The sequence below is a fragment of the Ictidomys tridecemlineatus genome, chromosome 5, assembly GCF_052094955.1.
Source record: "Ictidomys tridecemlineatus isolate mIctTri1 chromosome 5, mIctTri1.hap1, whole genome shotgun sequence".
NCBI classification, from domain to species: Eukaryota; Metazoa; Chordata; class Mammalia; order Rodentia; family Sciuridae; genus Ictidomys; species Ictidomys tridecemlineatus.
Genome location: NC_135481.1, coordinates 54,602,592 through 54,746,770, shown reverse-complemented (window position 1 = coordinate 54,746,770; position 144,179 = coordinate 54,602,592). Strand labels below are relative to the sequence as shown.

The 144,179-nt window shown below is 37.6% G+C and overlaps 1 long non-coding RNA gene across 1 annotated transcript; it reads right to left on the bottom strand.

Moving 5' to 3' along the window:
• Positions 1–45,454: 45,454 nt before the first annotated feature.
• Positions 45,455–107,653, bottom strand: LOC144377541 (uncharacterized). Its single transcript, XR_013438532.1, has 3 exons — positions 107,506–107,653; positions 102,825–102,853; positions 45,455–45,845 (listed from the first exon to the last, which is right to left on the bottom strand). It is a non-coding gene; the product is annotated as an uncharacterized LOC144377541 (long non-coding RNA).
• Positions 107,654–144,179: the final 36,526 nt, after the last annotated feature.

Below are 144,179 nucleotides of genomic sequence, written 5' to 3'. Positions count from 1 at the left end.
CTCATTGTTAAACATTGCATGACTGTAGTTTGAAAGGAATTACTTTTTATTTTATCCCTTGATCAGAGATCACTGTGATAATAAGAAAGAGGTGAATATTGTGGAATTATTTTTTAAAAGAGGCTTTATTTAAAGGGCTTTGACCTTTATCTCATCTTTCAAAGAAATCAGTTAACGTTTCTGTTTGATCCTTTATTTAACATCATGTTTCAATCTGTTGCTGTGAGAGCATACTTTATTTCAGGACTACTAAAACTCAACTATTGTACAGTCTCCAAAACCAATGGCACTAATGATTTTGAACACATAACACATTCCTTCAACACAAGCCGATATTCTGATGACATGAAAACAAATGGAGTTAATGCCACAAACAAAAGTGTTCCAGCCATAATAAAAAAATAAGGTCTTCCAAAGATAAACCTTTTTCTAAAATAGACTTGGAAAAAATACACAAATGCTAGCAATTATAAACCAGTACCATTTAAATCAGCGTTGATCCCACTAGGTTAGTTCTCTGCTCCTTCACTGCTCAAAGATCTAAACCAAATAAAAATTTCTTCCCTCAGTCATTTTGCCATTGGAAGTACATCCAGGCTTTGTCAATTTTCCTGCTGTTGTCCCTTGTTCTCTCATCTTTTTTCTCCCCTCTTGTTCTTTCTTTGCTCTTTTCTGAATATAGACTATAATTAAAGATGAATTTCCATATAGTAGACCCTTCCTTCTCAGTTGGTCCTTGCTTACTCTGAGTCTATTCAGGTTACAAATAGCAAAATATCATAAACTGGCAGATTTATGAACAACAACAAAAATTTATTTATCATAGTCTGGAGGCTGGAAACTCCAAAATGAAGGCACCAGTCCACTCAGTGTCTGGTGAGGGCCCAGTTCCTCACAGATTGCCCCTTTGTGTTGTGTCCTTACATGATGGAAGAAGGGAAGCAGAGTTCTGGGGTCTCTTCTATATAATGGCAGCAATTCCATAATAAAGGTTCTGCCCCCTACTACTTAGTATTTTAGTCAGATTTTTCACTTCTGTGACTAAAAATTCTGACCAGAACAATTTTAGGGAAGGAAGGTTTATTTGAGAGCTCATGGTTTCAGAGCTCTTAGTCCACAGAAAGCTGGCTCCATTTCTCCAGGCTCAAGATGAGGCTGAACATCATGGCAGACTGCATGGCAAAGGAAAGCAGCTCACATCATGGTGATCAAGAAGCAGAGAGACTCCACTCTCCAGATATAAATATATACACCAATGCCACGCCCTGATTCCCACCTCCTCCAGCCACATCCTACCACTTCAGTTAATCCCATCAAGGATTAACTCACTGAGTGGGCTAAGGCTATAACCCAATCATTTCTCCTGCAAACCTTCTTGCATTGTCTTACATGTGATTTTTTCAGGGGACACCACATCTGAACCATAACACCTAGTCATCTTCCAAAAGCCTCACCTCCTATTACCACCATATTGAGGATTAGATTTCAAGATATGAATTTGACATAAATATTCAGAGCATAGCACCTAGATATAAGGTCAGAGTTCCCCTTCGCTTTGGGATCTCCACTCATACCTCCAGTCCAGCCCAAGAAATTCCATCTAGACACAGCCTCAAACCTTCCCGCCTCCTTTCATGCAAAGGAGGCGGGAAAGTTTGGACAACTGTCTGCTGGAAGAGTGCTAATTAGCATAAATACATATATCATTTATTATTTAGAGAACCCTCAGTAGAAGCTATATTTACACTTTCAAACAAAATAAAAATATTCATTTTGTAATTTGATTTCCTATTTATCAATTTTTTTAATCACATGATTCAAGTCTCTACTGGTCTATCATAGAGTCATCATTTATAATTTTATCATTAATAACTCATTCATCCAGGATGTTTTGTCCTTACTGGTGACTAGTGCTGTATGAGATGCAAGACAAACAAAGGAAAAGAGGACATATTTTATCTCTTATCCAAACTCACAGTTAAGAAAGAGTAAATAAACCTTTATCATTTACACATGTAAATCACATCATTTACTTATATTTAAATATAGCCTATTTCATATGAATCAAGGACTGTTTATCACCATAACATCAGGGGAGATGTTTAAAATATTATTGCATAGGAGCTTGACATTTTGCACTGATTTGGTGTAGGGTTCCCATTAGAGGGGGAGGTGTATTGTGTTTTCTTCTTTGGGAGCACAATATTCCAACGTAACTCACTGGTGATCCTGAATGCTAAAAAAGGGAGACACCTGAGGGACTTAGTTTGGAAATGAACCAACATTGGAGGGGCCCCAACTCGGCATTCCTCTGTCTCTGTTCCTATGTTGGTTTGTGGGAAAAGGAAGAAAGTTTGGTGAAGATGTCCCCTTGAGGGCATGGCCAGATTTTCCTGAGTGGCACAGAAGCATCAGGGTTCACAATACCCTATTCCTTTACATCCATTTTTAGTAGAAGAAACAAAAAGATGAGCAAAGCTGACTCTTAGTGAGGGTTGAGTGCTATTCCTACTCCACTTCTCTTCCACCAGGGTTAAGGTAAGGACCAATCCCGGGACAATGGATAGGTAGGATCAATGTCTCTGCCTCTTTGGATTCTATTTGGTCTGAGTTGTCCCTCACTCAAATCCATATGTTGCAGTTCCAACTCTTTGATTTTAATTGGAAACACAATCTTTAAAGGTAGTTAACTTAAAATGAAGCCATTAGGCATTAGGAAACATCCTAATCCAATCTGATTGGTGTCCTTATATGGAGTTTAGGATCCATAGAGACACACAAAGGGTGGATTGCAAAGAAGAGTGACCATGTGAATAACCCATAAAAGGGCAGTCACTTACAAGCTAAGGAGAGACCCCTCAAGAGAAACAATTCTGCTGGCACCTTGATCTTAGACTTCCAGTCTCACAGAACCATAAGAGAATAGCTTTCTATTGCTTAATTGCCCAATTTATGGTATTTTTGTTATGGCATTCCTAGAAAACTAATACAATCTCTTTTCTCCCACAAAGCTAGAAAGATTTTGCATCTATCTGGAAGCTACAGGGCCTTGTAGCTTCTCATTATTTAGGTGAACATGCTCATGTCTTTAGTACTTGTTCTTCCCAATGTTAAGTTATTTGCTTAATAGGGCCTTTCCTTTCATCAGAGCTATGTGTGAAGGTGGGCCCCAAGAAGTGAGAACAAAGAAGCTCCTTTTTAAAATGGACCATTTAAAATTCTTTTCATGGTCCATACTGAGTCACCATAGGACCAAATCCATTGCAGGCAAATATTTCAAAGTTATATAAAGCAAACACACACACCCTCCTCCTTCTCCCTCTCTCCCTCCCTCTCTTTTTCTTTTTCAGTACTGGGGATTGAACCCAGGGGTGCTCTACGACTGATCTACACCCCTAGTCTTTTTTATTTTGCCTTGAGACAGGGTCTTGCCTCAGTGCCCAGGCTGCATTCAATCTTGCAATCTTCCTGCCTCAGCATCCTGAGTAGCTGGGATTAGAGAGGTGTACCACTGCACCAGCTAAAACAAACACTTCTTTTAATCCTTCCGCATCTGCATATATATAACTCAGAGACATCATTGAGTGGTAGGTTTAGCAGAATGGAATGCTTCTTTTTATCCACATTTTTATTAAAAGTTTTTCATAAACTCAACACAAGGAACATATCATTTTTTTTTCATTCCAAAGACAGGAGAAATATTCCTTTACTTGAAAATCTTAAACTTTCAACTGTTAAGCAAAGTGGAATGAAAAGAACCATACGGCTTACATTCTGACTCTGAGGTTAGAAATCTCAACTCTATCACAGTTCCTTTCTACTAAGTTTTGGATAGTAATAGCCTCTCTGCCTTCTTTGCAGGGTTGTCATGGACCAAATGATAATATTATAAAACTATACTGCTATGGTTTGTTCCCTTCAAAATTCATGGTGAAATTTAATTTAGATTAAGAAATAGTAAGAGATGGGACCAGGTAGGAGTCTTTAAGAGGTGATTAGGCTTCTGCCCCCATGAATGGATTAATCCATTCTTATGATCAATGGATTAATGGATTAATGAGCTAAGAGTTATCTTGAGAGTGGGTTTTGTATAAAAGCCAGTTTGGTAGCTCTCTTGTGTATTCCCTTTCTACCACCATGTATTTCTTGGAACTGCCTTGTGAATCTGTCAGCTAAAGCTGTCTCAGGATGTCACCCCTTGACCTTAGACCAGAACCAAGAGCTAAAATAAACCTCTTTTCTTCATAACATACTTAGTCTGTGGAATTATGTGCAGTTGGCAACAGAAAACAGCCTAAGACATGTATTATATGCTAAGAATCTCCAAGCAATTATTCCTATATATAACTTTTTTTTGGTTGGGAGGGTGGTACTGGGGATTCAACTCAGGACCCACATCCCCAGCCCTATTTTGTATTTTACTTAGAGACAGGGTCTCACTGAGTTGCTTAGCACCTCACTTTGGCAGAGGCTGGTTTTGAACTCAGGATCCTCCTGCCTCAGCCTCCAGTGTGCCACTGCATCCATCTCATACATATAACTTTTAAAGGAACTATTCAGATGATATACTCTTTTCAAATTTTGTAGTTGTCTACTGAGATTAATTACTTGGCCCTAAGTATTTCAAAATGTCTAATGTTTTCTTCCTGATCTCATTGCCTGTTTTTCCATTTCTAAAACAGCATTATGTCAAATTATTTTTTATACATTTAACTTTTAAAAGTGAATAAAATAGTGTTCTTTAGGCCAGATTCTTACTTTAATTGATGATGGGGCAGTAAACAAAATGTGCAAGACAAAGTCACTCCTCTATTTTGGAAATAAAAATATTTATACAATATTATATAACTAGCAATAAAAAGTCCATGAATCATTGGTTGCTAGGAACAATAAAAATTCACTTGCACTCATAGTAACATCAAAGAATTACTAGTTGCCTATAAAGAGAAAAATGATTAGAAGGTAAATGTAATATACATAACTTTTTCTTTTAATAATGTTTCAATATCATGATGAATCCATTTTAACTACTATTAAAGTTCTGTTTAAAGGTTTGTAAATGGTTTGTCTAAATTATTAATATAAATATAATGTAATGTGACATTATCAGTGGGGATACTTTATACACAATAACTATAAACTGTGAAAGCAGGATAATGGTATGAAAATAAGCCATTAAAATTAATAAGGTAGCTATTTATTTATTATTGTTGCTGGGAATTGAATCTAGGGGAACTTTACCACTGAACTGCATCCCAAGTACTTTTTAAATTTTTTAGGATGGCATCTCCCTAAGTTACCCAGGAAGGCCTCAGACTTGCAATGCTCCTGCTTCAGCCTCCCCAGTTGCTGGGATTATAGACATGTGACACTGTTCCTGGCTAGGTAGTTCTTTAAAATACATGATGAGGGGGTATAATAATTTTTAAGCAAAAGAGATATGCTCTATTTTTTTAAAATCCTGTGTACATATAGGTCTTTATATATGTGCAGAAAATTCTGGACACACAGTCAACTTTTATTTAATCTTAGTGAATGATTATAGCACATTAATAAAGTGAGTGTCCCATTCATGTACCGCACCCACCTGTTCCTTTTAAAGTAACTGCTATCCTGACTTACAGGAATCAATTAATCAATTCCATAAATTTATTATGGTAGTGTTTTGGTTTTTTTTTCCTTATGGTGCTGAGGATAGAACCCAGGGCCTGCACATGCTCAGCAAATGCTCTACCACTGGTAAAACCACTGGCACCTTCATAAGACTCACCACAGTAGCTGACTGCATGAGCAGCCATTACATTCTTGGATGCTGTATAGTCACAGTTTAAAGAAAAAAGCCAGCTTCACTTCGGAATGTCTTGGAGTAGTTAAAAAGTATATTGACTTTGAGACTATGAACTTTTAATATTCTGGGTTATGGAAAACATGAGAATGTATACTTAAAAAAACCTCTGCTTACTGAGATCTGTAGTTTTCCTCAAGAAAAGCACTCAAGAGCCCTTTGGAGTTCTTAATAAAGAATGTCCAGCTTCTCCATATCATTACTAAGACATGGTGTGCTCAGTCCCTTTATTTTGAATCACTGTATTAGGTATCTATTGATATCTCCTTGTGGTTTTACTTTGCATTTCCATAATGGCTATAAGATGTCTCACCTCTGTCTTAGCACTTTTTAATATGTTTGTTTGCTATGTGTATGTCTTTGTTGGCAAAGGATCTGTTCAAATCTTTTGCCCATTAAAAATTGGATTTTTTATCTTATTATTGAGTTTTAAATTCATAAAATATTTCAGATACAAGTCTTTTTTTAATCAGGTTTGTAATTTGTAAATATTTTCTCTTGGTGTATAGCTAGGCTTTTCATGTTGTTTTTAGCTATTTCTTTTGAAGAACAGAGGTTTTAAAACTTTTAATATTCATGAGGTATTAGTCTTATGTTCGTGTTTTTGCAGACTTAAGTGTGTGTCACAATCACCTCCAGGGTTTGTTAACACAGAGATTTGTGGACCCCATCCAGAGTTTCTAATTTCCTACCCTGGGATGGAGACAGAAAATTTGCATTGCTAAAAATTCTCTGGTGACACTAGGGCTACTTTTCCTGGGACATACTTGAAGGACCACTGTATGGCTCTATATTCTTAAGGACTTAACTCCCAGATGTTGATTATACCAACTAGTAGTGAGATACTCATCTGTTCACCTGTTCCCCATGAGCATGTGAAAGGGACCCATTTTTTAAATTCTTCCACAGGAAATAAAAATAAATTCTTAAATAATCTCAACAACTCAGTTTACTAGCACAAAATAAACCACTTTAATAAAAAACTACATTTCTAATTTTAAATAAAAATTGGCACAAGTAAAACCTGTGCTGATTTCTCAGTCGAGTACACATGATGCAACTTTATATGGACAAAGCCTTGGTCCAATTTCTTTGGGGTTAATGTCAGTACCACCGGAAGAGCACTCTGTCTGGGAACGCTTGGGTGGGCTACCCAGCCTTTGTGCATTTTGTTGTTCATTTTTACTTTTTTGTAAAACAAGAATTGACCAAATAACTTCTGGAAATACTTTTAGTTCATAAAGAAATCATCTCTTCTCATGATAAGTTAGATGATGAGGCAAACCACTAAGAGGAAGTTAGTGCTTCCTAAACAATGTATTGTCTCACCTCTGTTTCATAACAGAACTTCTATTCCTGCAAATTTCATTCAATATAAATTCAGTAATAATGTGGCATATGTCCAATCTAAAGTTGTGAATCCACATAACGTATGTGTGTGTGGGGGCTGGTGGGCGGAGAGAGAGAGAGAGAGAGAGGGAAACTGACTTACCTCTTTTATGTCTAGGTTGTTTCTGAATTTTTCACAAGGCAGAGAAACCAATTCACCTACATGTTTATATAATACAATAGTTTAGGGTATTGTATTACAGCAAAGTCAACACAGAACATCTGTCCACCAGAAGTTCTGGGAAAAACTGTCTCAACCTAATAAGAGAAAAAAGATAAATGCAATGCCCTTCAGTATGGAAACTTGTTTTAATATACACAATTGAACTTGGGCTTTGGGAGAAAATTGTCAGTTGTTGGTATTCTAGAATCCCAGAACACACAGCACATATTTAAAACAAAGCAAAACACAACAATAAAAAATCTTTACCACTCCAAGTTTTTTTTAATAAAAATTATACATATCTCCAAAGGGTACAACATATTTTGATACACGTAGTGGGATGATTACTATGGTCTATTTGCCTTCCCCTGCTCTTTCTTTTCCTTTCTTTTTCTTTTTCTTTCTTTTCTTTTTTTTTTTTGATGAGAATGACTAAAATCTTACCTAATTTCCAGTTCTAAGAAAATTGTCAAGAAATGTGAGCTGAGATTTTTTTTCACAGTATTTCTATTTCAAATTTTGGAAAATTGGAATCAGCATAAATATTCTACTTTGGAGATTGACTATGTGCATTATGGTATATGGATGCAATGAACTACTGTGATATTTTTAAGAATTATGTGAAGTATGTGCCAAAGGAAAACCATATTTGGACAGTAGTTAAGAAGTAAAAATAGATTTTATTCAGAACTACTGCAATAGGGGTAAAGACCTCAGTATAGACACAGGCTTAATTAATTTCAAACAGCATGGGTCAAAGAGTAGAGTGATGGTATGTGGGCACCAAATTACAAAGAGGGAAATCAGGTGTAAAGGAGATTCTGGCTGAACAGGTCTCCTAGAATTCTTGCTGAAGACAGGCTGGGTGATCAGACATCATCTGAGGGATGGTGGAGGATGAGGACCCTGATAGGTACAGTAAGTACCATGGCTGATCAGATGTGGAGAATGAAGGATTCCTGTTAAACTCACTTAGCAGGATTCTTACTAAAATAACTTCTAAAAGGAAGCACACAGATGCATCTAGTAGAAGGTTCAAGTGATCGACTTAAGTTTAAGAATCTTTGTCATACATATGACATAAAACGATTCTAATGACACATCATTCTGAGTTAGAACAATGAAATAGTTTCTCAGAACCTCTTCACTATAATTGAAAATCAATAAAAAAACTTAAGTTGAAATGTCTCAAGAAGTCCCACTGAGAACATTTAAAGAAAAATAGATTATCCTTAAAATGATGAAAAGAAATCCTCAGTTTCTCATAAACATATTTTGTTCATGTGGCCAAGACACATGAACATATTTTAGACAGATTCTAAAAGAATATTGCTTATTGGATAAATTTATGAGTGAAAAAATTTTATACTGCTGAGATACTTTTAAAGATTTAATTTGGAGAATGCCTGATACAAGGAGAAAATTACTTCCCAGACCATGTCCTTTGACATAATTTTAAAGCCAAATAATTTGTACAAGTCATAGAACTACTCTTTAATGAAATGTTTGTCAAAATTAGACACAATCTCTCACTCACATTTTCAAAAATAGTATTTTACAGCTAAAGGTAAGTCCACAGCTTAATGTTTTCTCCAAGATCTGTAAGTATTGTCAGATATAATGCTCTTCATAAGCTTATGCTATTTAGCCCAGTTTTGCAGATGGAAAAGTGGAGGAATTAAGCTTCTTAAGAACTTTGCTGATGATCACACAGCTTGTAAGTAACAATGCAGATTCAAATCATGTAACCTGGCAGTAGTAGGCACACTCAATCAACAGCACGCTGAAAGCAGCTCTGATCCGTGGCTCTCAAACTAGAAACACATTGTTTTGAATTAATTTGAGACATGCAAATGATTTATCCTTATTTTTACAATATGATATTATCATTTTAGAGCCTTTATGCAAGTTATGGCAGATGGATTCTACAAGATGCTATGATTCACTTTGTAATTCTCTTTTGGGTTCTGAGAAAACTAGCTGATTTTTTTTACTTCTTTCCAAATTTTACCATTACATTAGAAGACTGTTTACTAGTTAAGAAGTAAAAATAGATTTTATTTATTTGGTGCTTTAGAAGCACCAAAGACTCAATATAACTCATTAATTAGAAAAGACATATAAGCAAAAATGTGATGTTTGATATGTAGGAGGTATAAGATATGCTATTGGAGGCCAGGTGTGGTGGGGCACACCTATAATCCCAGTAGTTCAGGAAGTCAAGGCAGGGAGATTGTGAGTTCAAAGCCAGCCTCAGCAAAAGTGAGGCGCTAAGCAACTCAATGAGACCCTGTCTCTAAATAAAATACAAAATAAGGCTGGGGATGTAGCTCAGTGGTTGAATGCCCCTGAGTTCAATCCCTGGTCCCCCTCCCCCCCGCCTCCTCCCACCCCCCCAAAAAAGAACTGTATTAGAACATTGAGTTATAGAGAAAAGCTAAGTTAAAAATAAAGCAGAACCACTGAACACCTATTAGGAAAGTAAGAATCCAGAACACTGATAACACCAAATAACTGGAGAGGAAGTTAAGGAAGAGGAACTCTCATTCATTGCTGATAGGAATGCAAAGTGGTACAGTCATTCTGGAGGTCAATTGAACAGTTTCTTAACAACACCATGCCAAATTCAGTCATTACCCTCTTTGATATTTACCTAAAGAATTTAAATACTTATTTCTACACAAAACCTGCATATAGATGTTTGTACAGCTTTGTTCATAATTTTACAATGTGGCAACAACAAGATGTCCTTCAATAAGTGAATGGATAAATAAACTATGGTATATCCTGATAATGCAGTACTATCCAATGCTAAAAAAAAAAGATCTATTAAGCCATAAGAATTATAAAATTTATGGACAGTATATGCAGAGTACTTCAGGAAAATATTTAGACAATATTTAATGTCCTAAGTAGAAAAAAAGTATAATACTTAACTATTGTGAATAAAATGATTATGGAAGTTGCAAAAGAATTTCTAAAATTTCAAAAGATAACACATGTCTTATTTCCTGTGGGGGATATTCCTAATAATACAAGTCATACATCTACAAATTAAAACAAGATAAATAAGAGCAAAATTTGAGGTTTTATAATTGTATTTATTAGTGTACAACTCTAAGGAAAAATAGTCCCATTCAGTTGTATTAAATCCAAAACCCACATTTAATTGGGTCAAATTTGACATTTTCCTTAGAATCAAGTAGAATTGAAATGTTTACAAAGGTGAATGATAATGGAGAGCTTTGTTTTAGCGATGCTCACCCTTTTATAAAGTGTATGTGGGTTGGATTTGTGATATGTATGGCTGTAATACAACAATCAAAATTTTAATAAAGTTCAAGTGTTTCAAGTTTTTAGTGAAATTGGGCCAAATAGAGCTGAATGAAAGCTATATTTGTGAAAACTGAAATTATGAGGGAGATGATGAAAATTTTTGAAATTAAAAAAAGAAACATATTTTATTACAGAGTTACAGTACAAAAACAAAAAGAGAATGACAGGGTGGGGAATTTCTGGAAAGTCTAAAATACATAGAATTCTCTTGGTGGAGAAACCTCAGCCAAATAACAATCTGAAACAGTAAGAGTAATGATCTATTCAAGATGTTGAGGTCTTTATTTCCTAAGCATCCCTGAGAAGCTTCAAAAACATAGAAGGAAAGAGGAAAAGAGTAGGCAATGGTTGCTGTGATCTAAAAGCTTTATATTCTCTAAAAATTCATATTTGAAACCTAACCCTCTGTAATTGTTTGGATATTATGTATACCCCCACAGCTACCGTTAATTCAGGAATATTTAAAGGTAAAATGATTGAATTGTGAGAACTGTAACTTTATCAATCCATTCTAGTTTGAATGACTGGATGGTAACTATAGCAGGTGAGCATTGCTGGCAGAGGTGGGCCACAGGGCGCATGCCCTGGAAAGGTTCATCTTTCCTGTGACCTCTTCTTACATTCTCTCACTCTCTGCTCTCCAACACTGCCATGAGATGAACAACTTTTCTTTGCTGGGACCTTCCTCCCTCCATGATGTGCTGCTTCATCTTGGGCCCAGAGCCATGGACTCCATCGTCTATGGACTGAAATCATGAGCCTCCTTTCCTCCTTTAAGTTGTTCTTTTTGGGTACTTTGGTCACAGTGACAAAAAAGTTAACCAAAACATATCAAAAAATGGAGTTAGTGCTGTAACTAACCTGATCGTGTGTTTCAGAAGCCCTTGGAACTGGTTTGTGGGAGGAATTTTGAAAAGTTTAGAGCTACAAGCTAGAAAATCTTTGGAATGTTGTAGCAGAGCTTAATGGGTAATCCTGGTGGTGGTTCAGAAGATAAGAATGGTGATAGAAATGCAGGCTGTGCTCTTGAGGTTTCAGAGTTAATGAGGACTCTACTGGGAATTGGACTAGAAGTCACTCATGCTGTATTCTGGCAAAGAACTTGTCTACATTTTCCCCATGCCCTGAGACTTTAAATGGGACCGAATCTAAAGTGATGGACTAATTAATCTGGTGGAAGAAATTTCAAGACAGCACAGTATTCAGTCAGTGGCATGGATATGGTTAGCAGTTTTTAGCCCAGTTTACTGTGAGAAATGGGAGCAGAAAACAAAAAAAGCAGAACTAAAGAATTTTAAAGACTTGCAGTTTGGCACAAAAGTGCTTGTAAAGCTAGGAACAAGGAAGGTGTTGATGTTGAAGAGAGTATAGCTCCTAAGAGTTTTGCACAGAGAAAACAGGAGCGATGCCTTGAGGACATCTTAGGAATCCGAAAGACCTCATCCAGTACAGGCTCCAGGGTGCAGAAGAAAAATTCCTTTGAGAAGAGATCACAGGAGTGTCCTGCTCACATGGAGATGGACTAAAAATTTATTTCACCATGCTGAGCCACGCAAGCACTGAGAGGCCATTGCAGCTGAGACTCCAGGGGCCCAGATATTGGTGTCATTTATGTGATGTTGGTTCTTCAGAAATACAGGATGTTAAAGTTAAGGGGTCATGGAGGATTCCATTGAGGTTTCAAAGAAGACCTAGAAGGCCAGGCAAAGTGTAACAGGGTGGAGGCACTGTGGGCTGAAAGGACCATGCATGATGCCGTGCAGGGGAAGCTGAAGCTGAAATGGAAACCCCATGAATTAAGGGGGGCCATTAATGTAGACTCTCTGCTGAGAAAAGATACTGACTATGTAAAGAGCCAGTCCAAAAGAAAGAATATTTGCTCTGCAACTGGCAAAGTCCATGGGGTAGAACTGATCAAGCCCTTTGGAAATAAATTCTCTCTATCTTGTATCCTAGATGCTGTATGCAGATATTGGGGACCTGTTTTCCCAGTTGGGTTTTGGTCTTTCTTTGTCCCCATGCATTCTTCCTATGCCCTTTCCTCCCTGTTTGAATAGAAATGTTTACTCTGTGTCATTGGATATTGGATATACTTGTTTTTTTAATTTTTATAGGGGCTTATAGTCTTGAGTCTCAAAAAAGACTTTGGAATTGGAATGCACTTTTGAGCAATGGTGGAACTGTAAAGACTATGGGATTCCTGGAGATGAACTAATTGCATTTTGCATTTTGAGATGCATATGAGTTTCGGGGGTCCAGAGGCAAGATGTTTGGTTTGGATATGAGTTGTTTCACCAAAATGCTTGTTTATTCAGGAATATTCAGAGATAAAAATGACTGGATTGTGAGAGTTTTAACCTAATAATAAGGGATCCCGGAGGACCCTTGCTACTTTGAATGATGGGGTAACTGTAGGGAGGTGGAGCTTGACTGGAAGAGATGGGTCACTGAAGGCATGCCCTGGAAAGGTGCATCTTTCCAGTGGCCCTGTGCCTTCTCTCACTTTCTGATTGCTGACCCTATCATGAGCTGAGCAACTTTCCTCCTCTGGGTCCTTCCCTCATGATGTGCTGTCTCACCTTGGGTCCAGAACAATAGAGATGCTCATCTATGGACTGAGATCTCTGAAACCATGAGCCCCAAATAAACTTTTTCTCTAAGTTGTTCTTGTTGGGTATTTTGGTCACAACAACAAAAAAGCTAACTAAAACATCCCCAGTATGACAGTATTATGAGGTAGAGGCTTTGGGAAGTGATCAATGCTCTTATAAAACTGGCCTGACCCTCCTCAAGTTTCCACCATGTAAAAACCCAACAAGAAGATGCTGTCTATAAATCTTGGACTGTTTTGCCTCTGGATACCATCTCAAATGCCCTCATCTAACCTGTCATCCAAGAATGAAAATTATAGCAACTAAGATAATCAATTGTTTTCTAAGGTTGGTAATACTAGTAGGAATTTTAGAAAAACTGAGAAAGATTTTGGACATAATGTGTATTTTCTAAATCTTGATTTTGATAGTCTTTACCTTGATATTGCACAATTCACCAAACTATATATACAAAATGAGTCCATTCTATTTTATAAAATTATACCTCAGTAAAATTGATTTTAAGAATTCATGAAAACTAAAAATAAAATACAGAGTAGCATAATAATAAATATGTGTTAACTTCACCAAACCTCATTGTTTATGGTAAAAGTCAGAAACAAGATGACTGCATCTTGGCACCATATTGGAGTCAATAAAATAAGAAAAAGAAAAACAAGCTATAATCAGTCTTTTTCTTTCTTTCTTTCTTTTTTTTTTTTACAAAAAGAAAAGCCATTATTCACAGACAACCTAATTGTTACATAGAAAAATGTAAGAAAATAAATTACTAGAACAGGCAATAAAGTTCACTAAAAACAATACACAAAAATCAATACCGGCCCGGTATGGTGGCCCAAGCCTACAATCCCAGTGGCTCAGGAGGCTCAGGCAGGAGGATCATGAGTTCAAAGCCAGGCTCAGCAACAGTGAGGCACTAAGCAACTCAGTGAGACCCTGTCTCTAAATAAAATACAAAATAGGGCTGGGGATTGGCTCAGTGGTTGAGTGCCCCTGAGTTCAATCCCTAGTACCAAGAAATAAAAAAAAAAAATTAATACTGATCTTTTTTGCCTGAAACAATCAACTAAATGATCTATCAGAATATTTAATAATAATAGTGGTGATGATGATAATGATAGTAATGATGTCATTTATGACAGCAACAAAACCATATAAAAACCATATAAAGGACTTGAAAATAAATGTAATTAAATACGTGCATAGATATTAATGGAAAACTATACATCTTTATTAAAAAATTCAGAGGCCCTGAACAAATGGAGAATTATTTTTAGAACACAACATAATGCAATGATTCTTTCCAAATTCAAAGAAATTTAATCAAAACCTCAGCAAAGTATATCATGAAATTTGATAACTTGATCCTGAAATTTATACAAAAGAGAAGAAAAATTCATTTCAGGATTTATAACAAGGCAACTGTAATTCAAACAGAAGAGAGCAGAATCAAAAACCCAGAAACAGATTTATGGACATATGAGCACCTGGAAGATGACACAGATAACTTAAAAATTAATGGAAAAATAATGAAATAGTCAATAAATTTTTCTGGAATGATTGGATCCCCATATGAAAAATATGTGTAAAATTTGATCCTGCTTTACATGGACACACAGTGTATATGCGTACACACACACACACACACAAAAAAAAATACACTCTAGATGGACTAATGATTTAAGTGCAAAAAAAGCAAAACTATAAAACTTTTAGAAGAAAGTTTAGGAGATGTCTTAGAACATTAAATTTGGGAGAGACTGGACTAATTTGTATACTGCTAAAGAAAAATAGTAATAATGATTATGGCAGGATTAAATTTTCTCTATCTCAGCAGCTATTACAAGAAAAAGTTTGTCTATAACTGAGCATGACAGTCTCTGAGAAAAGATGAAAGGAAATAAAGCATATTTTCTGCCAAATTTTTATGAGCTTTCCTATTTTCATATAGAATATTGGTAAAAGATAACTCTTAGAATGATTTCAGTCAACACATATTTAGTTTCCCAGTCATCTAATGGTTGGGATATAACCTGTCCCTTCTAGGACTTTCCCCTCTCTCACCTCTTATGTGTGACCTTCTTCTTACTTGACGTTTCACATGATTTCCTCCCCACTTCTTAGTCTTCCCTGTTTGGTCCATAGGTAAAATGAGATGTCCTGTTTTGGTAAACTATATTTAGCTTCAGTAAAAGGAATTATGTCTTGGAATTTTCACACTAAATGGCTTCTCTGAATGGATTGCAGAATTATGACTCCGAATAGTTCTACCTGGGTTTCTTACTTGCAGAAAGAATTCAATGTCTCCTTGGGTCATTTTAGAACAGTTTTTAAGAAAACCAATTTTTGGACAAAGAAATTACTCCTGACAGAGATCCAACATGGTGGGCGCGGAGAGATCAAGTCTCTGACCTCTTCAGCTGTGTGGGCATAGGGAGTTGTAAACAGTCTAAATTCTGTTTGCTCAGGATCACTAGGCAATGCTGAGCTGATGTGGATCTGGAGCGAACAGTCTGGGCCTCTCAGAACACACACTGAGCCCGGATCGGATCGGCTGAATTCAAGCTCCCATTCGCCTGCTTCCCACAGACAAACAGCTGTGACTCAGCACTAATCCATCCGGCAGAAACAACTGGTCAGCCCTTCTGATCCTACGGAGGTAAATGCCAACCAAGCCTTCATAAGCAGTGGCCACAGGTTTGAAACGGGGTTTGGGAGAGACAGTAAGGACCCACCCATTGCATTGGTCACCCGGCAAAGGGAAACGAACTGTCGCCATTTGCAAGAGATACCACCATGGCAGAGAACTGACATCACCAGACTGCGGCGGAGGAGATAACTTCATTGAAACCTGCGGCTATAGGTGTGTAATCCCCTAGCCTTCCCTCTCCACACATCAAGGAAACCTTAAGGGACCCTTCCAGCTCTCCAGTGAGCGCGATAGCCAGACGGAGGGAATCAGAAGTGGTGTGGGACCCGTGGAGCGGAACTCCTGGCTATCGCTCCCAACAGTGCTGACAGCTGAGGTCTCTTGCACCAGCTACCGGGGGCGTGGCTACTGGAGGGCAAGTAAAATTTGCTAAGGATTCTCAGCCCCAAGCTCTACAAACTTAGGGTCTGAGGGAATGGCAAACAGGGAGAGTGTGCCCAGTCGTTCATAAAATCAGGGCTCCCGGGAGCAGCAGACCTGGTGTGTAGCCAGTATTGTGGTGAGCATCACAGGTGAGAGGGGCCTGGCTAGAGGAAAAGTCCGGAAGTGACTAGACACAAGAGGAGGCCCTAGGCACTCAGGATTGGAGACTCGCCCAGTCTGGGAGGAGGAACTGCTGCACAGTGATTGGTTCCCGTGTATTGACAGGAGAAGCTTGGACTGGTGGGCACACCTCCACCTACTGGAAGAGAAGTTAATCAAACTCTAAGACTGCATTTATTAGTTTTTTTTTTTTAATTTGGATTTTTTTTCATTTTCATTTTTCTTTCTTATTGGTTTTTAAATTTTTTTAAATTTTTTTCTTCTAATTTTAATTTTAATTTTTTATTATTATTTTTTTTAATTTTTTTTTCATTTTTTATTTCCTATTTTTTTCTTCTTTTGTCTTTCCATTTCTTTTCAATTTTCTTATTCCCCCTTCCTTGAATTCTACCTGCTTACTCTCATTCTCTTTAGTGACTTCTTCCCTTCCCTTCTAATACCTTTCCTCCCAAGCATCAAATAAATTTATAGGAGTAAACAGTAACTCAGCAGTCAAACAGAACAAGAAGTAACATGAGCAGCATGAAAAAGCAAGGAAGAAAAGGAGTACAAACAGTGCAAGACAGCCTAAATATTCAGGAGGACCTAGAGTCATCAGAAAAATGGTCATATAAAGAACTTAAGAAACACCTTAGACAGATGGAATGGAAACTTAAAGAGGATATGAGACAGCAAATTCAAACAGTGAAAGAACACATTGAAAACGAATTACATAAACAGATAAAAGAAAAAGTTAAGCATCTTTATCAGGAGATAGAGATTAAAAAAATCAAACAATAATTCTAGAAATGAAGGAAACGATAAACCAAATTAAAAACTCAAATGAGAGTATCATTAACAGAGTGGAGCAAGTAGAAGCCAGAACGTCAGATAATGAAGACAAAATATATCATCTTGAAAAGAGTCTAGCCAACTCAGAAAGGCAGGTAAAAAATCACGAGAAAAACATCCAAGAGATATGGGATAACATAAAAAAAACAAACTTAAGAGTCATTGGGATAGAGGAAGGTATAGAGATTCAAACCAAGGGAATGAGTAACCTGCTGAATGAAATAATTACAGAAAACTTTCCAGAAATAAAAAAAGGAAACGGATATAAAAATTTGTAGATGCATACAGGAAACCAAGCATACAAAATCACAGTAGACCAATGCCAAGACACATTGTTATGAAGATATCCAATATACAGAACAAAGAGAAAATATTAAAAGCTACAAGAGAAAAGAGGCAGATTACATTCAGGGGTAAACCAATAAGGTTAACAATGGATTTTTCATCATAGACGCTGAAAGCAAGAAGGTCATGGAACAATGTATTTCAAACACTGAAAGACAATGGATGCCAACCAAGAATTCTGTATCCAGCAAAATTAAGCTTCAGATATGACAACAAAATAAAAATCTTTCATGATAAACAAAAGTTAAAAGAATTTACAGCCAAAAAACCAGCATTGCAAAGCATCTTGAGCAAAACACTACACGAGGAAGAAATGAAAAACAATAACCAAAACCATCAGTGGGAAGTGCCTTGGTAAAGACAGAGGGGGGGGGGGAAGATAATCATGGAGAAACAAACAATTTTTTTTTAAAAAAGGATAAATAATCAAACATGGCTGGAAGTATAAACCATATATCAATAGTAACTCTAAATGTTAATGGCTCAAACTCTCCAATAAAGTGACATAGGCTGGTATCATGGATTAAAAAAACAAATCCAACAATATGCTGCCTCCAGGAGACACATCTGATTGGAAAAGACATACACAGGCTGAAGGTGAAAGGATGGGAAAAAATATATCACGCACACAGTCCTCGTAAGCAAGCAGGGGTGGCCATCCTCATATCGAATAAAATCAACTTCAAGACTAAGTTAATCAAAAGGGATAAGGAAGGACATTATACACTGTTAAAAGGAACCATTCACCAACAAGACATAACAATTATCACTATTTATGCACCAAATAATGGTGCTGTGACATTCATAAAACAAATTCTCCTCAAGTTCAAGAACCAAATAGACCACAACACAATAATTATGGGTGACTTCAACACACCTCTCTCACCATTGGACAGATCCTCTAAACAAAAGTTGAATAAAGAAACTATAGAACTCAATACCACAATCAATATCCTAGACTTAACTGACATATATAGAATATATCAACCATCATCAAATGGATATACTTTTTTCTCAGCAGCACATGGATCCTTCTCAAAAATAGACCATATATTATGCCATAGGGCAACCCTCAGTAAATATAAAGGGGTGGAGATAATACCATGCATTTTATCTGATCATAATGGAATGAAACTGGAAATCAATGATAAAAGAAGGAAGGAAAAATCCTACATCACATGGAAAATGAACAATATGTTACTGAATGATCAATGGGTTTCAGAAGACATAAAGGAGGAAATAAAAAAATTTTAGAGATAAATGAAAATACAGACACAACATATCGGAATCTATGGGACACAATGAAAGCAGTTTTAAGAGGGAAATTCATCACCTGGAGGTCATTCCTCAAAAAAAAAAAAAAAAGAAAAAACCAACAAATAAATGAGCTCACACTTCATCTCAAAGCCCTAGAAAAGGAAGAGCAAAACAACAGCAAATATAGCAGAAGGCAAGAAATAATTAAAATCAGAGCGGAAATCAATGAAATTGAAACAAAAGAAACTATTGAAAAAATTAACAAAACTAAAAGTTGGTTCTTTGAAAAAATAAATAAGATTGACAGACCTTTAGCCATGCTAATGAAGAGAAGAAGAGAGAGAACTCAAATTACTAACATATGGGATGAAAAGGCAATATCACAACAGATGCTACTGAAATACAGAAGACAAATAGAAACTATTTTGAAAACCTATATTCCAATAAAATAGAAGATAGTGAAGACATAAATTTCTTAAGTCATATGATTTGCCCAGACTGAGTCAGGAAGATACAAACAATTTGAAAAGACCAATATCACTGGATGAAATTGAAGAAGCAATCAAAAGACTACCAACCAAGAAAAGCCCAGGACCGAATGGGTATACAGCAGAGTTTTACAAAACCTTTAAAGAAGAATTAATACCAATACTTTTCAAGTTATTTCAGGAAATAGAAAAAGAGGGAGCTCTTCCAAATTCATTCTATGAGGCCAGCATCACCCTGATTCCGAAACCAGACAAAGACACCTCAAAGAAAGAAAACTACAGACCAATATCTCTAATGAACTTAGATGCAAAAATCCTCAATAAAATTTTGTCAAATCGAATACAAAAACACATCAAAAAAATTGTGCACCATGATCAAGTAGGATTCATCCCTGGGATGCAAGGCTGGTTCAATATACGGAAATTAATAAATGTTATTCACCACATCAATAGACTTAAAGATAAGAACCATATGATCATCTCAATAGACGCAGAGAAAGCATTCGACAAAGTACAGCATCACTTTATGTTCAAAACATTAGAAAAACTAGAGATAACAGGAACTTACCTCGACATTGTAAAAGCTATCTATGCTAAGCCTCAGGCTAGCATCATTCTGAATGGAGAAAAATTGAAGGCATTCCTCTAAAATCTAGGACAAGACAGGGATGCCCTCTATCACCACTTCTATTCACTATAGTTCTTGAAACACTGGCCAGAGCAATTAGACAGAGGAAAGAAATTAAAGGCATAAAAATAGGAAAAGAAGAACTTAAATTATCACTATTTGCGGACAACATGATTCTATACCTAGAAGACCCAAAGGGTCTATAAAGAAACTACTAGAACTAATAAATGAATTCAGCAAAGTGGCACGATATAAAATCAACATACATAAATCAAAGGCATTTCTGTATATCAGCGACAAAACATCTGAAACAGAAATGAGGAAAAACACTCCATTCACAATATCCTCAAAAAAATAAAATACTTGGGAATCAACCTAACAAAAGAGGTGAAAGATTTATACAATGAAAACTACATAACCCTAAAGAGAGAAGTAGAAGAAGATCTTAGAAGATGGGAAAATATACCCTGTTCATGGATAGGCAGAACTAACATCATCAAAATGGCGATATTACCAAAAGTTCTCTATAGGTTTAATGCAATGCCAATCAAAATCCCAATGGCATTTCTTGTAGAAATAGATAAAGCAATCATGAAATTAATATGGAAAAATATAAAAGACCCAGAATAGCAAAAACAATGCTAAGCAGGAAGTGTGAATCAGGCAGTATAGTGATACCAGATTTCAAACTATATTACAGAGCAATAGTGACAAAAACAGCATGGTACTGGTACCAAAACAGGCAGGTGGACCAATGGTACAGAATAGAGGACACAGAGACTAATCCACAAAGTTACAACTATCTTATATTTGATAAAGGGGCTGAAAGCATGCAATGGAGGAAGGATAGCATCTTCAACACATGGTGTTGGGAAAACTGGAAATCCATATGCAACAAAATGAATCTGAATCCCTTTCTCTCGCCATGCACAAAAGTTAACTCAAAATGGATCAAGGAGCTTGATATCAAATCAGAGACTCTGCATCTGTTAGAAGAAAAAGTTGGCTCCGATCTACATATTGTGGGGTCGGGCTCCAAATTCCTTAATAGGACTCCCATAGCCCAAGAGTTAATAACAAGAATCAACAAATGGGACTTACTTAAAGTAAAAAGTTTTTTTCTCAGCAAGAGAAACAATAAGAGAGGTAAATAGGGAGCCTACATCATGGGAACAAATTTTTACTCCTCACACTTCAGATAGAGCCCTAATATCCAGAGTATACAAAGAACTCAAAAAAAATTAGACAATAAGATAACAAATAACCCAATCAACAAATGGGCCAAGGACCTGAACAGACACTTCTTAGAGGAGGATATACAATCAATCAACAAGTACATGAAAAAATGCTCACCATCTCTAGCAGTCAGAGAAATGCAAATCAAAACCACCCTAAGATACCATCTCACTCCAGTAAGATTGGCAGCCACTATGAAGTCAAACAACAACAAGTGCTGGTGAGGATGTGGAGAAAAGGGTACACTTGTACATTGCTGGTGGGACTGCAAATTGGTGCGGCCAATTTGGAAAGCAGTATGGAGATTCCTGGGAAAGCTGGGAATGGAACCACCATTTGACCCTGCTATTGTCCTTCTCGGACTATTCCCTGAAGACCTTAAAAGAGCATACTACAGGGATACTGCCACATCGATGTTCATAGCAGCACAATTCACAATAGCTAGACTGTGGAACCAACCCAGATGCCCTTCAATAGATGAATGGATAAAAAAAATGTGGCATTTATACACCATGGAGTATTATGCAGCACTAAAAAATGACAAAATCATGGAATTTGCAGGGAAATGAATGGCACTAGAGCAGATTATGCTTAGTGAAGCTAGCCAATCCCTAAAAAACAAATACCAAATGTCTTCTTTGATATAATGAGAGCAACTATGAACAGAGAAGGGAGGAAAAGCAGGAAGATATGATTAACATTAAACAGAGACATGAGATGGGAGGGAAAGGGAGAGAAAAGGGAAATTGCATGGAAATGAAGGGAGACCCTCATTGCTATACAAAATTATATATAAGAGGTTGTGAGGGGAATGGAAAAATAAACAAGGAGAGAAATGAATTACAGTAGATGAGGTAGAGAGAGAAGATGTGAGGAAAGGGGTAGGGGGATAATAGATGATAGGAAAGGTAGCAGAATACAACAGTTACTAATAGGGCATTATGTAAAATTGTGGATGTGTAACCTACGTGATTCTGCAATCTGCATTTGGGGTAAAAATTGGGAGTTCATAACCCACTTGAATCTAATGTATGAAATATGATATGTCAAGAGCTTTGTAATATTGTGAACAACCAATAAAAAAAAGAAAAAAAAAGAAAACCAATTTTTGTATTTACTGCCAAATACCACAACTGTGCCTGAAAATCTTTCTCTAAGTCTCAAAATATCATTCCTTCCTGGTAAAAGATATGTATATAAGCAAGTAATAGTATACCTTCTGCACATTGGTGTTAATCTCCTCTTCATACTTTGGAATGAGTGTCAGAAGAATTCAAATCACCAAAAAAAAAAAAAAAAGATATTGACATGACAAGACAAAACAAAACAAAATTTCCAGATATGGATTGTTAATTTTCTCTTGTTTTTTAACCTACATTCACACAACTATACAAAAGAGATCAATTCCAAAAAGTCAAAAAAGTTAAAATATGACTCCTCTTTACTGCTGACTATAATTATTCCTCATTTATGAGAAATAATGAATTGTGCATTTTGGGGATACGGAAAAATGAAGGGTCTCAATTGGCCACATGACTCAATTATTTATTCAGTCTCCTTAGAAAAAAAGTTATTACAGAGTTACAATTGGCATATTCCAGTAAATATTTTTAAAGAGTACATGTTTACATTTTAGCAATAAAATAGATTGCTAGACTATTCACACTCTACCAACTACTAGCTGGACCCATTCTGCATTCAGATTCTTTGTCAGCAAAATGGAGATAATAACAGCTTCTTGATAGGGTTGTTATTAAAATATAATCTAACATATTTTAATGCCCACAATGAAATCTAGCAAATAGGAAATACCAAAAAAATTTTTTCAGTAATATCTAAAGAGGGGTAGTGTTTGTGGAAGAAGTGACAGCAGTAGAAGGAGCAGGAGGAGGAAGGGTCTCCTCCTAATTCCTGTACCCCTTTGCCTTCAAAGCACCTGATAGAAAGGAATAAAATAGTTGTCAGCAAGGTAAAGGAGACTCATTTTGACAAGGCAGATTCTAACATTAAGAAAGGTGAAATGGGGCTGGGGATGTGGCTCAAGCGGTAATGCGCTCACCTGGCATGCATGGGGCGCTGGGTTCGAGTCTCATCATCACATAAAAATAAAGATGTTGTGTCCACTGAAAACTAAAAATTAATATTAAAAAATTCTCTATCTCTCACTCTCTCTCAAAAAAAAGGGTGAAATGCTTGTGTGTTTAGCATGACTCTCAGACAGTGTTTTAAGGCAGGGGTTTCTAACTTTAAAGCAGCAGAGCCGTTACTTGAATCTGATTTCGCACGTCTCAGGAGCACTTGGGTGAGCTTTCCTTCTGAGTGGTATTTTTAGAATGAAAACATTTTGCATGTGACGTACAAAACTATACGAAATAGTTGCAAGAAAAAGCACGTTTTTAAAACCAATGTGCTTTAAATAACCAAAATGCACCCATAATCAATTGCACAACGGAATATGTTGCAGCCACAGTTGGTGCACATTTCAGTATAAAATAATAAAATTAATCATATACTTGTAAATAATTCAGAATAACGATAAAACAGTATGGTGTTAGCTGAAGGACTCTTACAATTTCTACCAGAATAGTAGTATGCTTTTATTTTCCATTTCCATGTTTAAATTAGCAATAAATACTGTGACAAAGCAAACAGACACCTGAGTTAAATCTCCGTAGTCTTTCTTAGGCCTCTCTGGCTTCAATAAAACACTGGGAAAAAAGGAACAAAAACTTTCAGGACCCATTAGTAGAACATTCAAAATGAATTTATCTCATATGGCCATGTTTACAAGAGGGCCTTCATTGATGTATTGGGGTAAGATACTACACTGGGAAGGTTTTAAACTCCACATTAACACTTCAACATTTGGCAACTTCAGTATTCATATCACCAAGCCAAGGCTGCTTCCACTATTCCTATCTCTGAAGAATAGCTCTAGTGAAGCTGTTTCAATGGTAATCTTACCACCAGATTGAAGGTTTTGAGATGATTCAGAACTAGATGACAGCTGCATTTTGTGCCTGTCCAAATAAACTTATCACCACAGTCATGTGGAACCTCAGGCATGGCTAGCTCTAAACACAGACATCTCCTCATTATTATCACACCCCTCCAACTGGCTGACACCCCACCCCTTCAGCCCTGGGACTCAAATCATTCTGTACCCCAATTTTTCTAAGCTGCCTCATTTTTGCTGTGACCTCATCCAGTTTGACCTTCCTGTTCTATCAGTTCCCCACTGACCCTTCTCCTGGTGGCGAGGTGGCTTCCTCCTATGATCAGCGAATCTCTTCATTAGCCCCTGACACAACTCACTGACACGGGACATGACTGTGAGTATCTGTGCCTTTGTTGTATTCCCCACCACTCTTCTCCACTTGCTGAAATGCTATTCAGTCTCCCTGACACCATCTGTGAACCCGTTTATTCTCTCCTCTTATTAGACTAAGGCTCTCTGCTCTTGTTGCATGGCCTTTGTTATATATTATAAGCAAGCCCCTAGAGGGGGTGTGGACTTTCTCTTGGTCATGTTTTATAGCTTCTTCAAACCCCTAACATTGCTTTTCACCTACAATAAATACTTCTTGGATGCAACTAATTAAGTTCCATAGAAGTTGTATTATTGACAAGTTTTATATTTTTCCTCTCTAGATTAAAGGACTCAGAGGCAATATAAAATATCACAAAAAAAAGCTGTGGGCTTTAGTGTTTTTTAAGCACTGGGTTTGAAGACCTGTCTCAGTCACTAGTTTGTGACCTTTCATTATCTAGTTTTTTACTTGGTTTCTGAACCTCAGTTTATCTATAATGCAGGTTTCATGCCCCCCCACACACACTGTTATCATTTTAGATTTAAGTTCCTGAGGAGAACTATATAGGACTATATAGTAGAACCATGAATGGCGGAAACAAGATGACTCCTCAATAAACAGCTTTCAGGATTAGCAACAGTTGTTTGGGGGCAGAAAGGATCTTCTTGGCTTATTTTATGGTGAATTCTCCATAGTTTTTACTTAAAAAAAAGGAAAAGAAAAAAGGGAAACCAGAAATGTTTGTTATGTGAGTGAAAAATATGGTAATGAACAGAGACTTAGAGCCCAAGTCTTGGCCAGAAATTGTTCCAGGAAGTCAGTGTGTGAGACACACCGCTGGGTCATGTGCTCTGATCTTGAATGCTCAGAAACCAAATTAGCTTTTCCTCTACTAATCTGTCCTTTGCTGCAATGAAATCAGAATGAAAAAGCTCTTTGGAAAGTATGGACCAAGAGGGTGGTCCTAGAACACGCAGGGAAACACTCAGGAATCATGTTCCAGGTTCTTATGAGCAGGAACAACAAAGCTTGGACCAACCTCTGAGGCTGTGACACGGTGTTGCAGAAGGAGGCCACGGTGCCTTCCTATTCAAATAACTGCCCTAGTGCCAAATCACCCGGTGGAGTGAGGCTGGCAGGGTTACCCCCAGTGTAAGGCTGAGATACACTCAAGGGTAAAATGAGTCAGCTTTTTGCAAACAGAAGTTCCCAGATATTTGGGGGCTAAGCAAAAAGTTGGAACTCTAAGGAAGAAAAATTTCAAGTTTATGCTTTTTACCAAACAATAGCAGCAAGAAGAAGAAGGAGAAAAGGAAGTTTTGTTGAGTATTTGCTGTGACCTTAAGTTACTTTAAGAAATTTGTTCAAGGTCATGGAGTTATTGTGGCCTTAGTGAAGTTGAGACTCAAACCAGTCTCTAGATTACCCCCAACTCATGGTGTTATCCATTGATGTATTAAATAAGTATTGGTTGAGACTGTATTCATTATATGTTAATAACTATTCTGAGAGTGAGGACATAACAACAGCTAAAACTGATGAAAATTCCTGCCCTCACAGAGCTTACATTTGAGTAATGAAAGATGAATAAGTAAGAAAAAATAGAATGTAAGATGATAAAGAATACCCTGGAAGAGAGTAGAGCCAGGAAGTGAGATGGGAGGTGTGGGGTTGGGGACAACCATTTAAATTGGGGTGATCAGAAAATACCACACCCTTAAGATAAAAGTTAAACAAAGGACAAGGATAAAAGAGGGAGCTATGGGAATCTGGTGGTGAGTTTTCCAAGCAGTGGAAACAGAAGATGTAAAGGCCTTGAGGCTGAAATGCTCTTTCATTTGTTTTAAACTGTGTAAGGGACAAGAGAGAAACTATAGTAACCAGAGAAGATTTAGCCAGGGAAGAGAGCATACTCCCCCAAATCAGAGTGCAATCGCAAAAGAGAGAACATAGATGCTGTGTGTCAAAAACATTGTAAGGCTAGTAAGGCCAGGAGCAGTAGTGTATGCCTGTAATCTCAGCAGTTGGCTGGGAGTGGGATGGGGGCTGAGGCAGGAGGATCACAAGTTCAAAGCCAGCCTCAGTAAAAGTGAGGCTTGCTAAGAAACTCAGTGAGATCTTGTCTAAATAAAATACAAAATAGGGCTGGGGATGTGACTCTGTCGCTCCGTGCTCCTGAGTTCAATCCCTGGTACCAAAAAGAAAAAAAAAAAGCATTGTAAGGTGCACATGGGATCTGGAAAGAAAATTCATAAGGGAAATACACGCACAGAGGATATCTGTGGTTTACCTCCAAGGAGCTGAATTGGTAAAGTGCTTTAAAACAGTGGCATATCCACACAAAGAAATGTAAAGGTAATGATAAAGTAGATCTGCATATTGACTGGGGAAGAGGTCTGTGATCCAGGACTGAAACACTGTATTGTGAAGTTCATCTTATGGATGTAGTTAAATAGATGTGCTGATTTATTTATGCTCCTGTGTACAAAGTTCCTCAGAAGGGGTGTTCATACATAATATTGAAATCAATGGAAACTTTTTATAATTATGGAATTGAATAAAAATATGGAGCGTTCAAACATGATTCCACTATCAATTAAGATCATTGCATAGATAAATATTTAGCATGAAAATACATGCCATGTATATTACAAATTGATAAAACTGATTTAAATGCTTATATTAGAATTATTCCTCTTTTTTTAAGATCCTAGAAGGTAAGCTCCATGAAAAGAACTTATCCCCTCTATCTATAGGTATTGAGGACTTGGCACATATTCCATAAATACCTATTAAGCCTTGAAAAATGAATAAAAGCATTCATCCACACACAAAAGCGCCAAACCAGAAGTATTTTTCCCACTATATTAATGGGATTTTTTTTAATTTTTTCTTCATATTTATCTGTATTTCCTAGCCTTGAAACTAACATGTTGGATAATAAACATATAGCACAGTGTTTATTTAAAGGATAAGTTTTTGGAAAATATCCACTCTCAGGACTACCTATAATTCATCATTACCCAACTCAGGACTCAAACTGAGCTAAGGGTGCATTCATTTAGCAGCTTTCGTGCAGTAGAGAGGGCAGCTTTTGCAAGTGTCTGATAAGGAGAGATGGAACAAATTAAAGTACAAAATACAGCAGAGTTTCTAAGCCTCAAGAGTTTTCAAGGGGGCTCTTGGATCCTAGCAGGAGCATAGGGAGAAAATGACCATCATCATTTGGGAATTTGACATGATCTGTTACTCTTGGTTTATTTTTAGATGCTGTGCTTGCAAATTGAATAGCTGTCCTTGGTGGACTAAACAGTTAGAGATTCCCCAGGCATGGGTGTGATTTGCACATGATTTAGTCAATTATGCATTTTCTATTGAAAAACGATGCCTTTATTAAAATAGCAAAAACCAATTGTGTACTCATCAGTCTGCCTAAGCAGGAAGAAGGAAAAGATTGTATTTCCTCTGGGGCCGGGAAGAAAGAACAGTTGGAGTCTGGCCAAGGTTAGTTAGCATGCTTTTTCCCAGAAGATTGAAAAAATAAAAGTCTGGAGACATCAACCTTCAATAAATGATAAGAAAAACATTTCTTAAATTTCAGACTCACATAAGAAACTTAAGATGTTTGTTGGCCTCTTGTAACTACCATAACCCAAAGGACTGTAACTAAATTCATATATGAATTTATATCTATGCTTTCTGGGACGATTTTTTACCCTGTTTTTTAAGTATGTGCATTTAATTGAAATTGTCATATCAATATATTTGATCATTCTTGTTCTTCTAATATTTCTTTTAGCTAAATTAATTCTTATTCATTTTGATTTTATGTGATCCATAAATGTCATATTTTTAAAATTTTTATGCATACATTTTCTGGTAATATTATTATTCCCAGAAGATTGAAAAAATAAAAGCCTGGAGACATTCACCTTCAATAAATGATAGGGAAACCATTTTCCATAAATAAAATATTATTTATTTTCTTTATTTTTTAGTTTTTATGGCCTTACCCATTAAATTATATTTTTTTCTCTATTTTCTATTATCTTATTTTAAAAAAATATTGTCTCTTACCACACCGATTTGCAAAATGTTTTCTTAGATAATTTCATCCTATAAAAATGTAATCACAGCATCCCACTTTACCAGCATGACGGACAGTTACATCTTCTTTAAATGTGCTGTGATACTGAGAAGTCTCCGGAATACATGATCTGCCAGGAAGTTGGTCCCCAATCCTTATCCCCCTTCATCTAAGGTGAAGCTGCTTTACCTGAAGGACTAGATTGAGTATTATCTGCCACATCACTCAGAACAACGTGCACACCCAATGCTTGTTATTCACCAAAAAGCTATTCCCCTATCCCTACCTTCTTGTTGGTAATTCTGCTTATTAGGGACAAATCAGAAGCATATTGGGACTTCAGAATCAGGTTTTCCTCTGTGGTTTCCCAGGGGATGGGGAAACTACATTTCCATGTAAGTCCAATGTGATCAGGTCCATGTGGGGTGCCTGAAACTGTTGTAGTCATCATGTGACAAAAAGCAGAGATATTGTCGACATGCTGAAGGTAGTCAGAGGAAAAACTGCAAAGTGCTTGGGGTCATCACCACCTATATTGTGGAAACAAATCTGGAAGCACTTGCTTCTGGACTTTTTATGGGAGGTAATAAATATCCTTATTACTGAAGCTGATTTTTAGCTTGATAATTTGCCACTCATTGCCAAAAACATTCTAATTGGAACACACTGTCACTGTGGGAAGGTCCATAATCGTAGGGGTCATCCCACTGACCCCACATTTTTCCACACTTACAGTTACTTAGTTTTACAGAACTTCATTGCATTTCATGGCTACTTATTTAAGCCATTATAATTCTCCCCAACGAGTTTTAAAAACTATGAATCACTGATAAGAATCACATTTTCATTCCTCACCTCTCAGCGAATGTGTGGGCTCCTTATGCAAATTTGCCTGCAAATTCCTAAGCATTTGTCAAGTTCATCATATCAAATTTTCTTATAGAGTAAAATATGAAGATTTTCCTCCCTATACAGCAGCTACACAATGATTTTCTTAATAATCATAAAAGCAAAGCAGGTTCATTTAAAGAACTAGAAAATATCAAAAGATAAAAATTTTATTGTACCATCTGGAAATGTTGATATTTTAATATGTTTCCTTTGAATCTTATGCAATCAAGATCATACTGCATGTACTATTTTATATCCTGATTTACTTATTCAACATTATAGTGCTTTTCATCTCTTATCACTATTCTTTAAAATCGTTACATTTAGTTCAGTGAAAAATCTTATCACGAGGATTTACAAAAATATATATAATCATTCCATTACAGAGAAGGGAGTTATATAACATAGAAGTTCTATAATCAAAATCCCAGTTTTACTTTTTATTATATGTATGTACCTGGACAAGTTGCTTAATCTTTTGGAGTTTTGTTGTTTAATCTCTAAAATGGGTACAATAATAACTCCTATTTCCTAGGATTGTTGTAAAAAATGAAAGTGTGAAAAAGGCTTAAAAATAGGATATTGCACAAGGTAATAATATTCAGTAAAAGTTAATTGCTATTATCGTTATGAAATTTTGGGTCATTTTCCATCTTCTCAGATATGAATAAAACATCCATGTCTGAAAACATCCTTGAACATAAATCACTTTTTGCATCTCTGATTAACTTTGGACTCATTTCCCAGAGAGGGAATTGCTGGTTGATGTCTATTTGTTTTTAATAATTTATCAGACTTTGATAAAAATAGATGAGCAGGAAGTTCAAGCTTCACGAAACAGGACTGAAAATACGTTTTCTGAGCAAACTAAGTGCTTTCCATCTTAGTTATCTGGTTCCAACATTACAGGGTAGATTTGCCCATTTCCTCCAAAATTGAGCATCCTGCCTTTAAATTGAAGTAATGAAGTTCCTCCCTATGTCAAAATTAACTCCTAATGTACCAGCAGGTCTACTCAGATGAATGGTGTCTGCTTTTCAGTTCTGGATTTTCACTTTCCCTTTTAAAGAGAAATGTGATTAAGCAAAACTCTGTGCTCTTTCCTCCAAACAATTATTGAAAGCTCATGGGAGCACATGAAGTGGTTAAGAGGGTCCTATATGGAGAAATCCTCTTTGAAACTCCCCCGGTATAATTTTAATGAGCATTTGGGAAGTCTCATCAATCAATCATCAGTTTCCTCAGATAGACTTTCATTCATCCCAGGTTCTTATAGATGTTGTAAGTATGTCTTTAGCTGCATGCTTGCCACTTAAAGAAAGGCCACAACCTCTGTCCTGAACTCTCAGCTACTACTAGTCCTTGAATTTTGCGCCTATCCTGCCAGACAATAAGAACATAATGAAAGGAAGACCACATCTGCCTCTTCCCCTACTCAGAAAATCCTTTCACCAGACCCACTTTTCTGACATCAATTCTTTGAATCTTTAAATTGAATATGAACAGTATTTTGGATTCAATTGCATGAGTTGTTAAGAAATATTACACTGACTCACAGCAGTTTGAAGTCTGGATGACAGATTGATCTCTTCAAAAAAAAAAAAAAGAAAAAAAGAAAGAAAGAATCCTTCTTTGAAGGGCCCTCTGTAATTTACCTCTGGGCTGCTTGATTTTGCTGCCCCCCTGTAGCTTCCCTGGATCTTAACCACTTTTGCAGCCTTTTGTCCAGCTGTCAGGGCTCACCTTTTGTCCTCTGCTTCTCTGTCATTCAGTCTCCTCTGTAATCTCAGCTGTGATATCTGGAAGAATTCAGTCCCTCAGTGACTCACTCAGATTCATGGCTCCAATGTGACCTGAGGACTGCAGTGTTATCATCTGCTGGCCTCTATCTCCCTTCCAGCATTAGTGCTCTTTGCTTGTGAATAGGTGCTGTCTTCCTCTGGGCTGGGAGGTGTACATTCTTAGTAATGGTGCATTTGGATAAGTGAATACTCAAAAAAACGCTCTCTCAGTCCTCCCTTAAAATCTGCCCCTTCATCAGCTAAATAAGCAGTCCAGGCACCTCTACTAGGAGAGCTTGGCCTGTCCACTGTGTGTTTTCCAGGTATTTCTAGGGAGCATTTTCCCAGCAGCTTTGTTGTATACTTCTCATTCTTCTTGCCACCCAACTATGCTTTTTCTTGGTTCAGAGAACCTCATGAGGATTTTATCTCCAACATAAGATAGATTTCAAACTCAGAGTCATTTGTTGCCAAAATGAAATGTCGGTTCCATTCTATGGGAAATTAACCACTTCACTTTTCCTGGCACTCGCTCAAGATTTGGAAATGATCTTGTCCCCTTTTTCCATGGAAGCATTCTTTTGAAATTAAAATTTTAAGATATTCATGAGAGATGATGCCAAATTTCATTGAAATATATATAAAACCTTCTTTAATAATCGACTAGTAAATGGGTGATACTGAAATCTAGGGTTAAGAACAGTTACCTTCTCGTTGTGTCTTATCGATACACATCAGTACTTCTTCAAAATGCAGGTAAGCCATGCTGGGAACAGGATATAGGACATTATGCTAGTGATATGTCTATGAGAAGGGTACTGAGAAGGTGCTAGGAGAAGGTAGTACTTTCTACCTCTAAGACCAAGTCTCAGTCTCATTTATTCACCTTTAAAATAGAGATAATGATATATGCTTTGCATGGTTTTTATGAAAAAAACAGATGTACTATTTTAAAATACTATAAATCTGGAGACAAATATAAAGGGCTATTATTTATGCTCTTTTGGGGGGATAAAAACTGAAAGAAAAACAGCACCAAATCCGACAACCAACAAAAAGACATTTCTCTAATGAGTCTTTTATAAAACTTAAACAACTAGGAGCAATAACTCAAAAAAATCAAATTTTATCCAAATATAGTTGCCTCTATTTATCTATCTTAAATATGAAAATTCTTGTAAGATATATAATTTATGGTTTATTTTATTATAAAGCAAAGACTTGAAGCACAGAAAGACCTTAGGTTGTAATTCGCAAAGGAATCAACTTGCATGTTGGGAGAAAACAGGAAAATTCCAACCCTAATTAGATATTGTGACAACTGACTAGGCAGTCTCTTTCTGTGTCCAGTTGACTTGAAAGTTCAAGATTGACCTGGAAAAATTAAATGGTAGCCTTCCTAGCAAAAACATGGCAGAAAATCAAAAGCATCACTTAGGAATTAATGGACATTTTAATGGACTCTTCCATATAACTTCAGAAGCCACTCACTCATGAGAGACCATCTTACTCAGGACCCACTTTCTGGGGTGCAATTGCCATGAGTTTCAACATGACATCCCCCTTGTTTCCTTAGCTTTTATTCTGCACGACTGCTAACTTGTACTGACTCCCTTGGATGTTCAGAAGACTACATTGTCATTTTAAGAGTCAAATTCTTTAATGGTTTAAATTTAAATACTGCAGTTATTTTTGACACAATAGTCTATGCCAGACAACTTTTTAAAAGAAGCAGAGTCCCTTTTAAAAACCAGACCCCACATGGGATTCTAGCTTATAAAAAATTCAGAATGGGGAGCTGATCCAGTTGATGTGGGGGTTGAGGAAGTCTCGAAATTTCTTTTTGATCCTCCTTCATTCCATCCTTAATGGTCTGGCAGTAAAAACTACACGCCACTGTCAGGGGTTCCTTAAGACTCCGGAAACACAAATTGACAAAGTTGGTCTTGCCAGCTGACCAGTGATTCTCTGAATACAAAACTAGCACAAAACTCTAAAGTAACTGGAGCATTAGTCAGCAATCAGAAAAGCCAGATCAGTCTCTATCCAGCAGAATACCTGACAAGGGAACAAAAGAACTTTCTGGTAGTGCTCTATATGGGGCACGGGTAATCTATGTATAAGCATTTGTCAAGACCAACCTGTTGTACATTTGGTATTCATGATCTCACTGTAAATGCCGCAATAAAATAACTGAAGGCTAAAACCAGTCTGAATCTGGTTAGTTTCCAGATAAATACTGACTCATATCCATTTAACTAAAAAGATGCCTTATGTCTTTAGTGTGTTTTGTTTAAAAAGATGAATTGCAAAGATCAACTGCATGTTTATAGAGTACCACTTATTCTGGACTGTAATTCCCACTTAACTAATGTGGTCCAATAGCATCAGTTCCATGTTTGCAGGATGTACCACTGTTTAATATCTAGACCTAATTTGCCTCTGATAGAAATAGAGAGAGATGTACCTTTCAAAGTATTCATTCTCAAGTGGTACTAAGAGTTAAGAATCTCACTCCAAAACAGTGGCTCGTATAATTTTTTGTTCTTACAAACTGTTACGGTTTGGATATGAGGTATCCCCCAAGAGCTCCTGTGTTAATGCAAGAATATTAGATGTGAAAGGATTGGATTGTGAAAGATATAACCTAATCAGTCCATCCTAATTTGAATGAACTAACTGGGTGGTAACTGTAGGCAGGTGGGTTATGGTTAGAGGAGGTGGGCCACTGGGGACCTGTCTGGAAGAGCTCATCTCCGGGTGCTCTCTCCCCTTCCTCTCCTTCTTTCTATTTCCTGGCTGCCATGCCCTGAGCAGCTTCCCTCCACCACACCCTTCCGCCATGGAGCGCTGCTTCACCTTGGGCACAGAGCAATGATGTTGGCCACCATAGACTAAATCTCTAAAACCTGTAGCCAAAATAAAATTTCCTTCCTCTAAGTTGTTCTTGTCAGGTATTTTTTTTTTCAGAGTGCCACAAAGCTAACACAGAAATCTTTATGAATCTGATGAAACCTAAACCTTTTCTCTTACACCCCTCTACACTCACACATATCAAATGTTGCATGTATTTTCAGAGACTAACATTCCCTGAGGCCTATCCATGAATTCCAAGTTAAAAATCTGCATTTGAAATTATTCTTCAGCTGCAGAAAAAAATCTCATTTGAGAATAATCACAATGCTGTTGTAGAATACCAACAAAATTGTCCAGGAGCAATGATTTAATGCTTTATTCTTTTTTTTTTATTGTAGAGAAATTTATTTTCTCCAAATTGGTTCATGTTTATTAAAAGATGTGTGCAGCACTGTTTGGTGTTTCAGAGTGTTGGAACATAATGCCATATGATTTACCTCAGGGTTTTTACATAATAGATATCTATTGAATGAAATTTTAAACTTCTTTGACCCTCTCAGCAATTTTAGATTTTAATCTCATTTGTGGATGGGAACACTCAAGCACAGGGGTATCCAAGAAGAGTTGTCTATTCAGCAGCAGAGTGAAAAGACTCTGAGTACTTACTGTGGTCTTTTGTCAGACAAATGTTTTTTGATGAATAAACAGCAACAGCAACAATAGTAGTTATCATCTGTTTAGCAGTTCCAAGCATTAAGCTAAGAATTGCTCAAAAATATCCACTCTGTAGCGTGAATTTGTAACCAGGATTTTAAATATGGGTTTACACTGAAGGATAATCTTAAAAAATTAACGTGAGCACATTCTTTATCATCTGGTGATTGTCTTAATTGAGATTGCTACTTCATTTTTCAGTGTTTAAGTTTGCATTTATTCCAGCAATTATGTTCACTTTGCGTGAAAACCAAATAATTTCATGGTGTCCCACAAAAAAACGGTCTCAACAGTTCAAGGAGAAAAATGTAATGAGAGATCTGTGTTCATAGAACACATGGTGGTTGGAGAACTATGCTCAGAAAATGCTAGTGTTGATTGAATACTTAGTTTTGAAAATAATATTTAACATTTTCTTTTAGAATACCAGTTTGGCAGGAAATATTATAATAAATATAAAGAAATACTCTTTCCACTTTCAGAAATACATGGATTAAATTCCATTGAATTGAGATTTCAATTCCCTAAAAATACTAACATTAATGCTAAACATAATTAATCAAAATTGGCATGTAAAAATTTCTTACTGGAAGAATTTTGATAAATACTAAGTCCTAATTAACTTGAACTATTAACTTCTTGAAGTTTTATATTTTCCTCCCTTTTTATCAGTTTATAATTATACAAAATGGTGGGATTCTTTGTCACATAATCATGCATTTGCACAATATAACAATAAAATTTGCCCAATAGCATTCTCCACTATTTCCCCATTCCCTCCTCTTCTCCAGCCCTCTAGTCCCTTTTCTCTACTGATGTCCGTTGGATTTTCATGTGATTACCCCCCCACCTTTCCTTTCCATTTTCCTCTTTAGCTTCCACATATGAAAGAAAACATGCAAGACCTTAACTTTCTGAGTCTGACTTATTTTATTTAACATGATGCTTTCAAATTTCACCCATTTTCCTGCAAATGACATAATTTCATTCTTCTCTATTGCTGAGTAAAATTCCATTATATATATATATAAAATATAATATATTCATTATTTGCTTTATTTATTCATGCATTAATCTCTCTATATATAGCTGAATAAAATGCCCATATATAATTATATAATATACAATTATATAATATTTATAATTATAGGTATAATCATTTATATTTATATTATATTATACTATATATGATTCATAACTATAATTATTTTACATACTAACATGTTAATAAATAATATTTTATATATCATGTTTAATATATATAATAAACACTATATTATTATAATTATATATTATAATGTATGATTATATAATAGTTATATGATAATTAGAATTATATATTTATAATTATTTTAATAATTATAATTATATTTGTAAGTATATATTATATAAATTATCATATTTATAATATGTTATATATATATAATTTTCTTTATCCATTCACCCATTGATGGACACCTAGGATGGCTCCATAGTTTGGCTATTGTGAATTGTGTTACTATAAAACATGGCATGCATATATTTTTACAGTACGCTGACTTTAATTCTTTAGGATAAATATTCTCAAAATTTTAAATTGCATTTAGTACGTATATCTGGGGGTTTTTTTCTAAATAGAAACAGAAGCCAAAATACTTAACGATATAAAACCTGACATGAAGCCTTGCCATTTTAAAATTAAATACAGCATCAATAATTTAGTATCAGTGAACAATATTGTGTATTTTGTTAAATTAATACTATTAACTTAAACTGTTTTTATTCAATGCACACATTTGTTTGGGTTTAAAATATGTTAACATGGATTAAGACTTGCATTTTAAGAGCTTATTTATAGTCTTAGGTTCATATGTTTTATAATATTAAAATAAAATTTAAAATTTATAGTAAAACATGAGAATACTTTCCCTTTGGAAAGGATCCACATACTACCAAAATTTAAGAAAAACTTGTACAGATGAGCATTGATTAATTTATCACTATTCTTGATATACATTTATACTATCTAATTATCCAATTTCTCAAGCTTATCCACAAAGAGATCATGACAACTTTTGCAGTGACCTCAATAAAATGAGCATTTCTGGCCAGGCATGGTGGCGTACACCTGTAATCCCAGCACCTTGGGAGGCTGAGACTGGAGGATCACGAATACAAAGCTAGCCTCAGCAAAAATGAGGTGCTAAGCAACTCAGTGAGACCCTTTCTCTAAATAAAATATAAAATAGGGCTTGGGATGTGGCTCAGTGGTTGAGTGCCCCAGAGTTCAATCCCTGGTACCAAAAACAAAAACAAAAAAACAACAAATCAATGTTTCTGATGTCTGTGGTATTCCCTTGGTCTATTTCTTTAGCGATGCTATAAAAATAGTAAATTTTGCAAGAAAATTTGGGGGATTACTCCATCTATCTAGAGATCCAGTGAAATTTCCATTTGTTCCATCTGATCAGTTGGAAGTTCACTCTTACTACAGAGAACCCAGAAGCCAAAATGAGACAAATAGCTTAGATATCATAGGGAACCATGATAGTTCTAAGGGTTTAGAACAGCCATAGGGTGGCATGGCTCGGATTGGAGCTGAGCAGAATTAAGATCAATCTGTGTCACTCTGTGGCTGCTGTGTAAACCCTAGAACTAACAGAATTCCCCTACAATTTTTATCTATAGTGTCCATAATGTCTGTGATGGTAAGGGACCTTGTTTCTTTTGTTCACTTTTCTATTTTGAGTATCCAGAATGGAACCCAACGTTTAGTCAGCTTTCCATAAATACTTGTTCAACAAACCAAAGAGTAACTGAATCAAAGGCCTGAAATATATCCTAACCTACCAATTAAATAGACACCTGAAGCATTTTCTTCCTTGCCTTGTCAAACAAATGACTTTTTAATAAAAGCAAGTCCTAGTTTATTTCATTTATATGTTCTCCAGGAACTGCACTTCTTTCTTTTTAAGTGAATTAAACACAAGGTTCTCCTCACACTTTTTCAATTAAGGAAATGCATATTCCCAGGGACTAGAAGTGGAGACCCAGAAGATTAAGAAGTGAGGTTCTAACTGTTCACATAGTGGGGGAATAGCTCTCTGCTTTACCCCAAGAACTGGAGAGGATCTTTTTCCTCATCCTTCTCAGAAGTCCAGAAGTCCAGTGTGAACACAAAATAAGATTTAAAAATTGGTTTGGGGGAAAGCTTCTCTGGTTACAGTATCCATGCTGTTTGCTCACACTCTGCTTCAACAGAAAGGTCACACCTGAACCAAATGTATTCATTGATTGAGGCAATCTTGTTTTTATCTTTGTCTAAAAATGTATCAGTAATATTTCTCATTTTAATTCTCACTTAAATTTCCCAGGAGGAGAGTAGCTGTGATAATGATCTCACTTTCAAATTTCAACCACAAATTCAGATTATCCTGTAGGAAACTAGGATCTTCTCATCAGAAAGAGCTTTTTTATTGCTACAAAAGGCCACATCATCATTGAATAATAGAATATTCAAAGAGAGATGGCTTAACTGTAAATACAATGATTAATAATACATAAAATGTTGCATTTTAAAATAAAAATAATGTCAAACATTCAATATCCCATTATGTGTCATTATGGCAGATTGTATTTTTGAATGAGACCTCACCAATATTCCTGGTTCCACACGCCATTTCTCACTGGTAGTGGAGTCTACTTTCCCTCTTCTTGAAATTGGGATGATCTTTTGACTCTTTGCCTCAATAAACACAATGTGATAGAAGCAACGGTACAAATTCGAAGTCAAGGTGGTAAGAGTTCCAAGTGTTTCTCTCTCTTGAGATGCTCACACTTTGGTCCCAGGGACGATGTTGTAAATACAAGTCACACTGAAAGGCCTCCTGTAGGTGCGTAACAGAAGGCCCAGCTGAAGTCTCAATTGACTGCCAGCAACAATATTCGACAGGTAAATGAGTTCCATCTCAGATGGTTCCCACTCTGACTTGCACCACCGGTTTAGCTGATGGCATGTAGAACAGAAAGGAGCTATCCTTACCATTCTGCCAAAACTGAAGCTTTGTGAGCAAAATAAATATTTAGGACACTAGGTTTGGGGAAGTTTGTTATGTAGCAAAAGAAAAATCACGGGGCGGGTGATAGCAAGGTACTGGAGATTGAACACAGGGATGCTTTACCACCGAGCTACATCCCCAGCTCTTTTTATTTTTTATTTTGGAACAGGGTCTCACTAAGTTACTTAGTTTTGCTAAGTTACTGAGGTTGGCCTTGAACTTGTTATCCTTCTGCTTCAGCCTCCTGAGTCTCTGGGATTACAGGTGTGCCCAGAAACAAAAGAAATTGGAAATAATCAAATGCTACCCTTTCATTCAATGTTTGTTATCACTGAAAGTTAAGAATTTTAACTCCTATTTCCAATGAATAAGCAGGCACTGTGCAAAGCCATGGAAATATGTTAGTGAACATGACAGACCTGGTTCCTGTCTTTGCCCAGCTTAAAAGGCAGAGTAACCTTGTTCATTTTTTTTTAGAACCAAAAGCCATAAGTCAGAGAAGGCATTGCTGAGCTTTCCTATACACATGAGGACAAAAGCTCATGCTTTTGTCTTAATCTTAACATTCTCCAGCAGGAATAAATCAAATTCATAGGTTTCTCTTGACTTCTGGCACTGTGCGTGTATGTATATAACAATTAGTCATATTCTTGTATTAAAAATTTAAGGATCGAGTTTGGTTTTTAGGGTCTTTTATTTTTTCACTTTATTGAAATATAATTGACAAATAGTTTCTCCCATTTCACATTGCACAAAATTGTGTATGCTAATTTGATGTTTTTACATACATACATGTTGTAAAATAATCACCATGATCAAACTAGTTAATATATCTATCCACCTTATATACTGTGTGTGTGTGTGTGTGTGTGTGTGTGTGTTGAGAACACTTAAGATCCTCTCAGCCAGTCTCTAACTTTTGATGGTTCTACTTATGATTTTACAATTGATACACATTCAGTGGAAATAATATTTTAAATTTTGACCTTTTTCTGGGCTAGTAGTATGAAGTATAATATTTCCGGCAATGTAGGGCAGCAGCAATGAGTGCAGTTCCCAGTCAGCCACACAATCACAAGGGTAAACCACTGAGACTTTACAGTGTACTGTGTTGCCAACATTTTTCTGGATACAGGTGTATTCAATAAATTGCATGAGATATTCAAGATTTTATTACAAAATACATTTGTGATGATTTTGTCAAACTGCAAGCTAATGTAAGTGTTCTGTGTTTGTTTAAGGTATGCTAGGCTAAGTTTAGTAGGTTAGGGGTATTACAAGCATTTTCACCTTGTGATAGATTTATTGGGATGTAACCTTATTGGAAGCTGAAGACCATCTCTATACAATATAGCACTGGGAACCGTAGTCACAATACCGTACATTAGAATTCCAGAACTTTCCCCCCTAAATACAACTTTGCACTTTTTGACCACCATTTCTCTATCTCCCTCCCAAAACCTTTTAGAAGATCAATTTTTTTTTTTTTTTTAGATTCTACATATGAGTGAGATCATGCAGTATTTGTACCAATTTACATTCTCACCAACGGTATATAAGGGTTCCCCTTTCTCTATACCTTTGCCAATAATTTTTACCATTTATCTTTTTTATAATAACCACTCTAACAAGTGTGTGGGGATAGCACATTATGGTTTCGATTTGCATTTCTCTGATAAAGAGTGATTTCCATATGCTTGTCAGCTGTTGGTATGTCTCCTTTGGAGAAATGTCTGTTTTGAGTCCTTAGTCCATTTCTAACATCAGATTTTGCTACTGAGCTGTTTTGAGTCCCTTGTATGTTCTCATCAGATGCATGGTTTGCAGATAGTTTCCTCCCATTTCACAGGTATCCTCTCATTCTGTTGGTTGTATTCTTTGCCACACAGAAGCTGTTTTTAGCCTGATGCAATTCCATTCATCTCTTTACATTTGTCACCTGTGCTATCTGTGTCACACCAAGATATCATTGCAAAGACTGATGTCAAGAAGCTTTTCCTGTAGGTTTTCTTCTAATAGTTTTATGGTTTCAGGTCTTATATTTAAGCTAAGTCCAGTCTATTTTGAATGAATTGCTATATATGATGTGAAACAAGGATCCAATTTCATTCTTCCACATCCGGTTTACCAATATCATTTATGGAAGAGAGGGGATTTCTCCATTTTGTGTTCTTGGTGCCTTTCTTTAAGACCAGTTTACCTAAAATGTGTAGACATATTTCTGGGCTTTCTATTCTCTTGCATTGGTCTGTATGTTTGCTTTTATGCCAGTACCATGCTGTTTTGATCGTTGAAGATTTATAATATATTTTGAAATCAAGAAGACTCCAGTTTGCTTTGTTCTTCATCCTCAAGGTTGTTTTTACTTCTTAGGGTCTTTTGTGGTTCATATGAATTTATTTCTATTTTTTGGAAAAGCATAAGATTGGTATTAATTCTTTAAATATTTGGAACCATTCACTTGTGAAGTCTTCTGGTGCTGGGTCTTTCTTTGTTGGGAACTTTTGATTTACTAATTTCATATCCTTATTTTTTATTGGTTTGTTCATGCTTTCTATTTCTTCTTGATTCTGTTCTGGCAGATTGTAAGTTTCTAGGAATTTGTCCATTTCTTCTGGATCATCCAATGTGTTGGCATATGATCATTCATAGCTGTCCCTTATAATCCCTTTTATCTGAGGCCCCTATTGTATTGTCTCCTCTTTCATCTCTGATTTTATTTATTAGCAGCTTTTAATTCTTAGTTAATCTAGCTAGAGGTTTGTTGTTCATTCCCACCCCACTGCCCCCCCAAAAAAAACCCCAACACCTCAAGTCTTAGTTTTGTTTATGTATCATTTTTTTGTTCTCACTTCCCTTTATTTCTGTTCTATTCTTCATTATTTTCTTTCTTCAACTCACTTAAAGCTTAATTTTCTTCTTTCTCTGGATCCTTGAGATATAAATTAGCATTTATCGAGATCTTCCTTTTTTTTCTAAAAAAAAAATAGACATTTATTGTTGTGAACTTTACTCTTAGTACTGCTTTTGCTGTATCTCCTGTTTTTGAAAGTTGTGGGGTTTTCTTTTGTTTTCATTTGTCTGTGGATATTTTGAAAACTTTCTTTCTGATGTCCTCTTTAAAAGGAGTAAAATCTTTCAAATCTTACCCCCTAATTTTTTCAAGAATATTTTGGTTTTCATATGTTTGCAAAATTTCTTGTTTTCTGAGTGTTATTGATTTTTAATTTCATTCCATTTTGGTCAGAAAAGACAATAATTTTGATCAGTTAAGACTGGTTTTGTGACCTAGTATATCTTGCATCCTGGAGGAGATTTCATGTGCATTTGGAAAGAATTCATTTTGCATATTTAGGTGCTTTGTTGTTGTATTCATATATATTTATAATTATTATGGCTCACTGTTGAATTCACCTTTTTAATCATTGTGTAATGACCTCTTAGGTCTCTTGTGACAGTTTTTGACTTAATGTCTATTTTGACCCATCTGAGTATAGTCACCCCTCCTCTCTCTTGTTTACCACATATAGAGAATCTCTCTCTCTACCCCTTCATATTCATATGAACAAGTCCCTTCTAGAGAACATAGGGTTAGGCCTTATTTTTTAAATACAATTCAGTTAATGTCTTTTGATTGTGGAATTTAGTACATACTCCTCTTATTTTATTAATTGTTTTCTATTATGTAATTCTCTTGTTCTTTTTTTTTCATTCTTATTGTCTTTCCTTGTAGCTTGATTATTTTCTTGTGTTCTTTGGCTTTTTAAAAATCTTTTACATATCTACTGTACATTTTCTTTTGTGGGTTATCATAAAGCTCATATTAAATATTTTATAGTCATAGTCGTCCGTTTTAAATTTTAGTTGCATACAGAGACTCTGCAGCTGACTTCTTGTCCCACCATAATATACTTTGTGGAATTCATGTTAAATTTCTTTCTGTATTGTATTTCCATCAATTTGTGTAACTTTATTTATTCTGATTTCTTTTGTCTTTTAATTTATATACAAGTGTTAAAAGTGATTTGTATGTCACCATTACAATAATCCATGCTTATCTTTATAGATATCATTAATATGAAATTTATACTTTCATGTGTTTTTGTGTTGCTAATTAGTATCTTTTCATTTTAACTTGAATGACTCCCTTTGAACCTTCTTATAAGTGAGTATAGTGATGACCAACTCTCTTAGTTTTTGTATTTTGTTTTTGTCTAGGGAAATTGTTATTACTCATGTGTGTGTGGGAGGCGTCACTAGGGATAACCTAGGGCCTCATACAAGGTAGGTAAGTGTCCTACTGCTGAGTCATATATATCTCAAGCCCTTTTTAAGTTTTAGTTTGAGACAGAGTCTCACATAGCTTCTCAGGTTAACCTTGAACTTGCAATTTTCATGCCTCTGCCTCTCAAGTATCTATGATTATAGGTATGAATCACTGTACCTGGCTTTCCTTAATTCATAAAGGACTGTTTTGCCAGGTAAAGTATTATTGCTTGGCAATTTGTTTTTCTTTCAGTGCTGTAAATATATTATTCCATTCTCTCCTGGTCTACAAAGTTTCTTTTGAGAAACTCACTCATGATATTATGGAGGCTCCCTCATATAAGACAAATCTCTTTTTCTTTCTGCTTTCAAAATTCTCTTCATCTTTGTCATTTGACAGTTTAATTATAATATTTTTCAACATAAGCTGCTTTGGATTCAATCTATGTGGAGGATCCTTAGGCTTTATAAGTCAAGATATTCATTTCCATCTCTGGGTTTTGGAAGGTTCAGTCACTATTTCCTTAAAGGGCCTCTGTCTCTTTATCTCTTTTCTCCTTCTGATACTATCATAATGCATAATTTGGTTTGCTTCTTGGTGTCTCATATATTTTCTTCATTCTTTTACATTCTTTTTTCCTTTGTTCTTCTAACTAGCCTGTTCCAAATAACTTGTTTTCAAATTTATAGGTTCTTTCTTCTGCATGATTGAGTCTGTTGAAGTTCTCTATTAATTTTTTTCAGATCACTTATTGAATTCTTCAACTCTAACATTTGAACTTGATTCTCTTTATTTTTCTATTTCTTTATTAAATTTCTAATTTTCTCCATTCATCATTTTTCTGATTTTAGTCTTCTCTCTGTTTTCTTGTGTCTCATTGAGTTTCTTTAAGATCATTATTTTGATTTCATTGTTAAGCAATTCATGAATCATTATTTCTTTAAGGTTAGTTAGTACAGTTTTTTTAAGTTTCCTTTAGTGGTGGTGACATGCTTGCCTGATTCTTTGTAAGATGTTTAGCTTTGTTTTGGTGTTTGTGCATTTGAAGAAGCAAACACTTCTTCTAATCTTTACAAAAAGATCCTGTAGGCAAAGATCTCTTTCTTTGTCCCTGGGCATAATGGATTGCTTCTAGGATTCTAGTCAAGTGGAGATAGAACTGGATCATGTGAAGTTTGGTTCTAAAGTTAGGTCCCTAGGTAGCAGGCATATTTCTAGGGATGTGGCTACTGCAAGGGCACCGGGGTAATGCGATTGCCTCTATAACCATGGTAGAAAAGACCTGCACCAGGTCCAGCAGGCCATTTGTAGGTCTGCAGTTAGGTATGCAGACAGCAGGTATATTACCAGAGAAATAGATAGGTTAAACTCCGCATATTCCTGGGAAGGTCCTTGGATAGTTAAGGCTTCCTCCAGGACCATGGTAGAACAGGGCTGAATTGGGTGATGGGAAAATGTTAGTGTTTGCTATTGGGGGTGTTTCAAGATTGGTGGGACCATTACTGGAAAATGGAAAGACTTAAGTCCCTCTAGATATCTGGGAATAAAGCACTACCCCTGATGGCAGTAGAGAGGGGAAAGAGTCATATCACAGGGCTGCTATAGTGTTTGAAGTTTGCTTTGAGGTTAGCAGGGGTGTTATCAGTGGCAAAGAAGAGGTATTACTCCTTCTGTGTCCTTGGTAGATTCTCAAAATGGTCCTCCTTGACCTAGGCTGCACTGGACTTTTACAATCCCGTACTTATTTCCCAAACCTCCCAAGGGAAAACTTTTGTTTGTTGATGGATGGTTAAAAAAATTTTTTTATCTATGGGGACATGATCTTAGACTTTCTTATTTTGAAGTTCTGCTGATATCACTCCCAGACTGTCTTAAATTGTTGGTATGCTTTCTTTTTTCATTTCATTTTTTAAAAGTATTTTTGTAAACTTTCTTATCATACAAGTCCCATTTGCTTATCAAAGTGAAATTTTGAAATAATTGAAATAAAATTAAAAAGTAAAAGTATCAAAAATGCCCATATACAGAGATAATCTCTATTAAATATTTTAGCAAATAAGCTTCCAAGAATTTTCTGTCTATATATGTATTCACTCTTTTTAAAGAAAAGAATGATATTGGACTGTGTATACTGGACTACGGACTGCTCTATATTTATTGTATTCTTTATAAAACATTTAGAATAATTTAGACTGCTAGAGATTCTTAAAGTATGGTTTAAAATGAGATAAAATAGTTAAAGAAATACAAAGTTTTGTTTCCAAGAAAGGGATTAGTTCCTTCTCACGTTACTTGAACTTCAGGGGCATTTATATTGAATTTGGATGCACTCATCCCCTAGCCACAGGCTTCCAAGGCAATGACTGTGAGTCAGTGTGAAGCTTAAAGTAAAAGATTCTTAGATCATAAATTCAATTAACACATTTTCCCCCTTCAAAGGAACCATGAGAGCCCAAGTTCCAAGGATGAGTCTTCATTAGCACCAAAGCATCTTTCTGTTCATATCTGTTCCAAGAGCCTGAGGATAGAATGAGAATTTCTTTATCAGTATTTGAACCAAATTTGCCATTTGAATTTTAAAAATTTTAGTTAGCTTTCATTTAAACATGTATCTTTGATGTTGCCTCAAACCCCAGTAATTTTGCATGTTGGAAATGGATGTGTCCACTTAGCAGACCTGAGCAATTAGCCTTTACTACTGATCTAACTCAGGGTCTTTAGATTCAGTGTCAGTGGATAGAGGGTTCTGCAGGGCCGCTTGATGGAGAAGTCAATCCCAAGGAGCTCCCTCAGGTATCAGAAATCCTTTTCAAGATTCCACTGTTTATTCCAGCTGCCCTCCAGCTATTGGCATCAAACAGTATTTATCTGTTACATATGCAACAAATCCAAGGCAAGCCTGCATATACAACTCTGGAGCCTCTCTACACTTGTCTGAAATCTGTAATCATAATTTAAAGGAAATTTTTCATACTCCCTATTAACAAATTATCAACAATCCATCTCTCTTCATTTCTCTATCCCTGGTTCTGGTGGACAAGTACTTGACTCAGTGGACATCTCTACTTCTTGCAGATACCCACAAACATAGAGATTTTTCTACCTCCCATGTCAGTGTGCTTCAATTTCAGGATGAAGCATCAATTAAGCATTCTCCTCCTGCATTTATGTATCATACCTGGAGGTAGTCCAGAAGTCTAAAGTCAAGGACCAGCCTACAGTTTAACATGGCCTTGGGAAATTCAGTGAACTCTGTCTTTACTGAAATGCCTATACTACTCAGCAATCTTCAGGAGCAGAAAAACAAATCTCAATACCTAGTACTAGGTATAAATAAGCATAAACACTGGATACCTTTATACTATAATCAATTATACATAAGATCAAGATGCCAAGTAATGGATCACATCTCACTGCCAAACTCATGATCACTTTTCCTTGGGCTTGAGTTGCATAATCTCATAATTACATGAAACTTAGACATTGGTCTTCATGTCACCTCACTTCTGTCAGCATTCCTTGTGAACCTCCAAAGCCACCTCAAATAACTGGTTTCAATACCAGAAACAGTAAGTAAGGACAACATTCCTTTGCTTTGCTCCAATCAACTACTGACTCACTTGCCCTATATATAGCAATCAATTGACCCCCATCTGAAACCAACAACCACCTATGGAGAAAACCAGTCCTTAGAGTAAAATTTTCCTTTGATTCAGTACCACCCAAATCTTTCTTTGATTCTTTGAACTAAGTACTGCAGCCCAGGGTAGCTATATGTCTCTCAGACGCTCAGCCAGAAGAAGAGCAACAGGCCCTACACTTTATTTCAATTACAAGTCACTTCAAGTTCAAGTAGCCAAAACACCTAGTCCATACCCTCTTTATCAAGTAAGAGCAGTAATAATGCCAGGCAGGCACTCTATCCCAGGCTCTTCAGTTCCACCTACAATTAGGGGTGCATATAGGGTTGTCATTCAGTCTCCAAACCCTTCTACCTATAATACCTTGCCAAAATTCACAATCATTTCATTCAAAAATGGAAAAGCTAGATGCAGAGGCAGTCTCAATATTTGTAAATACTGGATTTCTGCCTTTCTTAGTGTCAGCTAAACCCAAATCTAAGAAAAGTATAAGGCTGACTTCAGCAGGCACTAAAGTTTTTCCAAGATACTTAAACTAACAAGGCTGGATTTGTAGTGTCCCATTTCCAGCTTTTTAAAAATATGTTTGTAGAGAAAGTCAAAGCAGAGGTTGTCCCAGTATAACAAATAAGTCAGGATATCCTAAAAGGCTGAAAGGCTGATTCATAATCTTCTTAGCAGCATCCCTGGGGACAGAGAACATGAACAACCACTGAGGTCAGATGCTTCAGAAAAAGATCCAATAAGAGTCAAGATTCAAGGAAGCAAATTTAAACCTCTAAGTGACCACCTGAAGCCTATTCCACAAGCTTATCAAATTTTTTTCCTATAATTTATGCCCTACACCCAAATTTGAGTTATAGTTTATATCTAATTAGTGTGCTCCCTTCAAACAGGCATGCAGCATGCCAGGCTTCACATCAAAGCAGTCCTAGCTTTTAAACCAGGTAACTGAACTAACATCACACAACCTGTTATGTTTTTCTGGAATGAATGTTTGCTGGATAATCATGCTGTTGATTTTTCTATCTCACTTCTCAGGTTTAATTTATACTCTCCAATTTTCTTGTTATGGTCTTGGTTTCTACCTACCATCTCTATCCTTGCAATGTGTAAATAACCAACACTGTTAATGGCCTTACTAGATTGACCTGAGCCTGACACCCATTTCATTCAGATGGTGCTCCGACCTAACACATCCCTGTCCTGCAAAGATGATTCAAGTTTCAAAGCACACTGGAACAAACTTTATAATTTCTTGCATTTCAATTTCATTCATCCCGATTTCTTCAAGTAAAATGATGGATACTTAAAATCAATGCAAGGTACCTCACTCTAGCATGACAAATCTAGAGATGACTCCCTGCAAATATTTTTAAATATTCTTTCTGTTTTAGTCAGCTTTTTCACTGATGTGACCAAAAATACTTGGCAATAACAATTAAAGGAGGGAAAGTTTATCTGGGGACTCACAGTTTCAGAGGTCTTAGTCCATAGACGGCCAACTATGTGGCCCAAGGTGGGTCAGAACATCATGGTGGAAGAGTGTGGTGGAGGAAAGCAGCTCAGGGCATGGCACAAAGAAGAAGATGGATGAGAAGGAGAAGGAGACAGGTATAGAAGGGGATGGGGAGAAGGAGAAGGAGAAGGAGGAGGAGGAGGAGGAGGGAGAGGAGGAAGAGGAGGAGAAGAAGAAGAAGAAGAAGAGGAGGAGGAAGAAAGGGAGAGAGAGAGAGAGAGAGAGAGAGAGAGAGAGAGAGAGAGAGAGAGAGAGAATGTGCACGAGCACACTAGCTTTGTTCAATGAGAACAAAATATATATCCCAAATGCATACCCCCAGGAACCCATCTCCCCCAGCTACACCCTACCCATCTACAGTTACCACTCAGTGAATCCCTATCAGGGAATTAGGAATTAATGCACTGATTAGGTTAAGGCTTTCTTAACTCAATCATTTCACCTCTAAACTTTCTTGCATTGTCTCACATGTTAGCTTTTGGGGGACACCTCATATCTAAACACTTTCACTTAGATAAGATCATTCAACAAGATATGCTTAATATTTAAGAACTCCTCAAATTTTTGGTTCACATATGTTCCTGTGTATCTCAGATATCCATGGTCATTAACACATTGGCTGTGACTTTGAGGCTCAGGCCATGGAAGTTGTACTTCTCCTGTAGCAACATCACACAATCTCAAAGGGCTACCTCTAAATCCTAGTTTTAGTTGATTGTGGCAATCTGTGTTTCATTATTAAAGAAAGATAAGATGACAGATTAGGCTAGTTCCTACTATCTTGGAATAGCAGCCTTAAACATTTGGAAAATGTAAGCACAAAAATATTTAGGGATTTGAAGAGCATAGGTTTTATTTGCTGTCAAGAAGAGAAAAAGCAGAAGACTATCACAAAACAATTATAACTTTGGGTTTTATCTTTTTGCAACCAGGAGACTGATCAATTGAGTCTGCTACCATTTGCTATGGATTGTGGAATTACTCAGATCTCTAGCATCTCTCATTAATTTTTAGCTTCGTGTTTAGCTGGGTAATAGTGAAATCTATATGCCAACATGTTTTTAGCAAACACTACCCAGATCTGCTAGCAAAATCACTGCTCATGGCCATGTTGAGATATAAAGCAGAAAAATTGAGGAAAAGAGAAGGAGTTTTCAAAGAATGTTCATAAAGATTTTATAGGCTAGAGTTCAGTTTCAGCTATGAATTTCAATTTGTTGTAATTTTTTATCTCTTATAGTATTCATGTCTCAAGAAATTATCCTGGAAGAAAATTATTTTGAAATATCTTTTTCAGTGCATGGAGGAATGTTTTATTTTATTTTTCTTCACAAAAATTGCAAATATTTATTGTGTACAACATGTTTTTAACTATATGTACGTTGTAGAATGGCCCAATTAAATCTTGCATGTTTATCATTTTTCTGTTGGCATTTTTTCTCTGTGTGTGTATGGTGCTGGGAATTTAACCCAGGGCCTTGTGCATGTGAGGCAAGCATTCTACCAACTAAACTATATCCCCAGCCCCACATGTTTATCATTTTTCTAAAGTGAACACTTAAAACTACTAAGTGATTTTCAAAATATAATACATCATTATTAACTATAATCACAATACTGTATAATAGAGCTCTTGAAATTATTCCTTTGTATCCTTCAACCAAGATCTCCCATTACCCTTGCCAGTTCCTCCAGCTCTTGGTAACCACCATTTCACATTTAAGTGAGATCATGTGCTGTATATGAGTAATAAGAATTGTAATGCATTCCAATGTTGTCGTGTATTTAAAAAAGTAATGATAAAAAAGACAAGAAAAATAAAATTAATCACCAAAACAAAGTACAGGATTCCTTCTTTTCTAAGGCTGAATAGTAATTCACTGTGTGTGTGTGTGTGTGTGTGTGTGTGTGTTACACTTTATCTGTTCATCTGTTGATGAATACTTAAGTTGATTCTATATCTTGGCTCTTGTGGATAATGCTGCAATGAGCATGAGAGTGCAGATATCTCTGATATACTGGTTTATTTTTCTTCGGTAGTGAAATTGCTGGTAGTCATATAGTACTTCTAATTTTAATTTTTAAGTAACTTTTACACTGTTTTTATAATGACATACTAATTTGCATTTCAGTCAATAGGGTACAGAGTTTTTCCTTCTCCACAATCTTACCAACATTTATCTTCCATCATTTTTGTAATAATCATTCTAACAGGAGAAAAATGACATTTCATTGTGGTTTTGATTTGTATTTTTCCTATCATTACTGATGTTGTGCATCTTTGCATATGTGTTTGTTGATTTGTTTGTCTTCTTTAGAGATATGTCTTTTTTAGGTTCTTTGCTCTTTTCAAAATCAGGTTATATTTTTAGGCTATTGAACTCTGTGAGTTTCTTATATAGCTTGAATATTAACCACTTATAAGATTTGTGAGTTGCAAATATTTTCAATCATTCCAGAGTTTGCTTTTTTATCCTGTTGATTGTTCCCTTGGCTCTTCAGCTTATTAGTTTCATGCAATCCCATTTGGCTATTTTTGGTTTTGTTGTCTCTGCTTTTGGGGCCATGTTTTAAAAAAATCAGGAGATTCAAGATGGTGGGTTAAAGGAAGGTTGTACTTCCAATTTCTCAGGATTCAATCAGTGGGAGTGGTACTTCTCAGTGAGGTGCTGAGAATCTACAGGAACACTGCAGTTTCACCGAGAAGAGACTCTGCTGCTGAACTAAACCAGACAAAAGACTACATACTCTGCTCCACACACAAATTAACCATACTCCAACTTCAGCTATACTTGAATACAGAGACTACAAGAGACAAAACCTGAAACTGAGAAAGTAGAAATGCCTGAGAATGGGATGGGGACCCAGGCCCCACTTGCAGACTTCACTCCTACAGCAAAAACAGAGACCACATCTATGAAGAGTTTCAATCTAGTCACTCTAGGAGACTTTGGCAAGAGGAAAAAACAAGTTAACACAATGCTTCCCAAAATTCATAATTCACCAATGGAAAAAACAAGTTAACACAATTCCTCCCAAAATTCATAATTCACCAACAAGTGATTCCAAAGATATTGAAGTAAATGAAATATCAGATAAAGAATTCAAAAGAATGATTACAAAAATGACCAATGCATTACAGGAGAACACAGGGAAAAAAAACCTTGAATTAATTAAGGAAGCTAGTAAAGGAAATGAATAAGAAATTCAATAAGGAGATAGAAATATTGAAAAAGAATCATACAAATCTTCAAAATAAAAGACACAATAAATCAAAATGTCCAGTAGAAAGTATCTAATAGAGTAAATGAGGAATGGATAAGGTGGCTAAATGTTAGAATATTGAGATGGTATTAAAGGAAATAAATAATCATAGCCAGAATATATGAGAACTCTGGGACAGCATTAAAAGATCAAATTTAAGAATCCACTGGAAGTGAAAACTGTTGTGAAATGCAGGCTGATAGTATGGATAATCTCTTCAGAGAAATAATAACAGGAAAACATCTCTCTATAATAAAATTGAATATAAATGGTCTCAACTCTCTGATTAAAAGACAGTGGTTGCAAGAATGGGTTGAAAAACAAGACCCAACTATACATAGTTTGCAAGAGACTCACCTTACAGGCAAAGACAGCCACAGGCTAAAAGTGAAAGGGTGGAAATTGATAAATCATGCAAATGGAGTCTGAAAACAAGAAAAAATAGCTATTCTTATATCCAACAAAGCGGACTTCAAACCAAGATTAATCAGAACAGACAAAGAAGATAACTTCATACTGGTAAAGAGAATAATCTAACCAAATGATATAACGATAAATATTTATTATGCCCCAAGTGTTGATGCACCTAATTATATAAAACAGACACTGCACAAATTGAAAACTCAGATAGATACCAGTAACATGATACTGGGTTATTTTAACACACCTCTCTCACCAATAGATGGATCACCCGTACAAAAACTCAGTAAAGACTCTTTGGACCAGGGAGATATTATAAATCAAAAGGACTTAACAGACATCAATACAATATTTCATCCAACAAAAACTGAATACAAGCCTGGTGAAGTGGTGTATGCCTGTAATTTCAGTGGCTTAGGAGGCTGAGACAAGAAGATCATGAGTTCAAAGCCAGCCTTAGCAATTTAGTGAGGCCCCAAGCAACTTAGTGAAAACCTGTCTTTAAATAAAAAGAGCTGGGGGTGTGGTTCAGTGGTTAGTGCTCCTGAGTTCAATCCCAGGTACAAAAAATACTGAATAACTTAATAAATTTTCTTCTCAGAGGCTCATGGAACCTTCTTCAAAATAAACCATATGTTAGATCACAAAACAATGCTTAGGAAAAAAATATATATACACACATACATATATATGTGTGTGTGTGTGTGTGTGTGTGTGTGTATATATATATATATATAATATATATATAAAATAGTTTCTTGATCTTATCAGATCATAATGGAATGAAATTAGAAACCAATGCCAAAAAAACCTTACAGAAACCGTATGAACATATGGAGATTGAACAATAGCTTCAGAATGATGAACAAGTTATAGAAATCAGGGGAGAAATTACAAATCATTACAATCAAAGGAGAATAGTGATACAACCTCTGGGACACTATAAGGCAGTTGTAAAAGGACAGTTAATAGTTACAAGTGCCTATGTAAGAAAATCAGAAAGATCCCAAATAAAAAGCCTCATGGTGTATCTCAAGGCCCTTGAAAAAGAAGAACAAACCAATTCCAAAAGCAGTAGAAGGAAGGAAATAATTAAGATCAGAACCAAAATAAATTAAACTGAGAATAAACAAAATAAAAATAATTTTTTATTGAAAAAAAGTGTTGGTTCTTTGAAAAGAAAACAAGATTGATAAGTTCTTAGATAAACTAACAAAATGAGAGAGAGAGGACCAAAATTAATAAAATTAGAGATAAAAAGGGAGAAATTACCCCAGATATCATAGAAATACATTATGGATGATTTTGGAAACTTTTACTCCAATAAAATTGGTACATTTATAGACATAGAAAACCTGCAAAAATTAAATCAAGAGGACATAGAAAACCTAGACAGACCAATAACAAGCACAGGGATAAAAGCAATAATAAATGCCTTTCAACAAAGAAAAGTTGGAACCAGATTTATTCTCAGCTGAATTCTACCAAAACTTTAAATAATAGCTAATGTCAATGTTTTTTAAATTATTCCATAAAATAGAAAAAGATGAAACACTTCCAAATTCATTTTATAAACAAAATATCACACTTGGACCAAAACTAGATAAGGACACATCAAGAGAAGAAAACTACAGACCAATATCCCTGATAAACTTAAATGCAAAAGTCTTTTATAAAATGTTAGAAAATCAGAGGACAGCCCCGCTGAGCCAGCGCTGAGCACAGGTAGGCTCAGTTCAGCCCCAATGGCACCTGCAGAGCTCAGGCAGGCCCAGGTTAGCCTCACCAATGCTCGAGTAGCCTGCACTGGGTCCGAGCTGCACGTTTGAACACATTGCCCAACACCACCACCCAGGCCCACCCCACTCAACCTGACACTACATCTCTGAAAGCAGCCGCCTCCAACTTGGGACACTATCATTGCCATCTTTAGTTGTGGCAACTCCCAGCTTGGAACACTGGCTGGGCAGGAGAGGTATTGGAGCCCTGCAGGAGCACTATAAGGCTAAAGTGTAAAACAGTAACGCTGCAGATTCTCAGTGCTACAGGAAAGACACACAAACAGCATGAAAAAAACAAGAGAAAAAGTGCCCCAAATAAATCAAGATACTACAATCATAGAATCCATGGCTAGCATAACAGAATAAATGACAGGAGTTCAGGATGTACATAATTAAAATGCTCTATGAATTAAAGGATGATATCAGAGAACAAATACAGGCAGCAAAAGATCATTTTGATAAAGACCTACATAAGCAAATACAGGAAGCAAAAAATTACTTCAATAAGGAGATGGAAGTTCTGAAAAAAATAAAAACAGAAATCCTTGAAATTAAAGAAACAATAAACTAAATTAAAAGCTCAATAGAAAGCATCACCAACAGATTGGTCCACTTGGAAGACAGGACTTCAGACAATGAAGACAAAACATATAATCTCAAATGTAGATCTTACAGTGAAGATGGTAAGAAACTATAAACAGAACATTCAAGAAATATGGGATAATATAAAAAGACCAAATTAAAGAGTTATTGGGATAGAGGAAGGCATAGAGTTCCAAACCAAAGGAATGAGCAATCTATTCAATGAAATAATATCAGAAAATTTTCCAAACATGAAGAATGAGTTGGAAAACCAAATTTAAGAGGCTTACAGGATGCCAAGTGTACAAAATAACAACAGATCCACACCAAGGCACATTATCACTGTGGTCTACATTCTTTTGAGGATTATCTATTTTGTCTTCATTGTTTGATGACCTGCCTTCCAAGTGGTCTACTCTGTTGGTGATGCTTTCATTTGAGCTTTTAATTTGGTTTATAGTTTCTTTCATTTCAAGGATTTGGGTTTTGTTTTTTTTAAGAACCTCTATCTCCCTGTTGAGGTGATCTTTTATTTCCTGTATTTGTTTATGTAGCTCCTTGTAGAAATGATCTTTCACAGCCTGTATTTGCTCTCTTATATCTTCCTTGAGTTCACAGACATTTTAACCATGTACATCCTGAACTCCTTCTCTGTAATTTCTTCTGCTGTGGCTGCCAATGATTCTAATGATGTCACATCTTGATTTGTTTGGGGCACTTTCTTCCCTTGTCTTTTCGTGTTGCTCTTGTCTTCCTTTCCAGCTCTGTGGGTCTGGGGTGTTATTGTTTTTATCCTATAGGTTTGTAGTGCTCTTGTAGGGTTCCAAGACCTCTCCTTTGTGGGAAGGACAATGTTAACAGATCACAATATCAACAATAAACCACCTATGAACAACTTGTTGTTATTAAGAGTTTACAGTTTGGTCTCAACATACAGAAATGTTGGATTCGATTATTATCTATGATATAATCAGTAGTTTTGTAAAAGGGTTTACAGTTTCTGATGGTGGACAATGAACTGGGCAAGGGTCTTATGTCAATATGCTGAGGAAGTAGGAAATGAGGATATAGAGTTAATATATCTTAGGAAGTGTGAAAGAGAAATCTAAATAAGAGGGTTAGTGACAAGAGAATAGATAGGAAGTAATTTAGAGTAGGCAAGTACATGGGAAGATAGTAGAGTACATAAAACAAATACATATGTACTTAGAAAAATACAGGATGTTAAAATAGTAAAATTTGGAGGCGGAAAGAATGAGAGAAGAAAAAAGGAAAGAAAAAAACAGGGCATATACAACACCTCTATATTATGTTATTTAGATGACCAGTCTGCAAAATCCTATTTTATGCAAAGTTCTTGGTTTCACATATGTTGGGGATGTGAGAGTAGGAGGATAGAAAGGTAGAAGAAAAAGAGGAAAAAAAACTCTCAAAGGAAGAAACCAGTGTTGTTGCTACTTTTAGAGATCCGTATCTTTCCTGCTTCTATTCTCATCCAATCAGTGGAGCTATCTGTTGTAAGCTGGTGTCTCTGCCCTCAGGATGGTGGATATAGCCAGGGTGAGAAGGTTGGACCTGGTGCAGGGCTCCTGGACACAGGGATTGGCACCTGCCAGTCCCTGCAGGTAGACTGCACCTCACGGGTCTCTTTTTGGGACTGCTCATATGACTTTGAGCACCTGGTACTATCTCCCTATCTTGCCTACAGATTTCCCAATTCCTGGTCTCTCAGTTAGGCTCCAAAATTTAGCCCCATCTCCCTCTCCCTTAGCAGTTCCCAGATTTGGGAACTCCCACACCAAGGGTCCTGTGGGCAGCACCCTGGTCGCACTGCAAACCTGTCCAACTGAGAGTTGTTTTGTGTTGGGAAGCTACGGTGTTGGGTTATCACTGCTGGGGAGAGGGGAGAGTTGGAAACCTGGTACCTGGCCAGCTAGAGATCCGATCTGGGAGCTGTCCCCACCAAATTTGGAAAGGAAGGTGAGCCAAGATGGAAGGATCTGTTTCGAGCACTGGGATGTCTGGTGAGGTGTGGGGAGCCAGGAGATAGTGTTGTGCTGTGGTAGGTAGCAGCTGAGTGACCAGCATGGGAGTAGAGCGAAGTCTGGGAGTTCTGTAGAGGTGCTGATAGGTGATTCTGCTAAGGCACTTTCGAGCCCTGTGTTGGCTAGAACTTGGGGTGGGGGTTGGTGTCAGGAGCCAGGGGTCCTGCTCCAGTATTGAGGCCCTGAGCCCTGCATGGGGTCACAGCACTGGTGATCTGCATGAGAGCAGATGTATAAGGGTCCTCTAACACTCTCAGAGATGCAGTATTCTGACTAGGTGAGATCTGGATCACGGAGCAACACACAATACTGCCTCCCTCTGGCCCGCCATCTTTCTTCCTCCAGGTCTTTAATCAATTTTGAGTTGATTTTGAGTCATAAAAGGGGCTGATTTAATTGTTCTGCATGTAGATATCCCATTTTCCCAATACAAATTAATGAAGAGACGACTTTCTTTTCTCCATTGCCTGTTTTTGATTCCTTTATTCAAAATTAATTGACCATAAATACCTGAGCTTATTTCTGGTCTGTCTATTCTTTTCCATTTGTTTTTATAACTGTTTTTTTTTTTTTGTGTGTGTGTGTGTGTGTGTGTGTGTGTTTGTGCCAGGACCATGCTTGTTTTGATTATTGTAGCTTTGTAATGTATTTTAAAATCAGGTGGTGTTATGTCAATAGATTTGTTCTTTTTGCTGAAAAAAAAATGCTTTGACCATAGGAACCTTTTATGGTACTATATGAATTTTAGGACTTTTTTCCTATTTCTGGGGAAAATGTCATTGGCATTTTGATGGAGGTGGCCTAGAATCTATAGTTCACTTTTGGTAATACGCCATTTTAACAGTATTAATTCTTTCAATCCATGAATGTATGTTTCCTTTTGTATCTTCTTCCATTGCTTTTACATTATTAACACATATTAAGATTGTACAAATTATTGAGTTTCAGTATGACATTCACATGTCGGCATGTTTTGTGCCTGATCATGTCCCCTTTCCCTTCTGCCCTCACTTCCCCTTCCTCTTCCAATTCCTTCTCCAATTCTGTTCCCTTAAAATGTCTCTTCTACTTTCAGGTCACCCTATTTTCCCCTCTTTACATCTCTCCCCCCCACCCCGAAAAAAATATTTTTCATTGTTGTTAAATTTTTTCTTAATTTTTTTTCTTAAGTATTTTATTACTTTTTGTTATTGTAGCCAGTGTGAATAGGATTGTTTGCTTTATTTCTTCCTCGAATGGCTCATTGTTAGAGTATAGAAATGTTACTTGTTTTTTATGTTGATTTCATATTCTGCAACATTACTGAATTCATTTATTCACTCTAACTTTTTTTTTCTAATGTTACCAAACCTTTCTCAGCTGCTAATGAAATCTTTATGAAGGCTTTCTGTATATAAGATCATGTCTTCTGAAAACAGGGACAATTTAGCTTCTTTCTTTCCAGGTTTTACATTAGGATATTCCAGTGACTGTTGAGTTAATTCTATAGGGTGGGACTGGAGCCTGGGCTCACAAATGAGGATCTGAGACTGAATCCTGAAGGGGGCTGATATGAAGCCTGGGTACACAGGGGCTGACCTTGCACTGGGATGACCCTTAAACCTGAGTCTGCAAGGACTAGCCAGGTGCTGGGATTAGCCTAGTGTCTGGATTTACTGGGATGAGCTTGGAACTCAAGACTGTGGGCTCCAGCCTGTCATGGGGCAGGCCCCAGGTGTGAATCTGTAGGCATAGGTCTGGGTCTCTCATGTGTAGAAGTGGACGCATGGTCTCAGTCTGTGGGGTCTGGCCTGGCACTACGGTCCACTGTGACAGGCTAGCACCTTGGGTCTGCTGGAACATGGAGTTGTAGCTACCAGCCTAACACTAGGCAGGCCCAGAGCCTGGTGCTGGCCTGGTGTCTGAGGTCAGGGGTATAGATATGGTGCTTCGGTAGTTGAAAGCCTGGGGCCTTGTGGTCTGGCCTAGATATGGGCTGGTCTGAAACCTGGGGCCTGCCTGTAGCCTAGGGCCACAGAGGCTGATCTGCATAGAAAAATATTTTTAATAGCTAGTGGACTTATATCTCGTAAACCTAATTTCTAAAAGCACAAAATCTTGTTTTCAGTTACTAAACCTTGCTCTGCTCCTAAGAGAGTCTTCCCTTGGTAGTGAATGGGGGCCACACACCAGACCTTGGCAGATGCTATAACAATGATCAGTCCTCAGGAAGTCTGGATAAGCTGAGTTTCCCAGGCTAGAGTTTCCTGAGTAATTAAATCTGTATTACTGAATATAGAAGCTTTCACTTGAGGTACCCATTCTGGCCATCCCTTGTGTGATATTCTGCAGTTAAATCAGACCACCTAAAGGGAATAGAAATGTTCCCAGCAATCATCAGCATAGTTAAAAAATATAAAGCCAAAATTGAATGGCCCAAAAGATAGTCACTGTTTATATTATCTGCTTCTTCATGGTGTTATATGTGCATAAATAAAAGTTCCAAGGAAAGGACCAGAAGGCCAGAATGAACATCTGGAAAATGTATGACAAATGTGCAATCCATTCGTCTTCCAATTTCATCCCAATTCTTTGCACCACCCAATTCCAGTTCCACAGCACTACACAGCTTGTAGAAGACAGTCATTATCTTGCTATGCAGCATTAGCTCATGTTGTAAGATTTCATGAGACTATGAAGGTTGAACAAAGAGAAGACAGTAATATATATATATATATATATATATATATACATATATATATATAAAAATATAAAAGATTATTTTAATGTCATGGAGAATAAAGGCCTTCTCTCTCTCCCTTCCTTACCTCTGACCATTAGGAACTACTTAGAAATGCTATCATAATTATACTTACATTCCATCATTTCTTGATACTCCAGAGTATATATAAAATGAAAAGATAATGTTTTACCTTGAAAGTTTGAAATGGAAAAACCTTCTGTTCATGGATCTCTCTGGAATGTAGTGATTTGTGTGATTGCAATCACAGAGTCAGCTAAAATAGCATAAGAATTCTCCAATGTCTTCCTTCTGTCAAAAGGAACATTTCCATGAAACTACCTTTATAGTTAGAATGGCTGTCTGCTATCCAAAGAGCTCTAAATGGCTATTAAGCAACCGGTAACTTTACCTAAATTTAGAGCAATTAGAATAATTTTCAAGGTTTTGAACGGTCGTTCTGACTTCCCTTTTCCTTTGTCAAGATTCAATGGAATCAAGAAAATAAGCAGCCTGGATATGAATAAGACTGAAGTGTTTGGTGGGACTTTCCTTAGAAACATAAAGGAGTCGGACTGTTTTCAAAAGTGAAATGCATCCGTACCTTCAAAGTAATTTTTGAATTTTAATTATTATAATTAAGTAGGGTAATGAGATGCCATTATCAGAACATTTCCTCCTTAAAAAAAATCAAATCATCAGGTGTGGAGTTGAATTAACCCCATTCATCTGTGGGGCATAACATTACACACTCATGCAAGGCTCATCATTTTTTATTATGTTTTCCTACTTCATTTCTGTTCCCCACTCTCATTCTATATCATAGTTACCTTCTCTGATGCGCTTGATATGTTCCCTTACATACATATGTTAGATACTTGTACACTTTTTATGCATGTGTGTGTGTGTGTTTGCATTTACTTACATAAGGGCATTGTGGTATGAATATTGTTTTTTTTTTCTTACTTTGGAGAAATCATTTGTTTTTGAGATATAACCATGTTACTCTATGTGCACCAAATGCTTTGCTTCTGGTTTCTGCATAGTAATCCACAGTGTGCTTCTGCCATTTTCTATCATTCTCCAGTTTAGACACTTAGGTGACTTCCAACCCTTCACTTTACAACAAGCAACACTGTGATGATTATCCATGCTCAGCCTTTCATGAATCTTTAAAAGAGTGTCCTCAGGATATGGAGTGGAACTTCATAGTAATATATGCATTGTTAATTCTACTGAGCAGTTCAGTATCTGCTCTCTAAGACAGCCGGGCCTGTTTAATCTTCCATCAATGGTACATGAGACTTTCTCCTCACATTCTCATTAGTATTTGATAGCATGACTGTAATTTTTGATAATTTAATAAGCATAGGATGGCATCTTAATTTAACAACATTGAGATGTTGGTCTGTACTTTTGCAGGAAGGTTGTATATGTTTTTGTTTGCATGAGAGTAGTTACATTACATTAGGTGGGAGCATGCTGTTGCAAAGTTTGAGAATGGGGGAGACTGTGTATATATAAGGGAGATGTTGGACCAGATGCTGTTGGATACTCAGAATCCATCAGCCCTCCCAATGAATCACATGAGCCATTCATACCTTTTAGGAAACTGGTTTCCACTCAAAATAGAGAGGATTTTGTTGTTGGCAACTAAGACTGGCTTATACTATAATTGGTACAAGTGGTTACAAGCCCTCATGGAGTAAAGTGGGAATCTAGAATTGGCTGTTCAGTAGGTTAAGTCTGAATGCAGTGAGCATCTGGCTTCCATTATAAGACAGGTCACTGCAGGATTTTATCAGTGGAATTTTATTTTCCCATATGAATTTTTAAATGGATTTGATGAAAACCTTTAAAATATTCTTGGATTTATTTTTAAATCCCATCAAATATATAGAATTCTTTGGGATAATTTACATTGTTATAATATTAAGTTGCCCCAACAAATATGGCATGACTCTATTTGTTTGGGTTTTTTAATGTCCTATAAAAATGTTTTAAAATTTTCTCCAGAAGAGTTTGTAGGTTTTGGTTGAATTCTTTCCATTTCTGAGTGATGTCCATTCCTCCTCTAGTCCGTTAGTGAACGTACTTATGAACTGTATTTGTTGTTAATCATTATAACCACATTCTATAATCTCTATAAAATAGAAAAGGAATGGCAGAAGAAAAGGATAAAGTTGCCCGTTACCTAAGAACATGTACTTCACAGGTTTTTAAAAGTACTCTGGTGGAGGATGTCTTGATGCTACTACATTTTCTAGTCTTTTATTGCTGGTGTTATTGGTTCTAACAGTTTCTCCATTGACTGATTTTTTTTTTACATAAATGATCTCATTTTCAAATAATGATTATTCACTTTCTTTCCTTCCAATTTTTAACTCTAATTTATTGGCCTATTCATTGGCTATAATTCCTACATTGTGCTACAGGATCAGAAGTAGGGAAAAAATCTATTTTTGTCCCTAGTTTTAAAGGGAATGGATAAAGGGACTGCACAATAATCCTAAGAAATACTAGAGACTACTGTACACCCCGATGTTTGAGGGATGTGGAGTTGGGGAGAGGGAGAGGAGAGGGGGAATCCAGGGACTGCTTGGTGTTCTGTACTTATTTTGTACCTCCCCACCTGCCTGGGTTGTTCAAAGACTGTCATTTTGTTACTTGCTCTTATCTGGGCTTCTTTTTTGCCTCAGTTTGTATTGATGTAAAATCTAGTGTCACGGTCCTGAAAGGCACATTCTAATCATTTTCTTAGAATAAAAGTAGGATGGTGAATATCCTACACTGATATTCTACTTCCATTTGTCTAAGATCTAAGCTTCAGTGCATGAAGGTTAGAGGTTCTGAGAAGGGATAAGAGAAAGAGGGAAGATGGGAAGTTGGCAAAGGACACATTACAATAAATATCTGTGACCAGAGATCTTTTTCCTTGAACATCAAAAAAAATACTGATACTCCCAGGGTAAAAGGAATCAAATTGATAAAAAGGCATTTGAGAAAAAGCTAAATCAAAGCTTTGGACTACCTTCTTGCTTCTTCCTCTTGCTATTCTCTAATATGAAATTGAACTTCTTCGAGAAAAGGACTGACACTGACCTGTGTTTTGGATATAGGTGACGAGGAGGAAAGGAACATAAAAGACAGAATTATTTACTTATCTCAAAGCAGTTGCAAAAAAAAAAGTCAATTTCTTACTGCAGTATAATAAAAAACTTGGTCTTTGTCCCTAGATCCTAGCAGACAGTTCCTAAAGCATTTAGAATCTCTGAAGTGTATTTTGTGTGCTAAGAGATGGCTGCTGTTTGGGGTTCCCTTGATAGCTTCAGCATGGGGCTTAGTCTCCAGATCAAACTTTGAGCAGTAACGTGGAACTATTAACTCCATTGCCTAAATCCAGGGAAGGGAGAAAGGCTAGATATTGAGTTAAGCAATAATAGCCAAGGAGGGCCTGGGTTGTGGCTCAGTGGTAGAGCACTTGCCTGGCATATATGAGGTACTGGGTTCGATCCTCAGCACCGCATAAAAATAATAGTAGCAGCCAAGGATAGAGTCAATCAAGCCTATGCAGTGAAACCTCCACTCTTTAAACAGTGTGGTTCTGAGAGCTTCTGGATTGGAGAACAATGACATGCTGCAAGAATGGCTTCCCTGGAGAGGGCATAGGAGCCTGAGCCCCATCCTTCCCCATACCTTGCCCTGTGCATCCATCTCTTCCAGATGGTTGTTTTCGAGTTGTGTCCTTTACAATTCACCAGTGAACATAAATAAGGTGACGTCTGAGCTCTTCGAGCCATGATTATTGAACCTAAGGAAAGGGCCATGGGAACCCCTGATTCAGAGCTGACTGGTCTAGTGGAAACCTGGCACTTGTGCCTGGCATCTGCAGTGAGGGCAGTCTTGTGGGTCTGAGCCCTTAACCATGCGGAATCTCACATTCACACACAGTGGTTAGTTTTAGAATTGAATTGAATCACACGGGCCCTCAGCTGATGTCCAGAGAGTTGGAAAATTGGTTGTTCCTGTTGGAGGGAAAAAACAGCCACACACATTTGGAAGTGAGTTTTGTGAGTCAAAATCAGTTCATTCTCACAGATTTGGCCTTAGAGTTCCTCACTTATGTGATTCCAGGCCAGCTCTCTATTGCTTGTCCACATCTGTTCCATGGGAAACGACTTCCCACCTCTCTCCTTCTCGAGATGCTTGTCTTTCCCAAGCATGCACCAGCCACGAGGAGTCTATGTCCCCCATGTGCCAGACAAGTGTCCGACTCTTGAAGTCCCCACAAAGCTCACCTTTCACCTCTTGCATCAAACTATCTTTTGGAAATGAAAAAACTTACCAAAGAAATATATAACATCAAAAGATACAATATTACATGCATGATTTGATTTTGTGTAAGTAAAATGTAACCATAATTGAATAGATTCAGAAAATGTAAGGATATTTGTATATCCTTACTTGCAAATTGTTGATTTTCAATCGCATTTAGCATCCTTTAAAAATTGTGGTAAAAATATGCATAACAAAAATTACCATTTTGCCCATTTTTTAATGTATAGTTCAGTGGCACTAAGTACACTAAGAATGTAACTTTGCTGGGTATGGTGGCACATGCCTGTAATCCCAGTGCCTCAGGAGGCTGAGGCAGGAAGATCATGAGTTCAAAACCAGCCTCAACAATAGTGAGGCATTAAGCAACTCAGTGAGATGCTGTCTCTAAATAAAATACAAAATAGGTCTGGGGATGTGGCTCAGTGGTCAAGTGCCCCTGAGTTCAATCCCTGGTACCCACCACCCCAAACCCAACGCACGCACACAAAAAGGAATGTACCTAATTATCACCATCATCCATCTCTAGAACATGTTCATTTTCCCAAAGAAATAGAAGTTTAATAACCTCTACACACTGAGCATTCTTATTCTCAAAGCTGATTAGAGATAGATGTATTTTAAAACATAACTATTTGGATGTCACTATGTTACATTGTTCCACCACCAGCCAGTACTAATACACAAGTCTCTTTCAGCTATAAATGTGTTAGTGCTAGTATAAAATTTATTCTGGGTGGAGAAATAGAAACTGAAGGAGAAAGTGGGAAAGCAGGATTACACACAGAGAAAAGAATCACAGAAAAGATCCAGCTGACAGAATTCCGTAACCCTTCCAGAGGGTTGTGTAGGTCTTAATTCAATCAAGAAGTAAGTGTACTGGCTAACTGGAAACCACAGGGCCAAATGTACCTTCCTGGACTGAAACAGAAGGCAGAGCATCTGGCTTTGGTTCACCACATTAAGCACATCCATAATTCAGAAAAAGAATATAATCAGGTGTTTGTTCTGATTCTTGGCTTGGAAACTTTGAAACAGTACAATGATATTTTTCACTTTAAAAGTTGACTTGCTGCCCTTTCATAATAAACAAAACTTCACACTTAAGTATTGCTCCAGAATGGCTTTTTGTAACTGAACTTTGTTTAGATAAAAATTCTGAAAGATGTTATTCAGTAATCATCAATTATTTAACCAACCTGTGTCATATTTCAGGCACTGTTCTATGCATGGGGGTAAAAAGATACTCCATTCAAATGGGTCATGAAGGAACAGATGATAGAGAATGAAAAAGTGATATAGCAAGATGTCGATAACTGATAAACCCAGGTAAAGGGTAAACAGGTTTTTGTACTATATTTGCAAAGTTTAAGTTCTAATTTTTTCAGGATGCTACAAAAAGAATAAGAAAACCGAATACAGTTCATTTCAAATGTAATGAAAGGATCTTCCAATCTTTTTTTTTAAGGAATAATTCCTCATCTTGTTAGAGGTAAACATTTAGAGGTCAAATAAGTTTGTATAATTGACTTATAAACTTAAAAGCACCTTTTTTTTAATGCAACCTAGTGTACATTTCAGCATATTTAAGGATCTAAGACGTCTCACTGAGAAGCAGTTGGAAAGAAAGTAATGAAATATGAGAAGTAGTTGGAAAGAAAGCCAACTACTTTATTCTGTTTAATTCAGATGTCTCAGTGTATTTGAACATAGCACTTTTTTGAGGCACAGCTATCTAAAAATAGAGGTTTCAGAAATGCCACTGTAAGATAAGAAAAAATATCTCAATTTCTGTGGTATTCAAAATCTCTTAAAAGAAGCAATCCTTTTGTAATGCTGTGTATAGCAACAAGTTTACACAGATGCAATTCCAATTGGTTCTCAGATACCTTTTGTACAAGTATAGTCATGTGACCATCCACTTTTAAATTCGAAATTTCTGGTTCCTTACTGTGGTATTTATTGAATCTCATGCTGAGATAAATATATTTTGCTTATGCAATTGCCCAACCCTACTTGCTGAGTTTTTAGGACAGTCTTTCACTGAGTTTTAATGAGTACAATTAAATATACCACTAAGATAAAAACAAATGATCAATTCAGCTGCCTATTGTAAATCAGTTGATCTTGAAGTCCCTGATATAAATCCAAGATCATTAGCCTTTCCCCAAGATCCCTGGAGGCAGATCATCCAGGTAATCTCTCCTTTTCTTACATTTCTCCAAATTGACACGTAACATCAGATTTTTCTTGACATGAATTATGACATCCCTGTTACATTGACTATTGCTATCTGTTTCTTGATGAGTAAAACATTGAATCTGATTACTTTGAAAAATTGTATTTAATAGTTAAGAACAATTTTTCTTCATGAAAAAGATTTACAATAAAAATGTTGAAAAGTTGTCTTATTTCTGAAATGGCAAAAGACTTCTTGGAAGTAAAAGAAGAGGTAATTTTTTAAGTCCGTAAATTAAATGTGTGTGTGTTCAGGTATTTCTGATTAACTCCTATATGTATATGCACACAGTGCAAATGACCAACACCCGAACAAAAGCGGGACCATGAGTCCAGCTGTACAATAAATTCTGTCCATAACAGTATATATATTTGATAGCAGTTATAATATTTCTTAACTAAAGTTGAGTTTCTTTGTAATTATGCATGTCAATTTATAGACAAGAATACAATGATTCTCAGGGAGTGTTCAGAATGCATCAATTCTTATTTTCAATGGCTACATTGCTTAAAAAGTAAGTGCATTAATTTAAAATATGGCATTAAGTACTTAAAAAGCAATAAAAATGTATAAAACCAAATATAAAATATAATATTATTAAGTAATGAAAAAATGGATGATGCCAAACAAGCCAAACTTTAAGTTATCCAATGGTGACTTTAAATTGTCACATGTAGTCATAGTCTTGACTGTTGCACTCAGCACATTAAATAAATTGTCCCTTGACCTTGTTCATTAACTGTCTTGGTGTATTTCCCTAACCTTGCCTTGTACTTCATAAAATCATGAAAATAAAGAAAAGAAGACTAAAGGAAGAAAGGCAAAGAGGAATCCAATGTACCCTGGGACCCAAGTTTTTATGAGTATTAAAATATAAAATGACATAATTTTTACTTCTGATAGTGGATGGTTATGTGGAAAATGCTAATGACTTTTCTTCTTGGCATGTTAGCAGCTTTCCATTGTTGTGACAAAATGGACGAGGTAATCAACTTATAAGGAGGAAAGACTTGTTTTGATTCATGGTTGCAGAGGGTCCCAATATCCCTTCAAAGGCATGCCCACAAGCCTTGGCTTCCCTCCACTAGGTCCCACCTCCCAAGTATTCTACCACCTTCCAATAGCACCATCAGCTGGGGACCAAATTTACACATGAGCCTTTGAGGGACACTTAAGATCCAAAATAGAACATTCAGACCAAAGGTAGAGAAGATGGATTTTAATTATTTACAAAAAAACTACAAGTCTGAGTTTACTTCAACTCATTGAAATATTTCGTAGTCACTTATGCCACTGATCATTCTTTCCTTCATTCATTAAATCCATGGATTTGCAAACTACAGCATACATGCAAGCCACTGGCTTTGAAAAGTAAAATTGATTGGACTGAAATCATACTTACTGAGTTTATAAGTCTGAAATATTTACTACAGGGCTCTTCACAGAAAAGGTTTTTTTGGCTTCTGTTCCAATCAGCCATTCAGTCATTTAACAAGTGTTTGCAGGCATTGGTCTCAGTGATACGAATATAAGCATAAGCTCTGTCTCTGCCCCAGGGAGCTGATATTCTACTGGAGCAGATAACTAAATAACAATGGCATCAATAGTGCAGTCAAACCTAGAGTAGAGAAAATAGAGCAGATTGTGGGAACACAAATAATAGAATGGAGAGGGCAATAGTACAGGTAATCCTGAAGTGAAATTATATCTAAATGGAAGTATGAAGAGTAAGTAGGAGTTAGTCCAGAAAATAAGACCCAAGAGAAAGGGGGATTCCGAGAAGTTGTGAGTTCTGTAAGAAGAACACATGCTTCCTCCCAGGGACCAGAGAAAGAATGGCCTGAGTGAAAGTCAATCCAGTCAGAGCAAAGACTTTAAGAGGAAAGTTAGAAGAACAGTCAGGACCTGGATTATGCTGGGTTTTATAAGGAGTTTATTGTAGAAAGAAAAAAAAAAAGGAAAACCATTGAACAATTTAAGTCATGGGAATGATAAAATCAGACCTCATTTTAGAATGATCATTTAGACTCCAGGGTGGAATTGGGGTGAGAGAAAGTAGTTAAGAAACAGTCTTACCTCTGTTGTAGAGGTAAGACTCCTAGCTATGGCCAAATGAGGAGGCTGGAAAATTCTCTCCCTAGAAAAGCAAATAGAGGGGCTGGGAATGTAGCTCAGTAGTATATAGTGCTTGCCTATCATGCATAAGGCCCTGGGTTCGATTCCCTAGCACCACAGAAGAAAAAAGAAAAAGCAAATTATAAAGCTGGACACAATTGTCAAAAATAATTTTGTTTCAGCAATTTGGAAATGAACAAAAGCATGGAACTATATAAGAAACATTTATACTTGAAAATTTGCTTAACTTGGGGTAGGGATACTAGGAATCTGTGGTGTTCTGAACTTGGGCTACTCCCATGGCTCCCCAAGCTAAGCATCAAGATTTTCCAGTGAATCATAAAGACTAGTAGCTCACAATTCAGTGTGTGGAAACCCACATCTAATAGCATTGTCAGTGGAAGTGACAATCACGCATGGCGATAAAGTAGGTAAGGCTCATAGTCCTTTTATTCTGAGGTGGTAGCTGTGGTCGGAGAAGAATGTTTCTTGCTTAATTGTGTGCATATGCAGCAGATAACTGAAGAAAACTCAAGCCAGACTCACGTGCCTAGCCAGCCCCAAAGGTGATGCATGCACAGAACACACACACACACACACACACACACCCACCCACACACACACAGTAGGAGAGAGAGAGAGAGAAAGAGAGAGAGAGAGAAGAGAATAAAAGCTTAGGTATACTTGCAAATGGCATAACCATTGAATATTCCTGCTCTTACCCACACGCATATTTATTAGCCTAAATGGTGGAGCACAACCTCTTTTGAACTGGTGCCTTTCGAAAGCAATAAAAGCACAAGGTGACTCCAAGGAAGTAAATTCAAAATAAAAATATTAGGGCTAGGGATAGAGCTCAGCTGGTAGAGTGCTTGCCTCACATGCACAAGGCCATGGGTTCAACCCCCAGCACCACAAAATAAATAAATAAATAAAATATTAAATGAAACCAAACAAAGACACGGAGCAGAGATATCACTAGTCACAAGTCACATGCAGATTTCACAGATTTAGCTTGAGTAAGTTATTCAACAAACAACATTCTCAAAAACAAACTTTAGGGAAAAGAAAAATCATAACCCAGAATTGCTTTGATGTATTAAATAAATGTCCAGATCTCAACAAAAACTACTAGCCACACAAAGAAACAGGAAAGTGTGACTCATAGTCAGAAAATAGAGCAGGCAATAAAAAAAAAATTGGGGGTGTTTCTAGTATCAGAAAAAAAACACTTCAAAACACCATTATAAACATTTAAAGAAATATAGGAAGCCATATTTAAAGTATGACAATAATGAACCAACTAGTGAATATTCTCAATATTGAGATAGAAGTTATCCTTTAGAAATGGGTATTTTGGTGTTGAAAACTATAATAACCATATTTTTAAAAATTCACTATTTGGTATCATCAAGAGATTTGACACAGCAAAGAAAGAATCAGTGAATTTGAAGTTGGATCAATAAAAATTATACAATCTGAAGAAAACAGATAAAAAAATTGCTGAAGAAAAATTAACAGAACCTAAAACATGTGGGACAACATCTAACATATCAACATACGTGTAAGAGGGTCTGTGAAGAAGACAAGAATTAGCAGGAAAAAAGAATTTAAACTTAAAACTTTATGCTGTGTATGCTGGCACATGCCTATAATCCCAGTGACTCCAAAGGCTGAGGCAGGAGGATGGAGAGTTCAAAGCCAGCCTCGATGCTAAGCAACTCAGTGAGACCCGGTCTCTAAATATAAAGTACAAAAAGGGCTAGGATGTGGCTCAGTGGTTAAGTGCCCCTGAGTTCAATTCCAGTACTAACAACAACAACAAAAACATTTCCAAGCTGGATACAAAACAATGATGTACATATTCAAGAGGTTCAGTGAAGCCCACTCTTCATTGTGGTCAAATTATTGAAGATGAAACAAAGATAAAATTGCAAGTAGCAAAAGTGATGCAAAAGGAATCACACCTGACTTCTCTTCTGGAACAAAGGGGGTCAGATTGCAGTGAAGTGGCATTCAGAGTGTTGAAAGGGAAAAATCTTTTTAACCAAGAATTCTGTCTAGAACATCTACAACTGAGAAAAAAAAAGTGGGAAATAAAAACATTCCAAGACACAGATGGAGACAATTGGTTGCTAACTACTAATTTCTTACAAGGAATTACCAGAAGCATTAAAAGGAAATAAAAATCCAACTCCACAGTTAATCCCCTGATTTAAAATGGTGCACGTTAGCTAATTCTTATAATTCCTTTCAGGGTATAATTTCTACCCTCTCTGTGGAGGTTAATTTTTTTTTAATCATCTTCACTGAATTAACCCATTAGGTAGTATTGTCTTATATATTGGATTCCTATAAAAACTTAAATTGAGCAACTTACATAGGTGTCCTATAAAATGTTATAGGTTTTTATAGGTACCCTATATGGAGGATGATAGGAGTCATGATGTGAGCTGTGTAATTCCATCACCTCCAGATGTGTCTTCCTCCTATTGCTGAGGATCCCAAGGCTAGAATGTTGTGTTCAAATGTCTCCTTCTGTTTTGGATTCTTACCCCTGTTAAAGTACTGTATCTCCTTTGGGGATCTTACCCCCACCTTTTACTGGCTGCCTTCATGCACTCTGGGCATCTGTACCAGCTATGGTCTGAATGTTGAATGTGTCTCCCCAAATTCATATGTTGAAACCTAACCTCCAGTGTGATGGTCCTTAGGTGTAGGTGCTTTGTGACGTAATTAGGTAACGAGAGCACAGCCCTCATCAACTGGATCAAATGCCTGTATGAAAAAGACCCCAGAATTCTGCCTTTTTCTTCTAAAACATGAGGACATAGCAAGAAGGCACCCTGTGTGATTCAGGAAGCAGCCCTCACCAGATGCCTGATCTGTTGGTACCTTGACCTTGCACTTCCTAGCCTCCAGAACTAGGGGAAATAATTTTCTCTTTATAAGCTACCCATTTCATGGCATTTTGTTATAGCAGCCCAAATGAAGTAAAAGTAAAACAATTCCCCAGATTTAAAGAAAACCTCCACTTCATTCCCTAAAGTAGCAACAGTACATTGCTGTAAGTATCACATGCATTAAAGATTTGGGGATAATAGGGAAAATTCCCAAAGACAGAAATGAAGACTTTAGATGTTAACTTTGCAGATCATTATGCCTAGAGGTTACTGCCCCTTCTCTGCCACCAGGAATCTCTTCCTGTGTTTTCTGTCACCCTTCCTTTCTTACCCTGAGAGCTTTATCCCACCCATTTCTTACCTCCATCTCAATTCTCAAAATCTCCTTCTAGGTTGTTATGAGGGAAAAAATTAATGTTACTCTATTTTGTATTCCTACATTTAGATGGTGGATATGTTTTCTTTTCTTTCTTTCTTTTTTTAAATCTCTACTGCTATCTAAGATGAGGATTTGGAGCATAACTTGGCATAACCAAAAAAATCTTTAAATCAAAATGTTTATATTAAATATTGTAGTCAACTCTGGATTTCTGGTGCTTTCTCATCTCTTTGCTTTGGCCACTTCTGATAAATTTTCATTTATAAAATATTATTAGAAACTCAGACTAAATAGAAATTAATGCTAGACCTACTCCAAAGACAGGAGAAAACAAATCCCAGCCTTTTCTGTGTAATTTTCTATCTCAAGTTCATTTTCAAGTCTATTGGTATTTTCATGTTTGAAAGCAGATAATGTTTAATAATGACAAATGTACATTTAAAAACTGCATATCAATTTATGAACAGATGTAGGCATGTAGCCAGCATGTATAAAAGGGAAATGTTGTAGGGGAGCTAATTCTTTGATGTGTGGGTTCTTTCGTAAGAATTTTTCTTTATCTCCCCCATAATAAAAAAAAAAAAAGTAAGAGCCTAGTTCAAAGCACAATCAGTCTTTCATGGTAAGGACAATGAATGGAAGTAATTTGAAGCAAATGCCCTTTGATTAAATTGGTCACTCTTTGACTTCCCAGTAAATAATCAACATCAAAATAAAAGTCTAGATCTTTTCAAGTTCACAAGAACATAGCTTATTTTAGCAGAATTAAAATACCATATGCACTTTGAATTCTGTAGCTTAAATATTTAAAAAAGACTATTTGGAAATAATTTTAAAATGACCCAACTTTATCCATGCACCAAAGCATGAAGAATTGAAAGCAAATCATGAATACATATTTGCCTTTCAGCATCACCTTGTACCTGTATCTTTGATTCTGAAATTGCCCTTGCACATGTTTGTTTTGAAGTCACTTTTGATAGGGGAGGTATGTGCTGCAATATACAGATAAGCAGGAAATGAACCATGGAAGAAAAACCTATTAGTTCCAAAACTCAAAGAATAATGGCCTCAGCACTGCACGTTTGTCCCCTTTCCAATTTAAAGTTTTCTCTATTTCAAATGATGCCATACAACGGTACTGATTTCGATACAAAGAACTTCTTCCTTACCTGCCATTTCCTAAGGAAATTACCATTTAACCAGCATTCTCTGCTAGGATAACCCAGTCATGGCTACTCCAATCATGCTGCAGGAAGACTGAGATCCTCTTCAATTGATGATGTCAGCTGGTCCTTGCTTCAATCATGGATGCCCCTTTTAAAAAGTCACATTTTTTTCCCCCATAGATGAGACAATGTGTTTTCCTCAGTGAGTTAGAGATCTTTTCCCCTCACAGACACACAAAGCATAACAATGCAAAACAATATCTCTGTATCCCAGCTTAATTCTGATGTGTACTTCTCTAAGTAGGTATCACCTGAGGGGGGGGAACCCTCAGTGTGTTGTATCTGCTTATAACCCATTTATCCTGTGCTTATAGAAAATACAGAGATTTAATTCATGATTAAAATTATCAAATTAATATATTTATAAACTGGTAACATGAGAAGTTCACTAATGTTTAAAACTTTTAAAATTGAATTCAAAAGTGCAGAGCATAGAAAGTGCAATTCTCTTAGTTTCCCTTGCATAGTCAAATGCTTATCCCAAAAGTAATCCAATGACAATTGACTATGCATTCTTCCTTTATTATCTGTCCACATATGTGTATGTGTAGACTGCAATTCATTGAATAGTATCCCCACAAAATCCATATCCATCCAGAGCCCAGAATATGACCTTTTTGGGAATAAGGGTCTTTGAAGTTGTAATTAAGGTAAAAATCTAGAAATGAGATCGTCCTGAATCAAGGTAGGCTCTAAATACAATGTTGAGAGTCCTCAGAGAGAAAAGAAAGCACTGAGACACAGGAAAGGCCATGTGGAGACAGAAGCAGACGTTGGAGTGATGCCTCTATACGCCAAGGAATTCCAGGGATTGTGTGCAACCTGGAGGCATGGAACACATTCCTTGCCAGAGGCTTGGGAGGGACCCAATCCTGCAGACACCTTGATTTTAGATTTCTAGCCTCCAGAACTGTAAGAGAATATATTTCTGCAGTTTGAAGTCACTGAGAAATTGTCTAGCCTTTTGCATGATTTTTGGTTATCTCACCAGACATTTATGTCTGGTGAGATAACCAAAAAAAAAAAAAATTTATAATTATTTAAGGCCAAGAGCTTTGTTGTTATACAATTAAACACAAAGTGTTTCTATATAGTAGTTATATACATACATTTCCTGAAATTTTGAGAAACACAATTACTATTAAGTAAGGAAAGTTTGCATTTTCTTTTATTTGAAATCATTCCATTGCAACTGTGTTTATAGATGTTGCCTCAAAGCATCAGACATTGTTTTGCCTCCCAATTTCTTAGTCCCTGAGCATTTACATAATGGAATAAATTATGTATCAGTCAGGGTTCTCCAGAAATTGAACCAACAGGAAATATAAATAAATAAATAAATATGTATATATATTTCTTTTTAATGAATTAGATTATGCCATTATGGATCCCAAGATTCAAGATTTTCAATGTGAGTTGGTAAGCTGCAGGTATAGGAAAGCCAAGTGAATTAGTCTGAAGGCTGGTAGTCTCAAAATCCAGGAAGAATCGATGTTTTAGACTGAGTCTGAAGGCAGAGAAAAATTTTATGTTCTAGTGTGAAGAAAATCAAGCAGGAGAAATTCCTTCTTACCTAGGGGAGAGTCAGCATTTCCTTTTGTGCAGGACTTCAGTTGATTAGATGAATCCCACCCACATCAGGGAGGGCAGTCTTCTTGACTATTTACCAGTTCAAATGTTAATCTCATCAAGAAATGCCCCACAAATACAGCCAGAATAATATTTGACTAATAATCTCCACACCATCACCCAGTCAAGTCAATACATAAAATTAATCATCATGGGTATTAATTTATAAATTGATTTTCTTTTACTTTATGTTTTAGTTTAGAGTTATATTGGTTTTTTTTTAAAAAAACTACTTGTTTAAGAATTTCATGTTACAATAGAACAGGAAGCATTGCAAAACTTTTGTTATAAGTTGAAGTTACTGACTATAAGAGGGTTGAAAACCACCAGCCTAGTTGTGCTACATTCCATTGTAATGACTTACTAGTCCCCTAGATAGGGACACAAATGACATGTTGAATTAGTCAAAACTTCAGTTGTTTCTTTTCTTTTTTTTACTATTACCAAAACAAAACAAAACCAAAACAACAAAAATGGAGCATCCTGGTGCATATCTTTGTTCATTTTACAAGATTTTTGTATAATTAATTCCTCAAAATAGAATTCCTCAGGGGAGAGAGAGAGAGAGAGAGAGAGAGAGAGAGAGAGAGAGAGAGAGAGAGAGAGAGAGAGATATCCAGGAGATGCTATTTGTGTGAGTTTCAAGACTAGAACTTTTTTTTCAATGGAAATTGTATATCAAAGATCACAAAACAAATATCTGTGGAGCTGCTTTTGAAAAAGCATGGAAATCTGGAAGCTACTTCCATTCCTTTATTCACGAAGGCAATTCTTGTGCATCTCCATGGAACCCTTTGGACTTCAAGGAGCATATCTTTGTTTCAGATTAAATTTCCCCCTCGCTGACTTTGTGAAGTCATCTGTTAGGGTTTGGATGTGAGGTGTCCCCAAAAGCTCATGTGTGAGACAATGCAAGACGGTTTAAAGGAGAAATGGTTGGGTTATGAGAGCCTTAACCCAATCAGTGAATTAATCCCCTGATGGGATGATCTGAGTGATAACTAAAGGTGGGTACAGAGCGGCTGGAGGAGGTGGGTCATTGGGGAAGTGGCTTTGGGGTATATATTTTGTATCTAGCAGGCAAAGTTTCTCTCTCTGCTTCCTTATCATTATGTAAACCCTTTCCCTCTGCCATGCTCTTCTGCCATGATATTCGGCCTCACCTCGAGCCCTGAGGAGTGGAGCCATCTGTCTATGGACTGAGACCTCTGATACCATGAGCCCTCGAATAAACTTTCCTACTTAAAATTGTTCTTACCAAGTCTTTTAGTCATATCAGCAAAACAAACAAAAACAAACAAAAAAAAACTAACTAATACACCATCCCTATGAGGCTCCTCAATATCTTTTCCTCACTTTACCTACCATTTAGGCAGTGTCATCAGATTAAGAATTCAGTCAATTTATCAGTTGTATAGGCCAACCAGTTAGTTCACATGCCACTTTAAAAAAAAATTTTTTAGACATTGATGGACTTTTATTTGATTCATATATTTGTATGTGGTGCTGAGAATCAAACCCAGTGCCTCACACATGCTAAGCAAGTGCTCTACCACTAAGCCACAACCCCAGCCCACATGCCACTTTTATTACTTTTTATATAAAAAGGACATAAAATGTAAACATAGTTTATACTTATATAACCACTCTTTGAATAAAGAATAGAATCCTAGTAGCACCCTAATCCACTACCTCACTCCTCTCCCAAGTCAACCACAGGTGTGTATAGTAACCACTCCCCTTTTATTCTTTGTACCTTTACTGTAGCATATATGCTATATATACACGCAAGCACTGCATTTTCTTTTTATCTGTTTGAAGACTTCATATTAAAGGAATAATAGAGTGTTTAATTCTCATTCTTTGATATAAAAGTATTGTGTAATTCCCATTCTTTGGTACAATAGTATTTTCGTGAAATTTGCAGATGCTCTTGCATATGGCTAGATTTTTTCTTCTAATATTTAACTGATATTTTGCATTTAGCTCTATGAATATACCACTATTTACTTACTCATCCTATTTTTGATGGGGACTTTGTTATTTTCAGTCTAAGGCCAATATGAACTGCCCTGAACTTTCTTATACATGTCTTCTGGTTTACATTCTCTTACATTCCTATTTCACATGTAACTGGAGATAGAATTGTTTGACATAGGATATAGATCTGAGCTTCCCATTCTAGGTTGATTTAATAAAAGACAAACTCTACTGGTTTTAAGAACTATTTATTCTGAAGATTACCTGATAGTCATGTGTAATGACATTCACTGTTTTCTCAAAGATTTTCCATAATATTTTATAAAATGTAGATTGTACAGAGTTTCATTTAGAGATAAGGAAAATATTCTAAAGGTAGAGTGATGATGGTTGCACAACTCTGAATGTACTGAAAAGCTTGAGTTGTATACTGTAAAAGGATGATTTGTGCGCTGTGTGAATTACATCTTAATTAAGGTTTTATAATAAACAACGGTGACAACACAAATTCAGAATTATTGATGACAGAGCAGCGTATAAGGATTTTTTCTATCTCTAGCCATCCTATCAGACTGTGTGTGTGTGTGTGTGTGTGTGTGTGTGTGTGTGTGTGTGTTGGGGTGGGGCAAGCAAGGAGTGGAAGAATTGGAGGAGTATAAGAATGTACTTAGATTAGCATGTAGCTTAGGAAAAGGTGTTGGTCACTTATCGTATTTAATTATAGAAAACAAAGATAAGAAAATGGTATAGGATTGATGGTATACTTAAACATGATGATGTTTAAATATGCATGACTTTCAGAGCTGCATATATCAGGTCTCTACATTCCAAAAAGTGTTAATACATTACAGAATTCGTGAGAAAAATTGAGTTCTAGTGATAGAACCCAGGGTTCACAGGGTTTACTATATATAGATTTTAATATTAGTAACAATCACAGCCCACATGATTATTTTACATTTATTTATTATAGGATTTCAATTCCCAGCCATGTTACTATGTGGCCTTGAGAAAATTCCTTGGCTTCTCTTGGCCTCATTTTCTCTATCTAATCAGCTATTATTGTGCATTTCAGGGAATTGTTTCCTCCACCTTACTATAGAGGGGGATGTGCATTAATAGAAATGGAGAGACCACTTAGAAGGAGTGCACACCTCCCCTGTCTCCGCCCTACCTCCCACACACCTGACATAATCATCTTAATGAGTTAAGGCTGCTGGCAAGAGGCAGAAGCATCCCTGAATGGAGAGAATGCAGAAAACTGCCTTTCCTCTTGAAACTAGAGAAAATGGGGGGAAATGGGAAGATAATGCATCAACAAATCATCCTGTCACACAAGCATACTAAGGGCTGAAGAATTCCAAGCAGCGCGGCTGCAAACGCCCTTGCTCAAATTGGGTGGTGCTCTGTGCCTCCTCTGATAGGCTGTGGCATATGAGGCTCTTAAATCCACAAATGATTCTTTGAAATTCACCTTTTTGCTTCTAATTTTTGGATAAAGTAGGAGGATAATTACATTTTATTAACATGTGGGTAAGTCACACAACCTGAAATGTCCATTTTATTAATTTAGAAGGTTTGGGGACATGCAAAAGTGCTCTGAGAGTTCCAGCAGGCAGCTCTTATCAAATGAGCCAGCATGGCTTCTCTAGCAGTTGAATTTCACTCTACATAACACTTTTCTTTGAAAAATGAAGGCCTTGTTTTAGAACTGGCCTGGGCACTTCTGATTTTATTGGAACTATAGTAAGAAGGTGGTTTGCCATGAATTCCTGCCTTGTGGGTCAAGGTGAGCAAAGTCAATACAGCACCGGAGCTGCTGGCTGCTGGGGGCTCTAGCCACCCAAGTCCCAGGTGGAATCAAATGTCCTCAAGGAGGCTCTTTTGAAATTCTAGTTTTTAAAGCCTGCTTTCAGAACAGCAAGTCACAAGTGACTGTGTGTATATTTATTGCACTTTATGTATCCTGTGTATAAAAGCTGTATTGAACGTTTATGAGGGTTCTCCTCTGAAAAATTGAGGATAATAATAGAAAGTTATGTTTTTTTGCATTTTTACCAAAACCTCAGACTCCAGTAGACTGAGAGCTTGACAGAGCCAAGAAATAAGAGTAGTTGGTTACCACAACATATAGCTTTCCTGGCACAAATAAATCTGCTTTGCTCACCCAGCCTTAAGGCACAGGAACAAAAGAACCCCAACAGTTCCAGGACCCTTTTACCCACATCTGCCCACCCTCCTGCTCTTGGTCTCCACAAAGGGAAGGAGGGAAAGAGGCAAGGCTGAAAGTCTCCAGGAGTTCTATCAAACAGGGAAGGGAGATTGCTGGCCATCCTTTCCATTTTTCACATCACATATCTAGTACGTTTTTCTTGACTTTCCAATCTTAAAACCATTGTAAATTGTTCAAACAGCGAAGGTTTAAATTAAAAATGGCCTCCAAACGTTTATATTAAGTACATTGACTTGTTTCCAAGGTAATCTTGAAACAAATGTTTGCTGCGTTTATTTTTTTTTTTTGAAAAGTATTTAAATCTGCTTGATTTCTCTCCCATCTGTCTTCTTGTAATGGTCAGAGTCCAAGAAAGAATCCAGTCCATTTTTTTTTCTTAAGGGAAATTGATGCAGGGAATTAATTACACAGGTGATAGAGAGCTGGAAGCCAAATAGGGAATAAGAAGGCAACCTAGAGATTAGTAGCAGAGAGAGACAAAGGGAGGCAGCAGCATCCGCAGAGCCCAGAGTCAGGGTACTCGGAGGTAGGAGGTAAGACAGCAGCCCATGCAGTGGGAGCTGAGCCACTGCTGGAGAAGCCACCCAAAGCAGAGAGCCGTCCTGGGTGCTCCCTTCCTCCTACACCACGCTCCCAGCCTCCAAAATCTCTCATCAGGGTGCTGAATTGCCCAAAAGTCAAAAGCCAGCTGACACCAGAGCCTGGGACTCACATTCATCCTGGGTCAAGTCCATTGTCATAGAAAGCACAGTAGGGGATGAGAAACGAATTTGAGGGCATACCAAGATGTCAGCTTCTTGGTCATGCTCTGATTTCTCAATGCTAAAGAAAATTATATATGAGATCTGCAGCCTACTGGATATTGGGGAAGATTAGGTTCAAAGAAACTATACCCTTATCTGCTAGTTCCATATCAGCCCCCTTCGGGATCATCAATTTCTATAGTTCTTCCAGTAGAACAGCAGCTCTGCCTAAGGGGACCCACTGCAGACCACCCATGGGATCAGTTGCCTTTTTCTTGATTTTCATGACATCATCTCAATATTTTCTTAAACTCACATAGGAACTATTACGCATTATTTTTTTTTCTGAAAAATGGCTGTGGGACGGCTCCATGGCTGACAGAGTATGTTTGCCACATATTTTCCAGAGCTTTGAAGTCTAGAGAAAGAAAATGGAAATGTGAATGAATGGTGAATTCTTATTCCCTGTCTCCTTTGGGAAGTCACTACAGTAAAAATATCTTTCCCTTTCTTCTTTTTTTTCTTCCCCTTTTTAAGAAGAAAAGATATACCTTGGAGAGATTTTTGTGCTATCTCAGGGTGGGGATCAAGGGCAGTTCAGTCGAATACAGCTGGAACATATCTGGGGTGGGAGTGGAGAGGATGCTCTTTCTGGGCCATCAGTGAGTCGTTGCTGTGAAGAAGCCAAAATAGCAACCTCTTTATCACCACAACAGTTCTCCCTGGGGCCAGCTTTGCCTGCAAACTCAGGACACTTCCCAGCTGTTTGGCTGTGCTGAGTTCTCCTCGACTAACCAGTGTCTCAGACCACAGCGGAAGCTGCTGTATCTAAGTAGACCTTTGCATCACATGCAGTAGAGGGGGTCCAGCCATTCTGGGCAAGTCCAGTGAAGATAAGACCCTACACTAAACCGTGTGAACACAGATGGGAAACTATTGTCCTTAATGTAAGTGACATAGCTGGCATTTATTCAAAACTTTGTGTCCCGACCAGATCTCTGTTATCTTCTTGAGTCTCACAGCAGCCCTGTGTGGATACCATAATTATTTTCCCCATTTCTTAGAGGAGAATCCTAAGACTCTGAGGTTGGGTTATTTGTCCAGAGACACAGAGCTCAGACCAAAGCGCTTCATCATTGTTGTTCTATCAACTCTAAGGACAATTCAATGGAAAAAATTAGACATTCAATGGTAACCAATCCTGTAAACATTGCTTGACCCTCTCACACATCATTTATGGAAGAAATGGTAAACAGGGAACCTTAATTTGTTTCATCTTTCTGTAAAATATTTTTTTTAAAGAGAGAGAGAGGAGAGAGAGAGAGAGAGAGAGAGAGAGAGAGAGAGAGAGAGAGAGAGAGAGAGAGAATTGTTTTAAATATTTATTTTTCAGTTTTCGGTGGACACATCTTTATTTTATTTTTATGTGGTGCTGAGGATTGAACCCAGTGCCCCGCTCATGCCAGGTGAGTGCGTTACCACTTGAGCCACATCCCCAGCCCCACTGTAAAATACTTTAATGCAAGCATATGAACTCTTGATACTTATTTAACAATTGAATCGTGGTAATTGTAGATGTTCTAGAAGCTTCTAGGTTTTGAATCTCTCCAGCTACTCAAACCCTACAAAATAGATGTTTCATTTCTAAAACTTTTCTTCTCAGTCCTTCCCAATGGGAATCACCAAATTTGGGGTTCTATCAGCTCAGATCCTGGCCAGTTCCAGAGTAAATCCCAACCCCATCTTCAGGGAAGTTCATTTATCCTTTTTTTTTTTTTTCCCTGAAGGGTATATCTGGGACTCATTATGCCTATGACGAATGCTAGTCATTTGAGTGTCTACTCAGTTCTACTCTTCTACAGTTTATATATCTTGACTGTCTCATTTCTATTGTATTGCAGGAGTTAAGAAATCTCACCTGTACAGCTCAGGCTCCTCTCCCTCTCCCTTGAATTTGTACAACACTTACAGAGGTAAACAATTTAGCATAGAATGACAAGTGCCTTGCACTTATACTGCCACTTCCTTATCCTGCACCCAGAGAGCTGGATGATAGTTTAATTTATAATCTAAACATAGACACTTCTGAGAGTAAAAAACAGCTAAACTTCATGATAGCAACAGGTGTAAATTAAGGCAGTCCCACGACAGACATTGCTAATTGCCACCATCCTTCTCAACTGTGCTCCAGGCAGCTCTTCAGAGACAGAAAATGTGCACAATCATATAATTAGCACCTTAGGATTCTTACTGCTTATGTCTATGTGCACACAGCTTATTCCATCTTTTCAGCATAAATTTGAGTATTTACTATGCAAGTTTGCAGATAAGGAATGTTTTATTTTTAAAGAAAAGGAATTCTGCTCACATGAAGACTATAAATCTAGTCATGAAGAAAAGATAACATGAATGCATTTTATGATTGTAAACATTCTCTTCCATTAATCAATCTCCCTCAGTGGGCAAGAGACTAGGTACTCTTTTGCAAGGCAGTTTCACTTGGAATTGATATAAAAGTATATTCAGGTTTTGGAGTCAGAAAGTTTGAGATTCAAGCACTACAACAGCATTTATCTATTTCATTTATTTGTGAAAATAGTCAAAATAAAAAATAAGAGCCAAAGGGAGATAATTATGCTTTTAAAAGCTAGAGAAAGGAAAGAATAACTGTATTTAGGGGTATCTGTCTTATTGTGCTTCTTTATATAATTTCTTTTAAAAAAATAATATTCATTGGATTTAAAATTGCAAAGAAGTACAAAGAAGAAAATAAAAAAGGATCCCCATCCTAACACCCAGATCATATCAGCTGATATTTTTTTAAAAGAGCAACAAAAAGAATATAGATACCTGATCAGAAAGTTCAAACTGTATAGAAATGTATAAGGTCCTTTCACTTCCTGAAGTATAACTCCCTGAAGTACCCACTGTTATCACTTTCTTGTCCTCCCTTTCAGGAAGCAAAAATTCAGCATTCATTTATCTGCCTGTACATATTCTGCACCTTACTCTACCCCCCCACACACACACACTTAATAGTAGAGCTTGGCAGTCTTTCTATCACAGCACATACAAATCTCCTTCATTCCTTTCTTTTGGTGGGGGAGTCCTGGGACTTGAACTTAGGGGCACTCAACCACTGAACCAAATCCCCAGCCCTACTTTGCATTTTATTTGGAGGCAGGGTCTCACTGAGTTGCTTAGCACCTTGCTTTTCTGAGGCTGGCTTTGAACTCGAGATCCTTCTGTCTCAGCATCCCTGGCCGCTGGGATTACAAGCATGAACCGCCAAGCCCAGCTGTTCATTTCTTCTCTATCAAGAGCAAAATAGTCTATCACAGAGATTGTAATTTATTAAACCTGATTCTTCAGCTTTTTTTTTTTTTTTGCTGCTGTAAGCAACATTATGGTGCATATTTGAATATGCACTTTTAATGCATCTAGCTTAATCTCTCAAATTCACTAAAATTGAAAATAAAATATGCTACAGATGTTTGTGCTTTCTCTCCACATTCACTCACCATTCCCTATAGTCCATTCCCTCCAGCTTCTCCTCACTTCTGTTTCCTATATCCTTAATCCCCTGATTCTTGGCAGGCCAATTTATCTTCCCAGGTTTGCTGAAGCCTCCTTGATGAATGAAACTTCTTTTGGATTTGCTGCTCTGGCCTTGACATTAGCATCCTCCCCAGGACTCACGTGTCAGCATCTGCCCTCTGGCCCCACAGTTCACATCCCTCAACAGTGATTGAGGAGCACCCTCCCTGAACACTTGAACTTCACCAAGTGCTTCCTATTAGGAGAATGGAAATTCAACAGGAATTCTTTCCAGCGTGGGATTTTAGGTGGCCCTTTAAAGACTGTGAATTATAAAAGGCAGGACAATGGCCTCAAGGGAGGGCTAAATGACTTCTGCAGATATTCTGCAATGCATGGCTCTATATAATGCAGGTATTCTGCAAAAAGTCAAGTAGTCTAGCAAGATTCCCCTAAGTGCCACATTAGTACCTGGAGGCCAGTTTAATGTGAATTAAATTGCAATGAATATTCACAAACCAGACAAACTGTCTGCAAGATTACTGAAGGCCCACAGAGTGCTATAATGACCCAGAAGCAGAGGCCCAGGGGCCCTGGTGAGGAGCATGTGTGGAGTTTGTCTCTTGGGGAGATTCAAATGCAGGGTTAAAGACTTTATGAAGAATTATGATTCCTAATGATGAATGAAGACAGCTAGAGCAAAACCACGCTGCCAAAAATGAAAGAGCATCTTAAGACTTGCCAACAGTGGCAATTCTGCCTGCCAGTGCTATAGAATAATTTATGAGCCACACAGTGATTCGGGGTGGTTAACAACAATTACTGGATGATGAATGCATACTTGGAAATGTTACCATTTCTGCAATAACATAATGACACCAAATTAACTAATTCTAGTTTATTCCTATATCTGAGAGTTTCAGGAGACAAATCGGTTAAATATTCATGGGCACAAACCCTGCTTAGTGAGGACCTCAGTGCCATTAAAGACCCTCTAAGAATCTCTGGTATTGGGAAAAATGTAGAATCTACATGGCCAGGGCTGGATTGTTTGGGCATATAACTTCCCCTAGCACATAGACACAATGATTGCCCCCCTCAGAGATGTCCAGGTACTAATCCTAGCACCTGTGGATATTTTATTTAATGAGGCAAAGGGTTTACAGATGTGATTAAGTTATAAACCTGGAGATGAGGCAGAGCATCCCGCATTCTCTGGGTGTGCCCCGTCTGAAAAGGTCACGTGATGATGACAGAGCAGAGGGTAGGCTGATGTGAGGAAGAGGGTGTGAGACAAAGAGTCTAGTTTCTAGAAGTCAGAAAAGGCAAAGAAGTGGATTCTCCCCTGGAGAGAATTTGTGAGAAAATAAAATGTCCATTGTTTAAGTCACAGAGCCTATAGTAGTTTGTTATGGCAGCCCAAGATGACAATGACAACCCATCCTCGAAGTCAGTTCTTCAATCCCAGGAAGCCCTTCTTTTTCACCCAGACCAAGTGGCAGTAGCTGTTTTCATCAATTGCCACCTTTTTGAAAACTTAGGTTCTAATTTTGACATTTTGATTCTTTAATATCTAATTAATTTTTTTGTATTAAAAGCATTGTTGTTACTAAAATAAGTGCTTGTGATTTTTGACCCTTGATGGGGTCCTGACTAATACAACGCTAATAGCTCTGAGATATGCCCCGCAGTCTATAGATACTTTCGTGGAAATGCCAGTAGCAAATTTTCCCATCCCATCTGTCCCCAAATACTTCTCCACAAATGTCGCCGGTTATTTCACTTCTCCATTCATTCCTAGTCTCCATTGGCCTCCCAAATGGTCCTGTATCTAGACTCCTGCTTTTTATCTAGCTATTTTGCTCTCACACTGTAGCCAAATGAGATACTTGGGTTTTTGTTCTACTGTCTTCATAAAACACAAAGACTCACATCCTTGCTTTGGAATTGGGCAGGACCACTTTCCTGAGTCTGGGCATAGCATCCCATGTTTTTCTGGGGTGGGTGGAGATGCCGATAATGGACAGTGTCTAATATTACACGCCCAAACCAACTCCCTTAGCTGTTGTTTATTCAAAGTTGCAGAACTTTCCACTTTTATAGACTTCAAGTTCCCAAAATAGTTCCACTTTATCCTCCTCATGGCAGCTAAGGGAATTTCATGAAGTAGGTGGGGCAGTTATGTAAGAAAATTAATTCGTTAGTAAGTCAAGCATTTTAAGTTTCGAGCAGTGTGAAATAATTATGCACTTAGCTGTGCATTAAAAGAATAATTCCCAAATAATAGATGGTCCTTTCTCATTTTCCAGTTATTTCAGTTGTGTGTTTTGTTGTGAGTTTTTTTTCTTTTATTGGAAGCAATGGAACAATAAATTGTTTTAGGGTTTATCTTTCCTTCAACAGTGCTCCTCTTTGTATGATTTCTGTTCTCTTCTTAGGCTCTCTGGTTTAGTGTAACAGACTTGACTTTGCCCATCACCATAAATCCCACAAGCACGAAAAAATGCTATGGAACAAGTGTAAGGTATTGTCTCCGAGTGCCCTGTTATCGAGTTATCTTGTACAAGATAATAATGTTTTTCAGCCCTGTTCATGTCAGGAATCTTGTTTGCCTGAAAAATATTTCTTAAAAACATGTTTCATAGCCATAGGCATAGGGGAGGAGGGAGGCTAGGGAACCACTCACTGATTTAAATTCCCTTTGCTTTTTTTTTTGGTGGAGGTGGGGTGAGCCTGAAGAAAAGAAAATTCTAATCTGTGTTCTAACATGAAGAGTCATGTTGCAATATGTGGACATTTTCAAATTACCCAGAAAGCCTCAGGACTAACAACAGCCACACTGGTTCAACACAGTGGTAGCCTCTGCTGATTTCTGTTGTTCCATCTTCTTCAGGAAGCCTGCCATTCTACCTATAGGGGCTGTATTTTTTAAAACCATGGAACAACACATACTATCAAATTGATGTATTCCTTCATGGATGCTTATGAGAGCAATAGGGAAATAATGTTTAATGGGACTGTATAGGAAATTGTGATAAGCTGCTGTATCCACACCAGGCAAACCCACATAGGCTTTGAGGATGCTTCATACTATTTTAAATGCACAGGGACCAGAAACTTCTTCTTTAAGGGGCTATAGTCAATATTTTAGACTTTGTGGGCCACAAGGTCTCTGTTGCAGCTACTCAATTCAGTTTTTATAGAACAAAAGCAGCTATAGACAGTATGTAAATAAATGAGCCCGACTATGTTAACACTATTTTTTTAATAAAACGAGCAAGGAGAACATATTGGCCATGGGTCATAGTTTGCAAACTCCTACTCTAGCATATCCAAGAATATTATTTTATATAAGAGCAAACATGTCATTGAAAAAAAACCCCATATTTTGCTTTCCCAATATTCCATATAATAGTCTGTGTTACACCTATAAAAACATATTCAAAATCTCTCTCTCCAACACCCCCATCCCCTCTCTCTGTCTCCTTCAGCTTCCTAAATTGTAGAAATGAACTTTTACTTTCAGAGAGAAAAGCACTTAGTGCCATTTTGTCATTTCTTATTGCTAGGGTTGCTTATCAAGGAAAGACATTGTAACTGGCAAAGTCATTTCAAGACAAGGCCTGGAATATAACTTAACTTCCTTCAAAAGAGCAAGTGTAGGAGCAACTCAGACAAATCAGAGAGCCCAACTAGGGCAGGTGAAGGCTACCACTTCTACCAGCACTCAGGAAACCAGTCAGCCCAGACAAACAGAAATGACTATCAATGCTTTGTGGACAAACTAGTGGGTGATTTTCAAAAAGAAGAGGAAATGGGTGAGGGGAATATTTGGATAAGCAATAGAGGATGCAATCCTTTCTACACTCTTGAGGCAGATGTTCAAGTTCAGGGTTGAGGTTAATGGAGTTGGAGAAGAAGCTTCTTCTTCCAAGAGTCTAATGATTCAGTCTTTACGGGAAGTTGTTTTTTTTTTTTTTTCTTTTGGCTTATTTTATTTATTTACTTATTTTGGTAAGCCACCAAGTTTTAAAAATAATTGTGCTTGAAGTCCTCAAATGTGGAAAAATATATTAATAGCTAATACTTAAGTATTTCCTGAGTTCTAGTTTTATGTATTACCTCCTATAGTATTCATTATCATTATTCCCAATTTATAGATGATGAAACTGGCTCAGAAGGGTGAAATAATTTTCTCAAGGGTATGTAAGAGGCAGGGCCAGGTGTTGGCAGTGGATCTGTCTGACTTAGAAGCCCATACATTCCACCTCTCCGTTATATTATTTCTAAGTAATTTCCCCTTTACTTATTGTTGATAGCTAAATCTCCGTATCGCAAAGGCGTTGAGAGTAATTTTTAAATAGATGGCAAACTAAGTTTTAACTCCTGTTTCAAAGACATTCAAAATCCAATCTCTATCTACCAAGATACTTCAAGCTGTATTACAGAATTGTCTTCAATTTGAAAATGTCTGTATTCTAGGCCAGAGAAAGGAAAAGAAAGCAATATGGCAAAAGAAAAAATTTAGTTTTATGAAATATTTAAGCTAATTAATTTGTTTCAAAGATTTGGTTAAAGTAACTTAGGGCCAGCACCTTGAAAAATAGAAAATGACAAGTTTATTTAAGATGCATGATGGTTGAAAGGGAATCTTGCTCAGACACAATGAAAAATCTATAAGATGAATATAAACACACAAAATATTTTGAGTATCCCAAGCTAGTATCCCAAGAAGAATTCAGCTTCTTAATCAGGCCATTATTTCTTCCTATCATCTATATAATGCCTGTCTTACAAATCCTAACCTTACAAATTAAAAAAAAAAAAATTCTACCCCAATATAAGGGATAGAATACTTTTTGAAATGGTTCTCATGGTGGATAAATATGTCCTGTCTCTCCACTCTTATTATAGAATTTGACACTGAGCCTTAGGTCCAGTGTTGTTTTCTCTGACGACATTAATCTAAAGGGTTAGTCCACGACTTTCCTTCTTCCTCCCTGGCTGCCAATCCTCCCTCTCACTATTGGACAAAGCTGGGGAGCAGCGAGCAAAGGGAGAAACTTAGGACGGTGATTTCTCACACAGGCTTTGTTATTTAGTTATTTATCTTACTTTTTGGCCAAAGAAAGTCAAATAAAGGAAGTTCGAGGAAAAACAGCTCCCTCTGGGACCTCGACTTCAGCTGCCTCTCCTTATTTTCATGAGATCAGTTTTGTCTCTGAGGTTTTGCCTCCAGAAAACTATCCAGAATTGAGTTGCTTTTGAAATATTAGGCATATCCCAGGACCCAAAACCCTGAGGAGTTAAACTGTCTGCAGATCATGTAGACCACCCACCTGCGGTAGATGCATGGCCTGTCCAAACCCCACAGAAATGCAAAAGCCTGCCTTTCAATCTCCAGATAGTGCCCAGGAGGCTTTGCTCCTCCGTAGAATTGCTGAGCTAGACAGGAATTTTCCCCCTCTGGCCCAGTGTCACTTGCAGGTGGGAGGGGAGGGAAAATTAAGACACAAATTCCATTGCTAGTGAATAAGTGTTGGGCCCAGGAGAACAGTTTATCTAAAACTGAGGAAGGGAATTTGGGGCTTCACATACTTATGCCTCCATTCAAATGTTTTGTTTTGTTTTGTTTTAATTTTTTCCCCAACACACTGGTTTCCATAAAAAAAACCTTCCCTTAGCAGTAGTATAATCAGATGTGAAATAAGAAAGCCACCATGCTGAAATAACTTTCAGATCTTGTTTGTGGGTCATGGAAGCAAAACACTCTCGTGCCTTTATCCTATCCAAATCCATTCTTAAAAAAGGAAATCAATTATCACCCAATTTATTCACTGTGTGACTTTGTGTCCAAAAGAGCAAATCTAAGCTTTAAGAAAAAAAAAAAGACAGTGCTACAGACAGCTTTAAAAAAAAAAAAAAAAAAAAAAGGCTGCCAAAGTTGAGCAGCAGATTTCCAAGAACTTCAAAGACCCTCACCTTTGCAGTTCTCTCCCTGTGGATATGCTGAGATATCACTTCTGTCACTCCTAGGATTTTGCCACATCACATCGTTTCTTGGTCCACTAGGTGGCTTATAAATGACAGAAAGTTCTTCTCACTACTTTGGAAGGTCAAAGTCCAAGATGAAGGCACCAGTAGATTCAGTGCCTGGTGAGGGTCCACATCCTGGTTCATTATCAACTGCCTTCTTACTATGTCCTCACAAGGCAGAGTGGGCGAGGAAAGTTCCCAAAGTTCCCTCCTCACTGTTTTTTTTTTTTTTCCTTTTTTTTCAGGTACCAGGAATTGAACCCGGAAGCATTTAACCACTGAGCTACATCCCAGCTCTTTTTATTTTTTATGATGAGACAGGCTCTCTCTAAGTTGCTGAGGCTGGTGAAATTGTGATCCTCCTTCCTCAGCCTCCCAAGCATCTGGGATCATAGGCAAGGACTTTTTTTTTTTTATAAGGGCACTAGTTCCATTTATGAGGTCTCTGTCGTGATCTAATTGTCTCTGTAAGATCCCACCTCCAGATATAATCACACTGAAGGTTAGAATTTCAGCATATGAATTTGGGGCCAGGAGACATAAGCATTCAGCTTTTATTGTACATGGCAAATAAGATATTGCAGGTACAAAAGATCTAATCATTTTAATTTAAAATAGAGAAATGAGCTGGGCGTGGTGGCACATGTCTGCAATCCCAGTAACTCAGGAGGCTAAGGCAGGAGGATTGAGAGTTCAAAGCCAGCCTCAGCAAATTAGCGAGGCCCTAAGCAACTCAGGAAGAACCTGTCTATAACTAAAATGTATATCTAAAAAACAGGGCTGTGGATGTTGCTCAGTGGTTAAGCACCTCTGGGTTCAATCCCCGATGGTACTAAATAAAAAAATAAATAGAGAAATGACCTGGGTGAGCCAATCTAAATAATTTGATCTCTTTAAGAGTAGGGGGGGTTTTTCTCTGTCTGTCATAGAAGAGGAGAGATCTGAGAGATCCCAAGTATAAAAATATGACTTTACCTTTCACTGCTGTTTTGGAGCTAGAGGAGCTACATCATGAGAAATGTGAGCAGCCTCTAGAATAGGAGAGTGACCCTCAGTTGAGAGCCAAGGATGAACCGGATCTGCCAAGCACTTGAATGAGCTTAGGAGCAGACTCTTCCCACAGACCCCTCCAGCTAAGAACTCAACAGAGCTCATGTCTCTATTTCAGCCTGAGCAGAATACCCACAAGGACTTTTGGTCCTTGGAAATATGAGATAATATCAGATCTTGTTTTTAAACCACTATATCTGTGTTAATCGTTGTGCAGCAATGACAATTAATACAGAATGGGATGAAGGGAATCCTTGAAGGGGAGGACGCATCCTAAAGGCATCCAGAATAATAAGTGGGACCCTGGAACAACATCCTTCTGACAACAGGAGACTCCTAGAGGGAGGGAGTAACGTTGGGGCAGATGTATAAATTCTGAGGAAATTCTTACCTCATTCCATAGCCATATTCCACCTGCTGGGTTTGAGTCTGCTCCTTGCAACTTGCTCTTCCATTCCAAACTCACCTTAGCAGAAGGACGAGGAGACTGGGTGCCCCCTAACCAGGCCAGCATTGCCCAGCAGCAGCGTGTTAGGCCCTTTCTTTCCTCTGCCTTTTAGGGCACAAGGGCCCTGAGAACACCCTCCTGCTTTTGCCACACCATTCGTCGGTCCTGACTGGCTCCTCTAACTCTGCTAAAAATGTTGCCCCACCACCTAGTAGTCAATGGTCTCGTTTTCTCCCCCGTCCAAGGAAGCTGAAAACAGAACAGTCCAAAGAAGTTCTTACTGATCAACTTAGAAGGGGTGTGACTGGTACTCCTGGGGATGCTAAGATCCATGTCCAGGGGTTCAAATAGAAAAACGGCAGGAGTTATACTCAGCCAGTCAAAAATCAGGAGCTAGCAAAAATAGACAGTCAAGAGATACCAGGGGAAAGGTCAAAACACAGACTGGCCCCAGCTTCATTAGAGTCATTTTAAAAGATCAGACATATGCCTGTGGGATCTGGCTCTTTTATCCAACCGTCATCTTGAAAGTCCATCCATCTGAACTGCAGTCCTTTCTGTCTTATAACGTTGGACTTCTTGGTAACGTTCACACTGTCACTCTCTTTCTCTCATAACTTTCCCGATACCAGTTCCTCTGGATTTTTCTATATCTCTGGTTTCTTCTTTTCCTTCTTAGTCTGACTAAGGACCACAGCCTGATGACCTATGTACAATGGAATCCTATTTTTCATACTTCAGGAGGCTGGAAGTCAGAGATCCAGGTGCCAGCTCCTCACATGGTGGAAAGAGAGTGAGGGAGCTCCCTGACCTCTTCTCGTAAGGGCACAAACCCCGCTCATGAGGTGTCTGCCCTCAGGACCTGATTACCTCCCAAGACCCCACCTCCAGATGCCATCATGATGGGTTAGATTTCAACATGTGAATTTTTTTTTTAAAGAGAGAATGAGAGAGAGAGAGAGAGAGAGAGAGAGAGAGAGAGAGAGAGAGAGAAGAGAGAGAGAGAGAGAGAGAGAGAGAGAGAGGAGAGAGAATTTTTTAATATTTATTTTTTAGTTTTCGGCGGACACATCCTTGTTTGAATGTGGTGCTGAGGATCTAACCCAGGCTGCATGCATGCTAGGAGAGCGCACTACCGCTTGAGCCACATCCCCAGCCATCAACATGTGAATTTTGAGGGAACACAAATGTTCAGTCCATAATACCTCCTGTTTCTGAGATCTTTTGTCTCCATTCACCCTTAACATTTATGTTCTCCAGTGATTTACTCTTAACTAGTTTCTCATTCTCTGCATCACCCCAGGTTATTTCCTACACTTGTATGGCTTGGATTCATCACCTATACATACTGATGACTCCAAAATCTCTATCCCCAACCTGTTCAATCTGTATTTCCTGAGCTCTAGATCCATACATAACAACTACTCTCACGGACACTGTAATTTGGGTATTCCATTGGTACTTCAGATTCAATAGATCTGTTCCCCAAACCAGTTTCTTTCTTCTTGGTCCCATCCATAGTTTAACAATATCATTATGTAACAAATATCAACTATAATCTATCTATTGTGAATGTTAGATTCTCATTCTCACACCCTAAGGCCCAAGGTACTTAGGCTTATAATCAATAGTTAACATTTAATGAGGAACAGTCAACCAATTATTCCATGGCTTCAAGCAAAATAAAGACAGCCAGAAAAAAGAAAAAAAAAAAAAGATCAATGTCAAATGTCATGAGCTGTTTAGAGATGTGGGTGAACAGAGCTGCCTTGATCAAATCTATATGCCAATAAGAACAGAGCCCTCCCTGGAAAAACTGCTTTCAGCAAAGCACAGTCTGGCATTGACAAGGTAATCTCAAGCTAGTTACAGAAGCCTGCGTCGCTCACTAAACTGTAAAAGTTTAGTCTTTTGACAATTCAAAGCTAAGATCTTGGTGGTTTTTTTCACCTGAACAGCCAAGGACCCAACAGTTTCAGCTTCTGAGCAAGGTGCCAGGATTTCCTGGCATAAACAGACCCCCCAGACAGACAGTTTTCCACTGCCCCAGGCCCACCTCCACTGGTTTCTATATTTCACACAAGCCAGAAATATAATTTACACACACCTCTTGTTACTATTCCATTTAATTATAATATAATCCTACATATGCAAACATGAAAACAGCAATCATGTTTTATTCCAACTTCTAATTGCATGTAGCAATCATGTGCTTTCACTAAATTATTTTCATCAAGCATAAATCGTGCTATTATTTCCAGCATGCCAAAAGGCCCACCTGCAGCCCCACCCCCACCCCCCACTAGCAAAGCCAATTCGTGTGACTACACAATGCTGGGGTGTGACATGATGCCCCTCACACACACACACACACACACACACACACACACACACACACTCTGGATCTATAGGAACTCAGCCCCCTCTAATTTGCTTTTCAGAGGTTCTAGATTTGACTGACTAGCCAATACTCCCCTTTTTTCTTTTGTATCTTGGAACATTCTCAGCAGGACTTTCTAGTTAACCATTTTCTGGTCCTCTGACTCTAGCATATCCCTCTCTTCCTCACAGGTAGAGACCTTACTAATCTCTTTTCTTCTTTGATAATACCTTAAATTAGTCTTTTTTTTTTTTTTTGGTTGTACATGGACACAATACCTTTGTTTTATTTATTTACTTTTATGTGATGCTGAGGATCAAATCCAAGGCCTCGCATGTGCTAGGCGAGTGCTCTGCCACTGAGCCACAACCCCTGTCCCTTAAATTAGTCTTAATAAGACTGTTTGCCCTCCTGCTCTTGGATGTCAGAACTCCAGATTCTCTGGCCTTTGGACTCTGAACTCATACCAGATGCTGGCTTCCTGGGCTCTTGGGCCTTCAGAATTACAGTGACAACCCTAGAGGCCTCTCTGGTTCTCCGGCTCACAATAGCCTGCAGTAGGACTTCTCAGCTTCCACAATTAAGCAAGCCAGTACTCCTAATATATTCCAACTATTTATCTCCAGAGAAAGAGCTCCCTTCCACATTGCATTTTTGGAAGTGGACCTAGAAATAAATTAAGTCATGTATATAAAAATAAAAACTAGAAGCCAAGTGTGGTGGTACATTCCTTAATCCCAGTTACTGGAGAGATTGAGGTAGGAGGATCAATTTAGCAATTTAGCAAAACAGTCTTAATGTAAAAGAGGGGTGGAGTGTATCTCAGTACTGGTAGAGCACTTGCCTACTTGTATGCATGTATGAGGCCCTAGGTTAATACATGCATACAAAAAAAGAAAAAAAAATATGAGATACTCAGAAATCACTCAAGAAAGTATTTAGTGAGTAATTCACTAAATACCAGGATGAGCAAATATTTGAATTTTTGCTTCTGCTTTTCAAAGTTTTGTGCCATTAGGTATTATTCCAAACTAGGCCTCAAACCACTATCAGAATGGGTCATCTTCTCACTAGGGCTTTCTTTCATTCCCCCCCCCCCAAAGGGTGTTCTCAGTCATGCTCTCCCAAGGCTCACTGGCTACTTACAAGGCAAAGGGGAGGGGAGCCTTAGTGTTTCAAGGCAAAATTATCCTTAGCTGCAGGAAGCCAGAATAAAACTAGGGAGGATTCAGTGTTGCATTGCTCTCTGTGTTTGAAAAAAAAAAAAAAAAAAAAAAAAAAGCCCAGGAGAACTCTGAGGGCTTGAAAACAACCAGCATGGCTTGACCATTGTAAAATAGAAATCTTGGAGCCGCAATCCAGAAACTCCAGGACAAGCTCAGCACTGTGCAACTGAACGAGTCACTCCTCTGGGACTATTTTGCAGAATTAAGAGAAATGACTTTTAAGAAGTGGCTGTCTGAGTGAGAACAATCATGGACTTTCTTTTTTCCCCTAGCTCAGTGCTCCCTAGACTCAAATACAAAGGTTGGATATAAAATGGAACAGGAAAAACTAAATATATTTTCCAACTGTCTCCATGTGGCCAGCAGCCAACCAGCCTAGACTGGGTGGTGAATCTTGCTTTAAGTTAGCAGAGACATAGGCTAGATTGGGTTTTTGTTTGTTTGTTTGTTTGTTCATTTTGCTTATGTTTTTGTAAGTGTTGCCTTTTAGTCAGCACTTATAAAAAGTGTTGTGAACGGCTTTGAAGTTTAACAGGAAGAACCACTAGTGGTCAGAGTTTGGGATGTAAATTCACTTCTACAATTTAAAAGATGCAAAAGGACAGATGATTTCTTTTAGCCTTAGTGTTTAGATCCATAAAATGGATGAAGAAACAATACTGATTCCTCTGCAAGACTAATTTCTTTCTGTTATTTAGGTCCTATTTTAAATGCCACCTCTTCTGAGAGGTACTCTATCTAAAGAGTCTCCCATAAACCACAGGGCCACTCCGTCACATCTCTGAGTTCTAACTCCTTTTCCAAGCTCTGCTTTTTTTGTTGGCTGCCTAAATCTCCCAATTACAGTATAAGAATTATGGAGGTAAGGACCTTTTATTTCTTTGTGAGTTCATACAACAAATATTATTTAGTGGCTTCTAGGTACCAGAAAATGTTCTGTACAGAATATGTTCTGTACACTTAGTCTTCTTATTTTATTTATCACTAAATGAAATAAGAAGACTAAGTCTCTGTTTTTAAATAGAGAAGTTAGTCCTTAAACAAATAATCATTTTATAACATATCCAGTGGCAATAGGTACTTTGAAGAAAAATAAAGCAGGTAAGGTAGTAAAATGGATCACTGGGGGGGGTGACATGTACACAGGGTGGCCAAGGAGGGCCTCTGAGTGGGTAACATTTTAACAGAGATGTAAGGGAAGAAAGGAGCTAGACCTGTACATAGCTGGAGCTAATGTATTCCAGAAAGTAGGAGCACAAGGAGCCAAGAGCAGGCTTAGTCCTCCCCAGGGCAGTGTGGCAAGAGCAGAGCAAGGAAGGTGCACCATGGGAGAGATGAAAGGGGGCAGAATGCCATGCAGGACTCACAACAAAGACTTCTGATTTGACTCTGAGACAGAAGAGAACACTGGCTTGTTGAGGGGGAGGGGTGACTTCTCTTTGATGAGGCCCCTGTGGCTACTGGGTGGACAAGAGAGTAAAGAAGGGCCTTACTGGAAACAGTGTGACCCGTGGAGATCAGAACAGTAATGCAAATAAGAATGAAGGTGTTTTAAGTAAGGTGGCAGCCATACAGCGGGAAGAGATTTGACTCCAGATGTGTTCTGAAGGTGGAGGCCACAGGATAGCCTGACACAGCTTGGATGCAGGTTGGAGTGGGAGAGGCAAGGAATTCAGGATGTGTCCCAGGTTTTAGCCTGAGCAACTGGAGAGAGATGGAAGAAGGAGAAGGATATAAGCAGAGATGAAAATTTGGTTTTAGATGTATCAATTAATTTTGAGATACATATAGAAATCCAAGTAGAAAAAGTAGAAATGTTAGATACACTGTCTCAGATGTCTGGGGAAGATAAACAAGCTGGAGATAATAAATTCAGCTACTAGAACCAAATGGAGACATTTTAAAATCATTGGTTTCAATATTGTGTTTTCAGTGCCTCCTAGAGTTAAACCCTCAATAAATATTTGTTTAATGAATGGGTGAATATGGTGATAAACAAATAAGATAATGGGCATGAAAGTGTTTTTTCAAACTACAAACCCCTCTTCAAATAAAAGGCTAGACACAATGTTCTAATATTCTGATTGTCCTATAAACAGAAAACCTTTCAAAGGGGAGTTTTCAAGAATGTGACCAAGTACAATTAGCAATCTTGTTTCCAACAGAAACAAATTCCAGATGGTTTCTTTCCTCTTCCCTCTTGTGATATTTGAAGTTGATGCTGTTTAATAATGTAATTAAGGGCAGTGAAACACCAGAGAAAACTGAATGCTAGTGAAATATAATATTTTTTCCTCAAATAATGATTCTTATATTGTCAAAAGAATTTTCACAGCAATTTCTCAAACTGTTTCAGAAGGAATACTTTTTCAAAAGGTAAGTCTTAAACAATATGGGTTTCATATGTACTTTTGCATCCCAGATCACTTCAAGTTTTTGTTTATTTGTTTGTTTTTTGAGGGGGGAGGTTATGGAGGATTTAATTCAGGGACACTTACCACTGAGCCACATCCCGAGCCCTATTTTGTATTTTATTTAGAGAGAGGGTCTCACTGAGTTGCTTAGTGCCTCACTTTTGCTGAAGCTGGCTTTGAACTTGCAATCCACGTGCCTCAGCCTCCCAACCACTGGGATTACAGGCGAGTGTCACCACATCCAACCCCAGATCACTTCAGAACTCAAAATCCAACTGGCATTATTTTGCACTGAATAAAAAAATAGTGTACATTTCTGTCTGTTTGCCTCTAAAAAAATTTTATTTCATTCGTTCATTTTTTTATGTGGCGCTGAAGATTGAACCCAGTGCCTCACAAATGCTAGGCAAAAGTTCTACCATTGAGTTACAACCCCAATCCTGTTTGCCTTTTAAGCCACAGTCCAATATTTTAAATTCTTAAAAAGTTTTTTAAAATTTTTTCTTGAAGAAAATGTTGGTTTGGGGCTTAAACAATCACACTGGTAAAATTCTCTGAATTTCTTTTAAAAACACATGATAAAAATTATCTCTGTACTGGTTATGGGAATATAATAGGGTTAGGGGCAGATTTTCAGCCTCTGAAAGTGGAAGATTGTGATATGAAGACTTTAGTTTTTTTCTGGACCAAGAAATGGAGAGGTAGGTGGGTGGATGAATGGGTAAGTTGTAGATAGATGCATGGACAGATGGGTGGATAGATGAATGATGGATGGAGAGAAGTATGTGGTAAGGAGGAAAGGAGGCAGACATGGGAGATGGAAAGGAAAATGAGATGTTTAACTTGGATAATTTTCTAAAATGATTCAATACAGTAAAAATAGTCTTTTGATTGGCACAATTGGTATCTATATGGGAGAAGTAAACTTTGATGTTTATCTCTCATGATTTACATTAATTAACTTGAAATAGTTATAAATGTAAGAGCTAATTTATAAAATGCCTAGAGAAATACAAAACAAAGAGTTTTTTTTAATCTAGATTTAGGCAAAAATTCTTAGGACACAAAAAAGCATGAATTATAAAATGGAAAATTGATGTATTAATGTTATCAAATTTTACATATCTTTCTCCTTAAAACCCTCCTAACAAGGTAAAAAGTTACACCAAAGACTATGGGGAAAATGCTTGCAAAATATATATCTGATTAAGACCTTCTGGTGAAAATACATAAAAAAATCTTATTTGCTGAGAATTTTAAAAATGGAGGAAATATTTGAATATGCACTTCAACAAAAAAAGATATGAGAATGAAAACAAGTATAGGAAAAGAGATTCAACATTATTAGTCATCAAAAAAAATTAAAATCACAATGAAACTCTGCGTCATACCCAATAGAATGGCTCAAAGTTTTAAAAAAGTAGAAAATTAACAATGACATTCACTCTCCAGCTATGAGGAAATAATAGGGACAAGATTTACCCTGATACCCAGAATTATCAAAAAACAGAAAATATATTTGATGATACCTTTCAGATAGTGGACAACAGGTAAAGCAGAATTGTGATCTCTAAGAAAAAGATAAACCAGTGTGAACCTTACATTGAGTTGGCTTATGACCTGGAAGAAAATTCTAGGATTCGGTACAGGGAGGGAGATGTTATATAGAGTCCAATAATCTCTCCCAATTGAGGAGGCAGAAATGTCTAGAATTAGTAAGTTAGAATATGGAGAAGGAATGATGTACACAGAGAAAAAAATTCCAGAAAATTGCAGAAGGATCCACTTGAGACTTTCAATGAGTGTTGATAGACTTATTCTATGAGAGAAACTACTCAGGTTAAGAAAAGAATCACTGTGTGGAAGTAGGCAGAACAATTTCCAGAGCTCTCACAAGCTGGAAATAGGTAGTTTTACCGACCAGAGTAGAAAGACCTCCAACTTCTGGACATCATATAGAAACTTCAGAAGCCTTAATAGTAGGGCTAAGGCAGCTATAGAATAAATTGAACTGAACCTGTTCTAAAAGTTTCAAAAATCCAACACTACTGAAATAAAAGTAACAAAATCCAGCAACCCAAACCCCAAAACTCCCAACTTGTAACATCCAATCTAAAATTATCAGGCACCCAATCAAGTTGGAAAATATCATGCATGATCAAAAGAAAAACCAGTCAATAAAATCCATCCCAGAGATAATGATGAAATTATTAAGTGAGGTTGTTCAAACACTTATTTTAAGTGTGTTCTACATATTACAAAAGATGGAGTAAAACAAGATGGGATTAATAGCGGTTTAAATATTGCAGAAGAGGATTGGGGTGTAGTTTCACGGTAAGGTACTAGCCTAGCATGTATGAGGCTGTAAATTCAATACCTAGCACTTTCTCTCTCTCTCTCTCTCTCTCTCTCTCTCTCTCTCTCTCTCTCTCTCTCTCTCTCTCTTTCTCACACACACACACACACACACACACACACACACAGAGAGAGAGAGAGAGAGAGAGAGAGAGAGAGAGAGTGATAGAATGTAACAAAAATGAAGCACAGAGAATAAAAATGACTGAAAAAAACAGAACCTTGGTGACCTGTTACCATTAATATTACCATTAATTGTATCAGTATTCAGTGGTCTAACTACTTATAAATGTAGTCTCACAAGGAGAGGCGAGGTAAGAAGAGAAAAATGTTTGAAGAAATGAGGAAACATTGTATATCTGATGAGAACTATAACCCCATAACCCTGAGAAGACCAACAGAACCCGAACAGAATAAACACAAAGGATCCTATGCCAAGGCACATCCTACTCAAATTGCTGAAAGTCAGTTATAAAAATAAAAATTTTTAAAGAACTCAGAAACAAAGGGTTATATTCAGAGTAACTACCTAGGTAAGAATGAGAACAGATGTCTTTTCAGAAACGCTGCCAGCCACTGGACAATGGGGAGAAGGGAGAGGAAGAGAGACGCCAAAATAGATAACACTCAGCAAATGCAACTCCAAAATGAGAAGAGAAATTAGGAATTTTCAGACCAACAAAACCTGGAAGAATTATCTTCACCAACAACACTGTGCTGTAAGATATTAAAAATAATTCTTCAAAGAGAAGGATTATATGAGAAGGAAATTTGAAACAATGTGGACAAGTAAAGAACATGGTAATTGATAAAATATGTGGGTGAGCAAATTCAAGAGGCTTTTTCTCATTTTTTACCTCTTTAAAGCAATTTTATCAAATATGATAAAATAATAACAATGTATTATAGATTTTTAACACAGCAACGTATTGTGAAATTTTGAACAGAAGTAAAATGCATGACCAAGGATGAGCAGGATAAAGAAAGCATTGTATTCTAAAATTTTTGGACTGCATGTGAAGTTGTATAATGTCATTTAAAGGTATATAATGATAAGTCAATGACCCATATTTTATTTTATTATTATTATATTTTATAATACCTTTATATCACTTATTTATTTTTATGTGGTGCTGAGGATTGAACGTGGATTCTCGCACGTGTGAGATGAACACTCTACCACTGAGCCACAACCCCAGCCCCTCAATGACCCATATTTTAAACACTAAAAAATTACTTATAAGCTAAATGCTATGCAAGCAATAAAATTAACAATGGAGACAAAAATATAAGAAGACTGGCATACCAAATTTGGGCAAGAATGTGAAGCAACTAAAACTTTGAGAATGCAAAAGTTCACTACTTTTGGAAAATAATTAGCAGTTTCTTATAAAATTTAAATAAACTTACCATAAAATCTAGCATTCCCACTCCTAGGTATTTACCCAAGGAAAATTAAAACATGTCCACATAGGGACTTGTACATGATTATTTATAATAGCTTTATTCCTAATAGCCCCAAACTAGAAACCAAATATCCACCTCCAGTGAATGGATAAATTGTACTACATTCATTCCCATGTATTTTGCTGTGTTTCACACACATATACCTATATATTACTCAGAAATAAAATGAACTACTAACACACACAAAGGCAAATACTAAATGAAAAGACCCAAACATAAAAGACTCTTTTCTGCTTAATTCCACTTATATTTATTTTTAGAAGGTAAAAAACTACAGTGACTGAAACAAGCCAATAGCTACCAAGAGCTGGGGATGACAGGAGATTTACTGCTAAGAGGTAAGAGAAAACATTTGGGCTGATAGACATATTCTGTGTCCTCATGGGATGATGACTGCATGAATGACCTTAGTACTTCATATAGGTGGAATCATAAAGTGTTTGTCTTTTTTGTAACTGGCTTATTTCACTTAGCATAATATCCTCAAGGTTTATCAATGAGGTAGCATATGTAAGAATTTCTTTCCTTTTTTAAGGCAGAATAATATTCTGTTGTATGCATACCTAAAATGAATCTTTTATAAACAGCACTTGATTTAATCATGCTTTTATGCATTTTTCTAATCTCTAGACAGGAGAATTTATTTGTATTTAAGGTAATTGGTCATAAGAATGGACTGACTGCTGTTGTTTTGCTATTTGTTTGGTATATGCCTTATAGCTTTATTGTTCCTCATTTCCTGCATTATGGTCTTTTGTGTTTAGTTGGTTTTGGTAGTGAAATATTTAAATCCTTTCTCATTTACTTTTCTGTATATTCTATAGCTATTTTTTTGTGGTTACCATGGGGAATGCATTGAGCATCCTAAAGTTATAATGCTGTAATTTGAATTTATCTCTAATTAGATAAATCACAGCGTGACTTCAGAAACATACAACATGGTTACTCTTTTTCAGCTCCATCTCTATTGATAATTTCACTTTGTTCACCTTTTTTTCCCTTGACTTTTTCCATATCTTCCCTTTGTTCTTTGAGCATCTTTAAAACAGTGATTTTTTTATCTTTATCTTTTAGATTTGCCCTCAGGCCTTTTGCATGGACAGTTTCTGTTTATATTTTTCCCGTGAATGGGCCATATTTTCCTAATTTTTTATATGCTTTGTGACTGTGATTTTTACTATTGTTGTTGTTGTTGAAAACTAAATATTTAAATAATGTGGTCGCTCTGGAAATCAGATTCTCCCTCTTCTCCAGAGTCTGTTGTTTTATATTATTGTTTTTGTTTTCTTGGTAGTGGTAGGTTATCTTGTGCCAAAGATCATCCAAATGTGTAAACTTAAGGCTTTCTCAGGTTTTTTCTGAACCTGTGCCTTTCCATGAATATGCAGAGGTGCCTTCTAATTGTGGTCGGTTTTGAATGTATCTTAGTCTTTAAGATCTGGCTCCCAGAAGGGGGAATAGCAAAATCTCACTGGCCCTTTAAATTTGGAAATCCTTTCAACCAGAGGGGCCAAGGCTTTCAAAATTGTAGAAGGTTCAGCATCAGTGTTCCCGGTGCTCACCTCCCATCTGCACCTCAGAACTAATAATCAGTGATCAGAACATGGGCCCCTGATATTTTGAGGGCAGGGTCCTATTTGTTTACCCTGTCTCCAGCGAGTGACATGCAAGCTGCTTCAGGAGCACATGCATGGCTGCCAGCACAGGGGATGGGCAGAGAGATGGGTAGCTGCTTCTCAGAGTTCAAACTGACCAAAACTGGTGTCAATTTACTATCTAAACCTTCCCCTGGAATTTGCAAGAGTTCAGTAGGACCCAGAGTTCCAAAGCAGTTACATCAAGCAGATGCTATCCGTGCAAATTTTGTCTAGGTTGAAGAGATAGATTCCTGGTGCTTCCTACCCCACCACCTTCCCAGGAGACCTATTGAGCCCAAAATAAAAGGGGTGGAGAGCAGGAAATAAGGAATAAAAAAGAGTAGTCAGAATGAACAAAACCAGATAGACTTGAACCTAATCAAAAGAATGTTTATATTAGATATAAACATTTAAACATGCTAATTAAAGAGAGCTTTTCTTGCTGGATAAAGAAAAAAAAAACACAGACATGCTATTAACAAATGATTCACTCTAAATATAAAGACAAAAACAAAAAGGAAGAGAGAGAGAGATAGAGAGAGAACACAAACTGCCAATATCAGAATACAATATAATATTAAATAATATTTTCCACTTTGTGGTAAAATACACACAACATGAAAATTACCATTTTAACTATTTTTAAATGTTCAATTCCATGGTATTAAACACAGTCATAATGTTGTGCAACTATGAGTACCATCCATCTGCATAATTCTTTTTACCTTATACAACTGAAACTGTACCCTTTAAACAATAACTCTCTGTTCCCCTCTCCCCCATCCTGCTATTGGTCAGGGATATCTACAGATGCTAAAAGGATTCTATCTGTTATGTTCATATTGAAGGCTTGCAATCTCACACGGTATCCCAATTGGCTAAATTTTCATTCAAGATAATTACTAATTGCTACCGTAAGCTATAGATTATGCCAAACAATTCATGTACCTCTCCCACAATTCTGTTATGTAGATGCCTTTTTTGTTTATATTTTGTAGATGAGGAAATTGGGGCTTACAGAGGATAATTGACTTGCCAAAATCACACCATTGTTAGTAGCAAAACCATTTACTTATTGGACTCTCATCCTGGGAATGCATACATTATTTTTTTTAAAGGAAGAGAAGAGATTTTTTTTTAAACAATATTACAGCCTGAAAGTCTTGAAGGAAGAATGGAAAAGCTACTCACTGAATTGCTGCCACTGTTGCCGTGGAAACCTGAAAAGAGATTACATACACATCAGTTTTACAACTCCATCTTTTAATAGGTGGAATATAACCACAGGCTGCTGATTCCTCATGGAAAACTCCCAGAAAAATCCATCTAATCAAAAAATCTCTTTAGCTTTTCTAATACAAAAATCCCAATTCACAGAGAAAACGGAACTCTGTCGGATGGAGTGGATAATGATTCTCCTTTCCTGAACAGCTGCCCATCTTCTGCTTTCTGAAATGGGAACCCAAACAAACAAACCAATAAATGAGTAAATAAATAAAATAAAATAATACTGAAGGACAAGAACAAGAAGCTACAGTGCATTTAATGTACATGTTGGAAGAGCCAGATTAAGAGGTTCCAGAAAGGGCTCTGTGGGCACGAATGTAAAGGAGGGGTAAATGTGTCTGAGATAAACAGGCCAATGTAAACTGGTCCTCCTAGTAATGAAGGCAAGCTACTCCATTGGGAGCAAAATAAAACACTCGGGCAGCAGCACAGACTTACCTCTTTTGAGTACTTCTGTAATGGTGAGGTATAGACACTGTCAACTGAAAGTCAGCTGTCATAGTAAAATGGAATTCTGAAACTGCATGTTATAGGTCTGTTTACAAAGAAAGACCAGTGTCCTTCGCTTCTCTATATTTAAGCTCTTTAGTAATTCTATCAGAAAGCTGGTTTTAAACATCACAAGACAGAAGCAGGAACAGTAAGTAAAATATGACATGATTTGCTCATTTTTTTCATGATATTAGACTTTGATTCAGTCAGTATAAATGATTAAGTAGATTTATTTATTAGGATTGGATTCGGTTGAAAATGAGAAATCTCAAAGTAACAGTGGCTTAAACAACATAATATTTTCTTTCTGTCTCATTGGAAAGACTGAATAAGTCATGCAGGGTTGATTTGGCAGCTCCGCTATCATCAGAGATGCAGGTCTAACTTGTCACTCCACCACTCTCAGAAATGTGACTTCCAACTCATGATCCAGTATGGCTCAGCTGGCACCTACAGAGCCACAATAGGGCCTGAAGAAAAGAGAAAGGAATAAAGAAGGACACTCTCATTTCCTGAAAGAAAACTGACCAAAGTCTCAAAGACTCTTTTCTACTTTCATTGACCATCTTCCACACGGTGTGGTTTACCTGTGTCTCAAGTCAAAAGGGACTCACATGCTGTGTAGAAATAACCAGAAAGGAAAGGGATCATTTTTTCTCTGCTTAGTCCAGGGTCATAGAACGAAGGTTTGATTAATTCACTCATTTGTCTATATATTCATTCAAGTTACAATTATTAGTCACATGATATATGCCAGGCTTTGCGTTAGATTCTGCAAATAAAAAAGGCAATAGAAACACATAAGTAAGAAAATCATGTCAAACACAGCATGAAAAGAATTCCATAGAGGTAAAAAAAAAATGTAGCTAACTTTGTTGAGTTGCAAGGGAGAGATTTTAAGGAAATTTTTACTGAGAAAATGCCATGACAACTAAATGTTTTTTTTAAAAAAAAAATAAGACTTTGCCAATTTTCCACCATTCTCAGGTAGAGAAGAGCTGGGAAAGGGGGCGGGGGGGGGGGGCAAGAATTACTAGGGAGTGTCGGAAAACGGAGGAGGCATTCCAGGCAGAAGGATGAACAGATGCAAATGTGACAAATTATGGGAAAGTATGGCTTGTGAGGGATGCTCAGTGGTTCTATAGGACTTGCAATCTGGGTGAGAGAATGTAGGAAGGGAGCCAGGGAGGAATGGGAGAAGATGAGATTGAAATACAGTCAGGGTCCCCATGATGAAGGGCTCAGTAGAGGGTTGGAGAGTTTGCATATCATTCCACATTCAGCGGAAAACCACTGGAGAGGTCAAGGAATGGGGGGATCACATGAGATGGTGTTTTGAAAGATTAATGTGGAGGGCATGTGGAAATGTAGAAGGCAGATGGAAGACAGGCATGACTGAAAGCAAGAAAACTGTTCATTTGTCAAGCATTTTCTGAGCATCAGCTCTGTGCCAGGCACTCTGTTAAGTGTTAAAGATACCAATTGGAGTGAGTGAAACAGACACAAGAACCTTCAAAGACCCACAGAAGGAGGGACAGACATAAACCAGCCTTAACCATGCTCCGCAACAGCGTGAACATAAAAGGTGGAGAATGATCGGGGAGGACAAAGCTACAGGTAGGCAACTGGGATTCTCTATGCAGGAAACTAGGCTGACCTCCCTCCCTCACCTCCTCCTACCCATTAATCTTCTTCTGCTTTTCCTCATAGGTTGAGCCACCTGTTAGCCAAGTTAAGAAAGTGCCTTAGTCAATGAAAAGGGGAACAAAAGCTTCAGAGAAAAATGAATTTTAGTTAGCAAAAGCTAAATAGAAGTTTAGCAAAGGCTGCAAAAGGCAGAGAATAGAGTACCTACAAACAAAAAGAGGCATGTAGAAAAATCTGTGTGTCTGGGGTTCAAAGTGCAAATGGGGATGTTGCAGAATTAGTGTCAGATGAAATAGAAACACCTGGGGAGTCACATGATCAGACCTATGATCAGACCTGGTAAGAAGTATCAACCAATATCTAGGTAGAAGGAGATGAGATCCTAAGTCAGAGTGTATGGGACAGGGAGGCATAATGATTTGGATCTGGAATGTCCCCAAAAGGCTCATATACGGAAGGCTTTGTCCTCAATACAGCAGTGTTCAGAAGTAGGACTTTGGATATTCGATTGGATTGTGAGGGTGTTAACCTCATCAGTGGATTAACTCATTAATTCACAATTGATGGTGTTATTAGGAAGTGATGGAAAGTGTAAGAGGTGTGGCTTAGTTGGAGGAAGTAGGTCACTGGGGTGTGCCCTGGAAGACTATATCCTGTCCTTAATCTACCTGTGTCTGTCTCTCCCACCCCGCCTCCTTCCTGGAGACCATGAAGTGAGAAGCTGTGTTCCACTATCCCTTTCTCCCATGATATCCTACCTTACCCCAGACCCAAAGCAACAGAGCCAGCTGACATGGACTGAAAGTATTGAAACCATAAGCCAAAATAAATCTTTCCTCCTGCTTTAGTCAGCTTTTTCGTCTCTGTGACCAGAAGACCTGACAAGAACAACATAGTAGAAAAGGAAAATTTTATTTGGCTCAGACTTTCAGAAGTCTTAGTTCACAGACAGCCAACTCCATAGCTCCAGGCTTGAGACGCAACTGCCATCTTAGTGGAAGGGTGTGGAGGAGGAAAGCAGATAGGATAAGGCAGCAAGGAAGCAGAGAGAAAGGTACACTCACCAGGGACAAAATATAAACCCCAGTGTACCTCTTCCAGCCCCACCCTACCTGTCTACAGTTACTACCTGATTAATCCATATTCGTGAATTAATCCACCGATTAGGTTACAACTCTCATAATCTAATCATTTTACCTCTGAACATTCTTGCCTTGTCTCACACATGAACTTCTGGGGGACATCTCCAAACCACAACACTGTCCATAACTTGTTTTTCTTAGGTATTTTGTCACAGTGACAAAAAGCTGACAAATACAGGAGGTCCCCAAGCTGTACATTTCTATTTGCTCTTTCTAACCCATCCTCTGCCTTTCTCAACTCTGCTTTATTGCAGGAGGTTCTGTTGCATGGATTGCATCTATAGGTTCTGGCTAACAGTTGGCTCAACCTATGGGGAAAAGCAGAAGAAGATTAATGTGAGGGAGTGAGGTCAGCCTAGTTTCATGAATAGAGAATCCCAGTTGCCTACCTGTGACTTTGTGTTCTTTTGGGGTAGCCCTTGGTGCAAAGAGCTCTTGCATTTTTTCTCTTCCCTGTGCTGTCACTTTCTCGTGTTCTGATTCCCAGAATCACTCCCTACCTTTCCCATTTAGGCAATGAAGTGGTAACAGAAACCCACTAGCTACAGGGTTTTACAGTATCCTTTGTGGTTTCCCTATGCTAGGCTTTTACTAAATAGTCCCTTTATTAAATTCTCAAATTATGCAAAATGTGTGCCAGCTATTTTCTGCCAGGATCCTGAGTAATATAATCACTAAACACCACCCTCACTTAAACTCCCTTTCTTCACAGTTCTTGCAGCTTTAACGTGTAAGCTGGAACCACCAGTATCCCAGAAGGAACGATTAAATCTTCAAGATGGTTCATCGCTCTCAGAGTTCTTGTTTGAAATGTCAAAGATAACAATCTGGTGGGTTCAGATGAATTCAGACTTCAAAACACTAAATTCTTGCTACCAACAAGTTCACACATTACTTGGAGAGAGAAACTTATACACACACACACACAGTTAACAGTAAAACCTACCAGACTAATCTCTGGCACACTCCCTGTGCATAGCAGAGTTTAAGCAAATAGTCCAGACCAAATAAAATCCATCATTTCCAATTCCAAATTCCAGGGAGAAAGAATCTAATTGTCTATCTTGAATCTGGGGCTCATTCCTAATCCTGTAGGGGTGGGTCACAGTACGAACAAGACTGCCTAAGGTTCACCACCTTGTGGAGAGAGAAAGTTTCCAGAGAATGGGTACTGGGTATAGAAGAAAACAGCCCTAAAAGCATTTATCTCAATGGATACATGTAGGCCCTAGTTAGTTTTTAGCTGAATAATTCCCTAAGGCAGATTTTGATGTGCCAAGAAAGGCTAATTTAAAGTCACTTACCATAAGTAGGGTAGTGCTTTTTCTTTTTTTCTTTTCTTTTTAAGAGAAAGAATAATAGCATATTTATGACTCAGTTATATTTCTTTTAATTTAATCTAGTTTTGCAATGATTTTTTTTCTGAGGGGGGTGATATTTCTTCACCTGCCACACAGCTGGGTCCAAGGACACCCTGCATGCTCCCAGCATGCTCTGGGTTTAGTTTCCATGCCAACCAGTCTAGGAGCGTTTCCACCCTATCAGCCTGAGCAAGGGCAGACACTAATAGAATAGGCGTGTATAAGGAAGAGTAAGAAACAGGTTGAATAAGTGTATGCAATTATTTTTATAGCACTGTGGTCCCAAATTATTCCTTATGCTAGTCCCCTTTATAATACGAGATAATAGGAGGCAGATTACAAGTCTTTCCTGCTAAGTGCTTAGAAATCTTTCAAATATGCTTTCACATTATCCTTATAGGATCTCTGAGGGAAAAAAAAAGTCTTATTTTGCATGTTGAGAAACTAAGGCACAGGATGAGGCAACACTAACATTGGGATAGGATTCAGGGATCCTGCTTCTAAAACCTACATTTTTTAGACATACTTTTCCCTGTCACCCTCTGCTTTGAGGTCCAGAGAAAATCATTTTAATTTAATTTTGATTAAATAGTAGCCTCATTATATTTGTGTTAATTCCAAAAAAAAAAAAAAAAAAACAGCAAAAATGGTGGGGAAAGTTCCTGGGAAAGAAAATTGGGTAAACCTTTAAAGGAAAAAGTAGAAAGTAGGTATATCTGTTTAACTCAAGTTAAAATATTTCACCTAATTTATTTTTTTCAAGGAAAAGAAAAAAAAACAGCTTTGGAATAACCGAAGTTTAGTCCACTGGCATGAGGCAGTGACTCTGGGAAATAATAATATGATCTTAATACGGCTAAGATTAACAGATGGTGAGAGAGAACCACTGTTCAAAGATTATGAGATTTTTCTCACCTCATTTCTCCACATGAAAAGTTACAACCAAGAAAAATATCACTCTGGCTACTGAATGTAGAAATGTCAGGATATAATTTTATGTCCCTGATATTTGTCCAAAGCAAAATCAATCACTACAAAAGTACTCCAAAAGTCCAAGGCCAGTGAATTGCTAGTGTCAGACACTCTCTAAACCCAGAGGATGGGATGCTCAGAATACTTGTTTTGGACTTGCAGTTTTGGAGAATGTCGATCTCTCTCTCTCCCCTGACTTCTCAGGAGAAGGAAGTGGTCACATCCACTTACATCACTACGTCTTCTGTCCAGAATCTTCTTTGCAGAGTAGAATATTGGCCTAGGACAAAGGAAACCTCTTTCTCCCTCTGCCGAGGACTATCCCCATGGTTTCCCTTACCTATTTTCCTTGGGGCAACAAGCCCTTGTTGGATGCTCCCTGTCCCCAGGGAACAGGGTTTCAGAGTTCAGATATGAACAGGGGTTCAGATCCTGGCTCATAGTATGCATCAATAACACTTCCAGTGAGTGGCTGTGGGTAAATCTCTTTACCTGTCTCACTCTCAATGCTCCCATCTATAAACATGAACATGAGGGTATTGTGACGATCAAACTAGATAATCCATACAAAGTTTTAATCCAATGCCTAGGACATAATCAGCCCTCAATTACTGTAAGCTATTTACGAAAATAACTCCCCTGAAATCTGAGCCTCTTGTTTTACACTCAGAGAGAGAAACACAGAGCAGGACAAGGGAAAACTAAAATGGGAAAGGATGAGGCTATGAAAGTGATTCGTCAGCAGGATCCAACTAAACAGCTTCTAGAAGTGTGAATGAAGGGTCTTTCTGGGTAGAACAGAGGATCATGTACACCGAACAGTTATGTGGGCACAGTAAGATTTGAGGGACATGGACGTATTTAGTATATTTATAAGAATAGATAGAATTTGGAAAGTATAAATTAAATGAAAGTTATGCATTGAAAACTAGATTTTCCCCGGACTCATGAGAGTGACAAGTCGACTGTCCCTTATCAAACATGGAGTTCTGCCTTTATATGGTGGTACAATTAAGTTGCTGAAACAACTCAAGAAACCAGCAGTAAATCTATGCCATGCCCAGAACTCAGGCACAGATAAGTCATTTTAGATAGTGAAAAAGAAAATTCCATAGGAGAATTCAAGAGACACAAGTAACATGCTTAAAGGATTCTGAATGTACTTGCAAAGAAAGGTTTATTCTTCGCTGCTTTCAGTATATTGCTTGAAGCAAGAATAATCTCTTCATTACATTCTTGGTTCACATTGCTTTTCCTTTTTAACATGCTGCTCTTCATTTGCCACACAAAGATATTTCAGATCCGCCATAAACACGGATACTCCCCATGCAGTATAATAATAAACTAGCTGTTACAAAGAGCTTAGAAGCCAGACAGAGTATTCCTCCATATCTAACCCAAGTTATTTTCTGTGGCTTAACATTTTCAATAGCTGTTCCACCACATGCTTAACTCTAACATAGAATTCCTTTCACCAGCTACAGAAAAAAAAATCAAAGAGAATATTGCTTCTGTGGAAGTCCTTGTACTTGACTTCAGAGGAATTATCCTTTCCCTCATTCCAACATGCTTTACGAGGTTATCCCAACCTGGCTGCACTAAACCCCAAAACGTGTGATTCAGTTGCTGAGATTGGAAGGGTCCCAAGAGTCTTTTAAAGACAAGAAAGAATGCTTTAAAGCACTGAGACCATTAATTATCCTAACAGAACACCTAAACAAGGGGAGCATTTCCCCTCCACAGATGGCATTATCCCAGATCCCTTCAGAGTCAGAGTTCCATCTCCAAAAGCTGACACCCTCTATCCTGTTGATGCTCTGAATATCCTCTGCCCGTCTACATGGATCATGATGCTTCTGACCAAAAAGATAATAAGTCAAAATGCCAGCTGGGCTTCCACACAGGAAACAGCATGCATTCACATCTGTCTAGCATACTGCTGCCTCACTACATAATTAAGGGTTAGGGTTGAGAGCAGAGTGAACTAGATTTGAATACTGGCTCCTTTGCTCCCTACCTCTGCAACCTTGTGGAAGTTGCTGATTCCCTTTATTTTTGGGGGGTGGGGAGTGGGCTACCAGGGATTGAACTCAGAGGCCCTCAACCACTGAGCCACATCCCCAGCCCTATTTTCTATTTTTTTTTTTTTTTTTTTTAGAGACAGGGTCTCCCTGAGTTGCTTAGTCCCTCACCATTGCTGAGGCTGGCTTTAAACTCATGATCCTCCTGCCTCAGCCTCCAGAGACGCTGGAATTACAGGTGTGCCCCACCCGCCTGGCTTGCTGACCATTTCTGTGCCTCAGTTCCTCATTTACCAATTGAAGATAACAATACACTTACCTCTTTGAATTTGGAGAAACTTAAATGAGAAAATCTAGGTAAATAGAATTAATAAGCACATCAGCAGTCAATAAATATTAGCTATTGTCATAATATGTAAACTTTGGAGATGCAACCTGACCTTCTCCCTCCCGAGCAGTTCTTCATTCATGAGGTGATTATTGACCCATCTCAGGCATTAGAAAAACATCCAAGGAACTCATCGGTTACGTGTGTAAGAGCCTGAAGGTGAAAACTGATTGCAATATTCAAATTTGAGGAAACTAGATGTAAATACCCAAATATGAGGAAAGTAGGTACAGTTAAAGAAACCTATCTCCTTCCAATCTGAAATTCTTTCTTTCCCTAAAAATTATTCTACTATAATGCTGGGTTTATTATATAAACACCTAAAAACCCAGCAAGTCAGTCAGTGATTTTCACAAGAAGATATACAAATTACCAATAGATAATTACAATTTAACCTTACTAATGATTATATAAACTTAACAATGTGCTTTACATTTATTCAATGCTATCACAAGCAGTATGAAAGAGATATGCTAAAGATAGCAATATATATTATTTGGGAAGTGATTTTATATATATATATATATATATATATATTTATATATATATCTTCATATATATCCTCCCTTCTCCCCACAAACAAAAACCTCCAAAACTACCGATAAACATTTTGACCAAAATGGATAAAGGGGAACAAGGAAAAAGAGCAAAGAAACAGCAGAAATTCTGCAGAACACAGAAACCAAGAATGACTGCTTGGAGAAGGGAACATGTTGCTTCCACTACTCCATTCTCCTACTCAGAATCAGCTCAGAACCAGGAAGGACTTCCCCTTACTGGGAAAAGGTGAGCAAGCCCCTACCATAAAAGAGCCTTTGATAGTGCAGACTCCTACTGTCCTAGGGGCTCTGAGCCCAGTTGAGGGAGATTTTCAGATTTATACACACTACTATATATATCAAGAATCAAGGGCTGGGAATGTGGCTCAAGCGGTAGCATGCTTCCTGGCATGCGTGCGGCCCAGGTTCGATCCTCAGCACCACATACAAACAAAGATGTTGTGTTCGCCGAAAACTAAAAAATAAATATGAGGGGCAAGGGGGAGGGGGAAAAAAAAGGGGAGAGAATTGAACAACAGCAGAGGAGGTAGAGAGGGAAGATAGGAGGGGAGGGGAGGGGAGGGGGGATAGTAGGGGATAGGAAAGGTAGCAGAATACAACAGTCACTAATATGCCATTATGTAAAAATGTGAGTATGTAACAGAAGTGAGTCTGCAATATGTATTTGGGGAGTTCAAAACCCAATTGAGTCAAATGTATGAAATATGATATATCATGAGCTCTGTAATGTTTTGAACAATCAATAAAAAAAATGGGAAAAAAATTCTCTCTCTCTTTCTCTCTCTCTTTCTCTCTCTCTTAAAAAAAAAAAAAAAAGAATCAAGGTTGAAAGTAAAAACATGGTGGAAAATTCCTGTACTCCCAGTGACTCAGGAGGCTGAGACTGGAGGATCACAAATTTGAGACCAGCCTAAGCAACTTTGTAAATCCCTGTCTTAAAATGAAAAGTAACAATGCCTGGGGATGTAGCTCAGTGGTAAAGCACCCCTGGGTTCAATCTGCAGTACCTCCAAAATAATAAGTAAATATGTTACAAATAACTGAAGCTACAATAAGTTGTTAAAGAATACACAATATGAAAATATGTAAATTAATATCAGAAACATAAAAGTCTAGAGTATCATATGCAATAGAAGTTGTTACCAGTTTAAAATGGTAGATTATAATGATAAGATTTTTATATAAGTTTCATGATAGCCACAAAACAAAACAATATAACAGGTTTACAAACAACAAAGAGAAAAGAATCAAAACTTACCACTATAGAAAATTGTTGAATCACAAAGGTAGTCAACAAGAGAAGAAAGAAACAGAAGAGCTGCAAAACAAAAAAACAACAACAAAAAAGAAAACAAATAACAAATTGACTGTTGTCTTTTTTATCTATCATTAATGACTTTTAATGTAAGTAGATTAAATTTCCAATCAAACAACAGAATGGCTGAATGAATTTAAAAACAAGATCCGACAATATGCTATTGGCAGGAGACACATTTAAGCTTTAAGAATACGTGTAGGCTGAAAGCAAAGGGATGGAAGAAGATATTCCAGGCATATGGTAATCAAAAGAAAGCAGAAGTAGCAATCCTTATAAGATAGACTACAATTCAAAAACTTCGTAAGAGACAAAGGAGGTCATTATTTAATGCCAAACTGGTCAGTTCATCAAGAAGATATAACAATTGAAGCTATATATGCAAACAGTGTTGGAGGATCTAGAGACATAAAGCAAATATTAATGGACATGAAGGGAGAAATAGATACCAATACAATAATTGTGAGGGACTTTAATACCCCACTTTCAATAATGGACAGATCAACCAGAAAGAAAATTAATAAGAAAATACTGGACTTGAATTGCATTTTTGAACAAATGGATCTAACAAGAATATAAAAGTCTCCATTCAGCAGTAGAATACATATTTTTCTACAACTCACATGGAATATTCTTCAGGATAGACCATAAGGTAGGCCTCAAAACAAATCCTAATAATTATAAAAAGACCAAAATCATACTTAGTATCAATTCAAGCAACGATGGTATGAATCTATAATAATAAATAACAGGTGGAATAGAATATTAAAAAAAAATATATTGAAGAAGTAATCAAAAATCTTCCAACAAAGAAAAGCTTAGGACCAGATGCTTCATGGCTGAATTCTATCAAATGTGTTCTCACTAAAATTTGAATTCTAAAAAAAAAAAAAAATTAATACATAGAGATACAGAACAGAATACTGATTACTAGATGGGTATGGTGGGAAGAAATGGAAACTATCAATCAGAGGATACAAAATAATAAATAATAACTATGTAAGATGAACAAATTTGGAAATCCAATATATAACATAAAGACTACGGGTAATAAAATTGTACTGTATATGGGATTCAGAGTAGATATTATTTGCTCTAGCCATAAAACCAATAAAGGAATAACTATGGGAGATAATGGATATATTAATTTGCTTCATTATAGGAACCTTTTTATTATCTTGTACATATCATAAACATCATGTTGCATACCCTAAATATATACAATAAAATTTATCTTAAAAAGAACAGCCTATAAAAAGTTTTGCACTTTGACCAAGTAAACCCATTTATGGAAATTTATTTTAAGAAAATAAAAAGAAATGAAAATATATATGTACAAGAAAGTTCAAGGCAGCATTAGTTTGACAACAAAATAACTAAAAGATCATTTTAGAGTATTTAATAACATGAGAAAACAATGAATTTTAGTTCATCATAAATACCTAATACTAAGGAATTGCTTACATAAATTATGACATTTAAATAAATTATAATAATGAAATATCAAAAATTCATTAAAACCATAAATTCAAAGAGTATTTAATAACATGGGAAAGCATGTTATTTTCCAAATTCGGCATAGAACTTCTTGACATAGAGAAAAAAACATTAAAGTAAATATGATACAAAGTTACTAGTAAATACCTTTAATGAGTAAATAAATTCATGTTTATTTTCTTTTGTAAAAAATTTTATATTAAAGTTTTTTATAATAAGCATGCATTTTATGATCAGTATTTTTTTTTAAATTTGTGTGTCCCAGTTTCTCAGGGACTTGTTCTTTGTGAATTTATTTACACTTGAATATCACCTTTTGGGGGGGACATCATTTCTTCTTTTTTTATTTATTTCTTCTAATTTATTATACATGACAGCAGAATACATTTAAGTTCATAGTACACAAATGGAACACAATTTTTCATTTATCTGGTTGTACACAAAGTAGAGTCACACCATTCATCTCTTCATACATGTACCTAGGGTAATGATGTCCACATCATTCTCCATCTTTCCTACCCCCATACTCCCTCCCTTCCCCTCTCTCCACTTTTCCCTATCCAAAGTTCCTTTATTCCTCCCATCCCCCCACTCCCATTATGGTTCTGCACTCACTTATCAGAGAAAACTTTCAGCCTTTGGGTTTTGGGGATTGGCGTACTTCACTTTGTATGATATTCTCCAACTCCATCTATTTACCTGCAAATGCCATGATTTCATTCTCTTTTAATTCTGAGTGATATTCCATTGTGCATAATATCACAGCTTCTTTATCCATTCATCTATTGAAGGACATCTAAGTTGGTTCCACAATTTACCTACTGTGAATTGTGCTGCTATAAACATTGATATGGTATCTCTGAAGTATTCTGTTTTTAAGTCCTTTGGGTATAAACCAAGGAGTAGGATAGCTGGGTCAAATGGTGGTTCCATTCCAAGTTTTCTAAGGAATCTCCATGCTGCTTTCCATATTGGCTGCACCAATTTGTAGTCCCACCAGCAATGTAAGAGTGTGCCTTTTCCTCTGCATTCTCACCAACATTTATTGTTGCTTGTATTCTTACTAACTGCCATTCTGATTGAAGATGAAATCTTAAAGTAGTTTTGATTTGCATTTCTCTAATTGCTTGAGATGTTGAACACTTTTTTTATATATTTGTTAATTGATTGCACCTCTTCTTCTGAGAAGTGTCTGTTCAGTTCCTTAGCCCATTTATTAATTGGGTTATTTTTTCTTTCAATGTTGAGTTTTTTTAGTTCTTTATATATTTTGGAGACTAGTGCTCCATCTGATGTACATATGGTAAAAATTCGCTCCCATTCTGTAGGCTCTTTTTTCACCTCACTGATAGTTTCTTTTGCTGAGAAGAAGCTTTTCCTCATAGAAAAAGCCGTCATGAAATTCATCTGGAAAAATAAGAATCCCAGAATAGCTAAGGCAATCCTTAGCAAGAAGAGTGAAGTAGGTGGCATCACTACATTAGACCTTGAACTACAGAACAATAGTAACAAAAATGGCATGATATTGGGACCAAAATAGACTTGTAATCAGAATAGAGGACACAGAATAGAGGTATAGAATAGAGGATACAGAGACAAACTCACATAATTATGGTTATTTTATATTAGACAAAGGAAAAATGTACATTGGAGAAAAGATAGCCTCTTCAACAAATGGTAGTGGGAAAACTGGAAATCCATATGCAACAAAATGGAATTAAACAGCTTTTCTGACCATGCATAAACCTCAACTCAAAGTGGATCAAAAACCTAGGAATTAGACCAGAGACCTTGTGCCTAATAGAAGAAAAAGTAGGCTCAAATCTCCATCATGTTGGATTAGGCCACAACTTCCTTAACAAGAATCCTATAGCACAAGAAATAATATCAAGAATTAGTAAATGGGATGGATTCAAACTAAATGTTATCTTCTGAGGAATTGAATTTTTAGCTCCAAACAAGAATCCCACTAGCTGGAATCTTGGCCCCTCTGGCAGGTAGAAGAAATAACTTGAGGAATCAGTCTCTCATTCTTCTTTACCCCTGTCTATATCACAATAGGTGGTAAGTGAGCCTTAGAAGAGGTCTCAGGGTCAATGTTGGGAAAAGGAAATAGCAGAGCAGCCCAGGTGGGCAGAGCTATTATCATCAGATTCTAGTCAGGAGGCTGGCACTAAGTTGGTCGGGATAACAATTATTTATTTATGAATAATCAGTAGGCTGTAGCTATGCAATCAATCCACATTTTCTTTGGAGGAGAAGGAGTCCAACTTTTGAGAACATTTTCAAGTCAGCCTTTTCAGGGATGGTTTGATCTCAGAAAAGAAGATATGGAAAAAAAGAAAAAGAAAGAAAGAAAGAAAAAGAAAAGGAAGTAAAAACAAAAACAAAACATGGTTCTTTTAAGTCATCTTTACTCACCACCCAGCTATGGTTCAGGATACAAAGGACAACATAGTTGCATATCACACTGAGTTTCTGAAAGCATTTTGCTTTAGTCAACTTAGAGGAGAAAAAGATTATTTTGGCTAACAGTTTCAGAGGTTTGGTTCATGGTTTGCCAATGCTATTGCTTGGGGTTCAAGGTGAGGAGTAGCATCATGGTGGAAGGTTGCAGTAGAGGAAAGCAATTCAGGTATGACAATCAGGAAGCAGAAAGAGCTTCCTCGTTAGGGACAAAATATAAACCCCAAATGTATGTCCCCAGTGACCTACCTCCTGCAGTTATACTCTACCTGCCTACAATTACCACTCAGTTAATGCATTGAAGTGGATTAATTCACTGACGAGGTTTTAGCTCTACGAAGCTAATCATTTTACCTTTGAACATTCTTGTGTTGTCTCACACATGAGCTTTTGGGGGACATCTAACGTACGTTTTAGCAATTTTGTGAAATTACAATATTGTTAATTGTTATTCTTTCTAATTCATAGAGTACTCTATTATTCTGGGGCATTTTGCCAACAATAATTAGTAATTTCTCATATCAACCTAAAAAGGAAATTCAGCATTAGTAGCATCATTATCCTCTGAAACTCATGAGAATATCATAAAAGCTGATGCCTTATCAGTCACTAGCTAAACCAAAATCATACTTATTTCCAAGCTCCTTGCTTAACAGAGGTCCTATTAGATAGAATTTTCCTATTGAAAAGTAAAAGGTTACTTATGTATAAGAATAAGTAAAATGATTGTGATTTTCTTTCATCTTAAATAAAAATAGCTGTGTAGTCTTTTAATTAAACTATATGATCACACTGTCTTGGTCACAATTGGAGCTAGTAGAAAAAAAATACATGGGAATTAGGAAGAGAAAGAGCTAATCTTGGAGTTATCACTAAAAATCAACAACTTATTTTGTATCTCACTCTCTTTGAAATAGGTAGCTAAAAATATCTACCACAAAACCTCACAAAAAATAATGTGACCGTGAGAGTTCTATACAAATATAACAAAAGAAGATAATAACAAGTTGTTTTAATATGAAAATGAAATAAAACATTGTCACCAACTTTATTAATAATTTAATAGAATAAAATATATAGATTTCAAGTAAAAATCTTGATTTTTTTTTTTGTACCAGGGATTGAATTCAGGGGCACTGGACTACTGAGCCACACCCCCAAGCCCTATTTTGTATTTTATTTAGAGACAGGGTCTCATTGAGTTGATTATTGCCTTGCTTTTGCTGAGGCTGGCTTCGAACTCACCATCCTCCTGCCTCAGCCTCGCAAGCGGCTGGGATTATAGGCTTGTGCCACGACGCCCAACTTTAGCTGTTTTTAATAATGCAATTACCTCTGTAATCACCCCAACAGTCAGATATGGATCTTTTCCCAGAACAAGAAAATTTCTTCTGGCTCCCTCAGGGCCAGTCATTCCCCAGGCAGCCCCGATCTGATTTTTATCGATAGATTAAATACTCTATTGTATCTGGCTTCTTCCAATTAACACAGTGTTTTAGAAGATTCACTGAGGTTCTTACATGTAATAATATCTGATTCCTTTTTATTAATGTACAGTTTTCTGGAGTATTCAATGGTCGGCATATGCCCCAATTGGTTAGTCCATCTTGAATTAACCTGGTTGTTTCCAAGTAGAGCGTATTATGAATAAATTTGATATGAAACTTCTCCCACAAGTACTTCAGTGGACATATGTTATTTCTCTTGAGTAAAAATCAAGGAGTGGAACTGATGAGTCATAAAGTAAGTGTAAAAATTTTTATTTTTTTAAAATTTTTTAAAATAAGTGTAAATTTAACATGTAAGAAATGACCAAGCAGCTTTGCAAAGTGGTCATACCATTTCACACTCACACCGGAAGTTATGAGACTTCTAGTCCCTCTACATCCTTAGACACCTGGTTTTATGGTTTGGATATGAGGTGTCCCACAAACGCTCATGTGTGAGACCATGCAAGAAGGTTAAGAGGAGAAATGATTGGGTTATGAGAGCCTTAACCCAATCAGTAAATTAATCACCTTATAGGAGTAACTGGTAACAGAAGGCAGGTAGGATGTGGCTGGAGGATATAGGCATTGGGAGTATTTCTTTGGGGTACATATTTGTATCTAACAAGTGGAGATTACATCTCTCTCACTCTACTGCCTCGTATTCCTGTGAGCTACTCCCCTCCACATATTTTTCCGCCATGTTATTCAGCCTCATCTTGAGCCCCAAGAAATGGAGCCAGCTGCCTGTGGACTGAGACCTATGAAATCCTGAGCCCCCAATTAAACTTTTCCTCCTCTACAATTGTTCTGGTCAGGTCTTTTACTCACAGTAGTTAAAAAGCTGATTAGAACAACTGGTATCTTAATTAATCTTTTTTAATTTTAGCATTTAAAGTGGGATAAAATAATATCTGGTAGTGTGTTTAACTTACATTCCCTTATGTGAACTAATTGTGATGTTAAGCACATTTTCCTTTGTTTATTATCCAACATAAATCTTCTTTCCTTAAGTGCTAAGTCTTTTGACTTTGGATAGGGGATTATCTTTTTATTATTGAACTGTGGGAATTTCTTATATATTCTGGATAGAAGATCTTTGTCAAATAAATCTATTAGGAATATTTTCTAATATTCAGTCTGTGGTTTATCTTTTTATATTATCAATTGTATCTTTTGAAATGTAGAATTTTAAAATTTTGATGAAGCAATGGTCATTTTTTAATCTTTTTTTAACTGTCAGTAATTTTTGTCCTGATGAAATCTTTGTCTACTTAAAGATTCACAAAAATATTGTTCTAAAATTCTTGTAGAAGTTTTATAGTTTTAGATTTTATACTTGGGCATGTGATCTTTTCCTTTAATTTGGGTTTGATATGAGGGGAAAGTCCAGATAATTTTTTTAATATGAATATCCAATTGTTCCATCACCATTTATCAAAAAAGAATATCCAAGCTCAGTGTGGTGGTGCATACCTATAAACCCAACTATCTGGGAGGCTGTGGTAGGAGAACTGCAAATTTCCAAGACCATCCTTAGAAAATTTTTTTTTAAGAGAGACAGAAAGAGAGAATTTTTAACATTTATTTTTTAGTTTTCAGCAAACACAACATCTTTGTTTGTATGTGGTGCTGAGGATCGAACCCAGGCCGCACGCATGCCAGGCGAGCTCACTAACCACTTGAGCCACATCTCCAGCCCATTATCCTTGGCAATTTTGAGGCCTGCTTCAGCAACTTAGCAAGACCCCGTCTCAAAATAAAAAAGACTTAATTCTGCTTCATTGAGCTATCATTATGGGAATATAGCCTTCCTGATTATTATAGTTTTATATTGAATTTTAAAATCAGATAGTTTATGTTTTCCAATTTCTGCTTCATGATAGTTTTAGTCACAATCAGCTTGTCCATTTCTTGTAAAGATCTCCTGAGGGCACAAATATTTCTACAACATTGGGTTTTTTGATCCATAAACATAGTAGATGGCTCCATTTGCTTGATTCTTTTTTACTTGCTCTCCACTTTTGTGGTTTTCAGTTTACAGGTTTTGTACATGTTTCATTAAATGTACTCCTAGGTGTCTGATACTTCTTGATGACATTGCAATGGTAATTCTTATTTCATTTTCCATTATTTCTACTGTTGGGCATAATTTTCTACATGTTAATCAAGTTAAGTTGGTTGTTAGTGGTGCTTAGATATTCCAGAGTATTGATATGTGTGTGCATATGTATACACACATATATCTAATATATACACATATACTTTTTTGGACATTTTCTGAAATTCCTATCTCCTTACTTAATTGCTTCCATTTTATCTTGCAGATTCTTTAATATACTTATCATAGTTATTTTAAAGGCCTTTTCTGCTAATTTAGCATCTGGTTATCCAAAGGTATATTTGCACTAAATTATTTTTCCTTAATTTTAGATCACATTTTCTTTTTTTTACACTTCATGATTTTTAGTAATATCCCAAACATAATATCAATGAATACTAAGCCAGGTGCTGGGGCACATGCCTGTAATCCCAGAGGTTCAGAGACTGAGGCAGGAGGATTGCAAGTTTAGCCAATATCAACAAAAAGGGAGGCTCTAAGCAACTCAATGAGACCCTGTCTCTAAATAAAATACCAAAAAAAGGGATGGGTATGTGGTTCAGTGGTGGAGTGCCCCTGAGTTCAATCCCTGGTACATGCCCCACCCCTACCCCCACAAAAGAATACTGGAGATTGTAGCAAGTATTTTACATAAATGTGTATGCATATATATGCATGTGTATATATTTGTGTGTATGTGTATTTGCATGTCTCTATATGTGTGTGTAAATGTGTTTGTGTGTGTGTGTTTGTATGTGTATACATAACACATGTATATTTCCCCTAAAGAGGTAATATTCCCCAAGAGGGCACTGGAACTATCCTGCAAGGGTTTTAGGTCTCAAAACTGGAGGTTCCAGACTATGAGATCTTGAGAATGTGAAAATCCGAGACTTCAAAATTCCTAAATACTATTTTGTTTTCCAGCATCATCCTGGCTGCAATGTACTCTACGAAATTCCCATGCAAAGCACAAGTCCTGCGTGGGTAGGGTTCCCCTTCGGAAGGATGGGCTGACTGAGAAGTAAAAGCTAAGAAAATAGTACTATGAAATAACCACAGGACACAGAAATATAGTTTCAGAGTGGCGGCAGTGATAGGCCAAGCTGACCAGACAGGTGCAGCTTCTAACAAGGATGGAGCCTTTATTCGCAGCAGTATAGATGAAAGGGGCTTGATAGGTCTAAGGTTTCAGTGTGGGAGGAGTTTTGTCTCTGTGCTTGCTTCTGCAGGAAAAACAGGCTGTAGATGGGGGTAGGCAGGCTGTTTGGCTCTTAACAGATCAGGCCCTTCTCCGGTGTAGTGCTAGTAGTATCTAGGAATTTTGGCAGAGCTGGGTGGGAGTTCATGTGTATTGGTCCAACTCACCAGCAGGAGTGTGCTGTGAGTTCCAGTATACCATATCTTCCCACTCAATGGCTTCAATGCCGATCTGGTCCATGCACATTTCACAGGTGGCTTCCCGCAGTCTGCATTTGTTGTTCCCAAAGATTCAATTTGCACCGTGTATGCCAGCTCACATGTTTGTCAAAAGCGCACTTGTTTTCCCCTGTCCTTCCTTAACAGAATTAGTCTTTCACATACCCTCTCCTCAGCTACTGGAAAAGATAAAAAGTGTCTTATATTTCATGCTTTACTGCAAAGAGCTTGGTCTTTGGAGTTCAGCGTCATTAGATCATTTGTGTCCATAGCACCTGGTAGATTCTGTGGTAGTCATGTATTGCTGCATGGCACATTATCTCCAAAACGTAGCAGTATTAAGACAACAGCATTTATTATCCCACAGTTTCTAAGAGTCAGGAATTTGAGCTGGGGGTGGTTCTAACTCCAGGTCTATCTGGGTTGCAGTCACATTGTTGGCAGAGGTTGTCAGTGTCATCAGTAGTCTGAAAGCATGAGCAGGGCTGTGACTGTGAGCAGGAGGCTTCAGTCACTTGCTAGCTGTTGGCAGAAGGTCTCAATTCCTCATGACCTGGACCTCATCATAGAAATGTTCAAAATGTGGCATCTGCTTCCCTCAAAGTGAATGAACCAAGAGAGTAAGATTGCAAGGAACCACAAAATGAAAACCATATTGTCTCTTTTAACTTGTCCCCAAAACTGGCATATCTTCACTTTTGTCATGTACAATCCCAATATGGTGTGATAGGAAAGTGCAAAAAGGCATAAACATTCCACCATCTTTCCTATCCACACAACCCCTCCCCTCTCCTCCTTTCCCTTTGCCCAATCCAAAGCTCCTCCACTCATCCCATGCCCCTCCCCATTATGCATTAGCAACCACTTATCAGAGAAAACATTTGGCCTTTGGTTTTTCGGATTAGCTTACTTCACTTTGCATGATATTCTCTAACTCACATCCATTTACCTGCAAATGCCATAATTTTATTCTCTGAGTAATATTCCATTGTGTATATATACCACAGTTTCTTTATCCATTCATCTATTGAAGGGCATCTAGGTTGCTTCCACAGTTTGGCTAATGTGAATTGTGCTGCTATAAATATTGATGTGGTTGCATCACTGTATTATGCTGTTTTTAAGTCCTTTGGGTATAGACTGAGGAGAGGTTTAGCTAGGTCAAATGGTGGTTCCATTCCAAGTTTTTAAAGGAATCTCCATACAACCCTAGATATGTGTATGATTGCACAAATGGTGGGACCCTGCTTCATGTACAACCAGAGATGAAAAATTGTGCTCCATTTGCATACAATGAATCTAAGAGTATTCTGCTGTCATGTATAACTGATTAGAACAAATAAATTAGAAAAATTTTTAAAAATTTAAAATGATAAATATTTTTAAGTATTTTGTTGAGTCTTGCCCCCCCACATACACACAAAAATGCAATCTATGAAAAATACCATTTGTAGTTGGTATTTTTCAACTATTCTCTAATGGCCACTTACAACTAACTGCCCATCAATAAAAGCAAGATAAAAATGCATCATTTAGAAGACTGTTAGGAGAAATACAAGGTAATATACAAAATCTAGTTAGCACTGTGCTGTGACAGGCAGTTAATGGATAGTAGCAGCAGGTGTTATTCTTAAAAGGCATAGAAAGACAACTTCCAGACATGGCATACTAAATTCCAAGCAAATCAGATAAATCAATATAAAAAGGTCCATCCCAGAAATGATTGGGGAATTAACTGAATAGTGGGTACTCAGTTTTCTGTTATAGGAAAAGTTTAAAATTTTAAAAGTAGTCCCTGATTTGGGTTTAGAATATTCCTTTTAGTCAATCTTTCGCAACTTTCTGCAAAAATGTAAAAAGTTAAAAAATATATATTACCAAAAAATAACACTAGCTGCCAAGTTATCGGCAGGATCTGAAAGAGTTTGTCATTAACTGTTTTGTATAGGGACTTAACAGAGGACCATTCAATAACTGTTGCAGAGATTCCTTCCTTCCTTCCTATAAAAAGAAAAAGAAAGGCATAACCATTAAGTGGCTAGGAACACTGGGCATCATCTTGGAAGCTGGCTGACACAGCTTTCACATAAAATGATTTGCTTGTTTGTTCACCCAGCAATTTCTTCTTGTCTTGGTGGTAGTCAGGTTTTTCACATTCTTGCATATTTTAACCAGCTGCAGTATCATATCCAAGAAAGTGCATTTAAAGTACAATATTCCAAAATAATTTTTTTAACAGAGTAACAGGCATAAGTTTATTAGAAGGGATACAAAGAGGGAAAAGGGGACACTGTAAGGGAGACAGTGAGTCCCCTCAGAGAAGAAAGGGATGCTATGTCCCTCCTGCCCTCCAGTTTTATTGGGAGTTCCAAGGAAGCTTCCACGGTCTACCTATTAACTTTTGATTGACAGCATAGGAACTGCATGAAGCACCTCCAAGAGAGGATGGCTGAGTACTCAAAGAGTAGGAGATTTTAAGGAAATTGAATCCCTCTTTTTTTCCCTCAATTTCTTATCCCATTAACTGGTTTAATTACATTTGTGGATGCAAGCTTTTCTTTGTGAGAGCTTCGATATTTTAGCCATAAGGGAATGGTGGTTGTGATGTAGTTTAAGTGACAGGGAGGGTCTAGTCCACCTAGTAGGTTATGAAATGGCTTAAAACAACAGTTTTTCTTGAGAGGCTGTATCTATGGCTGGGGAGGTTTTGACATCCAAGTCTCCATTTTGCAGGTGTATATCTGTGGCTTTCAGTCATCCTTCATGTTCTTTTTCCTGCTCACCATGAAAGGACACTCACAAAGTCCATGCAAAGTCCAAGGACCACACCACACACCAGAATCCCACTCTAGAGATTTATAATCAAAACATGGAGCAAACTGACAAGGCTGTCCCTCCAAAGAGAGTAGCAACATGTCAGCTCTTACAGAGCAGCTTTATAGCCTGCTAGAGGAATTTCACAAGCATGCTTTAGGAGTTAAGTCATGGGCTGGGGTGGGGTCGACCCTTTAGCAGGCACATGTTCTTATGGGAGGTTAAGCAGTAGTGCTTCAGGATCTCTAGATAAAATGGCTCCTAAGTTGAAACTTAGGAATTCCTAGATAAAATGACTCCTAAATCAAAACCTAGGAGTCCCTAGATAAAATGGCTCCAGACCTAAAATGGAAGATCTAGTGCCAATATTGATCTGATGCCAATACACCCTTTCATAGCTGACTAGCTCCTAAAATTTTCCTTATTATGGACTTGGGTCCCTAAATTCTTTTTTTGATATTTGTATGTTGACTAGATCTGGCTACTTCCTGCTAAGAGAGGACAAAGTTGGGGGGAAGTGACCCAAAGTTCCTATTCGTTATCACATGGGGGCATAGAAAGTTAAGGTTATGTAGCATCAGGGCAGTCCACAGGTCCATGGTGGCAGTTGGTGGGTGGGTGGCTTGATGAGTTATACATAGGGCAGGGATCATACAGAGATGTAGGGCCCTTAGACGGGTCCTGTCATTCCCTGGGTCTGCCTGACCTTAAGAGAAAGGGCCAGAACATTGGCTGCTTTGACCTTAGCCTTTTTACTTCCTTGACTATGGTTTCCATGTTTTGATCTTAAACATTTATCAGGTCGGTTTCATCAGTCTTGAAGTGAGAGGAATGGGTCTTAACTTTAAATATCTGTAATTTTCCTTCACCCCTTCCATTTAACTGGGGTCAGCATTAGTACTGAGAGTTAGCATTATATCCTATTTGTTCTGAAGGTGATGGCTTACTATCCCAAATTAACTCAGGTTGTTCTGTTAGAAGCAGAACTTCTGCAAAACATTTAGATGTGAATTGGGGTCCTTGAGTGTGGTCCCATATGTTCTGTTAGTACCTAAGAGCTGCAGCATCTGAATTCCAATCAAGAGACCTTTTGGTCTTTAGAATGTACTCTAGCCAAAAATCCCATCAATTATCCCAAGATTTTTCTTCTAGTCACCAAGAATCTGAGGGAGAGAATAGAAGTCAGAAAAGACTGAAGAGAGAATACAATCAGGAAAAAATTAGAATAACCAATTATAACTGATGAAAATTAGGCAGAAACACCAAGTGTTAGAGGGCCAGGGCCTTCTAGAAAATGAGGTATGCAAAGGCTCAAGTGTCATGCCACTTTACCCTGATTTCAGACATGTCACTTAGAGTAACAGGCATGAGCTTATTAGAAGGGAGGTAAAAGGGGAAAAGGAGACACTCCCAAGGGAGAAGATGGGTCTTCTCAAGGTAAAGGGAGACCCAAAATAATGATCTTAATTTAGAAAAAAAATCTTAAAATTTGAATCAACTTTTGATCTTCTGATGGTAGCTTTACTTGCCACGATAGTTGATCTGTCATGCTAACATCATTAGAATTTTTGGTACATTTTCCTGGAATTGGATTTCCAGGAGAAAATATAAACATTATTATAATAGTATGAGCCATTTGAAAGACTGGAAAGGCAACAGAATGTAGCAGTTCAGATCCAAATCCCCGAGTCACATAGTCCTGAGTGCAAACCCCTAGTTTTGCCTTTCCTTAGCCATTTGATTTAATAAATTGAGGCTTATTACATCATTCCTCATCTATAAAATGGGCACACAAATGATAATGACTTCTGAGCTTTTTGCATGAAAATCAGGAGTGGCCAAGTGTACTTGCCCACCAATAATGAAGCTTTTGTGCTTCTGCATTGAACCCACACAGGGTCCAAGGGCCTTTAGGAAGTTGTGTGCCCACCCATTTACTCTTTCCCTCCTTTCAGTATAAGAAAGTCCTTTTAGCTTAGTGTAGAAAACAGATGTTGCTTAAGAGATCTTTTGTTCTCTTATCTTTAAAGGTTGTAAACAATAGGAAAGTAGTGAATAGGTGTTTTATTTAATTTTGGAAATTAATTTCAAAAATATTTCAGTTAACAGAGTAAAGCATTTTTAAGCTAGATGGTTGTGGGCTTTAAAGACTGTCCCCCCAGCACTCCCTTCTCTGTGCCCACTCCTACCCCCCAGAAGGAGGCAAATACGTGACCTGAATTGAGGCAGACGTTTCCCTGTGCAGAGCTAATATCCAGGTCCCAAGAGAGGTTAGGTGGCTGGAGTGTAATCAGAGGCATCTATTTGTTACCAGCTGCAGCGACTCTCTCTGTTTAAGTCTTGAGCAAGGTCATTATTCTCAGTCTACCATGCACAACTGCACAGCAGGCCCGGCAGACTGCTCATTAGTATTCTGCACGATTCATCGGCTAAATTTGCCATTTCATTTAGAATGCTTCTGATTGCACATTTTTTATATTCTCAGCCTCCTCAGAGAAATGGATGCCACTGTTAGCGATCTGACAGACAGTCAAGCACACATTGATGCATTTGCCATCAAACTAAGGGGGAAAGTTATTAAAACACTTGGCTGTCAACCATGAATTTGGTTAGACTCATTTAAGTTGTAGAAGTACTTTAAATGAAAGGGTTGAAAATTAATAAATAAATCAAGGAAGATTTGTGGAGAGAGGGAAAGAATAATTTTAAGAAGTTAGAATTGGCTAAAAAGCCTGTCTTCTCTGTAATCGTGTCCATATAAAAGTAAATAAATGCAGATATTTTAAGGCTACAAAATCATCCATTTACCATCGAAACTGATTCTTACACAACGCACATTCAACATCACCTGAGAAATTATATGTTTTAAAGCACTTACCTTTAAAAGATATTTAATACTTATATTTAATTATGCTTTTCTCAATATTTCTTGGATGCAGTGGACTGGATGACATTTGAACCACTGCCTTACAAGAGACATAAACGAGGTACGTTGTTGTAGGGACTGTGAAAGGAATGCACAATTTGTCCTCCTATCAGATGAGTTACTAAAAAATGGAAATTTATGATGTTTGCCCCCAGAAAAACTTCATTAAGCTCCTTGAAGAAATGGAAACCTCATGAGCAGTAATCAAAGCATATGAAGCCTCCTGAGTTGTTAACGAAGCCCACTTCATCAGACAATTCCACCGGGGATAGAGTCACCCAAGGACATGCTTCTTACCGGAATTTATTACAAATTGAAATGCAGCTGCAGAAGTGACTGAGCTGGAAGGCTCGAACACTAGAATGTATCTATGAGCATCTTTCCTGAGAACACATTGGCCTTTCGTCATTGTCAAATCCCCAGGAAGCATAGCAAATAAGGGGCAGACATCATTAGATAGAACAGTCCAGACAGGCAGCGTTAGGGCCCACTACCAGAGGCCAGGGTGGCTGTACCTCACCGACTCCAACATAAGTCAGTGTGATTTAGAACCACAGTCAGTGCACAGCAGCTTGCAGTAAGCATGCCTCCTCTGTTTCCACTAAGAGAAATTACTCACACATCAGCCTAAAGGTTATTAGCTTAAGTAAAGAACATCTAATATAAGGATGTACTCAAACTATTTTGATTATCAGGGCAACCCATGGGAACATGTCTTAATTTCCCAAGGCTGCTATAACAAACACCTCATTCCAAGTGGATTGAAGCAACAGAAATGTACTGTCTCATCATTTTGGAGGCAATGAGTCTGAAATCAAGGTGTTGGCGCCCTTGAAAATCTACAGAAGAGATCCTTATTCGCCTGTTCCCCCTCTGGCTTCTGGCATTTGACAGCAATTCTTGGCATTCCCTGGCTTGAAGATGCATCACTCCAACCTCTGCCTCTGTTGTCATATGTCTGTCTTGTTTGCAGGTGTGTCTTCACATGGTATTTTCCTCTTCTTCTAAGGCCACCAGCCACATTGGATCAGGGCCTGTCCTAATGACCTCATCTTCCCTTGATAAATCTGCTGAGTCCAAATTCTCAAGTGAGGTCCCATTCACAGGTACCAGGTTAGGACTTCAACGTATCTTTTGGGGGACACTCTTCAACCCACAATAGACCACTTTTGCCAGAGGAGGATGGAAGAATGTTGATAGAGGAGCAAGATGCAAACCCAGAGAGAATTGGTTACAGAAGACAAGGAAAGGGCTGTCAGCACAAGAGGCAGGCCAATGGAAATAGATGGATCAAACTAGACAGACTAAGTCTTAATAACTGGGAACCACAGAAGGCCATTGTTTGGTTAATGAGAACATTATCTATGGAGCGATAGTGACTAAGGCCATATCCCAGGGTGTACCAGGGTAAGCAGCAAATGTGGAAATGCAGGCTTCAAGTTTAGACAAGTTTCTCAAGACAGTTGGATGCACAGCAATAAAAGTCAAGGTAGCTATTGGAGAGAACACTGTGATTCTAAGTAGGACGTCTGGTTTCAAGAATTTGAAAGCACCTAATATTTAATAGTGCTTCTCCATGCTGAATGGCCACTGGTTCATATATATATATACCATAGATGGAGAACATGGAACAAGTGCACCTCCAAATTGGTAGTAGAGATTGTGTTTGAGAGCATGGTGCTCCCCCCACCCCTTTCTCAACATGTTGCTCCCTGCACCTCATGGGATGGACAAGATGTGTGAAGAGATGATTTGAAGTGACAGGGTTTGCTAAACACGCAGCAGTGAGGAAGGTGCTTTCCTATCTAAGTCATCATCAAAACTTACTCCTGGCAGTTAGATGTGGCTAAGTCCATGACACCTACTTGCCTCAAGGGTCCAATAATGTCTTCTGGATTTTGTGAGTCACCTGTATCAATCTCTCTCTTACTACTGGTATCAGTCTGGGTTCTCCACAGAAACAAAACCAATAGTGAATCTATGTATTCATGTCACTTGCTGACAGGGATACATTCTGACAACGGTGTTATTAAATGATTTTGTCTTTGTGTGAACATCACAGAGTGCACTGACACAAACCCACATGGAGTAGGTCTCTCTCCCTGTGTAGGAGTACACTCTAAAATAATGGTTAAAAGTATACTATCATACATACATAAAGCAGTAATATATTCATCTACTATCATCTAGTATTATGGACAGTATATAATGTGCTACTTTTAAACAACTTGCAGTGCAATAGGTTTGTTTATACCAGCATGACCACAAACTCATAATTCATGGCTCTGTGACATCCCTAGGCCATGGGGATTTTTTCAGCTGCATTATAATCTCCAGAGACAACCACCATAGATTGCAGTCTGTCGTTGACCAAAACATCTTCATGCAATGCATGACTGTATATACATACAGAGTTTTATTTTAAGGAATTGGCTCACATGACTGTGGGAGCTGCCAATCCATATTTGTAGGGCAGGCTGAAATTTCAGGCAAGAGTAGAGTTGTAATTTGAAGCAGGAGATTTTCTTCTCAAGGAAACGTTAGTTTTTGCTCTTAAGGGCCTTCAACAGAATAGATGAGCCCCACTCGTATTAGTGAAGGTAATCACCTTTACCTAAAATCAACTCATTGTGGAGATTAACCACAATCTATATACATATTCACAACAGCTCTTAGATTAGTGTTTGACTCAATAACTGGGGACCACAGTCTATCAAGTTGACACAGAAAACTAACCAAATATTCTCCATCCAGTGGCCTCTGAGAGGGCACAGCTTCTGAGAAGTTGTCCAGTTCTGGTCCCAGCAATCAGGTAAATGTCTACAGGTACAAGCATAGGTTTAGACATTTATAAAATACTATTTCATAGCAAATTTTATACAGTAAATAGAGTTACTAGGCACAAATAAAATTATTTAAGCCACTTGGCTCACAAAATCATAGATGCTTGAATTCTTTCTAAAAGTAAAATTTGAACCATAATATGTTTTGCCCATTTATAATATAAAGATAAAATGGTATTTTACATTCATTGTGTAAAGATACCAAACTAGCCTGTGGCAATTAGCTCATTATCTTACAGTAACACTACCTATTACTATCCGTGGGTGTTATTAACCTCCTTTCTCCTGAGAGAAGCATTTTATACACAGCATATATGTCTCTCACCATTCAAAAAGAGCATTTAATTAACAAAGAATCAAAAGCATCTTGTTATAATATGATCGTGTAGTTCAGACTCCAAGGGAATTGTGAAGGATGGCATAAGTGTAATTTCCCAAGAGAAAAGGCAGTCAACAAAAGCTTAGAACACAGAACATGACAGTTTTAGAATCATAACATGTCTATTTCCATATTCGTATTGTAAAAAACTCCATTGGAATAACTGACAACAGGAAAATCATGCAAACAAAGCAAGATGTTTTTCATCTCAACACATGGAGCATTTGAAAGTGTCACCAAAGTGCTCACTCAGGAATGTGAAACCCTGTTAATAACCTTTAAGGTTTCAGTCCAGGTCACATCTCAAAAGACTTTAAAATACACACACGCAGAGAGCCTCTCCGAACTCCTGCGTTAGATGGGCTTTTCGATCCTGCATTGCCTAATCACATTTTTTTCCTACTCAGAGATGATTTTATTACAGCTTCTCTAGAGAAGATTTAAAAAAATAAAATAAAATAAAATGACATACTACGCCTGCAGAAAAATGGGAAGCTCACAGATGAATATGTGTCATTTACAACCCATCCTTCCAGGATACAACCAGCTCACCTTCATATTAAATCCTGATGGGTTTGTTCAGTGGCTAAAACAATACAGACAGCCGTTTACCACAAGCAATAGGGAAAAAAAAAATCCTGGAGCTACCCTTCCCGTTTACATTTCCTAGCTCCAACCTACAGATATGATTAAAAGATGTCACTCAATTACATTTCAATTTTTCTGCCAGCTGCATTCATTATAAAATTTCAGACGTGTTCCAAGAGGGATAATTTATTGAATAGATGTTGAATTTGCCATTAGAAATTGAGAAGTACCCAGCAGCACATTTTATTCTCTCTCAAAGATCATTTATTCAGGATATTGTGTTTTGGGTAAGCTCATTGTGTTTGGGTCCTTTACATATATCATACAGAGTATAATAATATTCCTACAGTAATTTAAATACTTTTATTACTAGGTTCTGTCAAGAAGAAAAAATGTGGGTATATTAGTGAAGGAGATTATTTTTTATTACATAAATATTTTATGATCTCCATTTTCCATTTTTTTGGCCATGACAATGTATTATCGTGGACTCTTATTAATTCCGTGCTTGATATAAATTGAATGAGAAATTTTGATGTGTGTGGCTGCCAGGGCCTGGAGGGCACAAAATCTTTTCTCTAAGATTACAATTGCTTAACTTCTAGGATTAATTGGCCTAATCCTGGTCCCTGAGCTATCCAAGAAGGGATGATTTGGAAACATAGCAGCATGCTTCAGATGTGATAACACATAACCTCCTATTTATGCCCTTCATGAGAACTCAAAAGACACAGCTCACCCCGAGATGTTTCATAAGGGGCTTGTGAAATTGAGTACAGTCAAACTCTCCATTGTGCAGAAACTGATGCCCTTGTCTGGGGACCTCATTATTTCCTGGCACCTCTGTGTGGGGCCTGGTGGGGAAAAGGACAGTGGAGAAACTCACAGTGCCCGTGGTTACCACTTGTGAGCCAGTCACACAAACCAGGGACCTGGCAGCAGAAGCTGGCCTTCCTCGGGCACTGTTCAGATACTTCCCACCTGAGTAGTCACCATGACACTGACGGGACTGACTGCGGTGATTTTTCCAAGTTCATCCGGTAAGACAAAGGATAAACAAAGGTAGAAACATTTGAAAGACTAGGATATGATTAAGAAGAGTGAGGATGACAGGGGAATAGAGCAAAGGGTAACAGCACTAAAGAGAGAGGTACAACAGATCTCAGAAGTGACTTACAAAACTAAAATACATGAATGTTTTCTATAGATCGGTTTCTTAATTGATTTATAAATCCTGTTCTGTAGAAAAACTATTCTTGACCCCCAACGTTAAATCCCTATACACACACACACACACACACACACACACACACACAATCATGTGCATAGACACTTAAAGGCACACATATATCCATAAACATATATGTGCATATCCCACCTACAGGCACACATACATGTCTTTTACATTTACACAAGCACACACACACTCACATTTCCCACTCATGTTAGATATCCTTCATAGTTGGCAGAAGCCCTGGATTCTTTGATTCTGCATAATCTTCATTCTGGGATCCAGGCTAAAGGAGTAAAGGCCTTTCTAGGACATTACTGGGCTTGTCCTAGAAAGAAGAAAGGGAGTGGGCTGAACACGCAGTGACTCTGAAAGTTTTCTCTTGAAAGTGGCATACATCACCTCCACTCACACTTCATTGGGCCCAAGTGGCATATCCAAAGACCCAAAATCAGTAGGTGGCAAGTGTTGTTTTCCAACAAGGGGGGACCCACTAGTGAGGAATGGGAATTACTTTTTAAAAATAAGAGAACTTACATGGGAAATAGAAAACTGGGCTGTCTTTTTATTTAAAGATTTCAAGTACATTCAAAGCCTTAACAATCGATTTCATAAGAAAGATACAAAATCAATAAAGTTCAAATTAAGAGCTATTGGTTAAATATTTATTTTTTAGGTGTAGATTGACACAACACAATGCCCTTATTTTTATGTGGTGCTGAGGATTGAACCTGGGTCCCACACGTGCAAAGCAAGTGCTCTACCACTGAGCCACAATCCCAGCCCTGCTTAGATATTTTATTGAAACTCAAACTCCACCCAGTATGAGAGTAACATTACAAAGTGCAAAGGCTCTGGTCTGTTTTCATGATGGCTCATGTTTGCAACGTAGTTGGGCACACCCAGTCTGCGCGTGAGAGCTAGAGACCCAGTTCTCCCTAGACTTTCTCCTTGGGAGCTACTGTCTTCAAAACCTGCTGTCACAGCATTTGGCCTTTTCATAGGTCAAACTCATTATTACAAATCAAGTCCATTTCTTTTCATTTTTCATCAATTCATGACATTTAAATACATATAACCCAGTACCAATAAGATCATAAAGACATCTGTAACACACAGTGAAATTTTATGACAGCAATAACAGTCTCTCAAATGATTCAGAAGATACATTGTTTTTTTTTAAAGACTTTTAAATTAACATTTAAAGACAAAAATGCAAGGAAACAACTTGAACATGACCTCCCTGTTCCTACAAGAATGTCACTGCAGGTGCTTGGGGACACTTCTAGAGGCAAAAGGGAGCTGTTGAAGAATTTAAAGGTATGGGCTTTTATAGTCCAATTTATTGTTGAGAAAGATCATACTCAAGGCATTAGTGGGCACAAGTTTAGACAAATTACAGTTGGTTTAGTAAGGAAAGATGGAAGGACCAGAATTCAGTGATGGAAACTAAATTCTTAGCAAACATGCCAACTTCACACCTGGAGAGTAAAACTTTGAAGAAACAGGGAGCACAGAGAGAAAAAAGCTAGTCTAATGCCTGATACCGAAGACTTCCATGCTAGCCTCTCAAGGGAATCTAATTGCTAGTAGATGTCTGGGTTATGATTAGTCCCAAAGATTGGAAAGAACATTGGACAGTTAAAAGGCATGAGTTCCCATTCTGACTTCGCCTTTTATGTGGTGCTGAGGATTGAACCTGCGAGGCAAGTGCTCTACCACTGAGCCACAATCCCAGCCCTGATTAAATATTTTATTGAAGAAACAGTCTAAATTTCTAGACAGGCTGAGTTTATAGGAAGAAGATTCATAAGCAATCCCACCTATTTCACAAGTTGTTATTGTTGTTCGTTTATTATTTTTTTTTTAGATTGCAATGTGAGATGAAATTTGTGAAAGCAGTTTTAAATTCAGTTTAGCTTCTGAGGCATCTATAATATTTAGGGAGAAATTTAGTCATTTGTCAAGTGCTATATGATATATAAAATCTCCATCTAGGGGCTGGTAAAGGTTTTATTTCCTCTTCTTTTGCTAGATGCTGGGAAACCCAGTAATCAAGTAACAGGATGGAAAGTTTTGTTAGGAAACTCAAGTCTGAGCACAGTCCTACTCTCTTTAAGCATAGGATGTAGCATAGAAGCTAGAAAGGAACTTGTCTTTACAAACAAGCAAGCTGGTTTCCCCTCTTTCCTGCTCCATCACAACTTTAGCTCCTGAGCTTTCTTTTGATCCTGTCAAGCCTCGCAGCAGAGGATGACCACCCATGCCAGACAATGTCAAGAGTTGGATAAAGAAACTTCCCAAGAAAAGAACTCGCCACAAAGCCAAGGGGCTAAGCCAAGAAGGCAGATGGGGAATGAGAGAAAGGGTCAAGGGTGGGTGCTGTCTGATGCTGAGGGAAGCAGCCACCTGAGGCATGTGGACAGCCCATGAGCCCCAGACCTGCAGACAGAACATACGACAAGTCAGCAAGAGAAAAGTTCTCTCTGCACTAGTTGGATCATGTCATTAGAATCCCAGGCAGGGGAAGGAGCGAACATTCTTTGAGGCCTGGGTATGCATTTTCTCAGCTAAGGGAAATCTTAGCCTCAGGCCCTCCTCACCCCAATCACCTGGATTCTGATAGTCAAGACCAGAAAGCAAATAAAGCCAGGTGGGACCAATCACAGGTTAATCAGTAAAATATTCTCTTGACTCTCCCTCTTTTCTTCCAGGATGAGGAGCACGGGGTCCATCTTACAGAGTTATTTACTATCCTGTTGGCTGAAGTGTGGCCCACTATCCTCCAGGAAAGTTCAGAAAGCACTAAGCATTGACTTAGGCACAGAACAAAGAACCTCTTGTGAGAAACGGCTCTTAGATTAGCATAATGATTTATTGCTGTTTGATGGGTTTTATCTTCTCTATTTTGATTGCTGACTTTACTAAAGTTTTCTGAGAGTTTTAAGCTAATAGCAGAATGTGGGTTCTTGGCTACTAAGCCTTGTTAAGGGAAGTATTAAAAGGAACTGTGGTTAAGCTACTGGTCTTCCATCTCACAGAGGGCAATTCAACTGCATACAAGGGCACATTGTGAACTTGAAGTAAATCAGATTCAGCAACTTTTTCAAGGTGGATTTGAAATCTGCATTAGTCGCCAAGGAACTGGGAACTAAAACATTGAAGGATATTGAGGCAGAATCAGAAATCATAATATTTATCACAAATCACGTGTCACCTTACCCTTTCAGTCTAAAAGTTCATATAATATTAACCTTGGGCAAGAAGGAATGCTGTTTAATATCACAGATGAAACATTAGTGTGGTTACACTGCTTTGCAGGAGTTCTAAAAACATTGTTATAATGACATTGTCTTTTTTTTTTTTTAGAATATTATAACCATTTCTCCTTTCCTTAGATAGGACCATCTTAAAAGACCATCTTCTTTGTTGACACCTTTCAGACTATGAGACACGTCCCCAAATTGTCTAGAACCCAATTTGTCATTCCAGAAACCAAAAAGAACGAACCTGCTGAATACTCTCTGTAGTGGCCCACGAGAACCTGCATTGTAAGCTCATGAATGTTTGATACCCCAGTGAGGTGACTGACTAATAGTTATTACCCCTTCTCCAAAAGAGAGAATTCACCTCGGCTAAGTGTACTGCCAGAAATAACCGAGCAGTTATTAAACGAGGTGTGAACAGATATACTTGTTTTGGTTCTCGGACTAATATTTTATCTACTAGCTTATATTATATCCTCCAACTTGGAACTCCATTGATCAGATGCTACTGTGATAAATGGGGAAGGATTCTTAATAGTTGTGAATCTTTTTTTTTTTAAACAGAGAAAGAGAGAGAGAGAGAGAATTTTTTAATTTTTTTTAAAGTTTTTCCGGCGGATACAACATCTTTATTTGTATTTGGTGCTGAGGATCGAACCCAGGCCGCACGCATGCCAGGCGAGCGCACTACTGCTTGAGCCATATGCCCAGCCCAGTTGTGAATCTTAAAGTTAGAAAATTTTAAACAAATCAAAAAATATTTTGGATCCTGAAAGACATATAAAAATCCAAAGGAATCTAATACATTTACCTAGTAAGGGATGTTGATAAAAATATTTGTCTCATAATATGCAGGTATATTTTGCTTTGTACTGAGGTATCCTTGAAAAATGTTATGGATATATATAAATTTATATCTTAAGTCTCCAAGGGGAACTTGCTATGTAAGGAAGAAAGGCTTTACATATCTTTCATAAAGGTGTATTCTTTTTGGAAATATGAATAATCACTCCATCATCTGAGGCTTTATGCTCTCAGCTTCAACACATTTGTGTTTCCTTACAGCAGGGCATGACCAAAGCTTGAATTAATGGGAACACCATAATATTTTGCAGCAATGCACTTTGGACAGATGTATATAGAGTTGAATATATTTGTGAAAGGCTTTTCTTCGTGCTGTAGAAAGTGGTGTGGGAGTGGCAATAGATACCAAGGCAGTATTATTTTTTCTACTAGATAAATCTCACAAATATATTTTTAGACCATGCCAATCTGCTCCTATGGCCTTAAATTGCCAGGCATGTCTTCTGTGTGTGGGTTGGCTCTCAGAGTTATCTTTTTCACAGTTATCTGCTTAATTGGTAGCAGCTGTTAATCAAGGACATTGTCACAGATCCCGTCGTACAGCATTCATCGTAAAGGTTTGTGGTTTTTTATGTTTGAAGGGAAGCCATATGCCTCAGGCAGCATACGGTGGAGTGGATTTCTAGTAATTATATCAAGTTGATGTAATTTGGCCTGAAATATCTGATTTGAATGTTTATGTTGATCAAATTCCTTGGGACACAGTCAGGCTTTATTAACATTCTGTCCTGTTCACACATAATCTAAGAGGGGATGTGTCCATAATTCTCTGGTTCTAGATATCAGGAGGATCGAAAGATGGCATACTATAAGTAGAGGCTTTGGCTTTAGAAGCTTGGGGCTTGAATCCATGTTCTGTCATTAATGTTTGAAGTTACTCAACTACCTTTAAGGACTTGGAGACACTGAACCCTGTGCTAGATGCTGGAAACCAAGGTAAGACACCTCACCTCCAAAAACTTCCCTCCACTGGGAGAGGCTTTACTCTCTGGGACACAGCAAAACCAGGATGACGCTTCAAAACACACAGGACCACAGGGTGCTATATGCTCTGAGCCTTGTACCCTGAAACCTCTGAGACCAGGTTGAAACCACCCCAAGGTCGTGGAGGCAAGAAACTCATTCATTGGGTTCAATGCCCACTTTCCAAGAGAAGACTGTCAGGATGACACCCACAGGGATGTCTTTCATCCCTGTGTTTATCAGTAAACTCCCAAAGTGTCAGCCTCCTGCTCCTTGAATCTATTCTGCAGGCACCATGGTCGCTATAATATTCTGTCCTTCCTTGTCTCCAAATTAATAACCTAAACCCTCCCTGAACTCCCAGAATCCCCACTCTATTATCAGCTTCACCGCCATCTGCACTGGTGGGCTTCTTGTATTTCCTTGCATTAACTGAAAGCGGACTGTCTCTCAGGATACTTACTCCCACATAGATCTCACAGATGGAGGCTCTTTTTTCTTTCAGATACTAAGTACCTAGGGTTGGTGTGATTTTTTTCTCCCCAATGTCACATCTCCCCTTAATCCCTGTGGGAGACTGCATTTTCCAAAGATGGCTGCAGCAATATTCCCTACTCATAAGCTTTCCTGGCGTGACCTTGTCTCATCAGCAAATGTACCTGCATCTGCCCCATCTCCCCTCCTTCCTTCTGATGATGTCCTGTTTCCCATGGTGCTTTTCACTCCTCAGCCTGCCCTAGGAGGCTTCTGTCCCATCATCACACCAAAAACATTTGTTGAAGTTAGCAACGACTCAATGACACTCATTTTAGTGGATTTTTGGTCTTTAATTTTAAATGTGCCAGAGCTATAGTTTCAGGAATGAAAAAAGAAGAAGAAGAAGAAGAAGAAGAAGAAGAAGAAGAAGAAGAAGAAGAAGAATCATTCAGGGAGCCAGGAATGGTGGCACACACCTGTAATTCCAGCTACTTGGAAGGCTGGGGCAATCTGCAAGTTCAAGGACAGCCTAGGCAACTTTAGTGAGACTCTGTCTCAAATAAAAAATAAGAAGACTGGAATGAATCTGACATTATTACCCTATGTACATACATGACTACACCATCTGTGTGATTCTACATCTTGTACAACCAGAAGAATGAGAAATTATACTCCACTCATGTATGATGTGTCATCGTGCATTGTATTGTCATGTAGAATTAGAACAAATTAGAAAAAAGGACTGGGGACGTAGCTCAGTGGTACAGCATCCCTAGGTTGGATTCCCAATAACACACACACACACACACACACACACACACACACACACACACACACAGCATTCAGGAAGAGTTATGAATATCCAAAAGCAAAGGGTCAAAATGAGAAGAGAAAGGACATCAAGAGAAAAACCTAAAAGAATGCTAACACCTAGTCTTGATGAGAGAGAGAAGGCCGAGGAGGCATCAGTGATGGTTGATTTTGTTTGTTAACTTGTCTGAGAGAGATGCTTAGAGAGTTGGTAAAGCGAATTGCTGGGTGTGACCAAGAGGTAGTTTCCCCAGCAGATGGGGTCAGGGAATTACATTGGGAAGACCCACCCTGAAGGTGGGTGGCACCATCTGTAAGATGGGGCACAGATGAAATGAAAGCATGGAATAAAGGGGAAGTTTGCTGTCCTGCAAGCTCAACCGTTTCTGAGTGGGAATGCTTTTCTGTTGCTGTCACCCAGGGAAATCAGACTCCAGGTCCTTCAGGCTTTGAAGGCAGATCTGCACCAGCATCTCTCCAGAGGAATTTCAAACTCTGACCAGGGACTGGGGATGCATCATTGTCCTCTCTCTCTCATTCTGAGGCTTCCAGTTTCTTGGACTCAGTAGCTACCACTCCAGACGGCGACAGCCATTGTGGGAGTATTCTACCTCTGATCATGTAAGCCAATCTAACAAACTTATAATTATATACATTCTACTGGTTCTGTTTCCTTGGAGGACCTTGACCAACACAGTGTGATTATAAGATAAAAAGAGAACCAGGTTAGAATAATATTATGGAATCCAAGAGAGGCAGGAAATCCAAGTGAACAGCAATGGCTTAGGTTGAACAAAGTTCACATACAATTGATATTTAAAGTGTTCCCTGGGTTTAGGGATTGAGAGGTTGATGGAGATATCACAGAACAGGGGGCAAAAGCCTGATTAAATAGGGTAAGAAATGGAGACACATTTTTTAGAAGCTTTACCTGTGTGATAAGACAGAGATCAGGTACCAACTAGAAGGGCCCAAGAAGGGGGTTCTTTCAGGAAGCAAAGATTAAGAATTCAGGTGTAAAGTCAAATATTCCTCACTTTGAACTCTGGTTCTACCACTTATAAAGCCACGTGATCTTAGGAAAGGTACAAGTTGTAATAATACTAGCCTCAGGGCTGAGAGGACTCAATTAGATGAGGGTTAGGTGTGTGTCATGTGACATATGCTCTTTAAATGATAGCCATTATTGTTAAAGGAGGAACATGAGAAATTATTATATTTCTAGTCTGGCAAGAAGAAATTGATGGGGATAATGTACCTAAGAGAAAAATAATCAGGAAAAGTCCTCTGACCTGAACAAATGAGATTAACTAGATGAAGAGGTTGGCCTCGCCCAAGAAGGACAAAAGAAGTTGCGAGTGACAAGTGGTGATTCAAATGATTGCCTCTGAAGGGAGGAGATTTTAAATTAAGTCTGTTATGGTTTGGATAAGTTCCCTCAAAAGCTCATGTATTAAAGGCTTGGCCATCAGCTCCTAGCTGAGGTAGTGGAACCTTTAAAATGTGGGCCTTATGGAGGAAGCTAGGTAATTGGGGACATGCCCTTGAAGAGGATATTGAGACTCCAGGCCCTTCCTCCCTTTCTTTGCTTCCTGGCCACCATGAGGTGAGCAGCTTCCTCTGCCAGGAGCTTCCACTATGATGTATTTTTGCCTCACCGTAGACCCTAAAAACAATGCAGCCAAGTGACCATGGACTAAAACTTCCAAAACTGAGAACCAAAATAAGTTTTTCCTCTTCTTAAGTTTATCTTAAATATTTTGTTATAGAAATGGAGAGCAAACACTGGTGGTGACTGATAATCAGAGAGGAATGAAGGAAGATCATCTGCTGATAGTGACTGTGGTAGGGCAAGATATGGGCCTGAGGAGTATGGCATACTTGCTAAAAGCAACAGGAGACAATGCAGACGAAAGGCAATCTAAGTAGAAGAGCATTGCTGAGGGCCTTGCTGAACTGAAAGCCCCGGATGCACAGCAGCCCCCACCTGCACTGCTGGGCTGTGCTTTCTACCAGCAGCTCTCAACAGCCTGGTTGGTCCATGCATTGTTCATCCCCATGACCAAAACAGAAACTCCCTGAGAGGGGAAACTGTATCAATGCTGTTCATCATTTCCTCTGCTCATTAGTAGCACTTAGATCTCAATAAATAGCTTTTAAAAGAAAGAACAAATTGATGGGCATGCAAAAAGGATACTGCAAACGTGGCATGAGTTGTGTGCATAGAATAGAAGAATGATTAGGATGGGAAAGGAGTGAGGGGGCATATAAGAAAATTGTGGGAACTGCATAAATGAATCAGACTGAATTTGGAATGAAAGGAAGTTACACACACACACACACACACACACACACACACACACACACAACTTATGGCAGAATACCTCACAAGGACAGAAGCTTTCATGAATCAAAAGATTCGGTGGAATAAGGGGGTGCAAGAGTTCTAATTGGTTTTTAAATCTTCCAAGGTGAACTATTTTGGGAGATAGGTTGTGTCCAGGGATTGTGAAATTAAAAAGAAATGGAAACAAAAGTCAGTGGAGCTGAAGGTCAAAGAACTATGAGACCAGAGCAAAGTTTTAATTATTTTTGTAGTTTGAGGACCATGAAGCAAACTCTAAAAAGAAACTAAATGATATCTCCCTCCTCTCAGGATTATTTGTGTACTTTTTTTCTGTCTGGAAGGTAGGAACTGTGCTGTGCTCTCACATGGGTTTTGTTCAAGTGAAGGCAAGATAAGGGAGAATTTCCTAATTCCCTCCATTTATACCTACCTTAAGCCAGTACTGTCAATCAAAAGCAGTAGTGCGAAAATCTGTCCAATTTATGTTCCAAGTGAGGCTAGCCAAATGTTAAAGAAAATAGGAGATTAGCAATTAATTTAGCAGTAGGGATGATGTCAATGTCAGCCTGCCTCAAGTTTTCAGATAGACACTTTCTTCCTTTAAGTAACTCTTTGTGAAACGTGAAATACAAAGAACATTACAAAAATTGAAGTTATAAAACTGATCAGGAAAATTGCACATGAATTTTCTCAATCGACTGGTCAACCTGACTTCTCTCTCTCTCTCTCTCTCTCTCTCTCTCTCTCTCTCTCTCTCTCAATTTTCTAATGTGCAAAGCGTAATAGCAGTACCCTTCCTCTAGCATGCTTGGATGACTAAATAAAAATGATACTTATAAGACTGGAACACAAGATATTGGCACATAGTAAACACTTAAGAAATGAGGTTATCCAGGAGAATGTAACAATCCCAAACCTCTTTACCTATCTTACCGTATCACAGGTGTTGCTATAGAATGAATGTGTATGTGCCTCACAATTTATGTTGAAACCAAGCCTCCCACATGATGGTATTTGAAGGTGAGACCTCCAGCAGGTCATTCATCTTGAAGGGAGAATCCTCACAAATGGAACCAGTGCCCTTATATAAGAAACTAAAAGAGATCTCTCGCCCCTTCTGCCATGTAATGAGCAAAAAAAGTTGGCCATCTATGAGCCGGGAAGTGGGCCCTTACCCTTCCGATTTGCTAGCACCTTGATTTTGGACTATTCATCCTCCAGAACTTCAAAAAAACTAGTTTTCTGTTTTTATAAGCCACCTAATTATAATATTCTGTTATGATAGCCTAAATGACCTAGGAAAGGAAAGCCAGCTCAAAGTAATTCTGGGTTTCTGGTTTAAGACAAAATCAAAAAATGTGCATTTAACTTCCTTTTTCCCACAAAACATGGAATCATATCAAAGAATTATAAGAAGAAATTCAGGGGCTAGGGCTGTAGCTGGGGCAGAGCACTTGCCTGGCATGTATGAGGCACTGAGTTTGATCCTTAGCACTAAAAATAAACACATAAAATTTTTAAAAAAGAAGAAATTCATTCATAAAAGCCCCAAGAATGGAAAGTTCATCAATTTGCTAGAGGCATCTCAACAAAGTGCCACAGAGTGGGTAGCTTAAAAAAACAGAAACTTATTTCTTATGATTTTAGAAATGAGGAGTCTAATATCAAGACACCGACAGGGTTTGGCTTTTTCTGAGAGCCTCTTGCCTTGGCTTATACATGGCCATCTTTTCCTTGGGTCTGCACATAGTCTTTGTTTTGTACATGTCTATGTGCTAATCTTCTCTTCTCATAGAACACTAGTCATATCAGATATCAGATTAGGGTCCACCCTAATGACTTTGTTTCATTTTAATTGCCTCTTTTTAAAAGATCCTGTTAATCTTCGTTGTCAACTTGACTGGCTTGAGAGACACCTGAGGGTTGGAAAACCCCGAGTGTCTGCGATGGTGTTTCCCGAGAAGATTGGCATGTGGGTCACCAAACTGAGTGGAGAAAACCTGCGTTGAATATCAAAAGCACTGTCCAATAGGCTAGGGACCCAGGAGGAACCGGAGAAAAAGGGGTGAGCTCGCATGCGCAGCACTCTCTAACCCTTCCTGAGCAGGTGTGTTTTCTGTTGCCTTTACTCCCCAATGTTACTCTCCAGATTCTTCAGCCTTTGAACGTGAACTTGCACTGGTAGTTCTCCAGGGGACTCCTGGGATTTAGCCTTAGATAGGGATCAAATCGTTCTGGTTGCCCCAGAGCTCTAGCCTACAGATGGCCATCATGACACTATTATATATAAATATATGAGGCACAATTCAGCCCATAAAGAGAACTAGAGGCATGAAGTTAAAAAAAAAAAAGGAGGTAATTCAGGGGGTGAGGACCAAAAGGTGATTGGAGACCAACTGATAGATAATTCAGAGTGAAGAAAGGCACGAGACAAATAGATTGGTGAGAGGAGAGACCTGAAGTGGGTGTGAGGACCATGCTTCAGGGAGGAGACCTGAGGACTCCCGCTCTAAGTCTGTAATGAAAGTACAAGAGAAAAGGAGGCCGGGGAGAGGGCTGACTGTTCAAGACCTGGGTAAGGAGGAGCTCATGATTTGGGTTAACCTCATCCCTGATCCTGCAGAGATCTTGCCATTTGAAGTTGGATTGATGAGCTCTAAGGGAATTAAGCTGTAGGCATGGACAGATATTAGGCATTTCTGTGGTTGAGAAGTTGCCCTTGCCTGGACACTGGGACTGTCACCAGCCTGACCTCCCTTAGCCATGTAGTCAGAAGTGAAGGCCATCACTGGGCACACAGTGCATCTACTAACACCCAGCTCACCATGGGTCCTCACGTTCAGGAGAACCATCTTTTGGTGAAAGTCATTTAGGAAAAGATAA